At 40.8% G+C, this 144,179-nt stretch overlaps 1 long non-coding RNA gene across 1 annotated transcript; it reads left to right on the top strand.

Moving 5' to 3' along the window:
- The first annotated feature begins 30,752 nt into the window (after positions 1 to 30,752).
- On the top strand, positions 30,753 to 129,040 carry LOC134607914 (uncharacterized). Its single transcript, XR_010090701.1, has 3 exons — positions 30,753 to 30,964; positions 57,723 to 57,850; positions 128,505 to 129,040. It is a non-coding gene; the product is annotated as an uncharacterized LOC134607914 (long non-coding RNA).
- Positions 129,041 to 144,179: the final 15,139 nt, after the last annotated feature.

Genomic DNA, 144,179 nt, shown 5'->3' with positions numbered 1-144,179 from the left:
ACAAACACACACACATACATACAGACACACACATACAAACAGAGATACATACAGACAGATACACACACACACGTAGATACAGACACACACAAACATACAGAAACACACACAGACATACACATACAGACACACACACAGACATACACACACCCAGATATACTGATACAGACATTCTCTATCACACACACAAACTGTTAAAAAAATGTAGTGACTTACCTGGGGTCCAGTGGCTGCCTCATGCTGATGGGGGTCAGAGCTCCCACTCTGACTCCCTGCTCTCCTCCTGTGCGGCACTCTGTTGGCTGGGAGGAAGTGACGGCTTCCTCCCAGCTCTGACATCATCAGTGGGGCCCGGTCACACTCCTAAAGTGCCGCAACGTTGACCAGATTCCAGGAAATCCATTGCCATCAGGTGGCCTCAAGAGCATGGGCCATCCGATGGGCTCCTTCAATGCGGCCCGGCGTTTTTCTGTGCTGGGCAGGGCCGCACCAAAATGCTGGTGGGCATCCCGGTCGCAGCTGCGACCCCTGCGACCGCGGTAGTTCAGCCAGTGCTGCAGTCCTAGTCACACCTCCCTGCATGTGACTTACACAACCTTTCTAAACACGTCCTGTAAAGAGTCATCTAATGTTTAAAATTCCTTTATTGCAAATTATGTTTAGTTTAGAATTTCCTATCTCTCACTCTGTTAATCGCTTGCTAGACCCTGCAGAAGCCTCCTGTATGTAATTAAAGTTCAATTTAGTTAACAGGAGTTAAAAACTTTTCAAGTAAGTTACATCTGACTGAAAATTAAACCATTTTGTTTTCATGCAGGCTGTGTCAGTCACAGCCAGGGTATGTGTGACTAGATAAATAGAAACAAAAGTGATTTAACGCCTAAATGGCAGTGAGTTGAGCAGTAGACATGGGCATAATGGCTGAAAAAGGGAGAAAGGACATGATAACATGATGTTTAAGTAGGTAGGGAAAGGGGAGCTTATGGCCTCTCTCAGAGTCACATACCACTATAATAAATGCTTAAAACATGAGAAGAAAGCTCATGATGCTTAGAAATGGAGTTCCTCCCTATAGTCATCTTACATGTTTTACTCTCTTAATACCCTCTTTCTTCTGAAAACCTGGGTTTAAACTGTAATCAGCGATTGAACAACTGACAGACGTTCTATCCCTGCACAATTCCTATATTGGCTCAAAGTAAAAGTATTCAGAGTCTGTATGGAATACAGGGGACGATTCGCACATTGGAGAAACAGTATAAATTAATTATTTATGGTAGTACTTTTTTCCTAGCATCACTCATGGTATTGATCGTCTACTTACTGACAGCCAAAAATAAATTGACTAGTAATGTACACTATTTAAAGAAATCACACATGTACTGAAAACTGTTGGTGCTTCTACCTTATAATGTTTAGCAAAAAACACTTAACTATACTGGGATGATTGTACTCACTCAGATCATCTATATTCTTGGGCTGATGAATCAATGCATCTTCAGAGCGTGTAGATCTGAACGTAGGTGATGCACACAGAGCAGCACTGAAATATGAAGCACCTCTAGTGTCCATCTAAGTGACTGCCACTAGAGTTGTTATTAGGCAGCAATGTAAATACTGCATTTTGTCTCTATTATATTTTCTTTTATCTTTGTCACTAATTTTATATGCCTTTTTAGTAATTATTATTATTATTGTTCTTAATATTTGAGGCAAAATAAATAAGAGGTGTATCAATAATCTTTAACAAAAGATTACAACTGAAAGAGGAGCTCTTCATAAGAGATAGTGAAGGTCGTTATCCATTATGGACAGGTCTAATTAATTCCCAAAAGTTTACGATATTGAATATTAACGCTCCAAACAAGGGCCAAATTAAATGTATTAGTCACACTTTGAAACAAATGAAAACATTTTTACGGGCTCTTTAATTGTTTGTGGAGACTTTAATTTACAGGTAGACCCAAGCATGGACAGTAAATATTTAGCAGAATCTATCCCCGATCCTCATTTAGTGCAAAACTGTAAAATGTTTTATAAATTATTGGTAAAATATAGACTTTATGATACATGGAGAACCATGCCTCCTTTAGAGAGAGATTGCTCTTTTTTTCCCCATAGACACAAAACATATAGTAGGCTGGATTACATTTTTGTGGATATTGGATGTTTATACAGTATTAAGCAGGCAATAGGTCCTATCGTATGGTCCATTCATGACCTGGCCATAGTGACCTTGAGCACGGGTGGCCAGACCAGGACTAATAGATCATGGAGGATGGATAAAGAGCTGAAGGACCATGTGATTTTAGAGAGCTCAAGGAAGAATTGAGATTATTCTTTCATAGTAATGGATCAGTTAATTCTAAAGGAACATTTTTGTTAATTCATAAAGCATAATTAAGGGGATTATTGATAAAATTGCAGGCACACAAAAAGAAACAGTAAAACTCTAAGACAGCTTCACATTGAGCTCACCCAGTTGGACGGAGACAACAAAAATACTCCAAACACTGTAACTATGACAAAAATTCAGGATATGCAACTACAAATAAAAAGGAGACAGCAGAATTTAGTGGATAAGTCTATATGGGCCCTACAACAACGTCTCTACCATTGTGGAAATAGGGCAGGAAAAATGATGGCAAATAAGCTAAATCAAAAAATAATAAAGAAAGTGTTTCAATTCCAAAGGATGTAGCCAAGTGCTTTGAGAAATACTATTATGAATTATAAAATTTTAATTTAAATAAAATTGATCAAGCTACAAAAAAAAAGAATATTTTGAATTTTTTTGGACAAAATTCATTTTTCTAAAATTTCAGTTGGCAACCTTAAACAAAGAGATAACGGAACAAGAAGTAGCTTGGGTGATCTCAAAATTGAAACTTGGCTCAGCGCCGAGTCCAGGCGGTCTTATTAACCAATATTTTGTCAAAAAGAAATTTCTAAATATTTGTGTGAAACATTAAATGAAATTAAGAATAATGGATGGGCTCCATCTGAGATATTAGAAGCACAGATAATAACTCACCTAAAACGAACAAACAAATGCCAGAATGTAGTGATTTTAGACCAATTTCGTTACTTAATGCAGATATACGCAAAGATCTTAGCAGAAAGAATAAATCATAATATACATAAGCTGATTGCCCCGGATCAAACGTTCTTTATACAAGGAAGACTGGGACTTGATAATATAAGGAAACTTTTAAATCTAACTTCATACCTGAATCTAAAAAAAAAACAGAAGCCATGTTTGTGGCACTTGACGCAGAGAAAGCATTTAACAGGGTTGATTGGGATTTTATGAACCTCACCTTGTCTAAAAATGGTTTATGCGAATTCGCCTCTAAAGCAATTGGTGCACTATACGCTCATCCTTCTGCAAGGGTCACTGGCCAAGGATTTTGTTCTGATCGATTTATCTCAAACGGCACCAGACAAGGGTGTCCGTTATCTCCATTGGTGTTTGCATTACTTATTAAACCTTTAGCAATAGCTTTTAGGGAATCTGAGAAAGTACATGGTATTGAGATAGATCAGAAACAACATGTAATCTCTTTATATGCTGATGATGTGATAATAACTATGGAAAAGCCAGAAAAGTAATTGAAAGCCTTACAAGAAATTATTGCAGAATACAGTGCAATAGCCAATTACAAACTAAATATAAAGAAGTCTGAAGCCATGACTTTTAATATCATAAAAAAATAAAATTGAGTCAATGATAGTATTATTATTATTATTATTATTATTGCAATTTATAGTATCATATCCATTTAAATGGCAACAATCAATAACTCACTTAGGTATAACCATATTCTCACATATAAAATAAGTGATTCAAGTTAACTATCAAAAACTTTTTAGAAAGATAACAGAGACTATAGCTTACTGGAAAAATTTAAACATCTCACGGCTAGGGAGAATCACGGCTATTAAGATGACTATATTGCCTAAGATTACTTATATAATGCGATGTATTCCAATTCAATGCCCTATATATATTATAAATCAAATGCAGAGAGCTATAGATTAATTTATCCATCAGAATAAAAAGATGCGTATTAAAAGACCGGACATGTTTAAAAAAAATTGTAAAGGAGGAATAGCATACCCAGATATTCAGTATCTAGAAGCCACCTTATTAGTCCATATGATAAGATGTATGGAGGAGTCAGAACGTAACAACTTGTCCCAGATAGAAATCTATTTTCTTACCAAAAGTAGTACAAATTCAATACTCTTTCAGGAGTTAATATCTGGTAATGCATTTAAAACTAGAGATGTGGTAACCTGCTGGTCGAAATTGAACATTAAGTACACATTAATTCCTTTCCCGAGTTTGATCACTTCGCTTTCATGGTTAAAGAGACGGTTTCCCTCTCCTTTGCTTAATGTACTAATAGCAGAAGGCTGTAAATACCTAAGTGATCTATCAGTAGATAATACATTCATAGAATTTGATTACCTACAGAGAAGATATAATGCCTCAACTCGTTTTTGGTTGGACTTTGGACTTTAATAGTTTAAAGACCAAAATGTTATCCTCTAGGTTTCATTTGAAAGTAGTTAGGCAGATGACACCATGTGAAAAGCTAATCTGTTCAAATAAAAAAACTACATCTAATTTCAAAGTGTTTTAGTTTAATAAGAGATAGTGAACAGGAATCTAAACCCTTAAAAATAGGATTATGGGAAGAAGAACTAGACCAATCATGGCCTATAGAAACTTGACAGGGGGCATTTTCAGTATCAGATAAACTCATTAAATATGCTACGTATAGAGAGACCTATTTTAAAATATTGCACAGGTGGTATTTGGTACCAATCAAACTTTGGAAAATTAAAAAAGACAACATGCAGAAGTACTGCTGGAGAGGTTGCAAACAAATTGGGTCAGCTTTACATAGGTGGTGGTCTTGTCCTCTTATTCAAATATATTGGAACGATGTCCATACTTGGTTATCCCGAATATTGGGGAAAGAAATGAAGATGGGTCCAGAATTAGTTCTGTTTCCCATTTTTCCCGATAATATTTCAGTGGATGTGAAAAGTTTTTTAATTCAGGCTTTAATGGCAGGAAATGGCTTATAGCATTAAAGTAGAAGGTAGAAAAAATGCTCCAATGGTCGGAAATTGAAACTGCTATGCAGAGAAACAGAGCTTTAGAACTAAACTATAAGAATGAAGGGATATATAAAGTAAATATAAATGGTCGATATGGGATAAATATTAATTAAACCCTGGACCTACAGATTTATAGTAGTAGGGAAGATTGCGTCCCCCATGGCTGGCTCACTTCATCTCAACTCTTGGAATTCTGTGTAGAATGCGTGTGCTTGTTTTTTGTTCATTTTTTTTTGTATTTGTTTTTTCTTCGGTGTTGGCATTTTCTTCTAGATAGATGTGTTCCCACTATAAAGTACACAGGTACCAGAGACAAAACTGACTTTTTGTATACAAGTTAGAACAGAGGACACGGAGATATGCAAGGGTCTCTGGTGGAATTGGTAAAATATATGTAACAAGGAATTACTCCTCACATTCTTTTTTTTTTTTTTCCAGTGCATAGGATTAGTACAATCAGGCTCAGGGTACCCCAACGGCAATCCTCTAGCTTCATTTCCACCTCTACAATTGAGGTAATAGATTGGACATGCACATTTTTGTGGTATCAACGGTTAATAACAAATGATCATAAGTAGTTTGTCAGAATATCGTCAAAGGAGTGACACTGTGCATCTCAGGGCACAAAACTTGCTATGCTTAGAAGAAGTAACGCAGGATGCAATAGACTAGGCACAGGCTTAATTAAAGCTATTGATGCTTTGCCGATCATTTTCCTGACATGGTGCTATACAACTAGGTAATGCTTGATCTACATGTAAGTAAGTATGTCAGCTGATAGTCTCACATTCTTTTTTAACTGTTGGACATTGTCTGATGTTATTGTCTGGAGAGGGGCATTTAATGCTAACATAAGAAGATGAATATATGAAGCTAAATATTTGTTTTGAATATATTTATTAGTATCGCAAAAAAAGTATAGGCAGACATTTTCCGAATTGATAAAAATAACGTATGGTTGCCTGCGCAGAGGCGTATAAGTCAGAATAAACAAGCAAGGAAGTAAATTGGGTACATATAGACTTTGCGAGATTTGTTATATCAAGGGCATTCAACAGGCATAGTATCGCATTGTGCAGGCTTTATATTCATCTGAGCAATACCTAAACTTATGTGACTCATATTGCATAGGGGTTTTATCGGCCTGGGAGCCTGGGTCAACTCACTTAATCTTGCGTGGGTGCTTTATTAAGTCTCGACAGATATGGCAGCAGTTTTTGCTAGGATCCACAAAGGGTTCCATATTTTACTGCGTGGTTGAGTTATGTCTACTTTTTTGTAAATTGTATGCAAGTCATGTGGAGGAATACTAACAGGTAAATGCGTTTTAAAGGAAGTGATCTTTCTGATGTAGGCTGTTGCTAACGATGCAGTGCTTATAGGAAGATGTATAGATAAACGAATTATATAGGATGCATTGGTAGCGCCCAGTAGGTTATATCTCAGGCATACAATATTAATGAATGCATAAAGAATAACAATTAATAGACGTATGGCATACATGTAAAATAAAAAGTAAACCAACAACATGTATATAAAAAAAAAATGCAGTTGGCCAGTGAGAAAGATGGCAGCCATCTAGAGGAGCCCATGCGATATTGGGTACATTAATACAGTAAATGCTCCCAAACCATCCCTGCAAATCTATAATGAAAATGTATAAAGCAATTAACGTGAAACGCAAAAAAGGAAAGGAAAAGGGGGCGAGTAACTATCACCAAGATGACTGTAGTTTAGGATTCTGTAGTAATCAGATTAGGGCTGTCCATGACACAGCTACAGTGTGATCCCAGTGCACCGGGTCTCCATCTGTCCTCCCCATACCGGTCTCAGCCCACCGGCAGGGCTTTCCATGGCCCTGTGGGCACTCAGAGGCGAAGATTGTTCACGAGACCCCCATACCTAGAGTCCGAAAACCATCCTCCCCCTGCACCTCCCCAGCACCTCTCAAGCCTCTGCGGAGCGCGTGCCCCCCTGCCCCTCCTGGCGCCGGCTGCATACTTGGGGGTGGAGCGCGCCTCTCTCGGCCACCAGTCCGCCAGAAGGCCTGCATCCTCCTGGTCCACCGGGCTCGCAGCACCCGGGTCAGGTCCCACCTAGGACCCCAACAGACTTGGTAGGTCAGGGCTTCCACTCCTCCAGTGGGCAGGCAGTCGGGTAGTGCGTCTATGTGCCGGCGGCATCTTTGGCTACCTGCGTTGTTCAAGTCAGCCCCTCATCTCCACTCAAGATCAGGCAAGTGTGCGGTTGTGTAAAATTTGGATACAGTGGGGTGCAGCCGCACCTAAGTCCTCATCATTTGTAACTCCAGTGATTGCACATGTCACCTTAGTCCCTTTCAGGGTGCTTCCTCATGTCCCTTCAGCCCCGTTTTCTGGCGGGCTCCTTTTCAGCAGACTTTGCCAGTCCAGGAGGACAGCCTGGGCCCAGCACGGAAACTTGAGTCTCGGCGCGTGTCACCTCCATGAGGCTGGGATTACCCCCACCGGCCAGGGGGGAGCAGGGCCGTGCCCCGAGTCAGCAGCATCCGCCACCAGGGTAGGTTTTGGCTCTGTGTCGTCTGTTTCCTGGTGCATCAGCATGTGTACAGACCGACTCGTGGTCACCCGAGTCTGGTCTTGCAGCCGTGAGTAGGCCGTGAAAGTCGTTTGCGGTGCTCACAGCCTGTTTTTGGGTTCTGTTTGGTATCAGCGGGTAATCTGGTCTTTGTGCCTTCGGTTGTCATTTCAAAGCCATTTTAGATCGTTTAGGCCTGGAGCCACATTAGTCTGCTTCCAGGCAGCTCGGCGGCCCGGCCCCGCCCCCCTAGTTACATATTTTAGGAAATGTTTGGTGTAGTCCCTTACAGCAAACTGGAGTGTACTGGCGAATTTTAGTATATGTGCTGGAGCTTGAGTTGCACACTTGAGCAGAATGCAAAAAAACTGCTGAGAAAAAAACAAACTATTGCTGGGGAGACATTGTTGGTAGATGCGCAATGCATCAAATTTTCATATAGTTTTTTTTTTTTTCTGTCTCCCTCCCTATATATTTTCAGTTTGTAGACACCGTTTTTTTACTACGTGTTAATGGCTTGGGCTGCATTTATGTGAGTCTGTTTTACTGCCATGTATGGACAAAATGATCATTAAACAGAACATTTCATGGAAATTCCTGGTTATGGAATATCATTATTAAAAAGAGAAGGTCTAAGCACTAACTCTTAATAAAGTGGTTTTAGCATTGTTCAGCATTATCACACACCTCATCATGACATAGAACGCCGGTAATTCTTCTTTAATTTAGTGATTATCTAAGAGAAGAATCAGATTGGTGGAGACGTGCAATATATACACAGTTCTTCTCTGGCTTTTTTTTTACGTTTTATTTTATTTAAAACTGGGTTGGCCTGAATCTAAAACAGGAGTTTAACACACTTTTAACTTTAAAAACATGTTTATTTTTAATGTTTAACATTTTAGGGAACCTCTTAGAGAACCGACCATCTTTAAAACTTCCACCTGCTGTAGTGCTTATGATGCCAGGAGTGCCCTGGCATGATTCCCTGGTAATTGGGCAAACCATTTCTTAACTGTTTAGTAACCGTTACCCCTTACCTTGCTCTGGTGCTCCCTGGTAGTCCAGTGACACACTTCTGGCTTCTGCAGAGTTGCAGAAGCCGTAAGCCATGGTTGTTGACATTCTTTGTCTCAGAGCATCAGCTCTCAGCCTGTGACTGACATTCTGTGCAACTCTAGTTTCGGGCTAGTTGATGGCACCCCTATGATGCTGTCGGAGGTGGAGTTACAACTCCTTCAACCAAGGGGTTAAACTCTATATCTGCGCGTTTCAAAGTGCAACACTGCACATACAAATCCAGTCACCATGACCGCTTCAAATCACTGAAGTGATAATGGTGCTTGGAGTAACCCTTTAATTAAATATCTCTAGATACACACACAAAGTATTTTATTTGAAAAAATAAATTAAACTTTTGGTTTGATAAGACTGCTTTTGATCCCTACATTTACTTATATAGTATACATTTTGTATATTTCCTTATATAATAGTTATGTTAACCTTAAAAAACCTATCACACACATAGTTCGATAGTTTCAACATGAAAATCTGGTCTATATATTATTTTTGACATGCTGGGACATTTGTAGACAGTTGATTAATTTAATTCCTTATGTTTTTAAGGAAAATCAGTCTCAATCGTATTTCCTGGTAGAGACACAAAGAGAATTGTTTAGAGGTTTAGCTTTACCCTTATGTTGACGGCCAGATGAAAGTCTTTGCCTTGGGCCTGTATTAGATACTTTTCTATAATAGTGTCTTGTTGTACTACCGTAGGAGCCGTGGTGGTGTGCTAAGAATATTTTTGTAAGGATTACCTTTCCTTAATAGTGTTTTTTTTTGCATTTTAAGCTGATGGGTGTGCATTGAATACTTTTTAAAGGATCAAATAAATGTGTGCATACTATTTGAGAATTAAATAACATAGTCCTGGATAAGAATCTTAAACAAAATGGTGCTGTGATAATGGCTAAACACTTTCCTCTTGAGTGACGACCTGGAAAGATGATGCGAGTCTTCCTCTGGTCCTCGGGGCACCTAGTGACAAGAAAAGATATACAGGACCTTATAGCGCTTTCTTGAATAATTTTCACGCATGTTTGAAAATACTCCTGTCATTGCACAGATAATGCATTGCTTATTTCCCTAACACAGGCTTTAGAAAGCCACATTCCAAAATGAACACACAAATGTATTATTATTTGACTGGGCTACTGTGTCAGTGTATGCTGAAGATGCTTGATAACATTTTGTAACATGGTGATGAAATTCTGCACCATGCCCCCCCCCCCCCCCACCCCCTCTCCCCTACACCTCCCCTTCATCTTCCAATTCCTTTCTTTTTTTTTTTTTCAGTTCAGTGAAAATGCAATGCAGATGGGATTACTGGATGTCTGGTTGCCAAGTCACATTGACCCATTTTCATTTCTTAATCCCTGTGGTGATTCAGTATTTTTTTTTCCATACTTTTTACGAATATGTTTATGTAATAAAGAACATATTAAGTTGAATTATTGCAGTCATTCAAGGTGCTAGCATCTAAATATGTCTGCAACACCCTACGCTATCAAAGTGTGGCACGTTTAATGAATGCTCCTTTTTATGCAGGTGTTTACACTATACAGCGTTAGGCTTTACCACCGCTGTGAATCCTGCCTCCTCTATCTAATTACTTTCACGTTAGTCATATTATTCATTGCAGACCTAAAACTGGCTGCTTAAATAAAAACATGTTTTTTTTTTTTCTGATTGCTGTAAAGCTATTTTGGAATGAAATGTTTCATAGTTTAAATAGGCCTTAGACACATTTAAACTCTTAAGTGCTTGAGGGGCTTTATAATATATTGCATGCTGTGGTATGGTGTGACTTTACCTCTTTTATGTTTTGCCTGTACTGTATCAAAACCACAGCCATCTCGCTGTTGCTTGCCAGTAGATTAGTAATTATATCACATATGTGTGTTGATAAATTTGTTACATAAAAAAAGGCAATTTCTAGAAAATCCTTCTGCTAAATCTTTCCAAATGTCTGCAGTGTGCCATAAATAATTTTCCCAGCAATATATTTAAAAAAAAAGAGGGATTTAGTTCTGGGGAGGGGCGGGGCTGGGGGAATGGAAGAGGGTGGGAAGCCATTTGTTTTGAAAGTTCTTAGTAAGATTTGAAGCGTCATTTTTTTTTAGTATACATCGATTGGTCTGGTTGGCATGTTTGGTTGCTGGTGATTCTAATTGTGTATATTTTGCTTTAAATAATTGATTTAATGTACACGTAAACAAAAAATATCAACTTCTTATATATTTATATGAAGTGGTGAATCTAAGTATTCTGGGAAATACGGTGTATAATCTGTTTTCCCAGTAAGACCTACAGACTCTCAGCTAACTGTTATAAAGGCACATTATCCAAACACAATCACACAGTGATTGCCTCCAACCAGGTTATTACAATAAGCACCAAAGTGACACATTTAGAGTATGGAGAGGAACACGGCAGAGAGTTATTGCTTTTTCAAATGCTTAATGTTCATTTGATTTCTCAAAGGAAGTTGTGATGTACGTATTATGTTCCTGAATTTCTGATAGGAGTAGAAAACACAGTAAGTGTAGTGCAATCACATGGTGGAATTTATTTATTTATATAACATTTTATATATCCAGCGTGCCTTACAACGGCTGGTGATTTTGCAGAGTTACAGACAGTACAATATGTTTTTAGACATACTGAGAACCTAGCCTGTAAGTTTATAATCTAACAATCGGAGCATTTTTATGTGCTTAGAGAGATGATATACCACAGAATTCTTGTAAAAGAAACGTCAGTTCTGAAGAATTAAATTACCGACCATTTTGCCAATTGGATCAACACTTCACAGAATATGAAATATATCTTAGGTATTATTGTTGATCGCACTGCCATATATGCTGTCTTTTCCTGTGATCATACATTATAAGTATATAGTAACACTCTCTCCACGGACCTGAAGGGACAGTGCTTCTTAAAACATCTGAGAGCTGGGTCATATCTCCTGTGGAAAGTCTACCATTTAGCGTATCCAGTAACATGTCTGTGAAAGCAATTTAGCTGAACCCATGTTATGACCCAAAAAAAAAAACAACCACTCATAATTTAATGTCTTTATTAAACTCTGCACAGGCAGAGGTTTAGTAGGCCAATTATAACTGTGCAAAAAAATAAGTAGGCAGTTTTCTGACTGGCAGACAAGGATATTCTGTAGGCTTCAGTACTGCAGACTTCCTGACCCCGAAGAGATAATGGTCTGTTTAATATTCCAGAAACCTTCTTCGCTGTTTGTAGAAGACTAATCCCACTCATGTGATCTGGGCTGTGCTGGCTCCATATAGGGAGACATTTCATAGCCAATTTAGATTATCATACTTACGTGGAAGCTAACCTTTGAACGTTGATCAGATGGCCTACTAAAATGCTCGAGCCATTGGTGGATTTCATGCATTATGTCTGATCATACAATGTCATGGAACACAGTCCTTTCAGTACATCTTTCTTTCCTCTTAACACAAACACATATCCTAACCTGAGGCCTGGTTATAAACATCCAGGTTTGTCATGAATTGGTGAAATTTCCAATAAATGATTACGCACTTAGCTCATCTCCTCATGTCCTCATATATTTCATCCTCAATATAGGATACGAACATTATTATAGTATTATATTATTATATGGATCAATGCATACATTAGGTAGAGGTTGTAAAAACATTTTCACGGTTATTCGTTGAATTTGCAACTGATAAATGGTTTACATATTTTAAGCTTAACAGTCTAACTAAGACTATTTTTCAATGCTCTACAATTCCAGTTTAGTTAATTACCTCTTATTTTGCAGAAATATACAAATGCATATACAGTGGGACCTCGGTTTGCGAATTTAATGCATTCTCCGGTACGTTTCTTATTGCGAAACATTTGTAAACCAAAACACGGTTTCCCATAGGAATGCATTGAAAACCAATTAATCCGTTTTGGAGGTCAGAAAAAAAGTAAAAATGAGCTGGCATGGAAACCAACCCACAATGCAGAACACACAATAAAAGGCATGCAAACGACGAAGCTCAGCTCCCTACCTTTCCACAGCTTGAGAAATGCACCAAACATTCCCAAAACACCTGCAATATATTTACACAATGGCTCCAAACAGGGCCGGTGCTAGGATTTTTAGTTACACAGGCGAAGATGCATTTTGGTGCCCCCAACCCTCATTTAAAAAAAAAAAATGCATCTTCACCTGTGTGTCTTTCCTCCCAAGCCACAGGCACACAGGCATCATTTTTCAGTCACACAAAGTCAGTCATACAGGTACACTGTCATACAAAGACAGCAATAATCATACAGAGACATACAGGCTCATACAGTCAGAGACATACAGAGACATGCAGGCATATAAAGACATACATGCATACAGAGGCATACCGTCATACAGACACATACATACAAAGACATTCAGGCACATACATACAGACATAAAGAAACATACATACAGAGACATACAGGCATGCAGACACATACATAAAGACATACACACATACAGATACATGCATGCATACAGACATAACGTCATACAGACACATTCATATAGACAGGCATACAGACACATACATACATACATACATACAGAGGCATACCGTCATACAGACACATACATACATACAGAGGCATACCATCATACAGACACATACATACATACAGAAACATGCATACAAAGACATACAGAGACACACACATACGTACACACAGAGACAAAGGCATACAGTTACATACATGCATACAGAGACATATACAGACATTCAGAGACAAACATACATCCAGTTACATACATGCATACAGAGACATACAGAAACATACGTACAAGACATACAGGCATACGGACACATACATACATACAGAGGCATACCGTCATACAGATACATACATACAGACAGGCATACAGAAAAATACATACTCACACACACACAAACTCACAGACACATACTCGAACACACACACACTGACAGACACACATGCTCACATGTGCGCACACACACTGACATACTCACACACACCGACAGACACACTCACTCACACACAAACTCATAGACACACTTACACACACACTGACAGACACTCACACTCACATGCACACACACAGTAATTAATAAAGTAATTAAATAAATTACATTTAAATTTCCCACCCAGCCTCCCTACCTGGAGTGCTGGCGTGGGTCTCTCATTGGTGGTCCAGTGAGGCTGCTGGGAGGCGTGCGGCTGCAGTTGATAAGGAGGAGGCGGCGAGGGAGCTCTCTGATCTCTCTGACCGGCTCCCTCGCAGGCTGTTTTCTGATGCCGCGGGAGCCGGAATATGACGTCATATTCCGGCTCCCGCGGCATCAGCAAAAGGCGCGCGAGGGAGCCGGTCAGAGAGATCAGAGAGCTCCCTCGCCGCCTCCTCCTAATCAACTGCAGACGCACGCCTCCTAGCAGCTCCGGGGATCCAGGAGGTGACCAGGCAGGAGGGAGCACTTCCCTCCTGCCGGTCACTGGAATTTTGCGCCCCCAGAGCCGGTGCGCCCTAAGGCGGCCGCCTGTGCCGCCTTATGGACGCGCCGGCCCTGGCTCCAAAACTCGATGCAAAAGCCACTCCAGTGCCTCCACACTCGACGCCATGTGCTACCCACAGGCTCTAGCATGCAGGGGGCGGTGCTATAAACCACCCAGGTGCAATGCATTCTGGGGAAACTTTATTTGTATTGCGAAAAAAAATTGTAAACCGAGGCATTATTTTCAATGGATTTTTATGTTAACCGAGGCGTTTGTAAACCGAAGTTCCACTGTATTCATTTTGCAATAATTGTCTTATCATTTGGGCAACCAGATATATCTCTTCCTGTAATCTCTTTCCCCACTTATTTGATTGTGTTTTAATTGACAAATTATTCCACTGAATTTGGAATTTGATGCCCAGCAAAATAGAATACCTTTAAAGGGACACGGTAGTCACCAGAAACACTTCAGTGGTTCCCAAACCTTTTAGATTCAAGGCGCCCTTAATATTTTTCCTAGGAGCCCCAAGTCAAAAATGTTTTTAGGTTGTATATATGTACAGTGCAGCGGCATATACTGGGCCCCTGTTTGGCAGAAATGCTTGCCGTTCAAGCGCAGATCCAGAACCTAGTGGTTATGTAGTGGTTATGCTGCCAGTAGTGCCATAGTGCACTCCCAAAGTAAGTAGTAAAACTGTTAAAGAACAGTTCGACAACTTACCTGGGATCTGCCGGAATAGGGGTTGTAGAATCGGATAGGGGCAGTAGTGTGTGTGACGGGTGCAATATGTGTGTGTGTGTGTGTGTTTGAATGGTGGAGTGTGTGTGTGAGGGATGCAGTGTGCAGTGTGCATGTGTGTGAGGGGTGCAGTGTGCATGTGTGAGGGGTGCAGTGTGCATGTATGTGAGGGGTGCAGTGTCTGTGAATGTGGGGCAGATTGTGCATGAGGGGTACAGTGTGTGTGGGGGGCAGTGTGAGTGTGGGGGCAGGTTGTATGAGGGGTACAGTGTGTTTGTGAGGGGTACAGTGTGTGGGGGCAGGTTGTCTGAGGGGTACAATGTGTGTGTGGACAGTCAGTGAGGGGTACAGTGTGTGTGAGGGGTACAGTTTCTGCGTATGGAGGGGCAGTGTGTGTGTAGGGGAGCAGTGTGTGTGTGTGTATGGATGGGCAATTGTGTGTATGAACGTGTAATTGTGTGTATGGAGGGCAGTGTGTGTATGGGGGGTAATGTGTTTGTGTGTGGGGGCAGTGTGTATGTATGGGGGGGTTATTGTGAGGTGTGGGGTCTGTGGAAGTGGAAAATTCAGGAATATATATATATATTTTTAATTAAAAATAATACTTTTCATATCCCCCCTCCCTGCTTACCTTTGCCTGGGAGGAGGGACATTTCCTGCAATCCCTGGTGGTCTGGTGGGGAAGCTCTGGTGGCCCCAGTGGTGAGAGTGAACTCAGGAGCTGCTACAGTTCACTCTCGCGAGATTCGGAGCGTTGCCGTGGTAACCGTGGTAACCCTGCAGGTTAGAGCTCCCCCGGGTACTCCCTCCCCTGCCAGCATTACAGTGCTAGCGGGCCAGAGAGGGAGATCTCAGATCTCCCCTCTGGTCCTGCAGAGCAGGCAAGGGAGAGGGAGGCACAGTTCTCGATGCTATCATCATAGCACCTGAAAAATATCTTGCCGCTCCCCTGTGTGCCCGGCACATAGTTTGGTAACCGCTGGTCTATAGCCTGTCCCTACAGGCTTTTGATTGATGACCATGGAGGCAGAGTGAGTTTGAGCCAGCTGTGGTGAGGAGAAAAGGTGAGTAGAAACACCTTTTCTGCGCAATCGGAGCAGGCCCAAGAACCTAAACAACTTTACCAGGACTATAGTATCAGAAATACATGTTTGTATTCCAGGCACTATAGTGTTCCGTTAACCTCATAGACAAACACAACTTTTCCTACTAACACTAACTTGCATACTTACCTGATTGGAGCTTTTTTAAAATTTTCATGAACCTATCTTTTGCTCCCTACATACATTCAATGTCCACATTTTGCAGCTTTCACGTTAAAACCTAGCTTGTATTTGACGATTTTCAACACTATATACAGCTAACATGTTTGTGTACTGATTAATGATTACATTGATTGCTTGATTGTTGCAACTCATTTTTCATCTGTGGTTGCAGGGTCACATTGCCCCCTTTAGTCTATAATGATTGCCATAACTTTCCCCATCTCACCCTTTCTCACTCGTTACACAACCATCCCATTGGAGATTCAATTTGACATGCTAGTGTTAGCCTACAAAGCTCACTATAACTGTGACTCATTGATCAGCAAATATAATCTATCCAGCTGCTCTTCTCTGCTAGTGATCTGCTCCCTACATCAAGCCCTGGGCAACTTTAATTTGGCTGTGATTCTCACCTCTCACTGCAACTTTAAGGCCTCAATCAACAGACCCGGCTAACAGAAAATACAGAGTGATTTTAGCTACCGGGCAGGTCCCTCTTTACCGTTTGTACTGAACTGTGTATATTGTACTCCCTTTGTCCACAGATGTACAGCGCCATTCAATGTTGGAGATTTATAAATACTACTACTACTAACATCTGGTCCTGCTTGACTTTCTCCTAATGTACAGTTCTTTTAAAAAAAAAAAAAAACTAAACTAAAAAAAACAAAAAAAAAACACTATTTAGGGAAATGTAGTTACCATATTATTTCCTTCCTCCCCATAGCTCACATTCCCCCTTATCTGTATTATTCATATTCCATCACGTTTTCTTCAAAATTTTGTATCTCATTGCATTTTGCATTTTACCTTTTGTGTGATTATACCTAACATTTTATACATTGTAAATGTGTTTTAGCAGGGCCCTCATTACTTCTTGTTCCTAATTGCCACCCTTGTCATAATTGCTTAATTAATTGTACATGTATTATGTTAACATATAAATGATAATAACAGTAAGCTGTTTTACATCCACCTAAACTGAACCTTAAAGGGACACTATAGGCAACCACTAAATCTGCCTCAGCCACTAGATGCGCTTCCTGGATGTTACCAAACTTTTTTGCTCTGCATTTACGCATGCACATTATGCACAGTGCCTGCTCGTCCATGGACGCCAGAGGAGGCGGCGGCGCGACCCAGCGCTAAGGGTAAATACAGGGTTTTTAAGCCTTAATTCACTGCGACGGGTGTGGGGAGCGTGGGAAGAGGGAGGCATAGGGAGCTATAAGTGCCAGGAATACAGCTTCGTATTCCTGGCACTATAGTATCCCTTTAAGTACTCCCTGGTCTTTGATGATACATTATGGTCTGGCACGAAACCTATAAAAGCTAAGCTGTTTGGATTCTGCTCATGAGGCACTGCACCTATACAGTATGTACTCATATGATGTGAATTGTAACCTAGAGCTCAGTAAAGGTTTAGTATTATGGGCTGGATTCTCTTGGTTCAGAGTAAGGATTTACTTTGCTCACTGAATAGCAATTTCTGAACTTAAGTCTGTGGGAAGGTTACTGTTTTGTCAGGAACCATTACCAATCTGTTACCCTCATCAGATTTTAATTTACAACAATATGGATGAGGTGGATGCCATGAATCTTTTATTTTAAAATATTTGAGATGGCTAAGTGTGTCTGCTATACTGAGCGCTCAAATTGCATTCCAATTATTAATGTAGAAGAGGACCAGATAATAAACTGACTTAAAGTAAACAATACATAATATAGAAAACAAATAATACATCATAAAGCCTTTGCTCTTGAAATCTCCATATGATTTACGAGCAGCTCAATTCCAGTGGGAGGTGTAAACGGAAGAGCCATTTTAGTTCTCTTGAGGTCTGCCATGGTTTAAGACTGAAATCTATTATGAATTTAGCAACACCTCTGGTCAGAATGTTAAAAATATTTTGTTACCACACGGGATAGTAAAGCTTGTGGTCAGCCGCATGAGGTACATTTTGAAAATCATGCCACATGGTTGCTGGCCTAGCCAGAGCGATTTCAAAATCAATAAATTATAGCTAAGAAGCCAGTTTTCAGTCAGGGGAGCCCTTAATCCAGCCCCACCCATATGAAGGCTGCAGGCTTGCTGACAGCATAGAATAAATCTCAACAGCCTGCGTATTAGATGTACTTAGAAATATCCTTGATAAAAAAAAAAGTTAACCCTGCGTAATATTTATTAAATAAAACATTTGGTAAAACAATAGTATAATAAGCATTTTGTTAACAGCATATCATAGGATTCTATTTGCATCATTACAGAACATTTTGCTACCCTTCTCTATAAAATAAATACAATAAATTAACCAAAGTGGTAGTGAATTAATAAAATGCAATTTTTATTTATTATGGATGCTTTAAAATTATATATTTTTGCATTTCAACATTGATATGTTTTTTTTTTATCCATCCAGGGACATACTTTAAAGTACAGTAGGTTTTATAACTTTTATCTGAAGCTATTTTTCATACTTTAAAGTATAGCGACGCATGTGCTGCCTAAGTAGGCTAGCAAGCCACATTACTTATTTTAATTATCATCATCTTTATCGTTATCAGAATATTCCCGAGACATAACAACTAGAGTGAAATCACATGCTTTCCCTTTTTTTAATACCAGAAATCAGTAATGTATGATGTGATTTACGATGGATTTGGCATCAATGCTTTTTGATAAACAGTGCTATAATATGCACATGAATAAAATGGGTCCATTGTACTTTTCAAAGGACATCATAGACCCCATGCCTCGTGAATTTCTCTGACCACTTTGAGTCAGCTCTGGTCTCCTGTGGATCACAAAGAGATTACAGGGCCACTCTCACAATGGGGAAAAAATACTTCTTTATTTCCAATTGTGCTGATGAACATGAGCTTCTGGGTCATGTGATGACTGTAATAGTGATCACATAACTAAAGAAAGAAAATTACATCATGCCAGGTACCACTTAACTCTTCAGGGAAATGGTTACTCAGAGGCATCCGATAATTGCACAAGATATTACTTCTCCCAGTTTTAACCCAATCATCTCCGTGTACTTGAAAAAAAAAATCAATTTACTATTATGGTCTGTAAAGGATTAACACAATGATGAATCTAGAAGAAAAAAAAAAATCAGGTTTGCTTATGTACAGTCTTACAGCTGACCTCCAATCATTTAGTGTTGTTCTTAAAATAGTAGATTATAGAATTATTAAAAAGAGAGGAAATAACATTTTAGAAAACACATTTTTTTACACAGTATTCATTCATTAGTTTTTTTAGTATCAAAATAAATGCACAGTTTTAATTAATTTAACCCCGAACCCAATCAGACAAAAAACTGTGATCATCTAAAACACAGTAACAATGAATATCCAAATATTCTTACACATGTTAAGGATATTTCTTGATTTCTATCTGCTGCGGACATTTAGGGTGGTGAGGACTAACCTCCGGCACTGCAGCTATTTTTGACTGCATTACAAATAATCAGCCAGGGCTGTCTAAATGGAAGAGAAAACTGTGGGTCAAAGTAGTTGTCATGCTAAGGGTTGCCGATGCCGATTTCAGCATACAAGAATGTTGGACCCTTTTGTACCAATTGTAACTCCAGTTCTCAATGGAATGCGTGCCAGTTTGAGTGGAATGCATATTAGAATTGTCGTAGAGGAGATGGACACAGGGAACTAAATGCAAACGCATGTTGTGAACCCTAATGTGCCTTCTACCACCTGCTGTTATGGTGAATATGATGAAGGTAAAAAATGAGTGTGGCCATGTAACAAATTGTTATGTGTGTTATAGAGTTAAAAATGCACTTTAAGCAGCACAGCTATTAAAGCTTACTGTAGAATTTGTGGTGCAAATAGTTGAACTGTTTTTGAGCAGGTTGTCAAAAAAAAACATAGTACTCTTGTTTTACTCTAAGCTTGAAACACTTACAGATCAGATATATTTAATATTTTTTGACAGGGATATAACTCCATCTCTGGCTTCTATTAATCAACCAGACAGAAATGTGGTTTCTTGACTAGCTATATAAATATTACCATATTTATTGCTATATTGGATTTATGCACAATTTGAGCTAAGCTCTCTCTCGTCCCATGAGAGGGTGCCAACCAGTGGACAGCAGCTCAGCAAAGATCTGCACATAAACATACCCAGAGAGGAATGCGATTGGCATGGGTGGACGGCCCTGTAAGGACGGGGCACCCGTGATGCAACTTGCTACTTATATTGGGCAAGTCTACCCAGAAAAGAGACAGGTTAAGGTACTAAAGAAGCCAGTCTGGCAGACCATCAACCTGCAGAAGCTTTCAGAGAGCACTGCTGAAGTGCTCTTATCAGGGTCCTAGTGCCCTTGCTTCTAATGATGCACTCACACTGTGTGCTGCTTTTGATGTCCCCAAATAACAATGTCGCCTCGAGCCGCCTGGACTTCGACGACACCCCCCTCATTGCCCGCTGTCAACAGCCATTGGCCCCATACAGCCTGATACACCCTCCAAGAGGACTCTGCCAATAAATCCGTCACCAAACCCATCAGGCCTCCAAATCAAGCTTTCATAAGGACACTGGACAACTCTGACTGATCCGCTGTGCTTCTGGTGCTGACTCCCGAAAACGGTCCCACTGCAACCGAGACAAGGCATCAGCTACCACGTTCTCAACCCCCGGGACATGACATGCCTTAACCCACACATTCAATTGCAAACTGAGCCGAACCAGCAGTCACAGCAGCGCCAACTCCAGGGGGGAGGATGACGACGACCGGGTGATCACATGGACAACACTCATGATGTCCGTGTGAAAGACCACTGTGCGATTCCTGAGGTCCTCACCCCATAGTTCCAGGGAGACCACAATGGGGAATAGCTCCAAAAATTTCACGTTCCATATAAGCGGCGAGGACTGCCATTCGACGGCCCACTCTTCGGCACACCACTGACCCCGAAAGTACGCCCCAAGCCTGACGGATCCAGACGCATCCATGAAGAGGTCCAACTCTGAGTTGGGGGTAGCCTCCCACAGCCAACATGAATGCCCATTGTAGCAGCTGAAGAAGGATCTCCACACTAGCAAATCCGCCCACAAACGCCGCATGACCCGGATGTAATGATATGGCTCCTTCACGCCTACCGTCGACAATGACAACCAGCAACAGAACACCCTCCCCATCGGAAGTACCCGACACGCGAAAACCAGGTGAGCCAGCAGCCCCTACATCTGGCGCATCAGGACCTTTTAAGATCCCCTGACCAGATCCATGAAGCGCAACAAAACAACCAGTTTTCCGTCCGGGAAATGAAAAATCATCTGCACTGAGTTGATTTCGATACTTAAGAAAGACAAAACCAAAACCGGACCAACGGTCTTGTGTTCTGCAACCGGCACGCCAAAATCGGCCACCACGCGTCGGAAAGCCTGCAACAAGGAAACACAATCCTGCGAACCCTTTGGTCTGACGAACAGGAAATAGTCCAAGTAATGAGCATTGTCCCAACCAGCGCTCTTTGCTGTGTTGGCCCTGCCCATCTTGGTGCGCTCCTCCGCAGTGGGCACACTTGTGCCGAAACCTGCAGGAGCTGAACCACATGCAATAGCTCTCATTAAAAAGCCAACATATTCCCTTTCTATGACCTGCTGATGTACCGGTGGACACGCCGACAGTCCCTGGAAAGGGAGACAGGCGACATGGGGTCATGAGTAACAGCCAAAGAATTGCAGAATTGCTGGTCACATTTAAACAGGCATTGTCCACCATATACCTTGTATACCCCCCAAATCAAGTCGAGGTACCCAAACAATGAGGGTGCCCGCTCCGGAAACTGACGCACTACATTACTTGCAAATATGTTAAAGCCCTGCAACCAATTATCGAATGTCTGAGGGACGGCCCTACCTTGCTCATCTTCCAGCTGTTCTCCCCTCCGTGGTCTGTCCAGAGACTTATCCGGGGGAACCAGTGAAAGAAAATCCACAAACTCACCTTGTATGATTTTGTCCTGGATGTCCGGTGGCACATGCACTGGTCTGGGATCCCCTAGGACGGCTCCATCTTTAGAGTCCTCGTCCGACGCCGTCTGTAGCCTTCCGGCTTCCCTCTCTGCAGTAGCCGACATGGTCTCTCGACCGCCGGCATTCCGACCTGCAGCTCCTGTTGCTGCCACCCGTGACGTGGTCCCTGCGCGCTTTGGTGTTTCCATGCCTGGTGCTGGGATGGATGTCCAATGACTTTCTGTGCACGGCTGCACTTCCGGGTCCGTCGCATCCACTCCAGATGACCTCCCTTCTGGCGGGGTTCTACATCACGCCCGACGTCCTGGTGTCACTGCTGGCCACACCGGAAGAGAAAGGGGACTCCTGGATCTTCCCGCCGAAATGCCATCTTGGTCCTGGCTGCCAGATCTGCCTGCAGCTCTTCGCCTCAGCAGTGCAGCCCGGGGGGATGCCTCGAAACTTCCTGCCTCCGTCCCCGACCTCCTCCACCGTCCTGCTTCTCCGGCACTGTCCCCTCCACATATATTGGCACTGTCACGAACGTGGGCAATTGGCCCAGCCGAGACAGTGGGGAGAGTGTGGAAGTGAAAGGGTTAATGTCACCAGACCCCTGGTTACCTGTTGCTAGTCTCAGCAACCACTAAATAATCCCTGCAATCCCTTCTACACTAACACCCTAGTACACACTTTACTTCCACCACTAAGACTTTATATCCGGGCGTATAAGGTTACCCCACACACAGTAGAATTATTCTATCACAACCTTAATTTACTGATCAGACATATATGATTAACCCTTTTGGTAACGTGTTTACCTGAACTTACCTCAGAAGAGTGAGCTCATAGAGGACATAGACACAAGCTGAAGAAGTAAACATTTAGTCTGACAAAAAGATTCACAGTGCTGGGTACAAAAAGACAGAAAAAATGACATACAGAAACACAGATAACAAACTGCAAAACAGTCCATAAAATAGGAGAAAACACAAGAAATCCTTACATAGATTTACCCCTTATATATAATTATTTTGGGAGATTCAGATGTTACAGGTCTCCAAGTAGTTGTTGAAAAAAGAAATCTCTCCCCCAGGATAGTCCAACATCCTCAATATATACCTTAAAAATAGTTGTTTCTAAGTGGGCAGACCCCTGGGTGGATCAGAGGGGTTTGGCCTGGCAGTTTATTGCCCACTCCATATTTTCTTAAATTATGTTGTCCTTTGAAGAACCCAAAGTCAGAGCATATGCACCAATACCTTTTACAATGCCCTATGTCCAGCTCTGGTGATGGTTATCTAGTAGTTTTATGGCTTAGGCCTGGTGTAAGATCAAAGCCTACAATAAATGTTATCCCAACATGTACAAAAAAAACTCATAACATATATAAAATGCCAACTCATGCTTTGGCATGACAGGCACCCATGGTAAATCTGATGAAAGAAGGCTGTGGAAAATTGTCTTTATTGTTCAACCTTTTGATCTTTTTATTTTTTTAAATACACAAAAATACTCTGCTGTCATGGATATCAAACAATTGCAAACACAACACAGGTTTCTAAAAAAAATATTTGTTAAATATATAGGTGGCACAATTATTAGCATTCCTATGAATTCATACAAGAAAAATATATTTGATGAATATTCCTGTTTATAGATTACATTTCTGGGTGATTACGAACAGAGAATTGTTCAGCTACAAGTTCCTGTTTCCAGGGGTATACATATGAGGTAACACATAGGTTAAATTCCCTTAGTCATTCATCACAATGGGTAAGACCAAGGAATATAGTTGTGATCTGCGGCAAAAGGTTTTTGAGCTTTCACGAAATGGGAAGTGGCTATAAGAAAATAGGTAAAGTATTAAAAATGCCCATTTCTATCATCAGGGCAATAATTAAGAAATTCCAATCAACTAGAAATGTTAAGAAACAACCTGAAAAAGGATACATGTTTATATTGTCTCAATGCACCCTGAAGAGAATGGTTTGAGTGTCTAAAAATTCTCCAAGGATCACAGCTTGAGAATTGCATAAGTTAGTTGTGTCTTGGGTCAGAAAGTCTCCACCCACAATCTGTTGTCATCTACATCACTACATGTTGTTTCAAGAAAAACCTGTACTTTCATCAAAAAATAAACTCAAGTGTCTTCAGTTTCCCAGACACTACTCTACTGGAACTTCAAATGGGATTGGTTTAAATCAAGCCATAATAAAGCTTAGCAACAGTGGCGTACTAAGGGGGGGGCGGGGGGGGCGGTCCGCCCCGGGTGCCATCCAGTAGGGGGGTGCCACACTCTGTCCCTCCTGCTGGTCGTCCTCTCCCTCGCGGCTCATGCGCTCAGTGAGTGAGTCAGAGCACAGGGAGGGGATTCCCAGCCTGTGTTCTGAGTCATCACTGAGCACCAGGGATGCTGTTATGGAGTGTGCCAGCAGGGGGCGCAGAGCGTGCATTCTGACAGGTTTCTCCCCTGCGGCCACTCTGCCTGCACCTCCTGCACTGCCTGGGCTGGGATAGAGAGAGACAGCCCCTGAATCATGGTAAGAAACATTATTGTAAATTCACCCTCACCCCCTCCCTCAGTCACCCTCTCACCCCCTCCCTCAGTCACCCTGTCACCCCCTCAATCACCCTGTCACCCCCTCCCTCAGTCACCCTGTCACCCCCTCAATCACCCTGTCACCTCCTCCCTCAGTCACCCTCTCACCCCCTCCCTCAGTCACCCTCTCACCCCCTCCCTCAGTCACCCTCTCACCCCCCCCTCAGTCACCCTGTCACCAATCACCCCCTCAGTCACCCTGTCACCCCCCTCAGTCACCCTGTCACCCCCCCTCAGTCAACCTGTCATCAGTCACCCCCCCAGTCACCCAGTCACCCCCCCAGTCACCCTGTCACCCCCCTCAGTCACCCTGTCACCAATCACCCCCTCAGTCACCCTGTCACCCCCCTCACCCTGTCACCCCCTCACCCTCCTCAATCACCCTGTCACCCCCTCACCCTCCTCAATCACCCTGTCACCCCCTCCCTCAGTCACCCTGTCACCCCCCCCTCAGTCACCCTGTCACCCCCCTCAGTCACCCTGTCACCCCCTCCCTCAGTCACCCTGTCACCCCCTCCCTCAATCACCCTGTCACCCCCTCCCTCAGTCACCAGTCACCCCCTCCCTCAGTCACCAGTCACCCCCTCCCTCAGTCACCAGTCACCCCCCCACTCAGTCACCCTGTCACCCCCCCCTCACCCTGTCACCCCCCTCAGTCACCCTGTCACCAGTCACCCTGTCACCCCCCTCAGTCACCCTGTCACCAGTCACCCTGTCACCAGTCACCCTGTCACCAGTCACCCTGTCACCCCCTCCCTCAGTCACCCTGTCACCCCCTCCCTCAGTCACCAGTCACCCCCCCACTCAGTCACCCTGTCACCCCCCCCTCACCCTGTCACCCCCTCCCTCAGTCACTCTGTCACCCCCTCACCCTGTCACCCCCCTCAGTCACCCTGTCACCAGTCACCCTGTCACCCCCCTCAGTCACCCTGTCACCAGTCACCCTGTCACCAGTCACCCTGTCACCCCCCTCAGTCACTCTGTCACCAGTCACCCTGTCACCCCCTCCCTCAGTCACCCTGTCATCCCCCCATAGCCACTCAGTCACCCTGTCACACCCTCAGTCACCCTGTCACCCCCCTCAGTCACTCTGTCACCAGTCACCCCCTCCCCAGTCACCCTGTCACCAGTCACCCCGTCACTCTGTCACCAGTCAACCCCTCCCTCAGTCACCCTGTCACCCCCTCCCTCAGTCACCAGTCAACCCCTCCCTCAGTCACCAGTCAACCCCTCCCTCAGTCACCCTGTCACCCCCTCCCTCAGTCACCAGTCACCCCCTCCCTCAGTCACCAGTCAACCCCTCCTTCAGTCACCCTGTCACCCCCTTCCTCAGTCACTCTGTCACCCCCTCCCTCAGTCACCCTGTCACCCAGTCACCCCCTCCCTCAGTCACTCTGTTACCCCCTCACTCTGCCACCAGTCACCCCCTCCCTCAGTCACCAGTCACCCCCTCCCTCAGTCACCAGTCACCCCCCCTCAGTCACCCTGTCACCCCCTCCCTCAGTCTCCCTGTCACCCCCTCCCTCAGTCTCCCTGTCACCCCCTCTTTCAACACCCCTGCCCTCTCTGCCATATACACCACCGCCATATACACCCCTGCCTTGTCATAATATCCTCCCTGCTATAAACCCACTACCTGGTCATAATTCCCACCCTGGCATATACCCCTTTAACATGTCATATAATACCCACACTGCCATAATCCCCTCCCTGCTATATACCTCCACCGTATCATAATACACACCCTGCCATACACCCTGGCCCTGCCTTGACATAATATCCTCTCTTCCATATAACACCCAATCCCATTGTTCCCACCCGTGACATAAAACACCATATACTCACCACCTCACCTGCAGTCACCTCCTTCAATCCACTGTGTGCAATGGCACACACTGACATAGTATCCACCACACTGTCCCACCCTGCCATATACCTTTCTCCTGATCGTAATACTCACCCACTTACATATACACCACGTTGTCACATTCCCCCAGACAGATAGGACAGATATATACTGGAAGGCAGTGAGATTAAACATTTTTATGGACCATATAGGAGCTTGTGTACGCCCTGCAGTAAGCCGGCAGCCGGGGTATGACGTCATCCTGGCATCGGCATCACTACTGGTCGTGCAAGTGAGCTGTGAAGGAAGAGCACAGAGATCCCAGCAGCAACCGCTTGTCACTCCCAGAGTAAGGTAGGGAGGTTGGTTGGACCTCTTAATAACTAAATGCGTGTGTATATCTGTGGTTGTGTATATGTTTAGTAGATAGCTCCCTAATTTGGTGTCCTTAAATATGTCAATCCCACATAAGGATAACAAATAAGTGAGTTATCTACTAAACAACCTAAATATTAAAATTAAGAAAAAGGCTTTTAAAATGTAGATCTTTTAGCTATTTAGTAGAGAATTCCCTAAATTGGTGCCCTTATGTGAGATTCCATATGTAAAGATACCAAATTAGGGTGCTGTTTAGCAGATAGCTCCCTTATTTGGTGTCCTTAAATATGGCAATCCCACATCTCAGCATCTTGCCAACACTACACACAAACACATCCCTGCATTCCAGTGCAAACACTACATACAAACACACCTCTGTATTAAAACATCACCATTATATATAACCACACCACTGCATCTCGCCAACACTACACACAAAAGCATGCCTGCATTAAAATGCCAACACTACATACAAACACACCCATTCATTCACTCACACTTACTCCATACAAAAGCATGCTTACATTGAAACATGGAAGCACTGCTCAATGCTACATACATTAAAAAAAATTGTGGGTGTTTTGTACATTTTAAAGTGCGGGGGGGGGGGTGCCAAAACTAGGACCCGCCCCGGGTGCCATATGCTCTAGGTACGCCCCTGCTTAGCAATAAACATTATAGGTGGGTTTGGTGCACACAGGCAGGGAGCCGTACCTCATGCCTACCATTAAATATGGTGGTGGTTCTATAATGTTGTGGGGTGTTTTTCTGCCAGAAGACCAGGACATTCTGTTAGGATATATACCATCATGAACTCTAGCATATATGAACAGATAAATTAACACATGGCTTCCTCTTCCAGAAAGCTTAAAATGGTCCGCGGTTGGATCTTCCAGCAGGACAATGATTCATAACATACATCAAAATCAACACAGAAATTATTTACTGACCACAAAATCCCATGGCAATCCCAGTCCCCTGACTTGCAACACAATTGAAAACCTATGAGATGAACTGAAGAAGAGGGTCCACCAGTATCAACCTCAAACGTTAAAGGATTCTGTACGGAGGACTGGTCTCATATCCATTGCCATGTATATCCCAACCTCATCAGGCATTGTAGGAGGACTCAGAGCTGACTAATAGGGTGCAATAATTAGGCCACATATATATTTAATAAAGATTGTATTTTTCTTGTTTATTTTTTAACAAAAGATCAAAAGATTAAACAATACAGACACATTTCACTGCCTTATTTTCTCATATTTACTACCAGGAGACTTTCAACTTATTTTTTAAATACTTGATTCTAATATTTGATGCATTCCGCTTGGCATTATTTATTAAGTTTACATAATTTTAGAAAGTGTATAATGAGGGGTTGCTTTACAAAGATTAGGGATTACACAAGGGTCAACTATGAGGAATTTAAAAAAATCAAAATAATGATAAAAAAAAAATATTAAATAATTTAACTTTTAATTTCTTTGGCATATTTCTTTGCTTTAAATACCGTTTAAGTAGCTCCTTAGAATGTGAATAAATATTTAATGATATGTTATACAGACTTCTCATGTTTTTACAATGTTAAAACACAGTGGAAAAATATGGATTATAAACTTAGAACGTTTGGCATATAGGTCCCTCCTTGATGTCTACTGGCATGAACATTAAAAAATGTAAATATACTTAATTTTTTAGTAGACTCTTTTCGTCTCTAATATTGTATCAACTAACCTCAAAACTAAAATAATCAATGCAATGAAAGAAGTTGGCATGTTAACAATCGTACACTCTCAAATAGTCTTTAAAAATGAACTTCTTCACATACTGAAATGATTTTTTATTAATAAAATCTGTTTATTTCAAGTCCTACAGACTAGATACGTTGGAGTCAGTATTCTCCAAATTAATGTGTGTGGTTACTGCGATGTGTGCTGTAGTATATTTGTAGCAAATGTGCTTTGGGATATAGCCAGAGGGATTTTCTTCAGTATATTCATTCAATATGCTAAGCAATACTTTTTAAAGTCTCTGTTAATTTCTGTGTGTATGCCCCCCCACACACATTGCCCACACTTTCTGGGTAGGCAGGAATTAACAAAGCCATAGTCAGCAGGGCCCGGACTAGGGATACAAAGCAGCCCTGGAAAAAAAAAATGCCAGCCCCATAAGTCTTTGCACCATGTATTGTCACATGTTATATGTATTAATATAAAATACTGATCCTTTAAGCGTAAAACATTTAATTATACAGTAAGCATACTCACATGCAGACACAGACAACCTCATTGACACACACAAGCTCATTGATACACAGCCTGATAGACACACAATCTCACTGATATACATAAGCTCATTGACATAAAAACACAAGCTCACATATGCACACAAATAGGCTCACTGACAGACAATCCCACTGACACACACATACAAGCTTAATGGTATACACACAAACGTAGTACAGACAAACTCTGACATGCACAAGCTTACTACAGACAAGCTCACTGTCATACACACACACACGCTCACTGACACACATGCTCACTACAGACAGGCTCACACACACATGCTCACTACAGAAACGCTCACTGATACACACATGCTTCCTACAGACAAGCTCACTAACACACACATGTTCACTACAGAAAAGTCCACTGACACACACATGCTCTATATAGAAAGGTTCACTGACAAACACATGCTCCCTACAGAAAAGCTCGTTGACACACGCATGCTCCCTACAGAAAAGCTCATTGACACAAACATGCTCACTAAAGAAAAGCTCATTGACACACACATGCTCCCTACAGAAAAGCTCACTGACACACATGCTCATCAAAAACAAGTTTACTGACACACACACATGCTCCCTACAGAAACGCTCACTGACACACATATGCTTCCAACAGACATGCTCCCTGACACACACATACATGCTCACTACAGACAAGCTAATTGACACACATACACGCTCACTACAGACAAGCTCATTCACACACACACATGCTCACTACAGACAAGCTCACTGACACACATGTACAAGCTCATTCACTAACAGCCACACATACACACAAGCCCACTCACTAACAGGCACACACACACACACGCTCACTCACTAGCAGGCACACACAAACATGCTCACTCACTAGCAGGCACACACACATACAAGCTCAATCACTCGCAGGCACACACACACAAGCTCACTCACTAGAAGGTGCACACACACACACAAGGTCCCTCACTAGCAGGCGCACGCACACACACAAAAGCTCACTCACTAGCAGGCACAAACACACACACACACACACAATCACTGTCATGGCTGAAGCTTACTTGGCACTGGTGGGTGAAGTTGCCATTTTGTGGCCTCTTCCTTCCAGCAAGGTCAGCAACGTGTTTGGGGATGGGGCCTGTGTGCAGGAGGTGGGCTATGTTCAGAAGGTGGGACTTGTGTGCAGAGGCGAAACATGCAGCCAGAACTGCTGAGCATTGTGAAGGGATACTGACAGGTCTCCCTCTGGCCGCCAGCAGCCTAATTGTGGCCGCACCAGCTCCTCCCTCATTACTCCCCTTGGACTGGCACAGGCTGGCACAGTCCGAGGGGAACATCATTTAAATTGCTTTAGCATGATGATTAGGGCTGTCTACCCACCGGGAAATTTCCCAGCATCCCGGTGGGCCAGTCCGGCCCTGATAGTCAGTTCAACTAATTGCTTAATTACAACTGTTTACATGTATTGTTTTGTTTTACAGCTCATACCCAATGTGCAACATATATTATAGGACAACCCAAGCTGTATCGCTAACATGTGGATGAAATTGACACGTCGGGAGGGGGATGATGGGAAGGGTGAATGCACGCAACCTGTGATCAATATCATAAGGCCATCTAAATGGTATGTTTGTGTTTGTCTGTCCAGCTCTTTGATTAAAAGCAATGAAATCTATCAACACAGTAGATTCTAACGATATATTAAATGCTCCTAAGTGCTTGTTTTATGGTAAAACGAGTACCAACAATGGTGATAAATAAATATAATAATGACAGGGAAACATAGTGTAATTTTAATTATAGACGCTCGTGTTTTCAAAATGTATTCTGCTTTGTTCCGGTGAAAATCTTTATTTCCTACTTTAAACATCTTTTTTTTTTTTTTTTTTTTAATTGTAATTGTGACACTGAATGCATCTTTGAAAAAAAGGGTTCTTAATGTATTGGTGGAAAGGTTATAAGTGTAGGTGTTGTCTTAAAATGCATTTCTTAGTCAATGAACTATCAAGCAAAAGATTATTTTTATCTACTGTTGTGACAAACATCCCATTATCTTCACAATTCCCATGCATTTAATGCAGTTTTTAATAGGGTTTGCTAATGAACACAGCTCTTTTTTTTATAGACTTTCACGACATTCTGCCCTCAATTATGGCAGATTTGTTCACATTTCACACTTCTGAGACAATTTAATGTCATCGAAGAGATTTTATTATCTTTATGGAAAATGCTGCAAGAAGTTTCCTTTGATTCCGCAAAACATTCAATTTTAAACAAGACTTTAGCTACGTAAAGTAGAAAATACAGCATTTTATATTGCAAAACATTAATTTGAATGTATACAGAACAAAAAAGATGTTTTCTGTTTCATCTTAAAATAATTTTACATAAGCTACTCATCTTTAATAGGTTAAAAGAGAAACATTCTCGTGTGTAAAACGACTTTGACATTTACTACAAATTATGAAGAATGCAATAGGCCTGAATGGTAGGTTATGCATCTATATATTTCAGATGTTTGGAAAAACTTCCTGTTAACAGTAGTAAAATTGTAAGCATTTTTGTGGATGCTAAAGGTGGAGTGCACGTTAACATTGCAAGGGTGAATATTACATTCTGTATGCAGTGAACCCACTGGCGGATCCAGGGGGGGGCAGTGGGGCAATTGCCCCCCGATCGAGGCTCTTCCTGCCGGTTAATGCAGGGCTGGCACTGTCCAAGCGCCAGCCCTGCAATGTGCCTTCATGGACCGGAGGGGAAACATAGAAACATAGAATGTGACGGCAGATAAGAACCATTCGGCCCATCTAGTCTGACCAATTTTCTAAATACTTTCATTAGTCCCTGGCATTATCTTATAGTTAGGATAGCCTTATGCCTATCCCACGCATGCTTAAACTCCTTTACTGTGTTAACCTCTACCACTTCAGCTGGAAGGCTATTCCATGCATCCACTACCCTCTCAGTAAAGTAATACTTCCTGATATTATTTTTAAACCTTTGTCCCTCTAATTTAAGACTATGTCCTCTTGTTGTGGTAGTTTTTCTTCTTTTAAATATAGTCTCCTCCTTTACTGTGTTTATTCCCTTTATGTATTTAAATGTTTCTATCATATCCCCCCTGTCTCGTCTTTCCACCAAGCTATACATGTTAAGATCATTTAACCTTTCCTGGTAAGTTTTATCCTGCAATCCATGAACCAGTTTAGTAGCCCTTCTTTGAACTCTCTCTAAGGTATCAATATCCTTCTGAAGATATGGTCTCCAGTACTGTGTACAGTACTCCAAGTGAGGTCTCACCAGTGTTCTGTACAATGGCATGAGCACTTCCCTCTTTCTACTGCTAATACCTCTCCCTATACAACCAAGCATTCTGCTAGCATTTCCTGCTGCTCTATTACATTGTCTGCCTACCTTTAAGTCCTCAGAAATAATCACCCCTAAATCCCTTTCCTCAGATGTTGAGGTTAGGACTCTATCAAATATTCTGTACTCTGCCCTTGGGTTTTTACGTCCAAGATGCATTATCTTGCACTTATCCACATTAAACGTCAGTTGCCACAACTCTGACCATTTTTCTAGTTTACCTAAATCATTTGCCATTTGGCTTATACCTCCTGGAACATCAACCCTGTTACATATCTTAGTATCATCTGCAAAAAGACACACCTTACCATCAAGACCTTCTGCAATATCACTAATAAAAATATTAAAGAGAATGGATCCAAGTACAGATCCCTGAGGTACCCCACTGGTGACAAGCCCAAGCTTCGAATATACTCCATTGACTACAACCCTCTGTTGCCTGTCACTCAGCCACTGCCTTACCCATTCAACAATATTGGAATCCAAACTCAAAGATTGCAGTTTATTGATAAGCCTTCTATGTGCAACAGTGTCAAAAGCCTTACTGAAATCTAGGTAAGCAATGTCTACTGCACCACCCTGATCTATAATTTTAGTTACCCAATCAAAAAAATCAATAAGATTAGTTTGGCATGATCTCCCTGAAGTAAACCCATGTTGTCTCTGATCTTGAAATCCATGTGTTTTTAGATGTTCAACAATCCTATCCTTTAACATTGTTTCCTTCACTTTCCCCACTACTGAAATAAGGCTTACTGGCCGATAGTTGCCCGACTCCTCCCTATTACCTTTCTCGTGAATGGGCACAACATTCGCTAACTTCCAATCTTCTTGGACTACTCCTGTTAACAATGATTGGTTAAATAAATCTGTTAATGGTTTTGCTAGTACACCACTAAGCTATTTTAATAGCTTTGGGTGTATTCCATCAGGTCCCATTGACTTATTTGTCTTTACTTTTGACAGTTGAAATAGAACCTCTTCCTCTGTAAACTCACGTGTAATAAATAACTCATTTATCCTTTTTTTAAACAGAGGTCCCTTTCCTTCATTTTCAGCTGTAAATACCGAACAAAAATATTCATTGAGGCAGTCAGCTAGACCTTTATCCTCATCTACATACCTTCCTTCTTTTGTTTTTAATCTAACTAATCCTTGTTTTACTTTTCTTTTCTCATTTATGTATCTAAAAAAAGTTTTGTCCCCCTTTTTTACTGTGTCCCCCTTTTTTACTGTGTCCCCCTTTTTTATCAGTGATCTCCCTCTCCGGTCCGCAGGCACTATGCTGGCAGTTGGTAGTGGAGGGAGGGAGAGAGGAACCAGGAGCTCATCCTGCATCTCCTCAGGGTCCTTCTCTTGCGAGCACAGAGTATAGCCGCGGTTACCACAGCAACGCTCCGGATCTCACTAGAGTGAACTCTAGCCCTGGAGCTGCGGACTAGAGTTCACTCTCAGCACTGCGACCACCAGCGATTCCCCACGGACCACCATTGATCGAGAAATGTCCCCCCTCCTCCCTCAGTAAAGGTAAGAAGGCAGGGGGGACATAAATTAATTTATTTGTATTTTTAAAAAAATTATAAAAAGCCCCCCTACCTTCCTCACCACACATTCACACACTACCCCCCCACACACACAATGCCCCCCCATACATACACTGCCCCCACATACACATACATTGCCCCCCCACACACACATTGCCCCCCCACACACACATTGCCCCCACACACACATTCACTGTCCCACACACACACACACACACACATACACTACCCCCATACACACACACACATACACTACCCCCATACACACACACACTTCCCCCATACACACACTACCCCCCCACACACAATGCCCCCCACATACACTCACTTCCCCCACATACACAGACACTGCCCTCCCATACACACACTGCCCCACATACACTGCCCAACACACATGTACTGCCCCCCCACACACATACACTGCCCCTACATACACATACTTCCCCCACATACACACACACTGCCCCCACACACATATACACTGCCCCATATACATGCTGCCCCCACACACACACATACACTGCCCCCCTACTCACATACACTGCCCCCCATACACACACTGCCCCCACACACATATACACTGCCCACCCATACACACACTTCCCCCACACACACATACACTGCCCCCACATACACACACTTCCCCCACATACACACACACTGCCCCCACACACATATACACTGCCCCCATATACACGCTGCCCCCACACACACATACACTGCCCCCCACACACACATACACTGCCCCCATACACATACACTGCCCACCCATACACATACTGCCCCACAAACACACACACAGCCCCCAATACACACATTGTGCCACACACACACAGGGCCCCCCACACACATACACTGCCCCATACACACGCTGCCCCCACACACACCATACACATTCACATACTGCCCCCCATACACACATACAGTGCCCCCATACACACACTGCCCCCACACACACCATTCACATTCACACACTGCCCCCATACACACATTGCCCCACACACATACACTGCCCCACACACACACCATTCACATTCACACATTGCCCAACACACACATACACAGCCCCCATACACACATTGCCCTACACATTCACACACTACACACACCCCCACACACACTACACCCCTCACACATTGCACCATTCACACACACCACTGCTGCTATTCCCTACTACAGCCCCATATCCCAGCAGACCCCAGGTAAGTTGTCAAACTGTTCTTAAATGGTTTGACTACTTACTCTGGGAGGGGGTCCCAGAACTCCTGCCACCACAACCACTACACAGAGCTGTAGTTGTTATTGTGCATGGTTAATTTCTTTAAATAATCTACAAGTACCCCTCCCGAGATCAGGCTCTGGATCCCCCCCTGAGTGAACCAAGAGTATTGATATGAAGTGTCAGCAATTGTGACAACAGTAGAGTGTGTGGACATTGGATGCAGGAGAATCTCTGTTTATTTTCAGTCTTCTTGAAAATAGTTTGATGACACCAAAAAGATCCCTTTCACCATAACTACTACAAAACACTGTAGTAGCTATGGTGTTTAGAGTGCACCTTCAGTAAATCAGGTCATGTAATTTATTGGTTATAATTTACTTGGAGTGCTTAGATAATGATCAAAATGTTGGTGGGAAGATGTGTGAGTTGTGGAAAAAGCTTTAATATAGCTTGCACACCTCTCGAGTCCAGAGCCGAGGACTTAGTGCTATTCACGAAAGTGTGAATTAGTTGAAATTTCAAGAGAATTCCAAGTGAATTAAAATTTTATGCCAAAAATGCCAAACTGAAAACAAATGTAACTTTTTGATTTTTTTTTTCCAGTCTGACTGTTTTGACTTAAAATTCAAATTCAATTTGAATTACACTTTTAGTGAGTGGTAGCATTTGGCTGTGAGTATCATGGTCTGTGGAGAAAGGTGTGCTTACATTGATAACAAACTTTACTAAACAGCATGTTACGCAAGTTTACTTTTATTCCAAATAGTGAAAAGCAGAGCATGGCTTGTTATTTACCACATACCTCTATCCATAATCTTAACACATAGCATGTCCTTATTTAGAACAATATAATGTCTCCCTACACTGTTTAATAGGAGCCGCAATGTCTGTGTAGCAGAATTGTGTTATGAACACTAAAAAGCCTACATTTCATCTATCATTTACTGTGTTACTGCCTTTTTATTTTTTGTAGTGCACCTTAGATGGGTTGTAAAAATTGCAATGTTTCATTAAAATAATCCTTTATAAACTGTACGGAGTGACATCTGGTTTGCTATTGTGCTTTTTCTCCTGTGTACTGCTGCATGTGCTGGACAAACTATCAGGGATCAAACTTAAGTGCTGTGGTACTATGTCACCACTATGACATGTTCAAAAAGAGCATGGCGCACAATGGTATAAATGGTTAGGCGTCCCAACCATCCCGATTCCAGTCACACAGTCCATATTTTCGGGCCAACTTTATTCCTTTGTGTCACGCTTTTCGGGACACCAGTTAACTGTCCCCAACAAGGATAGTGCAAGCTAATTAGTAGATGCACTTATGCTATGCCTAGGGCATTAGGGCCCAGCAGAGAGCACTGAAACAGTTCTTCTTGCATGGTGGGCTGGCTTACTTGATTGGCAGGCAGCCTGTGCTTCCTAAAGAGAGTGTGGATGGAGCACTTTGTGTATGGTCCTAGTGCCCACCGTGTAGCACAATATGCTTGCTAATGATGTGGTCACACTGTGCTGCCTCTAGAAAGGTTTCCCCAGGAACTAAATTTGGAGAGCTTCCCTCTGAAAGTGAGGCAGAATTAGAATAGATCCTCCAGGGTTGCAGTGGTGAGTAACTCTAAATTTTAAGTTCTCGTGTTATAATGGTGTTGTAATAAAAAATGTTCTGTGAGTGCCAAGTGTGGGTGACAGTAACAAAGATACCACAAAAATACATGTAATGCATTATTTACAAAATGAAACATGTAGCCTTTTCAAAGATTGCTATATTTAACAGTATGATGTAACATGTATATATATTTTTAACATGGCATTGACTCCACTTTACTCCAGTGACCTGCGTGACACGAGATATGAAGCTAGTCATTCACTTTTGGTATAAACTATAAATGAAGGTACAGGTTATAAGCTGGTGGAACCCTAGCCATACCTCCCCTGACTGAGACTCACACAGTCAAAATAAAAAGGCAAATTAATTTTCAATCATATCTTACAGAACAGTGTGATTACTTTAGAAGTTAGAATCTCCTGCTCTGTTAATTGAACTTTATTCACACAAAGAAGGTAGTTGAAGGCTCTAGATGGCTATTAACAGACCATGATATAATAAATTCTAAATTCAACACACTGTGTAATAAGGGAAGATATAAAAAATTAGACTCTTTTTTGGGGGAGGGGAGGGGAGGGCGGTAGGTAGGCTGTGTGAGTCTCAGGCAAAAGAGTTGTGGCTATGGTTGCATAAAAAACTATTTACCTCAACTCCTAAATGACATAGAATTGAGCAGTGAGACTGCAGGGGAACAATCTATATACCAAAACCAATTCACCAAGACAACTTGTTTTGGTGATTATAGTATCCCTTTTATAAAGTGACCATAGTCACTTTATTAAAGTCACTTAGTGTGTTACAATTTATTGGTATGATAACACATAATATAATGCCAGACATCCCAATATGCAGAAACTCATTTTAGGGAGGTTGCTGCACCCCCTTCCCCATGAGCACCCTACATGCCTCCCACTCCCCGCTCACCCCCACATGCCACCTCCCCACCACGTGCCACCACACGTCCCCCCCATGCAGGTCCCTACACACAGTCACACACAACATATTACGACTATTTACACACACTATAAACACACAGACACATGCACACACCTTGACACACAGATACACAGTGACACACACACTGGCATATACATAACTTGACACACAGATGCACACACTGGCAAAAAAAGACAACTTGACATACAGATACATGCACTGACACATACACACCAGATACACACACTGGCACATACACACAGATGCCCAAACTGGCACATACACACACAGATACACACTGACACAGAGATACACACACTAGCATATACACAGAGATATACACTGGCACATACACACAGATGCCCACACTGGCACACACACTGACAAACACACTGGCACATACACACACACTGGCACATACACAGAAATACACAAAATCTGACACACATTGCAGCCACCTGTTAGCTTACCTTTGGGGTCTGGGCTGAGGCTGATGGGAGTGATAATATAGCTGCTCACTCCAGCCTCTCCATGTTTTCTGTGGTGGTGCTGCTGCCTCCTCCTCCCTCCCACAGCTGTCTTTTTAGCTGGGAGGAAGTGACCTTTCCCTTCCTCCCAGCAGGCAGAAACTGCAGGGGCTCGGTCAGGCTCTTAAAGTGTTGGGCACCCGACTGGGCCCCTGTTCAGAAATGACACCCACCAGATGAGTATTCAGTAAAGAGTAAGAGGGGGTGTCACACACAATCTGACACACGTATGTTAAATTGTGTGTGTGATTTCTGGGATAATACACTTGGTATGTGGGTGTCAGGGAGCCGTATTAAAAATACAGAGTCTCCCGGACCTACCGAGAGACATGGGATGTCTGTTATGCATTGATGGCTAACATAGGAACTGTAGATGCTTGTGGATTTCAAAAGCTGGCCGATCATCATGTTCACAAACATACACAATGCCTCATTTAGCCATCCCTAGTAGATGATCACCAGAACAATATACATATAGTGTTGTTTCTTTTCATTATATCTGGCTAGGAAGTAATTAAATGGGAAATGACATTGGTGAATGGGCATACCAAAGGTGAATTTTCACTGGCCTCCAAATGGCTTAAGGGAATAACAACTAGAAAGGTAACAAACAGGGTTCATTGTATGAGAGAAGGTTATTAGACAGAGACAGACAAGCTGTTGATTGACAGATTGTAAAAGGTTTTAGGATCATATTTTGAGATGGAGGTAAATTAAAGGTTATCTATCCTGGACTGTTTTATATGAGTCTGTAGGTAGGTATAATAGTATTGTGTGTCCCACTGTTATAGAAAAATGCCAGTTTTAGATTCATTACAGGATGTCTAGTACCATTTTTTTTTAAAACCAACTCAAAGAAAGTGCTGATTTATGGTGAACTGCCTAATTCACTCTTTGTGGCAGATAGTGAGTTATTTTACTAATGTGTATACATATCAGAAATTGAATATTCTAAAAACAAAATTGCAAACCTTCACTGTATATCAATTTATCATGATTGATGGTTTTATGAACCAATCAGGGGGGGGGGGAGGGGAGGTGATTATGAATCTAAATGATCTTATAAATTGCTCACAATATGGATGGAATTGATCACTATATTCTGACAGTGGTCAATAAGCATTGGATGTTTTAGATCACCACTTTTTTATATTTTAAATATTAAGTAGTCCCTGAAGTACACCTAATTAATGTTGATCATGATCATATCAGCATAGTTAGAGTCTTAATTGATCTTTTGTGATGATTCCAGATCATCATCGTTTATGATAACACCAGAATAGGTAAGCCTTTTGGCTATTGTATGAGGAAAATACTTGGATATGATCCAGAGATTTGGTTATTAAACTAGTTATTATTAAGGTTGCACTTTGATTGCTCTGCTCTGTACTAGCAATATAAGGATATAATATATGCCACTTCATCTACTTTCACCTCCAATTTGAAATTTGCTTTTAATTAACTTTAAATGCTCTTTGTTAGTGAATTCCCTGTACAAGTTAACATTCTTTTAATCTATTATTGTGACTGTGTTATTATATACTTTTAAGTATATAAAAAATAAAAAATAAATAACCAAATTATTACATAACCTTAAATGCATAAATAAAATTATACCTCGTCTTTTTTTCCCCAGGCAGTTGATTTTCTGTTTCATTTCATAGGTATGGCTGAATATTTGCCTATATAACTGCCTACTGGCTGTAGGACTGAGCATAGTAAAATTATTTAATTGCTATTATATGTGGGCAATTTTGAATTCATTAACTGCGATAATATGATAATTTTGGTACACTGTATATCAGTATCAGGATATAGCTGCTAGAGGCAACTTTGGGGTTAAATCATTTAAGAACGACTTTACCCCTTGAGGTAAGAGTGCTTCCAGGGGCTTCCTGGCACCATAACAACTTTATTTATATGAAATTATTTTGGTGCCTGGAGTGTCCCTTTAACACTAGCCCTGTGTAAAGAGGTAATGCTAAATTTTACCAGTCAGCCTGTACTTTCCTGTGTTCCTACTGGTCACACAGGGTGAAGGGCAGATGCCTATGTGTGTGTTTCTACACTTTACTAGCAAGCTACTAATTTGTGACCTTAACACATACACATTTAGAATTCACATGCTAACTGGAATTAGCATATCTTATGCTTGTAATAAAGACAGATGTATTACTGTATATATTTCATAAAGGGGGCAACAAGCATGTATGTGTGAAACAGAAAAAAATCCTCTTACCAACATAAGAATTATTACATTACTGCTAACTGGAAGCTTTCAGATTCCCACATCCAGATAATATGTTTCAAATAAGATGCCATTAAGATTTTATGTTTTCTTATTGAAAAGTTTTTCCTTTCATATGAGTCCCTAAATGATTTCATCAGCTCCTATACTCAGACTAAATCCTTAATTTTTTCAAAGCACATTATTGTTTTACATCAATTAATGTAAGTCTATAAAAATATTAAGAGAGATTAGAGATCACACATATAACCACAATATGTACTGTGTAAGTCTGTGTTAAAAGGTCAATGGAATTATTTAATATTTTTAATAACTCCCTTTAAGTTGAAATTATACAAAAAATTGAATTTGTTAACTATTGCACAGTTTCTTTTTCCACCAATCATCTGGTTGTGTAGTTACAGTTCTTAAAAGTAGATCTGTCATTAACAAATGTGTAGATGACAAGGTCCGTTTGAGTTAAGTTATAAAATGTAATCTATGACTGTGCTAGTTATTTTGCTTACTATTGATTAAAAGCAGAACATTTCTTTATTTGATTTATTAAACTATAAACTATTATCAGACCAGGAAACAAGTGGAAAATCCTTAGCAGGATAATCCAGGGCAGGATCAGGCAGGCAAGGGTTAAAACCAGGCAACAGGATTCAGGATCAGGTAACACGCTTGAAAGTCTTTGGAACGGGGGGCGGGGCCTGACAGTGATGGTGACTGGACGTGCTTTTTTAGAGCTCCCAACTAGTGATGTTGCGAACATAAAATTTTCTGTTCACGAACGGCGAACGCGAACTTCCGCAAATGTTCGCGAACCGGGCGAACCGCAATATACTTCAATAGGCAGGCGAATTTTAAAACCCACAGGGACTCTTTCTGGCCACAATAGTGATGGAAAAGTTGTTTCAAGGGGACTAACACCTGGACTGTGGCATGCCGGAGGGGGATCCATGGTAAAACTCCCATGGAAAATTACATAGTTGATGCAGAGTCTGGTTTTAATCCATAAAGGGCATAAATCACCTAACATTCCTAAATTGTTTGGAATAACGTGCTTTAAAACATTAGGTATGATGTTGTATCGATCAGGTAGTGTAAGGGTTACGCCCGCTTCACAGTGACAGACCAAACTCCCCGTTTAACGCACCACAAACAACCGCAAACAGTCCATTTGCACAACCGCAAACTCCCCATTTGCACAACCGCAAACTCCCCATTTGCACAAGGTTGGATACCAAGCTAGCCATGTCCCGTTCCTTGTCCTCACTGATGTCATTGAAGGTCTCTTCCTCCACCCAGCCACGTACAACACCAAGGGTCCCCGAAAGGTGACAACAAGCCCCCTGTATTTGTTTTTTAAATGTACACTACTGTTACACCAGATATGAGTCGCACTGTGCCCTGGCAGGCCCTGAAACGCACACGTGTGAAGGAAACTGACTGCTATTATTTCACAGTCAAATTTCTAGTTTGTTTTTTTTTTAATGTACACTACTGTTACACCAGTGATTGGCCCACGTCATGCCTACGCCCCCAAAACGTTCGTGTGTGGGGGTGCTGCAATGACGTGGGCCAATGGGAGCCTGAATCAACTTTTGGCTCCCACTGCCCCTTTAAGAGCGAGCTCGTGACTCGAGCCGTGCTCCTAGTGCCAGGCGGGCCACGTGACTGGCCCGCCTAAGTCAGAAGAGGAGATCAAGCCGCATGCGGCTCGTGTGGAGGCAGGAGTGATCGAGCCACGCACGGCTCAAGCTTAGGAGCCAGGTCGGTCCCAGGATAAGGTAAATACAGCCACAACCACTTTTCCCAATCACACACCTTTCCTAACGTCCTATCCCATTAAAAGCATATTACCGCGTGTTTAATAAAACAGATAGACCCCCTACTTCATCCAGGTTACTGATCGATGGTTCGATATTCTGAGCCCTCTCTGATTTACTGTACATGACTATTCGATATTCCCACAAATTTTATATAGCATTTTATGTTTGTTTGAGACCACCTTAAAAATATTGGATATCGCTAAAAATCATGATCACTATATACTTTCTCTACAAACCTCTAAAACAAACTAAACTACTCATCCATCCGCTATACCACTTTATCCCACCTAGAACTAGTGCCCAGTTAAAATACTTGACTCTTACTTACCCACACTCAGTCATGCCACACACATTTCACCACTACTGTCACTGAATCTCTCTGACTACGGCTAAATTAATCTTCTACATCAGAATACTACTCCTAAGATTGGGTTGTATCCATGTCTCGGGTCTTTCATTTAGAATAGGGGCAGCTTCGTTCTCCTTCAACACTGACACTCCAGTGCATATTATTAAAAGATTGGGCAGATGGAAATCCTCAGTCTACAACCGATATATTCCTCATCCCGAGAAAGAAATGAGGAAAGCTTTTAAAAGTTTGGCTTTGTAAATTTGATGCAATAAGTGTGTTTTTCTTTAATACCTTTTCACCCTCTTTGCATGAACCGATTGACATATATTACTAATATGTTTCTGAACATATATATTATATTATTCACTCACTCACTCTCTGGGCCGGCCTAAGACATCATGCTGCCTAGGTCCAACGATAAATGACTATGGGGGATAATGTATAATAAAAACAGGTTACTGGCTATGGGGAGGATAATGTATAATAAGCACAGGTTACTGGCTATGGGAGGATAATGTATAATAAACACAGGTTACTGGCTATGGGGAGGATAATGTATAATAAGCACAGGTTACTGGCTATGGGAGGGATAATGTATAATAAACACATGTTACTGGCTATGGGAGGGATAATGTATAATAAACACAGGTTACTGGCTATGAGATGATAATGTATAATAAACACAGGTTACTGGCTATGGGAGGATAATGTATAATAAACACAGGCTACTGGCTATGGGGAGGATAATGTATAATAAACACAGGTTACTGGCTATGGGGGGATAATGTATAATAAACACAGGTTACTGGTTGTGGGGGGATAATGTATAATAAACACAGGTTACTGGTTGTGGGGGGATAATGTATAATAAACACAGGTTACTGGTTGTGGGGGGATAATGTATAATAAACACAGGTTACTGGCTATGGAGGAGATAATGTATAATAAGCACAGGTTACTGACTATGGGGGGATAATGTATAATAAACACAGGTTACTGGCTATGGGGGATAATGTATAATAAACACAGGTTACTGGCTATGGGGGGATAATGTATAATAAACACAGGTTACTGGCTATGGGGGATAATGTATAATAAACACAAACACAAAAAAAAAAGAATACAAAAAAAAAAGAATGCAGCTTCAGAAATAATCTAAATTGTATGCTGTCTATGAGGTGGGAGTGTCTGGGAGGGAGGGTCTGCTGCTGATTGGCTGGAATGTGTCTGCTGACTGTGAGGTACAGGGTCAAAGTTTACTCAATGATGACGAATAGGGGGCGGACCGAATATCGCATATGTTCGCAATCCGTGGCAAACGCGAACGAACCGTTCGGGACATCACTACTCCCAACGCATGAAACAATTTAGTCCGGTTGCCCATGCATTAAACACTGTACTTCGAGTACCTTGAGACTCCTCAGTATCCTATATCGGTTGCCTGGCTGGGAGCTACTTCCAGTTGTCACCGGACACTGTCTGGACAGAGATCTTTGCCGACTGAGTGCAGGCTTGGTGGGCGCTGTGGTAGGGAGAGGCAGCCGATCTCCTGGCCTGATGTGTGCTGGCTCTAAGCACCATGGAGCTGATGCCCCGCTACCCCCATCCCTTTGGACCTCTACTGCCTTACAATTCCTACTATGTCCATTCATGCCTGATAATTCTCTAGTAAACCATTATTGAGCTTAGACATGTAGCATAGCATCATCACATAATATTATCAAATTGTGCAGCATTTTCATATGTCACGTAATTGTGTAACTATGTTATTTGCCATACTTGTTATTACTGTTTGCTTGTAATTTTCTCCCTGTGCACATAAAAAAAAAAAAAAAAAAGTATTTGGAAATTACACAACATCAAGACATATGAACCTAGGAGGGCTTGAGTTTGAATAGGGTAAAGAAAGGGGAAGCCCTCCTGTAAAGAAAGTTCTAGGGTCTTCTATAATTGGTAGAATAGGTGTCCATACCTACTTTGTGGACAAGAATGCAGTGCCGGTAAGGGTTAGAGGTAGAGTTAGGGGTAGGGCTAGGGTTAGAGCTTGGGTTAGGGTTAGGGTAGGGCAGGGTTAGTGGTAGGGTTAGTGCTTGGGTTAGGGGTAGGGTTAGGGTTAGTGGTTGGAGTAGTGCTTGGGTTAGGGTTAGGTTTAGGCTTAGGGGTAGGGTTAAGGGTTGGGGTAGGGTAATTGGTTGGGTTAGGGTTAAGGGGTAGGATTAGGGGTTGGGGTAGGGTTAGGGTTACCCATAACCCTCCCCCTAACCCTACCCTAACCCTACCCCTAACCATACCCTAACTCTACACCTACTCCTAATCCTACCCTAACTCTACCCCTACCCTAACTCTACCCTTAACACTACCCCTAACCCTACCTCTAACCCTAAACCTACCCCTAACCCTACCTCTAACCCTAAACCTACCCCTATCTCTACCTCTAACCCTAAACCTACCCCTAACTCTACCCTTAACCCTACCCCTAACCCTTCCCCTAACTCTGCCCCTAAACCAACCCTACCCTAACCCTACACTTACCTGAAATCCCGAAGTCCTGAAGTGCCGACGTTCTGAAGTGCCGAAGTGCTGAAGTCCCGAATTTCATAATGCCGTCTTGAACCGAATATTTTTCCAATGCACATCCCTATGCTTTAGCACTACAACAGGAGAGCATTGTCATTTAAAAATCATCTTATTGTATCATACCTTCCATCACTCTGAGGTATGTGATCAGGAGGGATGGGCAACCTCCTTAAGAGGCGTTGCAAGTGATGCAATCTATGCCACTGGTGACAGCCACATGGGTGGACCTACAATCTAGATGTGGGCATGCCTGCCCACTGAAGAGGCATGCCAGCCTGCATGCCAGGCTGACAGACAGCCTCCTCCTTGCAGGACCATGCAGAGATCGCCTCTGAATCACTCTCTGAGTCGTCCTAATGCCCGCTTTACAGCAGAAGCATGTCCCCACATGTGGGACACCAGGGAACTAAGTCATGATGTCAGGATCCTAAAATTAGTACTGTCCTGCCCAAAGCAGGGCTGTTGAGAGCCCTGCAGTATGCCTACGCTATAAATAATAAATAAAATTTAGTTTATTATTGAAAAACTTAGGAATAAATATATTCACATTTGCTAGTTTAACAAGAAAACAATAGGTTATAGTGTTGTATCATATGTATATCCCACTTGCCTAATACTCTCCTTTCTTTGAGGCTCTAATTATTTTTTATAATAGCTTTACATGTTGGGGGAGAATACCAGGTTGTTTCAGTAGATAGCTATGTACATATACCTAAAACGGGAATTCATACGGATATAAATTAATTACTGGACTTTGTCAATATTTATCGACTTTGCCTATGATTTTACTATTTTTTTTTTACCAATTTCTGGAAATTGCATAAATCTGATTTAAAAATAAATGATAAAGTTAAATATAAAAGTATATTTCTACTTTCATGATTACTATGGTGGGAATAAGAGACACGCTAATGACAGTACGCTTAAATAGCAAGTGTCGTTGAAAATGTTGCCAAGAAAAGCATACATTGAATATTCAGCTAATATAACATTATTAAATTACCTCATCACGTAGTGCTATTACTCATCCATGAAAAAATGTTCAAGGCATTTATGTTTAAAAATATTGATCACAAATGATATAAATCTTAAATATATTTAACCATAAAATTGAATTACTGCTCGGTTTATCCGTTTAAATATCAAACATTTTCCCCCCAGATATTACTATATTTACTCGGTAATCATAGAATTATTCATAGTATTTAATCACTGTAAAATGATAGATAACATTTTGGTATCAGCTTTTCAAAGCATTTTATGGATGTGGATATCACAGATTTGGGAGGTCATAGTGATTTTTCTAGTAACGAATTATAAAAACTGGTTGGAATCTTGCAGCTGCATATCTCAAGGAAGTCACACTCACTTATTAAACAAATATTTTTTCAGGATGGTTGACTAACCTTCATAACTAGGAACCTGTTCGGAATCTCACAGAATCTCTAGCTTTGACAGATGTTACAGGACTCCATCTGAAATTTACCTCTCTTACAAATGGATAATCTCGCTTATTCTGCAGGGTCATTTTATTTGCAAATTAAAAAAAATAAATATGGAGCAAAACGAATTAAAAGAAAATGTAAGCTATGCCCAGCAACATATTTAAAGAGGCATTCTAAGTACCATAACCACTACCAGACGTGACATTATTTGGCACCGGAATTGTAAAATTGTATGTGTGTCTTTACTCAAGCCCCACACATTTCTAAGTGACCTCCCCATGTGTATCTCTGAAACAGCCTCACACCATTTTGTGTCTCTTGCCCGTTTTTAGCCCTTCTCTTACACCCTTCACTTACCCTTGTGTCTCTTATTCCCCTCTACCCCTTGTATCTTTTACCTTTCACCCACTATTCCTCAATTAACTCCAGTCATCAAGAAAATTGCAGGACAAATGAAATTTTAGGAACCTTGGGAGAATGAATGGGAGTATATTCTCTCAGCAGCCCCTGAACTGGTTATGTCCAGGGCCGGATTAACATAGGGGCTGATGGAGCTGCATAATTAGTTATGCAAATTAGTAGAGGCCTGTATTTTTTCCAAGAAAGGTGACAACCCTAACTACTCTTCACATACTCTTTCTTAAGTATGGAAACTTAAGAGGGATATATGAAAGCAAAACATGTGTGGACTAGCTGACATGAAATCAGTTAAGGTAATGCTGACTTTGGTCTCTCTAAAACTTTGGCATATTCCCTTTCTTCTACACTCACTACATCCACCTTTTCTCTGTCTCAGACTGTATACCAGGAGCTTCTGCCTGCTAGTAAGGGGACACTGAGAGACTTGGGGACACTGAAACTATGTATCACAGTGTCCCAATGTATCACAGTGTCTCAGTGCTCCATGTCTCTGTGTCTCCATTTTTTCTGTGTCCCCTAGTGCCCCCCATGTCTACCAGTGTTACCATGACACTTGGGGACACTGAGACACTAGGGACACTGGGAGACATGGGCACACAGACACTAGGGACACTGGGAGACATGGGGACACCAGGGAACATTGTCTCCCTAGTGTCTCAGTGTCCCCATGTCTCCCAGTGTCCCCAAGTGTCTTAGTGTCCCCATGTGTGTTTGTTTCTCCATGTCTCAATGTCCCCTAGTGTCCCCATGTGTGTCTGTATCCCCATGTCTCCCAGCATCCCGTAGTGTTTCAGTGCTCTCAGGTCTCAGTGTCTCCTAGTGTCTGTGTCCCCATGTCTCAGTGTCCCCATTTCCCAGTGTCCCCATGTGTGTCTGTCCTCATGTGTGTCTGTCCCCATGTGTGTCTATGTCCCCGTGTCTCCAAGTGTCTGTGTCCCCAGAGGTCTCCCTGTGTCCCCATGTGTCTCAGTGTCCCCATGTCTCGGTGTCCCCATGTGTGTCTGTGTCTACAAGTGTCCCCAAGTGTCTCAGCGTCCCCAGAGGTCTCCCTGTGTCCCCTAGTGTCTCAGTGTCCCCATGTCTCAGTGTCCCCATGTGTTTGTGTCCCTGTGTCTCCAAGTGTCCCCAAGTCTCTCTGCATCCCCAGAGGTCTCCCTGTGTCTCCATGTCTCACAGTGTCTCAGTGTCCCAGTGTCTCCCTGCAGCCTTTACCCAATCCCTCACTTCCCTGAGCTGTAGGCTGTCTGTGCAGGCTGGGAGCTGCTGTCTGGACTCTCTGTAGCTGCTCCCCCATGGATCAGTGAGTAGAGAGATGCAGGTATATGCTGTAACTTCCTATCGCATGCATGATTGGTAGGCAGCCTGACATGCATTCATGCCAGGCAGCCTTCCAATTGTTTGGGCAGACATGCCTCCTTTTTGGGCATGTTCGTCCCTTTCTGGAGTTTGGGTTACATGTTCACTGGACACTGCTGTTAGGGGGTATGAATTTACTTGAAAGATGAACGCATGAATTAGAGAGAGATTAGTTTATTTTAAGAGAGTCTGAGTTTTCTTATAGCTGCATCCTGTTAGTTTCCCTCCAGCAACATCTCCACTAGATACATAACCCTTGAAAGGTATGACTGTTTTTGTGTTTTTGGTCGATAAGATTCTGTACTTAGGCCCCTCATGATTGCCAGCACCAGGCCCACTGGGCTCTTAATCTGGCCCTGGTTATGTCTGTTCATAATATCCACCTTGTCTAGTGCTCCTGAAGCCACCAACTGATTCAGTAAGGATGGAGCTAACATAACTTTATCCCTCCACAAAAAGTTCTTCTCATAAGTAATAGTGAACTTTTACAGTTATCAGTTAGTTGCTTTAGATAATTTCCCATATTCTTCCAGGATTGGCTAAAAAAAAGGGTGGAATAGGCTAACCATAGTGTGCAAATGTAAACAAAGTAACGTTATAAACACTCTTGTATATAAGGACACATACTCTAAGAAGATAACACAACATATTTTATAGCTCCATGTACTTGCTTTTGTGTGTCACTGCCCGGGCCTCGTACAGCCATACCGACTGTACCCACTGATGGAGACCTTGCATATCTGCATTATTATATTACTATTATTTTAGATGTTGATTAGGAATACAATTATAAAGACACTATTGTTGATATCTCCCTTTCTTGCTATTTCGACTTAAATTGTGTAAATCTGACTTTTACTTTACCACAATTATCTCTGAAAAAATCTCCTCAATAAATAAGCAATTGTATGTCTTAATCCCACATGAGAAAATCCATCAAAGTGAAGATAAATTTCACCAGTGAAATCTACTTTCTTATATTATTCGTAGTTTGAATTACCAAAAATATTTTGTTACTATATAGATTTCAGTTATAGCACCCATTGCACAAAGTGAGGGCAAAAAGTATTTGATCCCCTGCTGATTTTGAACGTTTGCTCACTGACAAAGAAATTATCAGTCTATAATTTTAATGGTAGGTGTATTTTAACAGTGAGAGAGACAGAGTAACCAAAAAATAAAAAAAAATCCAGAAAAACGCATGTCAAAAAAGTTATAAATTGATTTGCATGTCAATGAGTGAAATAAATATTTGACCCCTTCTACTTAGTACTTGGTGGCAACACCCTTGTTGGCAATCACAGAGGTCAGGCGTTTCTTGTAGGTGGCCACCAGGTTTGCTCCCATCTCAAGGGGAATTTTGTCCCACTCCTCTTTGCAGATGCTCTCCAAGTCAAGGTTTTGAGGCTGACGTTTGGCAACTTGAACCTTCAGCTCCCTCCACAGATTTTCTATAGTATTAAGATCTGGAGACTGGCTAGGACACTCCAGGACCTTAATGTGCTTCTTATTGAGCCACTCATTTGTTGCCTTGGCTGTGTGTTTTGCGTCATTGTCACGCTGGAATACCCATCCACAACCCATTTTCAATTCCCTGGCAGAGGGCAGGAGATTCTCACCCAAGATTTGACAGTACATGGTCCTGTCCATTGTCCCTTTGATGCAGTGCAGTTGTCCTGTCCCCTTAGCAGAAAAACACCCCCAAAGGATAATGTTTCCACTTCCATGTTTGACAGTGAGGATGGTGTTCTTGGGGTCATAGGCAGCATTCCTCCTCCTCCAAACACTGCAAGTTGAATTGATGTAAAAGAGCTTGATTTGGGTCTCATCTGAGCACAACACTTTCACCCAGTTCTCCTCTGAATCATTTGAATGTTCATTGGGAAACTTCAGACGGGCCTTTACATCTGCTTTCTTGAGCAGGGGACATTGCGGGCGCTGCAGGATTTCAGTCTTTTATGGCGTAGTGTGTTACCAATTATTTTCTTGGTAACTATGGACCCAGCTGCCTTGAGATCATTAACAAAATCCTCCTGTGTAGTTCTGGGTTGATTCCTCATCATGGTCATTGAAACTTCACTCCTGAGATCTTGCATGGAGCATCAGACTGAGGGAGACTGACAGTTGATTTGTGTTTCTTCCCTTTGCAAAGAATAGCACCAACTGTTGTCACCTGCTCACCAAGCTGCTTGGCGATAGTTTTGTAGCCCATTCCAGCCTTGTGTAGGTCTACAATCTTGTCCCTGACATCTTTGGACATCTCTTTGGTCTTGGTCATGGTGGAGAGTTTGGAATCTGATTGGTTTATTTTGTGGACAGGTGTCTTTTATACAGGTAACAAGCTGAGATTAGGAGAGTGCTCCAATCTCAGCTCATTACCTGTATAAGAGACACCTGGGAGCCAGAAATCTTGCTGATTGATAGGGGATCAAATACGTATTTCACTCATTGACATGCAAATCAATTTATAACTTTTTTATTTTTTTCTGGATTTTTTTGTTGTTGTTATTCTGTCTCTCACTGTTAAAATATACCTGCCATTGAAATTATAGCCTGATCATTTATATGTCAGTGGACAAATGTTCTCAGTCAGCAAGGGATCAAATACTTTTTTACCTCACTGTAGATACATCTAGCAACACAACTACACATCTATAATCCTATAGATATCTGACATCTAATTAAGGCCTCGATTTAATTCCAGACGATCAAATTTATTGGCAGTTTTTCGGCTCCAGATAAGCCATTTAACGGTTCAGACCAATTTAATTACAGTAGTTAACCCCTTAAGGACACATGACATGTGTGACATGTCATGATTCCCTTTTATTCCAGAAGTTTGGTCCTTAAGGGGTTAAAGGCTTATCGAGAACTGAAAAATATTGGTTGGAAAATTGAATTTTAGGCCTGTATATTACATTGAAAACATGCAGGTTTATTCACGCTATTTAACAATGTCTGAATTTTGCAATTTGAGACTGAATTTGATTTAAGTCGGACTAAACACCTCCGGATGGCAGAAATCTATACTAAATATTTCAAAATCTGGTTAAGGGTTAATTATCCTAATAATGCTAGCTAGCTGCCACATTAATTAAGTAAAAAAAAAAAAAGAAACCCTAGGTAGGTCAATACGATTTTGGGGAGTCAATAAGACTATAACAGTGGTGTAACTCTTCGCTATGTTACCACTAGAGGCATATTTACTAAACATTTCACACTAGTGACTGGGCATTTATTGAACCCCCAAGCCCCCAGACATTAGCATTGGGCGGAGGACATTAAAAAATTAATGAGGGATGGACAGTGTCCACCACCATGTCCCGACTCATGACCAGCAGATGGGGACTCTAATAATAACATTCAGAGGGGAGGACCTAATGTCTTTCACCTGGCCCTCACCCATGGGTGGTGGGTGGGGGCCCTAATTTTAATATTTAGGGTGAAGGACCTAGTGTGCCTCCCCCAACCATAACCCGTGGGTTGGGGCTGTAAATAATTAAATAATGGTGGTGCTGTAAGTGTCATTGTCTAACTACTTCAAAATTCTTCTTTTTTTTTCAGCCCCCCCAAAAACTAATTCAAATCCATAATAACCAATGCAACAAATTCTAATAAAAAAAAAAAAAAAAAAAAAAACAATACAATAAATGAATGCATATTTGCTGCACAAAGACTCAGGACTGACTGAGCTCTCATAGATGGAAAGCCCTTACATAGGATTTCCCATGCTTTGTCAGCTATTGCTTTCCCATGCTATGTAATATAAGTAAGTACACCAGCCAATCAGAGCACTCTGACAGCCAAGTCTCGAGATGAGTCTCTACCAGGTCCCGCTTTTTTTTTGTATTAGCAACTGGTCCAGTTGCTTGTCATTTATGATAGCAAGTAGCCATTAGCTGGCAGTTATTTAGTAGACATGCCCCATACCCAAGGCATGTCGGCTAAGGAGATAAGGGAGGTTTTAAACCTATGCTAATATGAAGTTCATATTGACCCCGTAGGCTTTTATTTAATTTGTTTTTAATGACTAACAGAGTTTGTCATTAAAAAGTCTGATAAATGTACTTTCAAATTAAATTAAGCCTTATGTTGGTAAGGATGGTGCTTATTCAATTTTAGATATACGTTTTCAGTGTAACTGACTTTCTGTGATCTAACTCTTCTTGAGTTTGCCATGAGGTTAATACAGCTCTTTGAATTTGACACATTTGACTGTTAGCAATTAGCACGAAAAGCTACTGAAGGCACCTAGTGAAATTTGGCATATTGACTTTTGGCAGCAGAATTGTGGGGTTCGTAAATAGTATAAAAATATGAGCATTATGAAATTTATCAGTGATTAAATGCCATGCACATATTATGCTTCTGTAAATTCATTTAGTATAGGGTTACAATCCTAGTTTGAATGCCTTGGGATCTTTATAAGAGCAACGGAAATACACATTAAAAGATAGTCAAAACTAGGGACTTTCCTTTGGCAGTTACAACAGTTGGATGATATGCAATATTAATTGACAATGCCAAATTTAATTATACAACTGTTCACAGGTTTGTAAAGTATGAAAATGGATAGGACATAATTAAGCACAATTATTGTTGGAACAATATATATATATATATATATATATATATATATATTCTATAGTATATGTAACATTATGATATCATTTAATCATGCGATTTAAAAAAAAACATCAAATTAACTTTTTTTTTATATGATTCTGTTAATTTCATGCTGTCATTACAATCTGGTTCCTAAAGACTGGACTGTAATTTACTGCTTACTTGGCTTTGGCAACTGTATGAAATATTGCGTTCAACATTCCGTTTCTATGTATCCTCAAGCCAATTAAACAACTGCTTAGAGCAGTGTTTCCCAACCCAGTCCTCAAGGCACACCTACCAGTCCAGGATTTAAGGATTACCCAGTTTTGTCTAAGATGTTTTTAGAAAAAAAAAGAAAAAACACCTTAGACAAAACTGGGTAATCCTTAAATCCTGGACTGGTAGGTGTGCCTTGAGGACTGGGTTGGGAAACACTGGCTTAGAGTACCCCAATTAAATGGCATTGTGCTTTAGAGTTCACTGCAGTGAATATCTTTGTGACGTGCCCCGAAAATGAATGCTGGCTTATAACTTAATCAACAGGGTTATGTCAGGATCGGGACAGGGATCCAACACGCAAAGTACAAACAGGACAGGGTACGTATACCGGACCTTAGAATGGCCGGACTAACGTATGGAGAGTAAAGAGAATGGTCAGAAACAAGCCGAGGTCGAGGGAACGAGAGGACAGGTGAGCGAGGAACAAGCCGGGTCAAGGATACCAGAGGGAAACAGAGAAAGTCAAACTAGCCGGGTCGGAACCAAAGGAATATCTGAAATCGCCAGAGCACTGTGTGACTAGACAGGCAAGAACCACGACAGGGCAATGAGTGAATGGGAGAAACAGGTTTAAATACCCTGGTTACAGTGAGTATACCCGCCTCCGACGAGTCCTGAGTGGCTTCCAGTCACTTGAGTAACAGATCGGTCCGGACTGACGTCATGACGTCGGGCAGCGTGCGTGACGTCATAAAATGAGACGGATCCCTCGCGGCCGGCGTGAGAGTGTCTAGGGGAGCCGCGAGGGATGGAGGAAGCCGACCTGCTGGAGGAGTAAACTACTAAGTCTCTACCTCTTTCGGAGGTAGAGGCTTCAGGTACCCTGACAGTACCCCCCCTCTCAGATAGGCCCACCGGGCGGAAGGAACCGGGACGAGACGGAAAGCGTGAGTGAAACGCCCTGCGAAGGCGAGGAGCATGAACATCCTCTTGTGGTACCCAACTTCTCTCCTCAGGACCATATCCCTTCCAGTCGACCAAATATTGTACTCTCCCCCGAGAGATACGAGAATCAACGATGGAGTTAACCTCATACTCCTCCTGACCCTCCACCTGAACAGAGCGAGGAGGGGCGATCGTGGAGGAGAATCTGTTACAGACTAGGGGTTTCAACAATGAAACGTGAAAGGAGTTAGGGATGCATAAGGCAGCTGGGAGAGCTAGACGATACGCCACTGGGTTAATTCGAGTCAAGATCCTGTAAGGGCCAATATATCGAGGAGCGAATTTCATGGAAGGAACTTTAAGCCGAATATTCCTAGTGCTTAACCATACTCTATCGCCTGGAACGAAAATCGGAGCCGCCCTTCTACGTTTATCGGCGTGTTTCTTAACCAGCATAGAATTGTGTAGAAGAATTTGTCGAGTCTGATCCCACAACTTCCTCAAATTGGCAACATGTACATCAACCGACGGTACACCTTGGGAAGGAGAAACCGAGGGAAGAATAGATGGATGAAAGCCATAGTTCATGAAGAAGGGGCTTGAATGAGTAGAGTCACAAACGAGATTGTTGTGCGCAAACTCCGCCCAAGGAATCAAACCGACCCAATCGTCCTGGTGTTCGGAAACAAAACAACGTAGATATTGCTCAATCTTTTGGTTGGTACGTTCAGCAGCTCCGTTAGACTGGGGATGATAGGCAGAAGAGAAATTTAATTTAATACCTAGTTGAGAACAAAAGGATCTCCTCAGGTGGGTTATTGGCATGAGATAATAGTGCCTGTAGTGCTAGTGCCATCTGGTCCATTCTGTGTTCCATGGCGTCAAACCTGGAATCAGAGGGACCAACCTGACTGTTTGTACCTGCAGGATCCATTGGCCCTGTCGTAATGTCAGGATCGGGACAGGGATCCAACACGCAAAGTACAAACAGGACAGGGTACGTATACCGGACCTTAGAATGGCCGGACTAACGTACGGAGAGTAAAGAGAATGGTCAGAAACAAGCCGAGGTCGAGGGAACGAGAGGACAGGTGAGCGAGGAACAAGCCGGGTCAAGGATACCAGAGGGAAACAGAGTAAGTCAAACTAGCCGGGTCGGAACCAAAGGAATAACTGAAATCGCCAGAGCACTGTGTGACTAGACAGGCAAGAACCACGACAGGGCAATGAGTGAATGGGAGAAACAGGTTTAAATACCCTGGTTACAGTGAGTATACCCGCCTCCGACGAGTCCTGAGTGGCTTCCAGTCACTTGAGTGACAGATCGGTCCGGACTGACGTCATGACGTCGGGCAGCGTGCGTGACGTCATAAAATGAGACGGATCCCTCGCGGCCGGCGTGAGAGTGTCTAGGGGAGCCGCGAGGGATGGAGGAAGCCGACCTGCTGGAGGAGTAAACTACTAAGTCTCTACCTCTTTCGGAGGTAGAGGCTTCAGGTACCCTGACAGGTTATGACCTGCTTCCACGTGCATTCTCTCATTTCTCGTGCAGTTTATGTAACACAAAAATTAACTTCATGTGACTGTCTTGTGCACTCACAAAACAAAATAAAGAAGATTATTACTGGAGTATGTTTTTGCTATTGCACCAGAGTGTACCACAAACAATGTAATAGTTCAGTCCCTCTAAAGATCACATGACAGGTGCATAGTCGCCATAAGGACAGGGGAGGGATTCATGAACCTGACCCAAACCCACCCAATAAGACACCAACACTCTTAAGTATTGGTCAAAAATGTCAAAAGCTTTAATGAAATAAAGATAAAATAATAACTTCTGATATACAATTATATACAGGTCATTACCTGCCACACCCCCAACATTATATCATCTCTCCCATATTTAAATCAAGACAATGACCCACAACATAACATAATTCACAACTGATAACAACCATATAAATATAACATGTAAAGTGCCAACATTTATCCATTTCAACTGGTACGGGTATACCCGGATACCCCTACACCACCGAGATTCGGAGCCACCAACGGACTCGAAACCTACAAAAACATGTACGTACAGTGTACCCTTTAAACCAATCAACTAACTGCCCTTACTCCTATATTAACTAAGGCCCATTTATCCCTTAATGTTCCTTACAACACCCCACCGCTGTGACCAAACAGGGGGAAAGGCTACAAAAAGGGAGGGAGGGACCAACTCTGCAAGGTAAGAAATTAGAATGAGGAATCCAAAATGGCCGACACTTTATATCGGCCAACCCACAAACACTAGCCCACTAACCCCCCACTATTGTTTCAGCCCCTACCCCAACTCCTAGCCCTGTCAGGGCCCTATTCCCTAAGCTGTGCTTTCTCCGTGGGCTTCAGAAGCAGCATTACACCAAGGCGCCTTATTAAATAGGAAAAGTAGTTAAATCCCCAGTTTCTGCACTCGACCATGCAGCAAATGCATAGAATGTCAAATCAGATATTCAAAGGCAGTAAAGGTACTCAATTCCATTTTAAATTTTAACTAGAAAACACAGATAACATACTTATCCACTATATGATAACACATTCTCAATTTAGCAAGTCTAGGCAGCGTGCTGGGTGATTATCTATAAAATTATTCTCTAAATTAAACAAGTATTTTGAGAATAAAATAAAATCATTTGTCCTAATGTAAGTGACTGTGTGGGAAAGATGTAAGGGATGACTACGGTAGGGCCTATGTGTGATTGAGACTAACCAGAAATACATTCCGGAGTTACCCACTGCCTCAGAAAATTACCAGATTATAAACTCTGCAGTATATTAAATAATATGAATGAGTAATTAAAGAAAAAAAAAATAGCTTAACATGTAGTGTTTTTAGTGCATTGGCTCCTTCTGGAAGCAACAAAATTAAATAAAGTTCCTTATTCCAGCATGGCTATTCTATTCTAAATAATAACGTCAATCTGCCTAGAATATAGTATATTAGGATATGGAAATGCATAGTTAAATCTTTTCAAACCAGGTGTTTCCTGTTTATAAATGTTGTGTATCTCAGTTGTACATTTTCAGCAAAATGTTCAGTGTTTCATGTTTTCTTTTCCTATAATTGTGAATATAATTATAATTGCTGTACATCGAGTGCATTCAGTTTTTTACATTTGTTTATTATAAAACTTTCATTCTTCTCCTAGGATGAACTTTACGTTGTGGAAGCCAAACTTGAGGCGATTCTTAAAAACACCAATGTTGGTCGACAATCAAACTCAAACAAAAGGAGATGCAAACGTATGATGTTGAGGTGCCTACTAGATATATTGTGGTCTAGTTGTTATAATTTAAATTGATGGTGCCCACTTTACTGACTTCAGAAGAATGAAGACCTTGGTTGACCCTGATGTAACTGTTAATCTGAGCTGGTATCTTCAGCAATCTCATATTGTCCCGTGTTACTCAATTCAAAATTGTCAACACCTATTCTATCCATATATTATTTATTTATTATTTATTTATGAAATATTTTACCATACATTGAGATTTCTCTCGTTTTCAAGTATGTCCTGGGTCCACAAAACATTATAACTTAAGCAGAACACCGATAGTGTGAAAAAACAGGAACACAAATCAATAAATTATTAAATAAATTGAGGCAGACTATTCCTAGCTCCAAAAGTATTTACAAGAGGAAAAAGTAGACAGGTAACCAAGAAATGAAGAGTTGTGCACTTCACATAAATTTTTGTGCTTCCCTTTTCCATTGGAGCAAACTTGCATATTCACTCACTCACTGCTTCCTATTCGTTAAGAAATATAAATAAATATCTGAACCAGTTGCATTTCTGAATGGAAGCTACCATCAGATTCAGCTTACTTGGATGAGTGCATCTTACGGTGGTTATTCACTAGAGTAATAATTAAAATTGAATTTCAAATTTAATGCCATATTAGCCAAACTGAACGCATAGGTGACTTAGAGAATTTTTTCAGTTCAACTATTTTGGCCTCAAATTTGAAATTCACTTTGGATTCTCACTTTAGTGATTACCCCTGTTAGTGATTTATTTTTATTTTTTATTAATATATCAAGAAGATACACTGACGTGGTGTGCATGAGCTTGCTGCTATAGCAATCTACTAAGACAATTCAAAGTTGACTTAAAAAATAATTTTTTAGTGGATAAAACTCTTAATGATTGTACTTTCTTTCTCTATCACACGCTCAGTTCTTTTTTTTTTTTCCTCTCTCTGTATAAACCTCATGCTCGATTTCAAATTCACTCACTCCTATTTAAAAAGACTGTAGTTAACCTGTTATAAAGATTATATCTTTTCAGCTTAGATAATTTATGCAAATTCTTGCTATCTTTAGATAGGTCCAGAAAGAGTAAATGATTCATTTACATTCCAGTATTGTGACAATTTGTTTTCTCACATAATAGCAGGCTCACAATATTGAGACTCAGACAAAACAACATTGAAATATGCCAATTTTTCTTTTGCTGAACTAAAATATACTTAATTTCTCTAAGCTATTTCCACCAGATTTTTGTTTGTGTATTTGCTTTCAGGTAACCTGTACATATATTGATCTTAATTATATGTTGTAAAGAGGATAATTGTTTGGAAAAAGCTGTTCCAATTAAATTCATTTTTTCTCACTGTCACTTCCCAATATTTTTTACATTATGTTTGAGTATCACCTGTATTTAACAAAAATGTATTTGTGAATTGATTAAAAGTAAAGTAAGTGTAGAAATTCACACTTCTTTATCCTGAAACTGGTAGCCTCCATCTTGTCGCCCTGTCAGTCATTCTTATAAGCTCTGCACTTAGCACTTGGCAGTAAGCATAGAGAAAGCATGCAGAGTAGAAGAGAAATGCAACAATGTTTCTATTCCTCTTCCTTATTTGCATTATTTGCCCTGGCTCTGCCTTGCCTGAACTAAATTAGCATCTCACAGAAAACAGTTTCAGCATTTTATTCAATGGTATACATTCTAGTGGACTGAAAGTTCCCCTTTAATCACTTTCTCGAGTATAATACAAAAATCGATTATAACATTTATTATAAGTACAAATTCTATCCCATTCAACAAAAAAAGAATTTCCGTTTCATTCTGTTTGTTTCAGGACAATGTTGTAGACTAATATAGAAATCTTAAATTATTAGACAATATATGGTATTCCTTGTCTTGCAATCCTTGTGAAAGGTTCAGAAAAATGTATGCAGTGGGACAAATATCTAGAAAAATTAAACATACAAAAATGTGTGCAATCTCCATATAGATGGGTATTTGTAAGAGGTCTAGCGGGATCCCGGCAGTAGCTGTTTCAGCACTGACATTTGCAGCAGCATCTAAATTCCACACTAATCCATAACATTTAATAGACACTTTATAGTATACTGCTATATTGAGAGAGATCCTAACCATAACCCTAGCCCTGTAACTCCTCATATTCACCCACCAAAAAAACTAAATTTGAATTCTACTCCTAACCCTTACCATAGATGTCTGATTGTGTTTAGGAGTTCTACATACATTGATATAGCATACCACATTGAACTACAGAGTTTCGTCACGGTAAGACAGCTAGATTAATTTACAGCAAGCTGATGAGACATCATCCTGATCTTGTACTGACAAATATTGTTCACTTGAATACATATTTGGATTAGAATCAGCTTCAGGAGCTGCTCAGTCTTTATAGGGAATGTTCGAGCCATTTTAAAATTAAAAATTAAAATTAAAAATATATGGTAATGTAGGTTGTGTGTATGCTAGCTACACTGTCACGGCAAGGCAGGCACACGGGCTTATGTTGTGAATGGGCAACTGTTTTGACACACATAACCAGAAACAAATTAATGAACAGCATGTGGAACATGTGTTGGATATGTTTTGGTTAATACTGCATTGTTCTACTAGTATCCCCGAAGGGGAGATGCTAGACAGGGGGAAAGGGATCATGAAATGGGTCATGCATATAAAAAGTGGCCTGCTTATAAGTCCATTTTCACAAAAAAGACCACATTTATTTGAGGATGGCTAAATGTAGACAGTCCACAGTTCTGCCCATACCGTACCCATTTAAAATAGCTACAATGTTTTAAGTCACAAATCAGATATTTCCTGATAGTGTCTTAATCTAATACATTTTCCTTTTCTTGCCATTCCTTTTTTTTTGCCTGTAAAAATCCCTTGTCTATATTCATTGTGGTACCCGGCAGAGCCACAAATATCTAAACCAGTGATAACAATCAAGAGCCAGCTGGGATGCAGTTAGGCATATAGTGCACATAACAAGCTCCATGTAGACAGAAAATGCACTTTATTTTGCTTGATACCCCTGGGATATATCCGGATGAAGACACATTTTCAATGAGAGTAGAAGTTTCCTGTGGTACAATGCGACACAGAGTCAAGTCACTTTAAAAAAAAAAAAATATTTAGCAATTGTGTTCAGTGCTCTCTGCAGAGTGCTAATGCCTTGAAGATACTGCGAGCTGGTCTAATGGTACTCTTGTCCTATACTTGTTGGGGACAGTTCCAAGTTGTCCCCAAAATAGGGACACCAGGGTACAAAGCCAGGAGCCAAAAATCAGGACTGTCCCACTGGAATCAGGGAAGTTGGGAGGCATGGAAGTGATAGTGGCTGATAAAAGGGGATAGATAGTGAAAAATAACTTAAAAATCTGGGGTGGAATGGCTAATGTCTTGACACCTGTATTCTCTGTGCAGGGTCCTGGTTTCAAATGCTTGTAGTGATGTTCTGTATCATTGTACCTCTCCTAACAGTAATTTCTATGGCTGCTGGTCTTCTAGTTCAGACTAGCATCATGCAGAGAGAAGCAATCAGTGTCACATTGTGTGCTCACATCCATTTTCTACTGTCTGACTAAGAATAGGGGTGCAACACTTTCAGTGCTGCCAGGCTCCAAAATATTTAAAGAACTGTTTGAAACTTCACTCTCTGCAGCTATGCCTTTGGTTATCTATTTGTGATCTATGCATTTATCGATTTACCTGTAAATCTATATATCTGTTGATCAAAATTATTGTAAGCATTATATGTTAATTAAAAATTTTGCTTCCTACCCCTTTTCCTAAGTTACTATGATTTTACTCACAGCTAGTGTTTGTTTATTTGCAAAACTGTCTTAATAAGCAGTCTAATTATAAAGACAATTGTGGAAGTTATTAAAAGCTAATTGTCGCCTTGTGACAAGGAAGCTCTGATGATGATTGTTTGCTTCATGCAGATTTTGTACTGTAATTTTAATTTTTTGGAATGAATTTAGGTTTGCTCTGTTAGTGCCACAATAACCCCCTCTGCATTGCTCTTGCCAAGTGTTTTAGCTAATAATAGCAGCAACTTGTCCTTCTTTTGTCAGGAAGCTGGATGGCAAAATCCCTGCCAGCATTTTACTATTGGATCATCCACGCTCATGAGACCTGTTTCGTGAAAACAAATTAATTGGGGAGTAACGGAAAAGCAAAACTCTTCTTTTTTAATTTCTTTAACAAAGATATCTCTGCAAAGCAAAGAGCTATTAAACATTTTCATTTTCTCCCATTTGGAGAGAAGAAAAACAAAACAATAAAAGATTACCAATTTTCTTATGTGAGGTAAAAACAACCACATAAAATAATACGTGTGTATATATTTGCGTTTGTGGCTACATCTGTTATGATTCAGGTAAGATTGGTGTTATTAAACCTAGATATGAAAAGTCGGTTGAGCTGTGCCAAAACCGACGTGTGGCATTGTAGGCCAGTAAATAAAGTGGGCCTACACTACAAGTGTATATTAAATAAAGGGAGTAGAGGTTGGGGCGGCAGATCGTCGGACCAATTACGGTAAGGTAGGGAAGGGGAGAGTCCCTTTTAAAGGTCCATAAGCCCCTCCTACAACTTCAGGCCCTGCCTTCAAATTTGTGTTCGGGGCTACATCGGTTAAGATTCAGGTAAAATTGGTGTTATTAAACCTAGATATGAAAAAATCGGTTGAGGTGTGCCGAAACCGACATATGCTGTAGGCCAGTAAATAAAGTAGGCAAAAAGGAACACAACTGATGCTTAAACACATTTATTGAGAAAGAAACATAACACAACGTAAGTACATTAAGAGGACATTTTTTTTACAAAGGCTTTATGCATCTCCTGTACCGGTTGAGGTTAATGATATGGACTGGAACGTTCTGGCTTGATGTCGTAGATGCAGCCCCTATCCTAAATGAGTGTCCTGAATAGTTGCTAGGGTTCATGCCGAGCCTTGTTAACAATAAGCGGACGTAAAATATGGATTTGGATGTAGTGAGGATAGCCTCGTGCAGTGAAAGAAGCGGAAGTGCGGAGTGATTTTTTACAGTGAGAAGGTAGGAATCTAAAACTTTTACAGGGCACCTGTAATTGTTCATGGGGTAATAAGGAATGTGGACAGGTTGACCTAGTTGGCTCGTTTTGGTCATGGGCAGAGTGAGTATGTAATGATCTAGATGTTTCCTTAAGTAGGAGGCACGGAGGCAGAGTTGCGCGTTATGTTGTCCACTTATGGTGAATTCCTGTGGCCTCAGGAAGCCGTAAAAGGCCAGGTACATGGTGGTTTTAATGAGTTAGTCTGAGGTTCAAATGGGGCTGAATCTAGTACATCTGACATGTCTTTGAACAACTGTTTGTTATATAGATAGATAGATAGATAGATAGATAGATAGATATCACTAACTCCACCCCTTCACTTTTAACCACACCCATTTTCAAACATTTGGATTTTAGGGACATCCCATTGCATTATATTGGCAGTGTTAACTAAAGAATACAGATTCATTCACACCAGACTTCCTTTAATTGATTGTACTCATAGAGTTACATCCTTGTGTGTTATATGATAAGCTTAGGTAATTTTATTGTAATTACTGTAAGCTATCAGCACAGCAGTTTATTTGATAGATAGCTAGAGTGCAGTATACATGTTTTTATTATTTTGGCTATGCACTCCTGCAAACTTGGTTTAAAATGAAATGATCACCAAATAATAATAAATATATTAAAATATATTACAATTAATTTTAAATAAATATTAAGTCTAGAAGGTCATCTTCAATTTTTTGTTATTAAACAGTTAACCATGACATCCCTTTTTTATATATATTGTCCCTCCGAATTACTGGATGATTTTATGTAATCGTAAAGTGGATCTGGTAATGCTTTTATGTAACTCTACAACATATATATATTTTTTTAATCTCATAATCTTATACTATAATTTACAGTGTATGCACAGCCAGAGCATACCTGTCATGGATCTCACCATGACATCCAGACGAGGTCACCCCAGAAATGCCCAACAAGGGATTTGAACCTGGGTACTTTGCGGCCCTGGACTTGCTGTTTCTCCTCTGCGACCCTGGACCTGCTGTTTCTCCCCAATTATGGTCCACCTGTAGCTTATGCCTCATTAGCCAGGTATAAGACACTGCCTCTCCCTGAGGGCAGTGTCAGTTCATTGACTCTGGTTCCTGTGTGGGTGTTTGTGTTCCAGTTATTTCCAGTTGGCTCCTGACCTTGGCTTTCTATTCGTGTATCCTGACTTCTGACATCCTCTGACCTTTGGCTTACCCTCGACAATTCTCCTGCTCGTGTCCGTACCTGTACTGCAACTTGGAGCATTTTCCTGCACAGCCCCCGTGCACAGACTCACAGGCCAGGTGAGTTCTTACCCGACTACCTTGGCCTGTATTTCATTGCAAGGGTGAGCACATATCTCTGCATACCGGACTCCCAAATAAGGTAAGCCGTGACAGAATGAACTGACCATCATGGAGTCCGCAGAGATGTGCACACTTTCCCGGCAAGTGTCAAGCCTGGCCCAGACTGTTTCGGAGCTGCAGCGAGAAGTTCTATTTCTTAAAGGCACAGTACACCCAGCATTTAGACTGGATTGCGAACTCCTGTTTGCCCTTAAGCCCAAGCCCTACAACAGCGACTTTGTCAAGGTCCGTTCTGCTATTAATTTACTTTCTGGACGGATTAAGGAGTGGGCATACCAGAAACTGCAGGAGAAAAGCACTATCTTGGATAGCTGGGAGTCGTTCATGACCGCAATGGACTCTCAGTGCATTGCCTCCAGGAAAGAAACTCCCAAGCCTGCTCCAGGTACTGGCAGTTCTCGGTTACCTAGAGAAAAATACTTTATACACACATACAAAGTCCCCATCCTATTGCAGCGTGAACCCACCTTCAGGAACCTGCCTTGTTACCCTGATTGTACTCAAGCAAGCCATGAAACTCCAGTGGACAGGGAGGAACCCATGGAGATTGGATTTACCAAAACTAGGTTGCCTCCTAAGGAAAGAGACCGTAGGAGAGTCCATGGCCTGTGTTTATACTGTGGAGAAAGAGTGCATTTCCTCTCTCTCTGCCCAACTTCTCCACCTAGGCTTAAAACACTTCTATTGGGTACCCTAAGGACTCATCCTGTCATCCCAGCAAGACAGCCTGGAAACTGCCAAGGTTGCTGCCAGTCCTGTCCCCCTTCTGTGACACAAAAGGGCACCCAGCCTATGGCAATCTATGAAACCAGTACCCCTGAGGAATCTCCACCTCCTGCTCCAGATACATCCGTACCTCTTCCTGGAGACATTCCTCTTAAAGCAAGCACCATCACCACTTCCTGCCTTCCCAAGAAAGTTCTGTCCCCTGACTGCACGTTTGCCTCTAATGGCACAGTTGTACCTAAACAGGATTTTGAAGTATTTGAAAAAGCATCGCAAGCTGCTAATGCCTCCCCTGCAAGAGCTACTAGAGCAAAGGCTACAGTAGGTGCTGTGTTTCCCATTAATCTGGAAGAAGGCCATATGTATGGCATGGATGCCTATGGGATAACGAACCTCCTGCCAGAGAATGCATTAGATCTCTCAGAGGAAGAGGGTAATTCTGATCTGGAAGGAAATGGGGAGAAACCTGTTCACGCCCCGAGGGCATTCTAAAAGGGGGAGGGGGTACTGTCACAGATCTCACTGCGACATCCAGACAAGGTCGCCCCAGAAATGCCCAACAAGGGACTTGAACCTGGGTACTTTGCGGTCCTGGACATGCTTTTTCTCCTCTGAGTCACTATACAACTCAAGTATCAGCCTGAAGCCGGATCTTGCCTTGGGGGAGAGGTATTTACCTGAGACTGCTCCTGTCAATTATGGTCCACCTGTAGCTTATGCCTCATTAGCCAGGTATAAGACACTGCCTCTCCCTGAGAGGCAAGTTCCTGTGTTGGTGTTTGTGTTCCAGTGTTCTCCAGTTGGCTCCTGACCCTTGCATCCTCTGACTTTGGCTTACCCTCGACGATTCTCCTGCTTCTGTTCGTACCTGTACTGCGACTTGGAGCATTATCCTGCATAGACTCACAAGCCAGGTGAATTCTTACCAGACCACCTTTGCCGGTGTTTAATTGGAAGGGTGAGCACATATCTCTGCATACCGACTCCCAAATAAGGTAAGTCATGACAATACCATCCATATGAAAATGTCACTATGGAGGAAAAGCACAAGTACTTGTACACTTGGTGGGCACTTCTCTAAAGATACCCGAGCACACATGATTCCTCCTAGAGCATCTTGGGACAATGATGTCACCCTGATCATGGATGTGCTGGTGTAATCACTGTGTGTGGCAGACCTAGCCACTTCCGAACTATAATATGGGAAGGTTGTCTGTAGGCTGTACTGTGTGCCGTGTATACTTGCTGTGTGTATGTTATGCTATAGTGATTCGCATGCTGGCAGCCGTAAGCCACCAGCATACAAGTACTTCGTTCGGCGAACAGCGGCTATCTAAGCCGTTCGCCGAACGAATACGGGCCCCCTGGTAGATCACACGCTTAGGGTCGTGTGGCACTTGTTAACCGATTGCAACAATGTTGCAATCGGTAATTATAGACTACCCTGGGTGGCCGTCGTTCGACTACCGACCATGCGGCGGTCGGCCATCTTGGATGCGTCTATTTCGCAGCGGTGTTTGGTCGTCGAGTGCCTGGAACTAAAAACGGCTACTCGATGATGCGAACACCGCTGCACTTCCAGGCCGTTCGGGAGCCCGGTTTTCGGTAGAATCGTTCCCCTAGATACATTCGACAGATTGAGGGGAACTTCTATGCAAAACTGTATTTGTGCGGCGTTCGGTCATTTCAGCTGGGATCTGAGCGGTATTCTCACAAAAGGTGCGCTCAGACCCCAGCTATCTACCGAATGTTCGGTCGTCTCAATGTACCGAATATTGTGTAAAATATACATTTTAAAGTAAATTGTTGGTTTCGCTGCACGAGGGGATAATCCACTTAATCGTCCATTTTAGTGGGAGTATCCCTCTCGTGCAGCAATGCCTGTTGGGAGAAAAACAATGCATGTTGGGAGAAATCCCCTGAATTATCTATACGGAAACCCCTTGCATGGGGAACTGCTTAAATATGCCAGCTTATATATAAATATGCCAGTGAATAAAGCGAGTTAGTTGACTCCCAAACTGTGTTTCATCCGGTTATTGGGAGGATTTGGGGACTTGCATTACTTTTCAGTGCCGACTGTGGATTTACCTGTGGAACCAGCGGAGATCGTGGTCTCTAATACTGCCCTCCGCTACAATTGGTGGCAAGCGATGGGATCCGACCTTACAGCCGAAAAAGCGCAATTCGTGCAAATTGCAACTGCCGAATGAGAAAAGGGAATGGCAAGCAGAATTCAACGAAAGAACCGGCTACCGAAGTGAATGGAGACGGATTACTCTAAACTAAAGAGACAGATGTTAAAGGAACTACTAGAAGCCAGGGGTAAAGTAGCCAGCAGCAAACCCAAGGCTGTACTAATTGCCGAGCTGATGGAGGGAGACCAAGCCCGCAGCGCTACACCCCCAGCAGTCATGGAAGAAACTCTCTACGAGAGAGAAATGAGGACCAGGCTGGCATTTCTACCACAGCCTATATCAGTGGACATGTTGAACCTAGTAATGGCGAATGTGCAGGAGTACGTGATGGCACACAGCCCACAGTATACAGCATCTCGAGCAGAGCCCACGACGGGGTCATCCTACAGCCAGGTAAATCCCAAAATTCCTTATCAAGCATTTAAAGTATTCTGCGAGGAGAAGGAGGAAATCGATGGGTTTTTACAAGATTTTGAGAGGCTGTGTGATTTACATGACTTAGCACGGGCAACGTGGGTCCCTCTGCTGGCAAGTAGACTGGCAGGGCGGGCAGCTGACGCATATCGCGCTGTACCCAGCGAGGACAGCAAGGACTATGAGAAAGTGAAACGAGCGATATTAGAAAGGTATGCCATCACCCCAGAGGCATACCGGCGGAAATTTAGAAACCTGAAAAAAACAGATAAAGACTCACATGCCGAGTGGGCACACAAGCTGGACCAAGCATCCCAAGGGTGGATACAAGCGAGCCAAGCCACTACCATGGAAGGATTGCGGCAGTTAATGCTGCTAGAGCAATTCTTCGACGGGTTGTCTCCAGTGACCCAAGAATGGGTGCGAGACAGGAAGCCTCTCACCCTAACCGAGGCGGCACAATTAGCCGACCAGCATTTTGATGCAAGAAGGCATCAGATAACCCTCTCCAAGAGTTACCCGCGACCCACAGGGTCACCCAGCGTTCCCATTTCCCCGGTTCCCACTGCAACCCCTTTTCGCACGACCCCAGGGAATATACCACCCGCCTCCCGGTACAATGGACGTGCCAATATCCAGTGCCACTCTTGCAAACAGTGGGGGCATATAGCCCGGGAATGCACCCAAAATCGGGGCAGACCCACCTGGAACCAAGCCCGACCGAATCCCGCACCAAGGGCTGCAGCCCATTATTATCAGCGGGAACCAGCGGCCCAAGAGATGTGGCGTGTTCAACCCGAGGAACCATTAGGGGTATTACACGAGGTGATGTCGGTCAGAGCCACTGACAACAGGCAGCATCATCGCCAGCTGGTGACGCTGGAGGGGAAAGAAGTACAAGGGCTCCGAGATTCCGGAGCCACGCTCACCTTGATCGCACCCCACCTAGTCTCCGGGTCCGCTCACACTGGTGGATCAGTGGCCGTGAGGGTGGCAGGGGGAGCAGTGTACCGTTTGCCCACTGCTAAAGTACATTTGGATTGGGGTGTGGGGGAGGGGGTTGTGGACGTAGGTCTCATGCAAAACCTACCCGCGGATGTGGTACTGGGGAATGACTTGGGCCAGATGACATCTGCTTTTGTCCCACAGGCTCCCTACCAAGAAGCCCATCCAGTCACCACCCGGCAACAGGCCCGCACCACGGCTTCACCTACACACTCTGAGGCTCAGGTAAGAGACCAAGACCCCCACCCGACACGTATGTCCTGGGATACCCCAGCTAAGTTTGAAGCCGAGGTAAAGGCAGATCCCACATTGCAGGTGTACAGAGACAGGGTACGCACTAACCAAGCGGGGACAGAGGGGGAGCGGTATACTTGGGAGAAGGGGCTACTATACCGCATTGCAGAACGGGGAGTGGGAGGGTCCGTCACAGTGACCACCAAACAGTTAGTGGTTCCCCAGAAGTACCGTCCCGAGCTACTTAGGATTGCTCACGATATCCCCTTATCCGGACATCTAGGAATGACTCGTACCCGATATAGGTTAACCCATGCATTTTTCTGGCCAGGGATTTCTAAAGATGTAAGACAATACTGCACCTCCTGTGATATATGTCAGCGAGTAGGCAAGCGAGGTGACCGTCACAAAGCTAAATTATGTCCCCTCCCGATTTATTTCAGAACCTTTCAGTAGGGTGGCCGTTGACATAGTGGGGCCATTACCCAAACCCAGTCCCTCCGGAAAACGGTTCATCTTGACAGTAGTGGACTATGCCACCCGATACCCCGAAGCCGTAGCTCTCTCGAATATCCATGCCGAGACGGTGGCCGAGGCATTAATGAAAATATTCTCCCGGGTGGGGTTTCCCCAAGAAATAATATCCGATAGGGGCACCCAATTCACCGCCGAGGTCACCCAGCAACTATGGAAAATATGTGGCATTAAGCCGATAGTAAATTCTGCATACCACCCCCAGTCCAATGGCTTATGTGAGAGATTTAACGGTACGCTGAAACAGATGCTCCGTACGTTCGGAGAGGCCCACAGAGACTGGGAACGTTTTCTGCCCCATTTACTCTTCGCCTATAGAGAGGTACCCCAAGAGTCCACAGGATTTTCCCCTTTTGAATTGCTGTTTGGGAGAAGGGTACGGGGACCGTTAGACCTCATTAGAGAGCATTGGGAGGGAGAGAGTAGCCCAGATGGAACCCCTATTGTATCGTACGTACTGGAATTCCGGGACCGTCTGGAGGCGCTGACTCAGGAAGTGCGCACCAACCTCCAGGCGGCCCAACAATGCCAGCGCCGTTGGTACGATAGGGGAGCCAGAGACCGCAGCTTTCAGGTAGGGCAGAAGGTTTTGATTTTAAAACCTGTCCGCACAGACAAGCTGCAGGCCATCTGGCAAGGCCCATACCAGGTGGTGGAACAGAGGTGTGACACCACCTACATGATTGGCCCCTGCTCAGGGGTAGGGAAGAGACGCATGCTCCATGTGAACATGCTCAAACCCTACCATGAGAGGATAGAGGACGTGGCGGCGATATGCGCCTCAGCCTCGGAGGATCAGGAGAATTTACCCCTACCTGACCTGTTGGAACAGGAAGAACAGACCGAGCCCTCCAAGGGGGTTCAGCTGGGGGAGCGGCTAAGCCCGCAGGAGCGTGCCCAGGTACAAGAGCTGATCGTAGCTAAAGGGGCTACCTTCTCCAATTTGCCTGGGTACACTCCGCTAGCCACCCACCGAGTTGAAACCCCGGGACAGCTACCCATGCGGCAGACTCCGTACCGCGTCCCTGAAGCAGTCAGGACCCACATGGAAAAGGAAATAGCTGAGATGTTGCAGCTAGGGGTTATCGAGCATTCTGATAGCCCCTGGGCATCGCCGGTAGTGCTGGTACCCAAAAAGGACGGCACGACACGTTTCTGTGTCGACTACCGGAGGCTAAATGACAAAACGGTGTCTGATGCCTATCCGATGCCCCGGATAGACGAGCTGCTGGATAAGATGGCACGGGGCCAGTATCTCACTACCATAGATTTATGTAAGGGATACTGGCAGATTCCACTAGCCGAGGATGCCATCCCTAAGTCGGCGTTTGTCACCCCGTTTGGCTTGTATCAATTTCGAGTCATGCCATTCGGGATGAAAAACGCTCCGGCGACGTTTCAGCGGATGGTAGATCGGTTACTGGACGGATTCCAGGAATACGCCTGTGCCTACTTAGACGATATAGCTATATTCATTCAGACCTGGGCAGAGCACCTACAACACATAGGGGCCATACTAGATCGCATTGGAGAGGCAGGGTTGACGCTGAAACCCAGTAAGTGCCATATAGGGATGGCAGAGGTGCAGTACTTGGGCCACCGGGTGGGAAGCGGGCAACAGAAACCCGAACCAGCTAAAGTGGAAGCGGTAGCTAAATGGCCGACCCCTAGGACGAAAACCCAGGTGTTAGCATTTCTGGGTACCGCCGGGTACTATAGAAAGTTTGTACCCAATTATAGCGCCCTGGCCAAACCCCTGACTGACTTGACCCGTAAGAATCTTCCTCGACAGGTTGTCTGGGCCCCAGAGTGTGAACAGGCATTCCAACAACTAAAAACTGCACTAACTAATGCTCCTGTACTTGCTGCTCCTGATCCAACTAAACGATTTCTTGTCCACACAGACGCTTCAATGTTTGGATTGGGGGCAGTGCTGAGCCAAGTTGGAACTGATGGCGGCGAACATCCCGTAGCTTACTTGAGCCGAAAGTTATTGCCACGAGAAGTAAGCTACGCCGCCATTGAGAAGGAGTGCCTGGCCGTGGTGTGGGCCCTTAAGAAATTACAGCCGTACTTATATGGACAACCTTTCTCCCTACTCACAGATCACAACCCGTTGGTGTGGCTTAACCGTGTAGCTGGGGACAACGCCCGGCTGCTGCGCTGGAGTTTGGCGCTGCAGCCCTTCGACTTTACAATACACTATCGCCCAGGGAAACAAAACGGTAACGCAGACGGGTTATCCAGACAGACTGAACTTGAAAAGTGATCTGTGAGTACTTTCCCGGACCTCCCCAAGCCGATCAGTTGGGATCAGACTGTGTATGCCGGCTTGGTTCTGGGGGAGCATTGTGGCAAACCTAGCCACTTCCGAACTATAATATGGGAAGGTTGTCTGTAGGCTGTACTGTGTGCCGTGTATACTTGCTGTGTGTATGTTATGCTATAGTGATTCGCATGCTGGCAGCTGTAAGCCACCAGCATACAAGTACTTCGTTCGGCGAACAGCGGCTATCTAAGCCGTTCGCCGAACGAATACGGGCCCCCCTGGTAGATCACACGCTTAGGGTCGTGTGGCACTTGTTAACCGATTGCAACAATGTTGCAATTGGTAATTATAGACTATCCTGGGTGGCCGTCGTTCGACTACCGACCATGCGGCGGTTGGCCATCTTGGATGCATCTATTTCGCAGCGGTGTTTGGTCGTCGAGTGCCTGGAACTAAAAACGGCTACTCGATGATGCGAACACCGCTGCACTTCCAGGCCGTTCGGGAGCCCGGTTTTCGGTAGAATCGTTCCCCTAGATACATTCGACAGATTGAGGGGAACTTCTATGCAAAACTGTATTTGTGCGGCGTTCGGTCATTTCAGCTGAGATCTGAGCGGTATTCTCACAAAAGGTGCGCTCAGACCCCAGCTATCTACCGAATGTTCGGTCGTCTCAATGTACCGAATATTGTGTAAAATATACATTTTAAAGTAAATTGTTGGTTTCGCTGCACGAGGGGATAATCCACTTAATCGTCCATTTTAGTGGGAGTATCCCTCTCGTGCAGCAATGCCTGTTGGGAAAAAAACAATGCATGTTGGGAGAAATCCCCTGAATTATCTATACGGAAACCCCTTGCATGGGGAACTGCTTAAATATGCCAGCTTTTGAATAAAGCGAGTTAGTTGACTCCCAAACTGTGTTTCGTCCGGTTATTGGGAGGATTTGGGGACTTGCATTACTTTTCAGCGCTGACTGTGGATTTACCTGTGGAACCAGTGGAGATCGTGGTCTCTAATACTGCCCTCCGCTACACTGTGTTTTATACTTAACTTTGCATCACCACTCACCCAGTAATAACTTCAATTATTTTTACTTTTATGATGGAATGTGAAGGCATCACTTTCACTTGTGATGCTCTATCAAGGCCTACACTGCATTATTTCGGGGCATTTTTAACTTTGGCCTCCTTCAGTCTGTTAGCATGCAACATCATTGTTATATTTGAGCTCATTGACTTACTTCAAGGCAGATACAATGTGTTAGTACTTTTCAGAATTCAGCCTACAGTTACCATCAACAATCACATCATCACCAATCACATCAAGACACGTGAGCCAGTGACAATGTCAGCCTTGCACTCTAAAGCCCTACCTACCTTCACCATGTTCACAGTTTGGCTTGGAATGCTCTGGATACTGTGTGGCTCCTTTTCTTTCTTCATCACTCAGCTACAAGTTCATTTTCATCCCAGAACTGTGCAGTTGTTTTTAACATTTTTGGAAATGGCAGCCTGGCTTGTCCTTTCGTCAGGTTTGTCAGCAGTTTCCTTCTTAATTTAAAAGCTTTGATGTTATACTAGTGTAGTTTTCTTTTTATGTTATTCTTTGACATTTATATGCTGGTATCCTGGAGAATTGTCTTGCTTTGTTTACAATTGGAAGAAAATGTCTTCACAATTTTAAGCATTGTTTCAATCATCTTTGGTCTACCAAGATGTTTGTTATTTTGGAATTCATAGGGACATTGTTGCTTCTTAACAATGTACCACACAATTAAATTGGCACAGCTTACATTTTAGTTTTTATCCACGTGTCAATATTTTTTGAGTTGGCCTTTGATGTTTTTTCTCTATTTTATGAGACAACAGCAATATGTTCTAAATGCAGATGTGCAACTTAAAATCCAATCTAGATAGTTTGATAGGTCTCATGTGTGTGGAACAATTATATGTCAATTAAATGTATCTCACAAAGGAAAGTCAGAACAGACAGTTACAGAGGTGTACATTGATTACATGGCACCCAGTGCACAAATGTATTTTGGCACCCCTTAACCTCCAAACTGCACAGACACACACATTGATATACATGCACACAGACTCATCCACAAGCACACTGACACATAAACACAAATACAGGCACACACACTTATACACACAATTATATACACACAGACTCATACATACACAAATTCATATACACCTGCATCCATAGACACACACTGACACCTACACACTTTTTTTATTTATTTTTTACTTTTTTTTAACACTGGGGTCCACCCAGCCTTTTTCTTAACAGACATGGCTGGAGTGGAACCTTAACCCTGTGGTGGGATGCTGCTGGTAATAGTCTCTGTACTTATTGCCCAGCTCCCTGCAGCTCTTTACTGATGGGGTGATGTCATATCCTGGCTCCCAGCACCAATACAGGGCACACAAGGAGACACTGATCCTAGCAGACTCCTCGGCACCCTGTCTGTCTTAACAGAGTGGGGCATCTGCCAGAAGAAACATGTTAGGTAAATGCCAGCTCTGCTCTGTGCAACCCCCACCTCCCACCCCTGTCACCTGTCAGCCTGGGTGGACCTTCCCCAGTGGCCCACTTTTTGTATGCCTCTGGATAGACAGATTTCAAATTATTTTTAACTCCATACAGCCAAAATAGCAAAACTTGTATTACTGTCCAAGAACTTATGGACTGCATTGTACAATTTTTGAGAGCGTGCACTGCTTATTTGTTATTTTATACATACAGTTAGAATATTGGATGCTGCTGATAAACACAGTCCTTATAAATAGTTGCTCTGATTTTCCAAAGTGTTTTCAACACGCTTTGCATATTTCAACAGCTGTGCTTTCACAATAAACAAAAACCCAAAAAAAACCATGACCATTGAATTTACTCTGATAACTTCATCTGATAACATGGTCTCAAATTGCAACTCCTGGGACTATCTACATTTGCCTTTGGATACTCTGGTATTTTCACAGTGGTTACATCATTTTCTAGGATACAGTATTTTAATCTGGGTCCCAGCTGTACACATTGTTACAATGTCTGCTACTTGACACTGTGTCATGACTAATGGCACAACAAATGTATTGAAATATAAATCACTTAAAATTGGATCTAAACAATAGCTCCTGGTATATACACCCGATAATACTACTTGGTCTGTAGGACACGTGGTCACACATCGATGTTTATCAAGCACTATTCTTCTCAAATTATGCACGATAGAGCACATTATTTTGTACAGTGAGCAACACACATGGCACTAACATGAAGATAAATGCAAAATTAATTCAGTACACAAACAGAAATATAAACTACCAAGAAGTAATATTGTGTTCCAATGCAAGTCCTGTTGCTTGACTGAAATGTTTATATCACTTTAGATTATGCAAGTCTTGTTTGAATCTGCTTAAAAGCATCTTTGTTAAAGAGGGAATGTCCCTCTCCTGGAATTTACATAGAATAAAACACTGAAAATCACCTATATCTTGTGTTAATTATTTTCTGTGAGATGCTTTTTCTTTTTCTTCTCTTTTACATTTAAGACATTATTACATAATCCAGTACAAACAACTTAAAGCCAGGCCAAAAAAGTGCAAATGAGAAGGGAACATTTGTGCATCTCTCCATTTTTGTATTTTTGTTTCTCAATGCTGACTGCAGATCTAAAGGACAGAGAGCTAAGATGCAGGTACTCATTTGCAGGATAAAGAGGAGTGGATTTCTACACCACCAGGCAACCTTATTCCATTGCTCCATAGTCTAGTTTTGACATGTCCCCATTGGAGGCACTCTGTCTGTGGCTATATAACTCCATGTGCACTGTGTGACTTCCTCGATTGTCAGGCAGTTCTGATATCTTTCTATCATGTCCAGCATTACAATTTTCAGCAATTTGAGCTGCAGTAGCTGTTCTGTGAGATGGGACAAGACAGGCTTGCCTACGTTTCTCATGTGCATCAATGAGCCTTTGGCAACGGTTTGACCTCTTTGCACCACTTTTGATAGATACTGACTACTGCATTCCAAGAGCAACCCACAAGATTGCCATTTTGGAGATGCTCTGACCCAGTCGTCTAGCCATCAATATTTGCCCTTTGTCAAAGTCACTCAGATCTTTTTGCTTGTTAATTTTCCTGATTGAAATTCAAGAACTGATCACTTGCTGCCTAATATATCCCTCCCTTGATAGATGCCATTGTAACAATATAATTGCCAAAAGCAGTTCAGATTTAATTTTTGCAAAAATAATTGAAAGTAAGTCTACAAAAAAGATACTTAACGCCGTTCAATATACTATGCCATCTGGCAAAACGGGAAGACTGCCTGACAACCGAGGCAGTAAACATGCAGCAATCCCGCCCACCCATGTCATGTGATTGCATCATGTGATTACACTACTAACAGCAGGGGGACTGCCTGGGTTGTCAGACAGATCCCCCAACATATTATCAATAAAAACTACAAAATTATGGCATATAAATATACATTGGAAATAGAAACACAGGATATAATAGAAACTACAGGCTCCGCCTTTCCACATATATATATATATATATATGGAAAGGTGGAGCCTGTAGTTGTGGGAGGGGATATTGCTATAAATACACAGGTCACACCTCCCTCTGGGCTGAGACTGTCTGGTCTTGTTGCACTTACTTTACCTACCTTACTGGTAAACTGTTGCATTTTCGTTGGTGTCGTAGTTCTGAATTATGAACACTAAGTTCTTGGGTCTCTCTCTGGTTGGATTTTGGTTTTGGATCTCGGTAAACCTTTTTCTTTTGCTCTCCACTTTCCATTCACCTATTCTTACCATCAATTTCTAGCATAGCTTTCATTTATCTTCCAGGAGTATATCTTATCATGCCACATTTATTCTTTTGCATTTCCGTTTTTTAAGTCACCACGTAAGTGACTAGCTTTACAATACTACCTCCATTCTTACAATAACCACTCGCTCTACAAAACTTATCTTTAGCTTGGACTGGCTGTTGGGGTGTTAAGTAGTTTTCGGCTTCTTGTGCCACTATATAGCTGTCCTGCAAGGCCAACTCCCATCCTCAACTACGGAGGTATTCGTCCCTCGGGCCAAATCATAGTTACTGCCTCACATCTCCGCCCTCTTGGCAGAGCAGTAAGGGCCTCATTTTGAATCTCTTTAATCTTCACAGAGAGGCCTACACCCCGCCACAATGCTTGGTGGCAAACATACCCAACGGGCCAAATCATAGTTAGAGCCTCTCATCGCCACTTGGCAACTAGTTCGGTTCCCAAGTAACCAATTTAGCTTAATTGTTTCACCACTTGGAATAACATAGGTCAGCCAGTATCTATGTGTTATAGCGTATCTCCCACTAACCAATTTTCTCTTTCAGGTCTGGTTATAAATGCTGATAAAATGTATTGATGGTGTAATGTAGACACGTATTAAAGTGCTAAGCTAATAACTTTTTGCCCTCTTTTTACAGGCCTACCCGAATGTTGGTTTCGGCACACCACAACCAACTTGTGCACCACTAACATAACTCGGCTTATTGACTATATATATATATATATATATATATTGGACTAACAGAATTTTGTAACGACAAGCTTTCGGGAGAACCTCCCTTTTTCAAGTCTAAAGCATTTCTGAGCAAAGACAACATATAGAATTCCAAGTTGAGTTGTGATACAGGGGTTAAAGTGACATGAGTGCAGATAAGACAATAATACAGCTACAACCTCTACTATATACAATGTTACTATTTGTACTACTATATAATTTTGTAGTTGCAGTTACATGTAATTACTAATAATCTGGCTGATAGTATTTTGGTTGGCAAATATTGTAGTTGTATTGGACAAATGGCAGTTCTGCTCAACCATTCCCCACCCATTTGCCACTCCTAGCCATAAATTCCTTTAAATAACTGTTTCTCTACTCTTTAGGGACAGTTTTACATCCGCCCCTGCAAGAAGCCCATTTAATTTTACTCTGCTCAAACCACCCACCCGCCCCTCCTTTCTCCCACCCTGGTTCCTTCTAACTATATAGCATGCTCTTCCAGCTGTTTGGAACCAGAGCCAATCACCTCCTTATTACCTTCACATGCTATCAGCTGGTGCAGTTATACTATTAACTCTCTTTGCCATCTCATACAAATTCCTCTGCTACCTTTTTTCTCATCTCCACAGTTTAACCTTTAGATTGTAAGCTCGCGGGCAGGGCCCTCTACCTGTTGTATTAGTCTGTTCTTATTGTGTATGTCTTTTTCACAATTGTACAGCACTGCAGAATATGTTTGGCGCTTTATAAATACCAGTAATAAATAAATAATATATATATATTTTGGTTCTACGCATATAGTTTTGTATTTGCACATAATTATGTGATTTTTATTAATTACATATTGAGGGACCTGCCTGACAATACAGGTATAAGGTCCAGATAATTTAATTTGCGAGCCCTATATTTGACCCCTTCACTTTCCAAAACCTTGTAAAACATGTACATGAGGGGTGCTGTTGAACTCATAACATTGCTGAACAATGCTGATGTAGGAGAAAAGTGAAATCTGAAAATACTCAATTCTGAAGGTCACTGGATAAGTTCTTTGTATGGTTTGATCCCTGGAATGCTGATATCACAGATATGCAATATGATTTATATTCTATTCCCTGGGAGGGATGTTATGTTCTGTCCTTTGCAGCAGATGGGATTCACTTTATTCATGTGACCTCATATGCAATGTAACAAATTTAAAAAGGTGCCTAATGACTTGAAACATCAGTGGTTCCAAAGGTAATATTTCAGAAACAGTTTCTAAATACAGAAAGTTTTCACCATAGCAGGAGCCAGAATAAAGAGACCTGTATTGTACTGCACAAACTCAAACTCAAGTATTGGTATACTGCTAAATGTTGGCTGACATTGAACTGTAAATACTCTCTGATTCCATTACCAAGCCCTATTACTCCTATTGTTTGGTTGTGGGAACACATTCAGTCTCCCTTGCTTGAGAGGCTGTGGAAGTTGGGTTGTAGGCACTTAAAGGATTTGTACGTTAATAATCAATTTTCTTCATTTGAGTGTCTACAATCTAACTTTAAGCTCCCTTCTAGTTTATGGATGGAATATAACCAGTTGAAGTCTAAGATTTCATCCTTAAGTTATCATTTAAAGCAGTTTAGACAATTGACAGCCTGTGGAAAAAATAATAAGTTCAACTAATAAGAAGCATTTGCTGTCAAAATGTTTTAATATTTTGAGAGATAGGGAGCTGGACACTAAATCTCTAAGTATAAGAATTTGGGAAGAAGAATTAAGTCAATCCTGGCCTATAGAGGTATGGGTGGGAGCCTTCACCTTAACCGATAAATTAATTAAACACGATTCATATAGGGAAACATACTTTAAAATCTTAAATAGATGGTATGTAACTCCGTTAAAACTTTGGAAAATAAAGAAAGATGATACATATAAATTATGCTGGCGGGGCTGTAATCAAGTAGGCTCAGCATTGCATATGTGGTGGTCCTGCCCCTACATTCAAATATACTGGCAGGAGGTAAATATTGGGATATCTCGAATTGGAGGTGAAAATATTAACTTAACGCCAGAACTGGCTTTGTTCCATCGTTTACCTAGCCATTGTATGAAAGAACTATAATCCCTTATCCTTCGAGTCTATCAATCTCGAAATGGTTAATTGCTGTAAATTGGAAGGGAGAAGAGCTCCCGAAGTGGTCAGAAGTAGAGAGGGTGATGCAGAGAAATAGAACATTAGAAAGAGAAGATGGGCACTTAGGGGCATCTATAAACCCGAAATATAGATGGGCACTATGGGATGATTATTGTTTGACCCCTGGATAAAACTTACTATAGTTATTCCTCTTTGTCAGCCTTCCTTCCCTTTAGATCCTTGGAACAATGAATGCGGTATGTGTGGTGTAGTTCAAGTATAGGCAACCGAAGATACCTCTTGGGATTTGTCTTATTCCTAGGCTTAAAGATATATATATATATATATATATATATATATATATATATATAAAATAGAAAAAATCCCATGCACTCACGCTTTAATGTTCCTTATGTGCCATGTGCCAAAGCCTGGACTCCAAAGATACATAGAACGCCAAATAATAGCTGCTCACCGGTCTTGTTAAAATCCAAAAGTTTTATTCAATCATATTTAAAATCTGTGACCAACGTTTCAGTCCCCGCTCGGGACTTTCCTCAGGGTCAGACAATAAATGATAGGACAACACATAATACTTGCAATGTATGTCAATATATAGCCATAACAATAATTGAAAGTGACTCACCCAGGTGCATGGTGTCTTCGGCGTTTCCGCCGTGTGTACTTCCGGTTGTACGCATTAGGTGTCAGCCCAGCACTGCCCCTTTCTTCTACGTATCAAAAGGCCTGTAGCTCAATAGGGAGGGGGCGCGGCATATCAACCGTGCGTATGGCCTCGGCTATGCTTCCGGGTGTGCGCGAGCACTCAACCCGTGGTTCCACCCTCGATGGGACACGTGACTCGTATCGTCACGTGACGTGTGCCGTGTAGGAAACGGCAAGTGGGGCGTTGCTAAGCAACGTAATGCGGACTTTACACCGGTAGTGTATTAAACAAACTCCATGTGTGAGTTATAAGGGCGAATACATGTGGATGTGATAAATATAATATTTGATGTGACATAGGCAACTAAAGGACCAATACATGTTTATCATATAAAGACATGTAGTGTAATTTTGTCAAACCATATGACATAATTTAATAGTGTCACTAGGGATACATACCAATACAGTGACTGGTGTATATATTATTAAAGTGCTGTAGAAGATACTACACCGAGTAATTTATTTGGCGTTCTATCTATCTATATATATATATATATATATATATATATATATATATATTTAGGGTAAATTGTGTAAGAGCCGGGATGAGGACAATATGTTGAGGTAATTGACAGTTATAGGGTAATACCTGTACTGTGTTATAATAGTATAATAATAGATTGTTAACTGACAGGTCGATTGTTTTGTATGTTTTATGTAACATTGTGTCAAAGTGAAATTATTGTGAAGAAAATTGCACTTATTTGAGTTTTATGTATTTTGTGACAAAACCAATAAAGATTTAATAAAAAAAAAACTCAAGTATTGGTTAGTGTCCGCTAACCTGGTTTCGATCATATGTATCAGATTGCTCGCAATATGTGTCCATTTCTGACCGCGACTCCCTCCCTCTCCCAGTCACGTGTGGTGTTCCCCAAGGTTCCATTCCTGGCCCCCTACTATTTACACTATTTATAAATTATCTGCCTAATGTCTGCAAATCCTCAAATGTACACATGTATGCAGACGACACAGTAATCTATGCAAGCAAATCCGATCTACCGCAGCTTGAGGCTGTGCTCCAAGACCAGTTTACAGATGTAGAAAAGTGGATCGCAAAAAAACAAACTCTTCCTAAACACTGACAAAACTTTCACAATGATCTTTGGAACAGTACCTAAATTACACAAATTACACAATTCCCTCCTATCCATTAAAACAAATTCAAATAGCACACTGACCGCAGTCCACTCTTTCAAATACTTGGGTATGTTGTTAGACCCCAATCTATCTTTTGGCCTCCACATAGAAAAACTTGCATCTAAACTTTACCCAAAACTAGGTGCCCTGTACAGAAACAAATCCTGCCTAAACCCTACAGTAAGGAAAAGATTGTATAGCAAATGCTGATGCCAATCATTGATTATGGGGATGTAGTATATGCACCTGCAATGCAATCCCACCTTAATAAACCTAATACATTGTATAACTCGTTCTGCTGATTTGTGCTACAATGTAATTACAGGACCCACCATTGTGACATGCTAAAAGAACTAAACTGACTGTTGCTGGAATCCAGACGCACCATTCATCTTACCAGCCTTATGTTTAACCACTTAAGGACCACATTTCTGGAATAAAAGGGAATAATGAGGTGTCACACATGTCATGTGTCCTTAAGGGGTTAAGAGCTTTTCTGGGAAGCTCCCGCAAATTATATTTACCTAAATAATTGATGTAAATAACAGTCAGTATAATTCTCATGTTATCAACTATAAAGAGTACAATTACAATTTTATTGAACAAACCTCCTAATTATAACAGTATTTGTTTTAAACATAAAAAACTTACAATGCACTGTTTCAAATTATTACCCACAGTAAGTTTCAAAACATTTTATAGGTTGTAAAGAACCGAAAATTGTCATCAAAAGCTATTTCAGTCAAACTTATAACAACATTCTAACTTTTTAAACATTTTAACAGGTCATGTTACATTTTAACATAGGACCCCTTATTTGATAGCAGCTTCGCAAGTCTTGCACCCATTGAACTTGTGAATTTTGGGACAGTTTCTGCTTGAATTTGTTTGCAAGATGTCAGAATAGCCTCCCAGAGCTGCTGTTTGGATGTAAACTGCCTCCCACCCTCATAGATATTTTGCTTGAGGATGCTCCAAAGTTTCTCAATAGGATTGATGTAAGGGGAGGATGGAGGCCACACCATGCCTTTCTCTCCTTTTATCCCCATAGCAGCTATTGATGCAGAGGTATTCTTTGCAGCATGAGATGGTGCATTGTCATGCATGAAGATGATTTTATTACGGAAAGCATAGTTCTTCCTTCTGTACCAGGGAAGAAAGTGGTCAGTCAGAAACTCCACATACTTTGCAGAGGTCATCTTTACACCTTCGGGGACCCTAAAGGGGCCGACCAGCTCTCTTCCCATGATTCCGGCCCAAAACATGACTCCACCACCGCCTTGCTGACGTTACAACCTTGTTGGAACAGGGTGGCCGTCCACCAAACATCCACTACTCCATCCATCTGGACCATCCAGGGTTGCACAGCACTCATCAGTGAAAAGGACTGTTTGAAAATTAGTCTTCATGTATTTTACTGCCCAATGCAGCCGTTTCTGCGTGTGAGCATTGGTTAGTGGTGGCCGAATAAAAGGTTTATGCACAGTTGCAAGACTCTTTACCTGCACGAACCCGTCTGTACTCTGAAATAGCCACAAATCTCCTAATAGTGCGATGATCACGCTTAAGTTTTCGTGAAATATCTAATGTTTTCATACCTCGTCCAAGGCATTGAACTATTTCACTCTTTTCGGCAGCAGAGAGATCCTTTTTCTTCCACATATTGCATGAAAATGATGCTCTGCTTAAAGGGAAACTCCAGTGCCAGAAAAACGATCCGTTTTTCTGGCACTGGAGGGTCCCTCTCCCTCACACCCACCAATCCCCGGTTACTGAAGGGGTGAAAACCCCTTCAGTGACTTACCTGGGACAGCGGCGATGTCCCTCGCCACTGTCTCCGCCTCCGCGACGCTCCTCCTAATGATTACGTCGGCCGGTGGGCGAGACTAATCTCGCTCACCGGCCGAGGAGACCTAATGCGCATGCGCGGAAATTCCGCGCATGCGCATTACGTCTCCCCATAGGAAAGCATTGAAAAATCATTTCAATGCTTTCCTATGGGGAATAGAGCGACGCTGGAGGTCCTCACACAGCGTGAGGACGTCCAGCGACGCTCTAGCACAGGAAACCTGTGCTAGAACCCAGGAAGTGACCTCTAGTGGCTGTCTAATAGACAGCCACTAGAGGTGGAGTTAACCCTGCAATGTAAATATTGCAGTTTATGAAAAACTGCAATAATTACACTTGCAGGGTTAAGGGTAGTGGGAGTTGGCACCCAGACCACTCCAATGAGCAGAAGTGGTCTGGGTGCCTGGAGTGTCCCTTTAATAATGTGGAACACCCTCCTTTTAGTAGTTTTTCCTTAAATTGGGCTCAGTATAACAGATGTCTGAGATTGTTTTCAGTGATCAAAAGAGCCCCGAGACACAATGCGATCCATGAGTTAAACTGAAAAACAAAATATTTAATCTTTGTGACACTTAAATAGAATCTGCATAATAATTTGGAACAGGGTGTAAATTAATAATTGTAAATGTGTTGCTAGTTGCTTTATTAGATTGACAAAATTATCCTAGAAAGTATACTGTATATGTTTACATTAGTCTATCACAAGGGTAGGCAACCTTCAGCACTCCAGATACTGTGAACTACGTCTCCCATAATGCACTTACAGCTATGATGCTGTAACACAAATCCTAGGCTGGCAAAGCACGATCAGAGTTGTATTTCTACACTAGAACTGCAATAACTCATTTGTAGAGTGCAAAAGGAACTGATAGCTTTGCCTATTGTTGTCAAGAACATTTTCCCCCTGCTATTCTTGTAATTGAGAACAATTTCCACTGTATCCATGCCAATGAAATTTATAATTATTAATTCTTCCATGAGAGAAAGCATTTTTGCTGTTGCTACTCTGTTGCTACCTCCTGGTAGAGATATAAGATTGGGAGAAATGTTTTTTCACCTTAAAGGGACACTATAGTCACCTGAACAACTACAGCTTAATGTATTTGTTCAGGTGAGATCTATAGCTCCCTGCAGGCAATCTAATGTAAACACTGTATTTTCAGAGAAAATTGATTGATAGGAATACCTCCAGTGGCCGTCACTCAGATTGCCACCAGAGGGACTTCCTATCATGCAGGGCCCTAAAAAGGCCCTGTACACGTCAGACGTATTAAAATACGTCTGACGTGTGCAGGAGAGAGAAGGCACTGTGTGCGCGCCTTCTCTCTCCAGCCTGTCAGCAGAGGAGGTTGGCGGGCAAAGACCGCGAGCTGAGCTGTCAGTCAGCGGTAGTGCGCTCAGGACTTCGGAGGGCGGCATGAATGCCGCCCTCTGAAGTATGTGAGCATGTGTGGCGAAGCCCCGCATGCGCACAAGGGAGCAATGACGCTTCCAAATGGAAGCGTCTGATTGCTCCCTGCTCGCGTCCGCCTATTTCGTCATTTTGACGAAATAGGGGGTGCGGCTTCACGAGGCTCCCGGCGCTGGAACCAGGTGAGTGGAGAGTCCCTTTAAAAAAGATGCTTGTTTCTACCAAGGTAGCATCTCTTATTGATGAAAAATTCAACCAGCACATTTGTCTTTTTGCATCATGGCTACTTTATATGACGTTTGCCTTTTGCCATGTACTTCACATTAGAGTGTGTGTAATAAAGCCATATTTTAAATATTTAAGAATATACTGATGGTTTGCACAAGCCCGAGTGTGGGATACCTCACACAAGTTGTTTTATTATACCCACTAAATTCTTCCCAGGAAAGATTTCATTTATTTATTTATGTTACAGAATTGGATATCAGTGTAAGGCACACTTGTGTTAGACATATAATTCCAACAGTCGTATTATGTCAACACAGTTGCAAATGACTAAACAATTGCTACTTTAATGTCTTCAAGCTGTTCTCTACCAATATACCCAATTATTGTGTATTTAAAATGCACCAACATATTATGCATAATATGCAACACTGTGCAGTGTGGATACAAAGCATGTAAAAAGGGGGTGTCAAATCAAATGTAAATACATGGTAATTGAGGGGAAAAAGGACACTGCATACTTGAGTTTTACGATCTAGAGATATTCTTAAAAGAAATTAAATAGCACATTATTTTGTGGCAGGTAAAACCAGATACTTAGATCATATACCTTATCAACATCCACATTCAATTTAAATGAAGGGGCATTTACAGGCAGATTGGCTTTTTTGAACAACCTTGGAATGCTTGAGGAATGGGGAAAAACACCGAACAGGTAAAAACTCAGTGTGTTTTCCCCTTGTGTTTAGCACCTTGCACTTTTTTTAGGTTTACAAATTTGCTAGTGAATGCACTTATGAATGGACTATAAGAATGAATGAATATAAAATATTAGAGGTTTGATGATAGCTGGCATGAGAGCTCAGTTGGTTAATGCACCAGCTGAAGTGCACCACATATCTGTACAACTGTCTGGGTTAAAGCAGACACAACTCAGGCTTTTATCATTCAGTACAGTAAATACCACTCATTTGGGAAGTAATTAACTTGTTTGAAAAATAATTAACACTGCAGGATCAACACATCTATTAACAGCAAACAGGGCAAGCATGTTGTATTTTCTTCGTTGTTATTTCATCCAGATGACTATGGAATATGTTACTACTTAAATAACTAATAATGATAATGTATACTCTGGGACAAGTATTAAACCCTTGACAAATCATAATGTACTTATATTTTGATATTCCTATGTTTATAGTGAAGGAAATTTCATATGTTGATCCTTTTCATTAGATATGTGCAATTGTCAGCATTTTGTAGTATGTAATCTTCCTTTAAAAATACACAGAAATTAGTACTGCGCTCAGACTTCCACTTCTCCTGGGCATCAGCAATGACCATAGTACACATCAGCCTCAATATATACAATAAAAACCTAAGAAAAGAGTTACTTGCACACTATCCCAAATCCCTGTGCATATTTATATAACTGGAGGTTTTTAGTACCACTCCAATGGCCATTAGATGTAAGCTCCCCTGCCACGTCAAGGCAAACCTCTTAGGGGAGTCCTACACTAACAATTCACCTTGCTTCAGGACTCCCCTAAGTGTTTTGCCTTGACGTGGCAGGGGAGCTTACATCTAATGGCCATTGGAGTGGTAATAACAACCCCCAGTTAGGTACATAAATATGCATAGGGATTTGGGATAGTGCACAAGTAACTCTTTTCTTTCGTTTTTATTCTTACTTTAAACCTGACAGGATATAATTGAACCTGGCAGTCAAAAGATCCTGTTGAGTTAACGTGCTAAGAGTTCAGCATTTCCACTTACGTGATTAGGTGAATTGGGAATAATACTAAACTTACAGCCTCCTTTGATAATTATCTGAATAGCACAATAAATTAACTTCTCAAGTGCATACCTCCCTAGCGTTCCAATTTAAGAGGGAAAGTCCCTATTATGGATCCAAATCCCCCTGTCTTTTTTAGGAGCAGCATATTGTTGGTGTGTCTGAGTGTATAACAGAGCTCCACAGAAATAATTCTCACAGTAATGTGTCTTTAAACTACAATAAATGTGTTTAGAAATCAGTCTGTGTAAATAGGATACATTAATATTATTCTAAATTACATTTTAGTTGTGTGAATTGTTATTAATAGGTCAACTCATATGTCTCAAAACATTCCACTCCCTGGCCACATGACCAACCATACCCCTACAATTAAATTGGCCCTCTTTGTCCTTTGGAAATGTTGAGCGGTATGCAAGTGCTTCTCTATGGGAGCCAAATCACCTGGTTATTTTTTGCCCCCCATTTAAGCTAACTTTGATAATGATTGGTTTTCATTTACATGTACCCCCTCTTAGTTGGCTACTTTTGATATGTGGCTTTTACAGTGAGGGAAAAAAAGTATTTGATTCCCTACTGATTTTGTACATTTGCCCTCTGAGAAAGAAATGACAAAGAAAATCCAGAAAAACGCATGTCAAAAAAGTTATAAATTGATTTGCATGTCAATAAGTGAAATAAGTATTATACTCCTTCGACTTTGTGTCAAAATCATTGTTGGAAATCACAGAGGTTAGACGTTTCTTGTAGTTGGCCACCAGGTTTGCACACATCTCAGGAGGGATTTTGTCCCACTCCTCTTTGCAGATTCTCTCCAAGTCATTAAGGTTTCGAGGCTGACGTTTGGCAACTCGAACCTTTAGCTCCGTCCACAGAATTTCTTTAGGATTAAGGTCTGGAGACTGGCAAGACCACTCCAGGACCTTAATGTGCTTCTTCTTGAGCCACTCCTTTGTTGCCTTGGCTGTGTGTTTTGGGTCATTTGCATGCTGGAATACCCATCCATGAGATTTGATGGTACGTGGCCCCGTCCATCGTCCCTTTGATGCAGTGCAGTTGTCCTGTCCCCTTAGCAGAAAAACACCCCCATAGCATAATGTTTCCACCTCCATGTTTGACGGTGGGGATGGTGTTCCTGGGGTCATAGGCAGCATTCCCTTACCTCCAAACACCGCGAATAGAATTGATGTAAAAGAGCTTGATTTTGGTCTCATCTGAGCACAACACTTTCACCCACTTCTCCTCTGAATCATTCAGATGTTCATTGGCAAACTCCAGATGAGACTGTACATGTACTTTCTTGAGCAGGGGGATCTTTCCTGCCGTTGCAGGATTTCAGTCCTTCACGGCATAGTGTGTTACCAATTGTTTTCTTAGTTACTATGGTCCCAGCTGCCTTGAGATCATTAACAATATCCTCCTGTGTAGTTCTGGGCTGATTCCTCACTGTTCTCATGATCATTGAAACTCCATGAGGTAAGATCTTGCATGGAGCACCAGACCTAGGGAGACTGACAGTTATTTTGTGTTTCTTCCATTTGCAATAATCGCACCAACTGTTGTCACCGTCTCACCAAGCTGCTTGGTGATGGTAGCCCATTCCAGCCTTGTGTAGGTCTACAATCTTGTCCCTGACTCTCTCTTTGGTCTTGGCCATGGTGGAGAGTTTGGAATCTAAATGATTGTTTCTGTGGACAGGTGTCTTTTATACAAGTAACAAGCTGAGATTAGGAACACTCTCTTTAAAAGAGTGCTCCTAATCTCAACTAATTACCTGTATAAAAGACACCTGGGAGCCAGAAATCTTGCCGATTGATAGGGGATCAAATACTTATTTCACTCATTGACATGCAAATCAATGTATAACTTTTTTGACATGCGTTTTTCTGGATTTTTTTTTTATTCTGTCTCTCACCGTTAAAATACACCTATCATTAAAATTATAGACTGATCATTTCTTTGTAAGTGGGCAAACATTCAAAATCAGCAGGGGATCAAATACATTTTTCCCTCACTGTATATGTAAGTTAGATTGAAGCCCCTGCCTTGAGCCCTGGACATAATGTCTCAACCTTCCACTCCCACCTGTTGTCTTTCCCCCTGAAATGCAATGTATGTGCTGGTTGTATGTGATATGAATGTTTGTATGTGCATACACAGGCTGTATACGTGCATATTGTGTACTGGCTGACTGTAATAAGTGTATGTTTGTTGCATGCTGTCTGTAATACGTGTGCATGTGTTCTGCTGTATTTCTGTAGTATGCTTCTATTTATTGTGTACTGTGTACTGACTGTATGTCGTAAGTGTACATGCGTGTGCTTGCCATATATACTGTGGGTGTTTTGTGTGCTGGCTGTGTGTAATATGGACTGCAAGGGAGCAATTACTGCAAACAGTCCCCATCTGAGCCCATGCCCTAGGCAGCTGCCTTTTTCACCTAATGTGTAACCCGGCTATGAGTGTGTGGAACATAGAACACAGGCAACAGTTTATAATACATAGACTGGATATGGTCCATGGGTCATATATTTAACACCCTGCTATATAAATTACATAATAGCAATGCAATATTTGATATTCTTTTATTTGGAGGTTGATTAACACAACTAAAGTGACAGGGAAAACCGATACACCCTAAGCAACATAACCATTACAGTTCTCATTTTATATCATATTCTGCATAGTTAAGTAACAGAATATTTTTTCTTTGGTAGGTCATAGTATGTCTGTGGATCACAGGAGTTCAAATTCTGCTTAATTTAGCCAACAGTTTCCCACCCATGGTACAATTACCCCCAGGGTACAATCCATTTCCCCCTGGGGTGTGACTAAATTCATAGAAACGAAAGAAAGATTCACACATGCTAGTGGAAAAGCAAATGTGGGGGTAAAATAGGAACTAAAATATACCTGCTTCCACAGATATTGTAGACAACAAGACTCCTCTAAATCTTCATTATATAAAGTATCACAAAATACACTATATGTAGAATAAATGGACTAATACACTTACAAAAGTGAAATAGTAATAGGCAGAACACAACATCAAGTTGTAATAAGTCTCCCTTCTTCTGAATCTCCGTTCCCCAGTCGTATGTATAGCACTTCTTACTAGCTGTTTCTGTTTGGGTTGGGGATATCTCCAAGAAGACTCTCCAGCAACATTTCCTACTTATGTTTGCTGGGCTTTTATCCACTGGAATCTTATGAGTGCAATGTTTATTAAAGCAGTTCTATTTACAACACAGTTTAGCACTATGTATATGTTCCCTCTTTTTCTATACATGTTACTGGGGAACTGAGGTTCAGAAAAAGGAAGACTTCTTACTTGATGTGTTTAGCTTACTATTTCACTTTTGTCCTGTATATTTTGTGATACTTTTATTGAAGATTATTGGTTTCAAGTATAACACAATTCAGTAATGACAGTTCAGGTTGGCAACTGCAGGCTGAGCGGTTCAATTGGGTGGTCGATGGACATATGTTTTCAGGGGCCCAGTCATGCTATTTAAGTGCCACATGACTGGGCCTCTGAAAACACATGTCCATCGGGTGAATCTGAGTGCATGGGCCACCAGAAACCTTAGCCACCTCTTCTCATCTCCAGGGAGAGCTGGGAGGAGGTAAGAGCCAATCACTACCTCCAACTCGCTCAGACTCACACAGCCACACGAGAGGGGGAGCAGGAAGCTGCTGGGGGCAGAGGATGGGAGTCCAAGAGAGGAGCAAGCTGCTCCAACAGCCCCAGCCAGCAGAAGCCTGGTGGCTAAAATTGTGATCTCTATGTGTGTGTATGTAGTTTTTGTATCTGTGTGTGTCATTGTTTGTATCTTGTGTCTGTTTCTGCATGTGTATTATTGTTTATGTCTGTGTGTGTCATGGTTTGTGTGTCAGTGTTTGTATCTGCGTTTCTTTATCTATATGTTTGTCAGTGTTTGTGTCTTTGTATCTGCATGTATGCTGTGTATCAGTGTCTCTGCGCAACTTCATGTATAGCAGTATTTGTTTCTGTGCCAGTGTCTGTATCTGTGTGTCTTTGTGTGATTTTGTGTGTCTGTATCTGTAAGTGTGTAGTGTTTGTATTTGTGTTTCTGTATCTGTATTTGTCAGTGTATCTATGTGCCTATATATGCATTTGTGTAAGTGAGTGTATCTGTATGTCTGTATCTGACATCATTGTTTGTATCTGTATGTCTGTTTATCTGCAAGCGTGGCAGTGTTTGTATCTGTGTGTCTGTACATCTGTATGTGTGGCAGTGTTTGTTTCTGTGTCAGTGATGGTATCTGTATAATTTTGTGTGTATCTGTATGTATGGCAGTGTTTGTATCTGTGTGTTTGTACATCCACATGTGTGCCAGTGTTTGTATCTATCTGTGTTTCTGTAATTGATTGTACCTGTGTGTCTGTGCATCTGCATGTGTGGCAGTGTTTGTATCTGTGTGTCTGTATCTGTATGTGTGTCACTGTTTGTATCTGTGTGTCTGTACCTGTGTCAACACATGTGTCAGTTGGTGTATCACTGTGTCTGTGTAACTGCATTTGTGGCAGTGTTTGTATCTGTGTGTCTTTGCATCCATGTGTGTGTCAGTGTATTTATCTGTGTGTTCATACATCTGCACGTGTGTCAGTGTTTATATCTGTGTCTGTATTTGTATGTGTATTAGTGTTTGTATTTGTGTTTCTGTATTTGTATGTTTGTCAAAGTATATTTGTGCCTATATCTTTGTGTGTATCTGTGTGTATTTGTATGTGTGTATATGTGTATCTGAATGTGTGTCTGTGTTTGTATCTATGTATCTGCATGTGTGTCGGTGTGTGTATCAGTGTCTGTGTGACTGCATGCTTGTCACTGCTTGTATACGTGTCTGTGTATCTGTAGGTGTGTCACTGTTTTTATCTGTATGTTTGTGTAAATGCATGTGTTAGTGTGTGTATCTGTATGTATCAGTGTGTATATCTTTGTGTCTGTATGTGTATCAATGTTTGTATTTGTGTATCTACATGTGTGTGTTTCTACATTTGTGGCAGTGTTTGCATCTGTGTGTCTGTGTGATGTGTGATTTTGTGTGTCTGTATCTATATGTATGTCAATGTTTCTATCTGTGTGTCTGTGCATCCGTATTTGTATCAGTGCTTGCATCTTTATATCTACATTTGTGTCAGTGTGTGTGTCTGTGTATTTGCATGTGTGTCAGTGTGTGCATCCGTGCATCTGCATGGGTGTCAGTGTGTGCATCTGAAATATATATTTACATGCATACACTTAGGCAAAGGAGAATCAGGGGAGCCTGGTGGAGAAGGAGCAGGGGAGTCTGGGCAGAGGAGAAGCAGGGGAGCCTTGGGCAGAGAAAAAATGAAGAAGGAGCAGAGAGAAAATATATAAATTTGAAATAACAGCAGCTATATTCATTACAAACATTTTACTAATATCAGGGGTACAATTGATGGAAATGGGCAGCCAAGGGGTACACACGTGAAAACATGTTGGAACCACTGATTTAGACAGCAGTAGCTGTCTTCACCTAAACTACCCTCGTTAGAAGATTTAAACTACCCTGTTGTTGAACTGAGCTAGAATGCTTACATGACTTGCAAAATACAAGTGTACTAAAGTATGTATTCTAACAAATAGCCTTAAGCTGTTTAATTTAGTATGCCTAAAGCATTGCTACCAATGCAGACATAATATTTTTAACAGCTAGGTACATAACTTTGCAACAGATGGTAAATTTAGCTTGCAGTATCAGAAGATATAGCTCAGGTGCTTTATAAATTTACCAATTTTCACATGCACTGCTTTCAATAAAGATTGATTTTTTCCCCCCTGAAATACGATAGCCACTTTTTTGTTTTCTGTTCATGAATTTATAGGGTCTGTCTACATTTGCTTCTCATTCCTGTCTTTTTTTTGTGAAGCTATTTTTTTTCGTAATATGGAGTTATTTGTCCCTTTAGATGTTTCCCCAAACATTCATTGCATTGTTTATCATGTTTAAAATGTGGTATATTCTATACTTTAATAATTCAGGAGGTTTGACTCAACATGGATGTATTCGATGCCAAAGGAAGCAAATATATAGCCCCTCCTGTGGGGAAGGAGAGTGTTGAAAGACTATAGTATATCACAAAAAAAAGAGAAACAAAAATTGGGCACATCTGTGTGTATCAATCAAAACAAACGTATGATTATTTTAAAACAATATACTAGATGGAGAATATATCACTAACTATTACTGCGCTGTATTTTTTATGAATTGCTGTATAGCAGCCTTTTTGAAATGCTACAGATTTTTCATTCAATGTTTGATCTTGGCTATGCGAGGTAAGGCTGTTTTCAGTGTACTAATAGTGCAATTTCACAATAAGTAAGAACAGTGGCAATTTAAAATTAAATTTAGGCACCAAAATCACTTCATCATTTTGCAATACCCACTCCTACTAGACAGCCACTAGGGGTTTTTGAGACAAGTAGATTAAAATATTTTAATCTATTTTGTGTCCAGCATGCAAACAATGGGAGGCTTGGTCCAGTACTTCTCCATAAAAAGTGCCAGATTCAGTGTTTCTCATAGAGAAGCATTGGATTGATGTTCTCTATGCAAAGCATCTAATTGGACAAAAATCCTCGTTATGTCTTCATCATAGTAAAAAAACAACAATATTCCCGGGTCTGGATTACTGGTAAGTGTTAAAATATTTTAAATGTTTTTTTAATGGGGAACACAATAATCTAAACAACATAATGAGCACATCTAAAAGAAAAAAAACTATCTATCTATATATCTATCTATATATGTATCTATCTATCCTTAAGAATATAATGGTTGGCTTTGATGCTAAAAGTGTCTCTTTACCTGCATGATAGCTCTGTTATCACTTGCTCTTCTTTGGACAAATTTTGATTGCAAAAACTTTAATGCATAAGGTATAGTATCCATATTCACTGATCTAATATTAGTAAAAATGCTGTAAAAAAGTATAAAAGATTGTGATTGTGGTCATTTCAGTATGATCAATTAATATTGGATATGAAATTGTAATTTCCCAAAATGCTAGGACAAAATGTTGTGTACTGATTGCTTCTCAAAGATACAGAAAAGTGTACATTTACAAAATAATTTTTCATGTATATATCCATCCTTTGCAGAAATATTGTGGAAAATGTAGCGTGCTTTTCTACACTTCACAATGGTGCTTGTAACAATTCTCAAGATACCTGAATAAACACATGAAGTGCCTATATTTCAGCTTGCAGTTTTCACACAAGATAATTCATTTTCACTATTGGATATATAAGGAGAGGGAAAACCATTGAAGACACAAGTACTGTTTCTATTTCTTGTCAGTTAATGTTATGTTTATAGATTTATTGATATCCTTTTATGTAATTGGAATTGGTTTTTAAAATATTTTCTGTAGCCGGGTCTTAGAAGATTACTCTGACCTCCATACTAACCATGGATTCATGATAATCTGAGGAAGCACACATTCCTGAGAAAAAAAATCTTAGCTTGATCAGAACCTCCTAGTGAATCCAGAATTGCACAAAATCATGAAAGTAATTGTAATGCATTGGAGGGTCTTCTGGAGCTTGAACATTAGATTTTCCACACACTAAATTTTGTTCAATATCATATATTACTCAATCAAACTTATAAATGATGCTCAAACATGCACCAAATGGTATTTAAGTAATTTTCTGAAGTTTCTATTGCCACCATGGAATCATCAGATATCCATCTGCCTATCAGTGAGAAAGAGATATTGACTGAATTTGCAGGGCTATCACGCTCTTCATAGATTTCTGTAGGCTCAACTTCCAAAATGGATAAGCATCTTAGACCATTACCACTATAAAAGTTATGTTGGCTGAATATGCCTGGACATTTAAGATACTTGTATTACTGGTGATTCAGGGACTGATCCTCAACAGAATGTGTTTGCATTTTGTTATGGACCTGATTCCGAGGATTGAATATTTCAAGAATATAACAAGGATAAGATATCATGTCTCATTATTGAATGCTCCTACACTTTCCAGGAAGTTATTGGAGAAATGATTGTCCCAGAATCAAAATGGTGAGCCTTTGCCTTGTAAATTACCTACTGTCTGTTTGAAAAGGGCAGAGACCACATCCATCTTCTTAAACCATTGGTTTTCAATTACTAATGAAGCCTAAGGAAAACAACCATCATGGTGCATATGTTGTGTCTACAAGTACATTAACCTTTGAGTTCCATGCTGTGAGAATAATATTGAAAACCTTACCAAGTTGTTTGTGGGCTCTTTTCCCAAACATGTGTTCAAGCGGCATATATTTTTACCTTTATCTGTTAAGTCTATTTAACAACCTGGAACTGCATTATGATGAATGTTTAGAAAAGAAAATGTGGAAGAAGCTCAATATATCCAGAAGTATAAGAGCTGCCACATACCATCTGGAATAAATTAAAGTTTGATTCCTTTTCTGTAGAAGGGTTGAAGAGCAGGCTCTCAAATCTTAAATAATTTTCCTTATGATCCAGAGACATGTAGGCAGAGAACGCAGATGTCAGAGAAGAGGTGCTATCTATATTATGCCAAGCTATATGGCAAATGGGAATTATGGTTTGGAGTCAAGTGCAGTAGAACAATGACGTGGAGATGACCACCATATTACTTACCATGTGTGATGATATCTTTCCGAGATCTGTATACAAGCATGTGCAGAGACTTGCACTCTGTAGGCATCATCTGATCTGCTTTATCTTTTGCTTTGAGAATGTAACAAGCTTCTTAAATTAAACAAATACAAAAAAAACAAACATTTTGGCACTATAATTATTAACCTTTTTTAGTTCGAACTTACAAAGTTACATATATTAACTATGCAAACACTCTCCAAAAAAAGAAGATAAACACTAATTATAGTGCCAATATGCTTTTGTTTTTTTTTTCTCTTTCTGTGAAAAAAAACCTGATAAAACATAGCAACAACATTGGAAATGATCTGGATCTTGTATGTTTTATTAATGATTTTTGCAATAATTAAAAATGGTTTCTGATAGTGCTAAGCTTTCTTGAAAACTGGGTACTGTAGCCCAAAGGATAGCCTACTTCACAAACAAGAAAAGCTAAAGTAATAGGGGATAAAATCTCAATCATTATTCTGCACATTGATAAGTCTCACTGCAGTATTTGTGTCTGCTCTGACCTATTGCTTTATGATTGTTGTGGGAATTTATCTCACTTGAGAGTTTATGGGACTTGTTAATTGAACATTATTACATAGATATCAGGAGTTGTTTTTCCCGATTGAAAAACTGAAGCTTTTATTCCCTTGTTTAACAAAACATATGTTTTGAAGCTATTTTAACAAATAGATTTCCTTTTTATAAAGTAACTTAACCTTTCTTGGTTTTCTGCATAGGGATATTGATTTTCTTACTAACGCAGACTACTAATTGAGTTCTCAATACTCTGCAAAAGAAGAAAAATGTCAATGGGAATTTACTACAGTTTATAAAACTGTAGAGCTGAAGCTGGTCGGTCACATTATTTTGTTTCCAAGTTTTTCAAGCATTTTCGAAAATTATACTTACCGTATTTATCGGCGTATAACACGCACCGGCGTATAACACGCACCTCATTTTTAGAAAGAAATTCCAGGAAATTTCCCCCCTCCCATAGTATTCCCCCCCCCATATCCCATAGTATTCCCCCCTCATCCCATAGTGTCCCCCCCTTTCCATAGTATTCCCCCCCTCCCATAGTATTCTCCCCCCTCCCCTCCCATAGTATTCTCCCCCTCCCCTCCCATAGTATTCTCCCCCCCTCCCCTCCCATAGTATTCTCCCCCCCTCCCCATCCATAGTATTCTCCCCCCTCCCCTCCCATAGTATTCTCCCCCCTCCCCTCCCATAGTATTCTCCCCCCTCCCCTCCCATAGTATTCTCCCCCCTCCCCTCCCATAGTATTCTCCCCTTCCCCTCCCATAGTATTCTCCCCCTCCCATAGTATTCTCCCCCCCCATAGTATTCTCCCCCCCATAGTATTCTCCCCCCCTCCCCTCCCATAGTATTCTCCCCCTCCCCTCCCATAGTGTACTTCCCCCCCTCCCCTCCCCTCCCATAGTGTACTTCCCCCCCTCCCCTCCCCTCCCATAGTGTACTTCCCCCCCTCCCCTCCCCTCCCATAGTGTACTTCCCCTCCCATAATTACTTACCTGTCCTGAAGCGTGGGCCGGCTTCACAGCTTGCACCGCGGTAAAGGAACTTTAATTTCATGTTCCGGTTTCCGGCGGGACTGAAAGGAAGTGTGCACACTATTGTGCACACTTCCTTTCAGTCCCGCCGGAAACCGGAACATGAAATTAAAGTTCCTGTACCACGGTGCAAGCTGTGAAGCCGGCCCACGCTTCAGGACAGGTAAGTAATTATGGGATATCGGCGTATAACACGCACCCACGATTTTTCCCCTATTTTCAGGGGAAAAAAGTGCGTGTTATACGCCGATAAATACGGTATTTTGTTTCTGTCCAAACATTGTAGATTTCATTTTACTTCTATCGACTAAATTACAAAGTTATAAATAATATACAGTTCATACATACAAGCCTTTAAAACCCTGTGATATATTGATTATTTCATCTACATGTGTACTTTAGACAAAGGGAAAACCATGTTTTCTGGGAATCTCATCCAAAAACTTTGCCTTTCTAAGTTGTGTTTGTAAACTTGACTGATGAAATTCATCTTCTGCAAAAATGGATCATATTTGGGGAGAGATAAGCAATGTGGAAACTAATGCAGTCACTGAAAGGCTGACATTTTGGGCGCTATCTTATGGTTTTGCAATCCATAAGACAAGTGCAAGAAATATGAGTCCAGGGTTGACCATAACAGCAATCTGGTCCAGGGTTGACCATAACAGCAATCTGTACTAGAAGTGGACTCATGATTCAACAAGATAGAACTAGATACTTGGAAAGTACTCAGAACCAAGATGTGAGAAAAGCCCACCAGAAATTGACTTGACTGGGGTGTTTAAAAACAATAACAGGCAAGTGTTTTACAGTTTTTCTGGTTTTTTTTTTTTTATGACACTGGGCTAGAGGTTTGGCAAAACAAACTAGCCTTAAGCATGCCAAAGACACAGTCATAAAAATACAGTGCTAAGCAGGACAATGAGAATGGCTTTAAACATGCCAAGGTCAAACACAGTAATATACTGTGGGGAACACTTAACAACCAAAATAGTCAAATTGAAAGAATCTCCCAGTCAAATACTTTGGCTTGTTTTTCGAAATATAGTTTATATTCTCGATAATTTGAGTGTTTGAGCTAACTGCAAGTAATTAAAATGCAAACGTTAAACCTCTTCAAAAATCAAAATACAGACCAGTCATTAAGTGTTCATTGATGTATAGTTTATGTCTCCAGGTAATTTAAATGGTTAACTTAATGCAAACATGCACATATTTCTGAAAATAAATTATTACACTGCAAATGAACCAACAATATAATGAAAAAATGTACAATTCAGAAATGGTTAATTCAATGCAATTTAAATGGTTACCTTAATAAAAACATACATATCTGTCTAATAATACATTTCTACAATGCAAATAAGCCAACAATAGAATTAAATAAGGTAAAATTAAAAAACCTTACTTTATATATAGTCAGTGAAAAATTGCAATCTATACATAATCCTAAATTGTGGAAACATTTTTAACCTAAGAAATAAAAAATTTGGGGGGACATAGCGGTTAATTGGTGCTCTAGCTCTTGTATCAATTTACCTAGCTAACATTTGTTAGCATAATTGTAAAATATAAATTTTTAGTATTATGGTCAAAATAAGCATATATTTACAACAATGAACCTTTGAGGTTATAAATTTAACCCAAAATGTGTATTGTAAAATTAAATCTATTGGGTTAAAACGCGACCATCAATTACAAAAGACAAGCATTCAAATACCCAAAACATTTTGACATAGCCAAACTAATGTTTACAGAGTATTGTCGAGATTTCAGACGGTTAAATTTCATAGCCTTTTTACCATCAACACTTTCATGACATAAAAAAAGAAAAAAATGTGATTCTACTAAAAACAATTAAGACCAACAACTAAAACCAAAAAGGAAAAAGCAGTAAAGCATAAAAAAGCCACCTATCCTGAGTCCTTGTTCATAGACCAATCTATTTAGCCATGCAAGGTTGTATTCTCTTCCCAGAACTCCCACACCTGAGGGAAGATTTTGATAGAAATGTGAACCAGAGTAGTGAGTTTAACTATTAAATAATTATCAGCATTTTTACACTGGACTTTAGCTAAGTAGGACATAGCCAACCAGCTGTTTGTGCCCTTCTGGAGTCTAGTGTCATTTTTAAAGTTTTGATTGATCGTTGGCGACAGTAGGACATAGCCAACCAGCTGCTTGTGCCTTTCTGAATGCTAGAATAATTTTGTTAATCGATTTCTGGGAGCGTGAAGGTAAATTGTCAATAGGTTTAGAGAGAAGGAATACCCATGGATCTCGATCAAAAGTTCTGTTTAATATTTGAGACAGTAAGTCCCTGACCCTTTCCCAATATAGCATGATTTAATGGCAGTCCCACCACATATGTTTATACATGCTCCTTAACCCCTTAAGGACCAAACTTCCGGAATAAAAGGGAATCATGACATGTCACACACGTCATGTGTCCTTAATTAAACCATAATCTCTTCAACAGAAGCAATACAGGATTTTCCCCATCCTGTGCAATTTAACAGGGATGATGTAATACCCATTTGTGTTTTTAAACATCTTTTCTTGGAGCAGCTTTAGTTAAGCTAAACGTTTTAGGCTGCTTCTCACATATCCTCTTAGTCTCCTCCCTCCACCTCCTCTCCCAAGCCACTTTCCCATTATTTACTGTATGCTATTTCTCCCCATTCCATAGAATGAATTTGAGCAGATTGTGGTATATGTTTAGAAAATAAGTCCCTTCTGACACTGTCTACGATCACGCAAGACTTTGAAAAAGTAGGCCCTCTGACTGCCACCTATTTAATATGTTCTTGTCTAGTATAGGCCTGTAATCTAAGTATAACAAAAGCAGTCTTTTGAAAGGATTTTGTGGGACCTAGATATTTCTTAAAATGAAATTAGTGTAGAACCCTGGTAAAGGTGGTGCAGGCACTGGAGTAACACCAGTCCCAAAGTAGCAAAGTCCCTGGCCACCATCCTACTGCATCACATCCTGTGCAGACATATGAAAGGGCATAACACAGAACTTATCAAAATTGATTTTGTATCCAGAGCCGGCTCCAAATTGCAAGATCACTTCTAGCCAAGAACTAACTGGATACAGCCAAATATGGTACACTAAGGACAGGGGGGTAACCCCTAGTAAAGGAGTGCAAAGGATCCACAATTGTAAATAACATATCATTAGCATATGCTGACACTTTGTAACTGGTTCCTGCTACAGTGACCCCCTTAATATCCAGGTTACTCTTAGAAAATGCAAGAGTGGCTTCAACAATCATGCAAAAAGGATTGGGGACAAGGGACACCCCTCTCTGGTTCCATTAAACAAAGGTAATGGAGACCGTTGGTGCTTGGTAAAAAAAATCTGAACCTTGGGTAAAGTAAATAGGGCCCTTATTGGTTGGCTAAACTTCCTAGGAAATCCTCATACATTGCACATTTTTAATAAATCATCTACTAGATACTTAATTTAGAAATTAAATGAACGATTCTCATATAGCCCTCTGCCTATAATATACCATAAGTCTGCTCTAAAGTATTTTAAGCTATAGCCAAGAAACAAAACATTTATTTTAAGGAATTAGTTGTAGTGATTCCTTAAAATAATATTTCCTTAAAATAATATTTTTATTAATGTTTTAAAATAATATAATATATCATACAACATTGGCATATGTATAATGACTTATGAACCATTGTCAAAACTAAACAAGAAATTTGTTTAGTTATATTATAAATATTTGTATATGAAATAAGTAAACTCTATACAGAAATAAAATAAAGTGTTTTTTGATACTAAAAAAACTCAGGAAGCAGAATATGTATTCAGTCAGGTGGGAACATGGTTAAAGTCCGAATTTATCTTTCACATCATCTTCCCACATTGACTATTCATGCTGAAATATAGATGTGAAAGTAGATGGATCATGAAAAGCAAATTCACACCTGTTATTTTCAAAAACAAGAGATAAGACATCACCTACAGTGGCTGACTTCCAATGACGAGAGATGGTGGATTTAGCTGATATGAGAAGATGGCCTAGTATAATTTTTTTGTAGCTTAACGAGACAAAGACAATTGGATAATATTACATTGAATTCTAATATGTGTTTAATTAATTTGAGAATTTTCAGCCAATAAGTTTTAATTTTGGGACACGAATAGACGTGGAGTAATGTACCAATTTGACCGCAGTCTTTCCAACATTTATTATTTTCGCTAAGGTGCATGTTAAAAAGTTTGGAAGGGGTTAGGTACCATCTATAAATTAATTTGTAATGGGATTCCAAATGGTTTGCACATTGAGTGATACCTTTTAACGATAATAAACATTCATTCCACTCCTCTACTGTGTATATCCCACCCAGCCCACTCTCCCACCTCAACATGTGATTTGTTTTATCACACATGTCAGCTGCAAAAATATTGTAACACAAGATGTTGCTTTGTTTCTGACCAGGATCTAATAAATAGATTTTTTTCTAATTTTGTCATATCCAATTTCAACATGTTCGGATCCTGATCGGAAAGAGCAAAATGTTCTATAATTGTTGTCACAAGTCTCTCACTATAATTCCTCCTTTAAAGCTGCCCTCCGTGTGCAGCAACTTTAAATCAACTTCTATCCATGACCTATTTATCTCACACTCCCTAAACCTACTTGCACTAACAGAAACATGTCTCTCTCCCTCTGATACTGCTACCCCTGCCTCACTATCCTTTGTTGGTCTTCACTTTACCCACAATCCAAGACAAGTGGAGAGTAAAGGTGGCGGTGTAGGTTCTCTCCTTTCACCCCACTGCTCCTTTAAAATGCTTCCCACCCCCCATCCCTTCTCATTCCCATCATTTGTAATTCATTCAATTTGCCTTTTCAAACCCTTCTCTGCTAACATTGACGTTATCTATCGTCCCCCTGGTTCCCCTCTCCTCTTCCTTGACCACTTTGCTGCCTGGCTAACCTACTTCCTCTCTTCTAATATTCCATCCCTAATTCTTGGAGACTTCAATATTCCCATTAACCCACCTTTGACCTCAGCAGCCTCTAAACGGCTTTCAATTACTTCCTCCCTCAGGCTATTGCACCCATGTAGCTGGCAATACCCTCGACCTTATTTTCTCTTATGCATGTACAGTATCTAATATCTGCAACACTCCATTTCCTCTTTCTGATCACCACCTCTTATCACTTGCTCTCGAGTACCCCCTCACGCAACAACCTCAGCCTAACCCCCTCAACTCAGGAGGAACATTAATTCTATTGACCTCCAGCAGCTGTCAGCTGAAATTGATTCACAACTGCTATCCATCCCTTCCCTCTCCTGTCCCTCACTGGCCATCTCCACATATAACACTACCCTGACCTCTACCTTGAACGCTGCAGCCTCGCTCCAAACATGCACCATGAGTAGGACACACCCCCAACTTTGGCATACTAAATCAACACGCTATCTGCAGAGTTGCTCCCATTGTGCTAAATGCTCCTGGAGGAAGTCCTGCATCCAGGAAGACTATCTTCTATATAGATTCATATTGTGTTCATACAGCGCAGCCCTTGATCTCACCAAACAGTCAACCTTTTCCTCTCTCATTAGTTCATGCTCCCGCAATCCCAGGCATCTCTCTGACACCTTTAACTCTCTTCTTCGCCCTGCTGTGGCCACCCCCCTAAACTAACCTTACAGCCGATAGCTTTGCATGCTACTTTACCGACAAGATTGAACAGCTAAGGAAAGAATTCTCCACACCCTGCCATTCTCGTTCTCAACCACACGTAGACCATGCCTTTCCTACCCTACAGACTTTCTCCCCGGCTACTGAACAAGAGGTGGCTACACTTCTCCTTTCCTCTTGTCCCACCACTTGCTCACTCGATCCTGTCCCGTCTCACCTCATAAGATCTCTCTCCCCTTGTCTTGTGCCTTCCTTAACACACATCTTTAACTGCTCTCTCTCTCTTCTGGCATCGTCCCTGCTGACCTTAAACATGCCACTGTAGTACCTATCCTGAAAAAACATCTCTTGACCCATCCTCCCCTTCTAACTATCGTCCCATATCCCTGCTTCCTTTTTCCTCAAAGCTTCTGGAAAGACTTGTCTTTACCCATATGGCTTGCTTCTTCAATTCCAACTCTCTCCTTGACTCTCTTCAGTCTGGCTTCTGCCCTCTCCACTTTACTGAGACTGCTCTTATCAAAGTTACTAATGACCTAATCGCAGCTAAATCCAAAGGCCACTTCTCCATATTAATTCTTCTTGACCTCTCTGCTGCCTTTGACACCGTTGATCATGCTCTCCTCCTTCAAACGCTTAAATCGCTCGGTCTCTGTGACTCTGTCCTCTCATGGTTTTCTTCTTATCTCTCCCAATGCTCATTCAGTGTCTCCTTTTTTAAGGATACCTCCTCCTCTGTACCTGTCTCGGTTGGGGTTCCCCAAGGCTCTGTCCTTGGTCCCCTTCTATTTTCTCCTTATACTGCCTCTCTTGGCAAACCTAATGCCTCTTTTGTATTCCACTACCACCTGTATGCTGATGACACCCAAATATATCTCTCCTCCCCAGACCTCTCCCCTGCCATCCTGCCACATGCCACTGCTTGCCTTTCTTCCATCTCTGACTTGATGTCCTCCCGTTTTCTGAAACTTAGTCTCTCTAAAACTGAACTCTTGTCTTTCCTCCTCCTAATACTAATCCTCATCTCTTGCTCTCTCTTCAAGTCAGTGGTATCCACATAAGTCCATCCTTGCAAGCACGCTGTCTTGGTGTCATACTTGACTCTGGCCTCACCTTTGAGCCTCACATCCAGTTTGTTGACAAATCCTGTAGATTCCAACTTAAAAACATAGCCTGCATCCACCCTTTTCTTACAAAAGATGCTACCAAGGAGCTTGTCCATGCTCTAGTAACTCTTAACAGATCCATAGGTATGCCCCTCCTCGTTCCCTCCACTCTGCCCGTGACCACCTCCTGACCGCTGCTCGCACCCGTACGGCCAACTCGCGCTTGCAGGACTTCTCGTGGGCGGCTCACTTCCTATGGAATAGCCTGCCTACCCCCATCAGACTCTTCCCTAGTCTTCAGTCCTTTAATCCTTCAATCCATCTCTTTAGGAAAGCTTGTGGCCTCCCAGAGTAACCTCTACCTTACACACCTGTCTCTTGGTCTCTCCTATAGGGCAGCACTTCTTTTTCTCCTCCAGCTCTGCTTCACTCCCACCTTATTTGATTGATATTTCCTGTCCTAATGTGTCTTATACCCCACCTCCTATAGACTGTAAGCTCATTTGAGCAGGGTCCTCTTCAATCTATTGTTCCTGTAAGTTTTCTTGTAATTATCCTATTTATAGTTAAATCCCCCCTCTCATAATATTGTAAAGGGCTACTGAATCTGTTGGCGCTATATAAATGGCAATAATAATAATGTGTTGGGGCATCAAGTAAACTTAAATAAAAAAATGTATCTTTCAATTGTTTGAAAGGCAGGAGGCCATTGGGAGAAAATATGTCATTAATATGGACAATCGAATGGGAGGCCCAGTAACCAACATCCAATTTAGGTAAAGCATAACATACTGCTGATAATGGTGTAGCTCTGGATCATGTAGCAGAAGGTTGTTTTTTTTGGGGGGGGGGGGGTTTAATACTAGGTTCCACATTTAAAGGGTTAATTTAGTAGAGGGAAACATGTCTGCTGCCTTTGGGCGTTGAGATGAAGGCAACCATTTTAAATCTTTAATAGAACAAAGTAAAATCTTATTTGCCTCCATCTCAAGCCACTGGGGCCTGGCGTTATCTAAATTAATTTAAGTGCCATTGTTGCAATAGTAGCATAGTAGTAATGAATACAGTGTGTGTGAGTGAGTGTATGTATGTATGTATGTATGTGTGTCTGTCTGTCTGTCAATGAGTGAGTGTATGGATGTCAGTGAGTGTTTATGTCTGTGAGTGAGTGTATGTATGTATGTATGTATGTATGTGTGTCTGTCTGTCTGTCAATGAGTGAGTGTATGGATGTCAGTGAGTGTTTATGTCTGTCAGTGAGTGTGTGTGTGTGTGTCTGTCAGTGAGTGAGTGTATGGATGTCTGTCATTGAGTGTCTTTGTGTCTGTCTGTCTGTCAGTGAGTGTCTGTCTGTCTGTCAGTGAGTGTCTGTGTGTGTGTGTCTGAGTGAGTGTATTTATGTCAGCGAGTGTCTGTGTGTGTGTGTGTGTGTGTGTCTATGAGTGAGTGTATGTATGTCAGTGAGTATGTGAGTGTATGTATGTCAGGGAGTGAGTGTCTGTCAGTGAGTGTGTGTTTGTGTGTCTGTCAGTGAGTAAGTGACTACTCTAGGGAATTTACCTCCTGTAAAACATTCAACTGTGGATAAAAAGGAAGAGGTAGAAGAGATTAAGTCTCTTTACCGTGCCCAGGATGTAGATCATCAGCTGTATCTCCTTAGTCCCAGCCATGGGCTAGGGACATTTGTAAGTTATATGTTGTAGTTTGTATTATACAAACTAATCTTATAGGATTATTAAAGCTGTAGACAAAAATCAGTGGACATGTATATATGCAGTTCATCTTTAATTATGTTGAATCTGTGCAAATATTCTGAATATACAACTAAATATAGGACCAAAAAATGATAACTAGTATATAGGGTAGTTTCTGGGAGTGAACAGACATTTTGAAGTCAAGGCTTCAATTAAATTAATGTAAACCTTGAAATAAAGGGCAGGCACAGCAAAAAGGAGTAAATAACACTAACAGACTGAGTTACAAATATACCATAACAACTGAGCACTCCCTATTTCCACAAGGTACCATGTAGGGGTCTTGTGCAGTCATGTCTTGGAAGACTGCCGGAGTGCCTGGTGTGCATGTATTTTCACACACAGCATTTTCAATTGTGACACAAAAAGTGTCCATCACTGACATGCCACCCTTCTTTTGCTACATCCATCTCCCATCCTGTTTTCACATTGCAACACCAATCACTATTATCCTTCAGTTAAATTTTATTTGGTTGCTTGTGCTAACCATCCCTTCTTGAGTCTCTATTAGTCAGTCTCTAGAGCTAAAATTTTCACTGGGTTCATAAAGTCAACAGAATTCATATGAGGCAAAATCTGTGAAAAGTCATATGGACAGGCACAATTATGGCAGCATATTTTAAGACCAAATGTTTGTCATTGAGTTGTTTTGGAAACACTATAGACTACCAAAGGGCTGGTGTTTTGGGGTGTCTTAGAGATGGCATCATTTACCCCAGATACACACTTCATATTTATGGGTCTTTTATTGTATAAACATTAACATGCATATGCTGACAAACACACAGATATATACACAAATAAGCACGTGCACAGAATCACAAACATATACACAGATACAAAGGCACAATCATAAACATAAATTTGCTGGAAGAGAGATAGTTTTGCCTCTCCTCACATATGCCCTCTGTGTAAAAATAATAATGTCAGTCATCTTTTGTAGCTACTGAACAGAATTGTGACTCACATCAATTTCAGGCAGCTCGGGGCATGTATGTTCAGGTTCTGCACTAATGTTGACAAACACTGAGTTTCGCAGTGTCAGCATAGCATTGCATTGTGACTCACAGTGTCATTGCCATACTGTGCATTACCTTTTTTGTTACTACATAAAACAGCACACTTTGCGGTACAGGATTGAAAAACATTACCTAACTTTGAAAGATAAATAATAATGAAAAATGAATAGCTACTTTCGTGTTTGTGCAACATTGTGTCATTTGCAGGCTCAATTACGACAACTGCAATCTCAGAAGTTCCATTTCCTTTTCAAATAGTGCCTGTAACAATAGTAAACAAGTAACTCATACTGTGACAGTAATAAGTGGAGATCTATTTTACAAGTAGAATTCTTTTTTTCTACGTAAATCCTGTCTGAAAATGTTATTTCTTTAATTTGTAGAGTGTAAAAGTGGAGATCTGAAAGCCACTTCACCAAACTAAATTTAATGTTGATAATAAAAATGTTTATGGGACAAATTACCCTTAAACTTCCCAACATACTTCTCAGATGCAGAATACATGGAACAAAACTGGGAAAGAGGGACAGTAGCACTAACAAGTCACAAAAATGACCCTCGTCACTGTGTTTGGATTAATTGAAACACTGTTATGAGAATGATATAATATTATACACTAACAGAGAAATTAGTTCTGAGTCTCAGGGTGTTTAGTCCAAATTAGGCTGACTTTTCTACTCATATTCCACAGCCCTAAATATAGACTATTTTTATTTCTTAAAAATGTACAGAAATATTAAATTATAGTGGAATCAATTGAGGTAGGCCATATCTCACAACATTAAATATTATTAGCATAAAAAAATATATATATAACCATATTCCATGGACATATATGATGCATGGCGAGTAGTGATGTCGCGAACATAAAATTTTCCGTTCGCAAACGGCGAACGCGAACTTCCACAAATGTTCGCGAACGGGCGAACCGGGCGAACCGCCATAGACTTCAATAGGCAGGCGAATTTTAAAACCCACAGGGACTCTTTCTGGCCACAATAGTGATGGAAAGGTTGTTTCAAGGGGACTAACACCTGGACTGTGGCATGCCGGAAGGGGATCCATGGCAAAACTCCCATGGAAAATTACATAGTTGATGCAGAGTCTGGTTGTCACCAACTCCTCTGCAGAGCCACGCATTCCATGCTTGGCAGCCGTAAGCAGGTTTACCCAATGCGCAGTGTAGATGATATACCTGCCCTGACCATGCTTTTCAGACCAGGTATCAGTGGTCAGATGGACCCTTGCCTCAACACTGTGTGCCAGACATGCCATTACTTCCTTTTGCACAATCGAGTACAGGTTGGGGATTGCCTTTTGTACAAAGAAATTTCGTCCGGGTACCTTCCACTGCGGTGTCACAATAGCTACAAATTTTTGGAACGCCTCAGACTCCACCAGCTTGTATGGTAAAAGCTGGCGGCCTAAGAGTTCAGACAAGCCAGCTGTCAGACGCTGGGCAAGGGGGTGACTTTGTGACATTGGCTTCTTTGCTCAAACATGTCCTTGACAGACACCTGACTGTGGGCAGATGAGCAGGAACTGCTCAAGGCGAGAGACAGAGTGGCAGATGGTTGAGAGGGGGCAAGGAGGACAGCAGTGGTTGACGTGGCTGAAGATGCTGGACCAGGAGGAGGATGGCGGCTTTGAGTTTGTGTGCTGCTTGTACTCATGTGTTGATCCCATAGGCGTTTGTGATATGCGATCATGTGCCTTCGCAAAGCAGTTGTACCTAGGTGGGTGTTGGACTTCCCACGACTCAGTTTCTTTTGGCACAGGTTGCAAATGGCATCGCTGTTGTCAGAGGCAGACACACAAAAAAAATGCCACACTGCTGAGCTCTGCAATGACGGCATTCTGGTGGTGGCAACAGCATGCGTTGATTGGCGTGCTGTCCGGCTGACCCCGGGTACCGATGCATGCTGTCTGACTGTGCCACTAGCTCCTTGCGACGACCTCCCCGTGCTTCCAACTAGTCTCCTCCTCCTCTCTGTCTCCCCATCTGAACTTTCCCCCTGTTCTTCTCTTCTAGCGGGCACCCACGTGACATCCACGGACGCATCATCATCATCAACCGCTTCACTTGTATCTGACAACTCAGCAAAGGAAGCAGCAGCGGGTACAACATCATCATCATCACACCGTACGTCCATGTGTGTAATGCTGCCTGACTGAGACATATCCCTGTTATCTACATCCTCTGGCAATAATGCTTGCGCATCACTCATTTCTACCAACTGATGTGTAAATAACTCCTCTGACATATCAAGTGAAGCGGCTGTGGTGCTAGTGTTGGTGGTGGCGGCAGGCGGGCGAGTGCTAACTTGAGAGGTGCCCGAAGCTAAGCTGGAGGAGGATGGTGCGTCAAGGTTCCGAGCGGAAGCTGTAGAAGATTGGGTTTCCTGTGTTAGCCAGTCAGCTATGTCCTCAGAACTTTTCGAGTTCAGGGTACGTGGCCTCTGAACACTGGGCATTATTCTAGGGCCAAAGGGAATTACAGCACCACGACCACGACGGCCCCTGCGGGGTGGCCTGCCTCTGCCTGTCATTTTTTTTTCGATTAGTGGTACTATGCGTGCAAGCTACTGTGACAACAGATATGAGTGGCACTGTGCACTGGCAGAAGTTGGCAGAGTAGACGCTGTAGGCCTGACATACACGCTTGCAGAAAACTAACTGCTATTCAATCTATTACAGTCAAAATGTAATTTTCTTTTAAATGTACACTACTGTTACACCACATATGAGTTGCACTGGTGTGACACTGTGCCCTGGCAGGCCCTGAAACGCACACGCGTGAAGGAAACTGACTGCTATTATTTCACAGTCAAATTTCTAGTTTTTTTTTAAATGTACACTACTGTTACACCAGATATGAGTTGCACCCCAACTCATTACCCCAAAGGGAATAAAGCCTCAGCGATGCTTGCCTCCAAATTGAGACATAAGATGGCTCAATCTTGGACTGAACATCTTGTAATTGATAGCAGTGAAAAAATAGTACATCCAACCAAAATTTGCAATTTATTCGCAGAGTACTATAGGTCCCTTACAATCTTAATTTGGATCCAAACATCAGTCAACCTAATTTGGGCAAAATTAGATGTTTTTTAAATAAAATTCAGCTACCAAAAATTTCCAAAGATAAATTGGAGACTCTAAATTTAGCTATAACCCAGGATAAGATGTTGGAGGCAATTAAAAATACTCCTGCTGGTAAGGAACCGGGACCGGATGGTTTTACCATGCATTACTATAGGACTATTTAAACTATTTTGTCCCCACACTTGACTGGGCTATTTCATTCATATTGGAATAAAGGTGGGATGCCCAGTGAAGCACTGTGCGCCCAGATTGTGACTCTTCCCAAACCGGTCCAAATAAATGTGCTAATTGTCGTCCTACTTCGTTGTTCAATAACAATACCAAATTATATGTCAAAGTTTTAGCTACTAGTTTGGACAAAATTATCCCTTAACTTGTTAAAAACGATCAGCTTAGATTTGTGTTGGACAGACAAGCTATGGATGGCACTAGAAGGTTTATCAAATTATTCATCAAATTAGAACAGATCGTGCGCCTTCTCTGCTTCTTTCATTGGACGTAGAGAAGGTGTTCGATAGAATACACTGGGGATACTTGAAAGAGCTTTTGTTTAAATTTGGTTTTACGACTCCACTAGTAAATGCAATATTTGCTCCTTATCATCATCCAAATGCATGAGTGTCGGCCATAGGTTTCATCTCAGAAAGTTTTCCACTTACTAATGGTACGAGACAGGGTTGTCCCTATCCCCTTTACTATTTATTCTGGCGATGGAACCCCTGGCCGAACTAATTAGGAATGACCCTGAGATAGAGGGTGTTGCAATTTGTGGTGTCACTCAAAAGATTGGGCTCTTTGCAGATGATATAATTTTGTCTTTAAGGAACCCGGTTGTGTCTCTTGATTTCTTGATGCCCATATTAATACAAGGAATCAATTTCGGGATGTTTCCTACTATAAACTCAACAAAACTAAGACGCAGGCTTTGCCCTTTTATGTTCAGCGGCCTGTCATGGATGGTCTGAGGGATGCCTTCAATTTTGTGTGGAGGGAATCACATGTAGCTTACTTGGGCATTAGCTTAACCAAAAACCTGTCGAACATGCATGCTTGTAACTTGGCAAAAATCTGGCCAGAACTACAGAAGGAGATTGACAGATGGAAGGAGCTGGAGATATCATGGCTAGGTGAAATACATTCATTAAAGATGAATATTCTCCCAAAAATACTATACTTTTTAAAGACCATCCCACTGTCCATCCCACTTTCCTTTTTTAAGAAACTTAATTCGGCTATAATAAAATATATTTTGTCAGGCAAACCTAGTAGGATCAAATTGTCTACACTGCAACATCTCATCGTGAATGGTGGTTTGTGTGGCTTTTATTTTATCCAGTTTTTTAATCTGGTTTGTTCAAGTGGTTTTAAGCGGTACCTTATCTGTACTGCATTGCAGTAAACAGTTCCATATACTGTTGTACTACTATTCACCTTTTTTCGTATATCTTTATTACCAAAGTATATTATTCAGTGTTTGTATCACAAATCCTGTATCCTTACAGAGATTAAGATACCCACACCATATATAACTGTTGCACTTTATATTTACCTACATATATATATATATATATATATATATATATATATATAAAATACAGAATCCAGCGCACTCGCTTATTAACTAAACAGAGATTTCAAATCTTAGAGATTGTAATAGTTTTATTTAAAAACACCTCACCTAGGCAAAAAATGGTGGGGGTTTAGTTACATTATATGATCATACATTGTATAAGCCTTCCAACTACGTCAAAGTACCCCATATTCGGCAGGTCCTATCCTAATCCGAATATGGGGTACTTTGACGTAGTTGGCAGGCTTATGCAATGTATGATCATATATTGTAACTAAACCACCATCATTTTTTGCCTACGTGAGGTGTTTTTAAATAAAACTATTACAATCTCTAAGATTTGAAATCTCTGTTTAGTGTATAAGCGAGTGCGCTGGATTCTGTATTTTGTATATTTTGGCCCCAGCAGCACCCTATAATGTATGCATGTTTAGGTGAGTGCAGCCCTCTTGGTTTCTTTTATATATATATATATATATATATATATATATATATATATATATATATATATATATATATATATGTATATATATATGTATATATATATGTATATATATATATATATATATATATATATGTTGGTGATATATATATGGCTTAAGGTCTTTTTAGCTGACATTTTTTAACACTTTTAAGATCTTGAAAGTCCTTTTAAACTAACACTTGCATTTAAAGATACAGCAACCATTTGTTATTTATTTCATATATTCTCTATTTTCACTAATTCTACCTCAGAGTTGTAACTACTTACATCTATATACATTGTAATACATCTCTATTAGTTTATTTATTCTATCAATTAAAACTTTTCACACAAGCTAGCTCCTGGATCATATGCGCTTCACTGTGTAAGACATTATCCTTGTTTTCTCAAGATAGGTTTCGGTGAATCCCTATCCTTATCCAGTACGAGCAGCACACCAATAGTCCCTCAATCCTGTGTTTTGCACTAAGCATACCAGTACCTTATTTAGGTGTAAAAGCACTTTATATGTACAAAGAGTTGCGTATACAAACAGAACAAGAGTAAAAGGCCAATGTTAATATCTCTTCAATAGCAGGAATTACGTCAGACCTCCAATAACGTGGTATCACCATAGTGTTTTGCACTAAGCATACCAGTACCCTATTTTTTAGATAAAGGGAACACACTACATAGTGTCAAATAAGGTAAAAAAGCACTTTATATGTACATGTACAGGCACATATTCCCATAAGTGGTGGCATTGTCCATGTTTACAATTATTTTGGAAGAATGTACATACAACAATCAGGGATATTACTCCTTCTGTTGTGACTTTGACTCCAGAACTATGTTTATTCAAGTCATTTCCTGAAAACCAAAGTGGATAAGATAATGGTAGGCCACGTCTTGATAGCAACCACTATGGTGATACCACGTTATTGGAGGTCTGACGTAATTCCTGCTATTAAAGAGATATTAACATTGGCCTTAGAGAATAAGTACTATGAGATGCACCTCAGCTTGCCATCAAACACAACAAAATCATTAACTTACCACTGGAACATGTGGGCCGAAAATGTCAAACGATAATACTCTTTATGATGACATTTTTGCGGATTGTAGTTTATGTGCCTCTCCTTTTACTCTTGTTCTGTTTGTATACGCAACTCTTTGTACACTATTTATCACCAGTACATATAAAGTGCTTTTACACTAACCAAAACCCAGTAATTGGCAACACCCAAACGGTACTACCATAGCCCACTGAACCACCAAGTACCGGACCAACATAATGGGGCGGAAATCAAAGAAATCCAAGCAAGAGAACCCGAGACTGGGCCCTAACATAGCCGAGCTGCTCCGCCAAACACAGGGGGCGTCCAGGCCCAAAATGGCAGCTTATCCCGAAAGATACCCTGAATTCTCCGATGACTTTTCCTCGGGAGAAGACGAAGCAGACCTCCCAGCGGAGCCTGCACCAAAACCAGTTACTCAGAAGGCGGATGCCTCGCCGGTAACGATGGCGGTGTTGAAATCACTGCTCGCTGACCTCCAACGCACCCTCCAATCGGATGTGGCGTCCCTGCGTGCCGACATTCATGGCCTAACGGGGAGAATGGGAGCCCTGGAAACGGAGTCAAATAGCCAAGCCACGCAACTAGCAGCGCTGCAAAAGGAGGTACAGGGCCTCAAAAGCCAGAATGATAGACATGAGCGCCGGTTCGCAGCACTCGAAGATGCAAAGCGGGCTAATAACTTAAAAATCCGGGGCATCCCGGAGGATACCCCAACAGACGAATTACTGCACATGCTAAGCCGCTTGCTGACAGCCCTACTCTTACTGCGACAGGTCAAAACAACGCAATTGGACGGCTTCTTCCGAGCCCCAAAACCAGCCAAGGCACCTACCGAAACACCCAGAGACCTAATCATAAAATTTCAGCGCCACAAGGATAAAATGGCGGTCGTGGCGGCAACCAGGGGAAGCTCACCTTATCAGTTTGAGGCGATGGATCTAACATTCTACGCGGACTTAAATGGCAGCACACTCGCCTGGAGAAGGTCCCTCAGACCATTCACCATGCTGCTGAGGCAGAAAAACATACCCTATAAGTGGCTGATGACCCGAGCCCTATGGATCCAGAAAGGTGACACCAAGCACACAGTAAGCACCCTCACAGAAGCAACGGCGCTGCTACCTGTCCTGGGGCTGCCGATGGACTCACTACGCCCCGCTGCAACCCAAAATGCTACCACCTCGACACACGCATGGAACCCTGATCGGGTGACTCCCTTCATCCCACGAGGTCCGACCCGGGAACAACATGATCGGTCAACAACCTGAACTCACAGACGAGAGCCATCACCCTAAGGACTTTCCACTAAAGCATGATTTTTTCTCTTTTCTCTTTTTTTTCTCTCTATAATTTCTCTGTTTTCAATGTTAACCTCTGAATGTTTACATGTTGCCGAGGCGACTGACCACACTCTTGACACACCTGACTAGACGGCCAGTGGACCACTACCCGCCCCCTCGCCTGACAGAACTTACGCAGGGAACTCGCAACCCAACCCAACAGAGGCAGGCGACACACCAAGCAAGGCACTGAGCGACATGACATCCCGCTACAGGGAATATGTCATTTAAATGCACCACTCACTATTAAACTTCCTGGGTTATACCATGCACACCAAACAGGTCAGACACAAGCCTATTTGCCTACATGCAGCACACACTGCTTATTTCACTCAAACCGCACTTAGCCAAGGGACCGACGGAGACAACAAGCTCACACAGGACACCGGGAATGTAACCCCAAGCTATAGAGACCGCTCTACATAATGCGACCAAAATTAAAATGTGCACGATATGTCAAGCCATGCAATGCTACCAACTGTTTATTGTTTATTATTCCAAGTCGCAAAGCTGTTGTGGCAATGTGACTATATATGGTACTCTTTATTACATATATTTCATTTTTTTTTTACAATGATTATCATTGTTAAAAATGAAAACCTTTCAAAAAAAAAATATTTGACAAATAAATATGACACAAATATATCTAAAAAAGTTAAAAACCATCCATATGTGTAGGTTTTAAGGAAACTGCTTGCACTGTACAGCATGCAGCTTCTTTTAAAAAGTTAATACAATGTGTAATTAGGCATAATGCCCACATGCATGGAGTACAGATAGTACAGATATATAAGTATCTGTACTATGAGGATGCAGGTTGTAATTGCAGCCTGCAAAAAAAGCTCAATACTGATCCTCTATATCTTCTCCCATCTTCCTACCTTCTAGAATGTAGATATGAAGTTTGACTTGCAGAATGGAAATGTATGGGCAAAATTTTATTTTGTATTACATTTCATGTGTACAACGTGTTAGGGTGAAAAAGATTAAGAAAATATAAGTCCAGACAAGTTCTGGTCAGGTATTAGAACAGTTTTTACTATTGATGATGAGCTGCTACATAAATCTCAGCTAATGAATTCTGTCCAAAACCGCTAGGAGTTGGTATGATACTGCAAACTATATATGTATAAATGTATTTTCTCACCCCTCCTGGGTGGTATATTTATTTAATTAATTCATTCTCGGACGCCTGGGAGTCTCAAGATTCTGCACAGTATCTTAGCTGCTTCTGGAACTGCACTCTTCAGGACAGCAATCTCAGATGTTCCATCTGGAATATATATATATATATATATGTATTTGAGCATATAGGATGATTCCCTCAATATTGGGGGGTTATTGCCTTTCTAGTGTTTTTAATCAAAACATGGGACACCATCCAGGTCTCAGTGGAAAAAATAGGGTTTAATTTTATAAATAACATATACAGAAATGTGGTTCTAAGTGTTTCTTCCCTTTGGGGAATTCCTCAGGGTCCATATATTTAAAGGAAGTTTGAAAAAGTAAAAACACAAAATGCCATAACCCACCTCTGAGTCCCATTAAACCCCCATCTCTCAAGTACTATTGGTTCATCTGTGGAAGTGTAAGACCAACATCTTCATCCGGCTTGATTGTAACTATTGCAGCTCATTTGAATCTGTCGCTCTCGAGGTTGTTTGCGTTAAGTTACACTTCCCGGAAGTGATGTACACGTTCTATACGTTCACATGATGGGTCCACCTGAATGGCGGTTATGTACATTTGCCAAAGATCCTATTCTTCAAAATAATTTTTAACAGAGTCACCAAAAGCGCAACAAAAAAGGCACCTTTAAACTTTAACTCTGCAAGTGCAATAATTGTGGTGCACAACCATTAGTGTGACTTTTATAACACTATGTTTTGTCTATTTGTAATATAGGAACAACATATTCCCTGTATATATTTTTTATGTTATACCAGTGTATGTTAGGAAAGAATGCTGGTAGGTTCCTTGTTGGGTAAAACTGAATTCAACATACACATACCGGTTAAGTGTTTTGTGTGGTTGTGGGAAAATACATATTTGTGTTTTGTACTATGATAATGCAGATGTATAAAGTTCTACTTTATCAGATCAACTCAGACCTTGATCAGCATAGGTGTCTAAAAAAGACAGATAAATATCAAACTGTTCATAAATGATCCGACAGATTATCTCAGAACATCACCTGGGGATTCCTGGCACCGTAACTACCACAGTGTGCCAGTGGTGCTTAAAGTATCTCTAACATTTTGTACAATATTAGGGTGGCCTAAGACTCGTAATGTGTTTTAATTTGTATTTTGATTTAATTTTTTTTTAATGTTCGTCTTTTAAAAATCTGCCAACACTTTCCCAATAATGTGTGCATTGTCTATGATCTCTTTTCACTATAAGCTTAATTTAGTTTCACATTGTGCTCAGCAGGTCATATTTTACAATAGTCAGACAGGCATTGAAATCAAATCCAATGTTTTTTTTAACAGTGCCGTACGCTGTTATATTGTTTTGGCTTCGAGTAAAAGCAAAATTGTGTAAATGATGTAATTCCATAGCTTTTCTAACTTGTCCTAGTTAAAGACTTTTTGAGCTTTTCATTTCAGTTACAGAAATGTGCTTTAAAATTTATTATGTAATTTGAAAGGAGGGCTGAGGGTGGGGGGTGGGGAAAGATAAAAAATGACAAACTGGAAGTGACTTGCTCTCTCTTTGCACTATAGAACTAGTAAATAGTTACATAGTAATGTAGGTTTAAAAAAAGGCTCCACCTTACAATGATAAATTAAGTTTGTCCGTTAACTGTACTGATAAATATAGGGTGATATCTCTCCAGGGATTTGTTACAATAATAGAGAGGCTAGAGACGTGACCATTGCCCTTGTTGCTTGCTTTAAGCTCCACCCTTTGTCAAAATTGTCAAGTGTAACAAAAATAAGCAGTCCCTACATGTCCTTATGGTTTAACCCCTTAGTGACCAGTTTTTCAATTTTTATACCTGTTAAGGACCAGGGCTGTTTTTAAATTTCTGCTGTGTTTGTGTTTAGCTGTAATTTTCCTTTTACTCATTTATTGTACCCACACATATTATATACCTGTCAGGATTACTGATTGATCCAGCACGTAGAATTGTATCACACCTAGGACTAAAAGGTAACATGTTCCCGGGCCTTAGAATGGCCGGACTACATGTACCAAAGAATAGTCAGGATACTTGCCGAGGTCAGGGACAAAGAATGGGACGCAACAATAAGGGAAAGCCAAAAAGTCAGAGATACCAGAATACAGGGAAGTCAAACAAATCCAAAGTCAATAACCAGAAATAAACGCTCAGGAACACACTCTCGGACAACCACTAAGGGAAACCACGACAGGGTAATGAGGAAAAGTAAAATTGTGTTTTAATAAGTCCTTTACAATTTGGATTGGCCGAAATCGGCCTTTGACCCTAGAATGAGCGCGTGCATCTCCCGCGTGAAGTCACACGCACGCCGACATTGTCATCAACATGGGCGGACGTAAGGGTTATAATTTGCCGCAGCGGCCGGCGTCCATCAACATGTTGCAGGAGTCAGTTATACAGACGCACGGCCGCTGAGCGCAAATAGTGCAAGGTGAGGAGGAATATGTTACAATACTGTTTTTCTCGCCATTAAATGGTCTTTCTAAAGATACCATTATTTTCATCATATTATATAATTTACTATAACATTTTTTTTTAAAATATGATGAAAAAATAAAAAAAAACACCTTTTCTAACTTTGACTGCCAAAATCTGTTACGCATCTACGACCGTCAAAAACACCCATGCTAAATAGTTTCTAAATTTTGTCCTGAGTTTTTTTTTTTTAAGTTACAGGGCAATAAGTACAAGTAGCACTTTGCTATTTACAAACCATTTCCCCCCCCCCCCAATTAACGAAAGTTACATTGTAACACTGATATATGTCAAGAATCCCTGAATAACCCTTCACACGTATATATTTTGTAAAAGAAGACAACCTAAGGTATTAAACTTGGGGCATTTAAACTCTTTTCATGCAACCATTTTAGCATCAATCTGTGCCAAATTAAAAAAAAAAAATTATTGGTGATTTCTTTGACACACATAGCAATTTAAGAATACATGTACTGAGAACTTTAGGGTTACTTGCAAAGAAGTCCCAAATATGTGTTCAGCAACATCTCCCGAGTACAGTGATACCACCCATGTATAGGTGTGTCAGGTTCTCTGGGGGCTAAAATACTTTATTTGGAGGGTGCGAACTCCAGTTTTCCAACTTGGAATTTTCACAGCTGGTCATCATGCACCCATGTCCTATTTGGGACATTTTTGAAGCCGGCCAATGTAATTTACCCCAATCAAACCATATATTTTTGAAAGGTAGACACCCTAGGGTATTTCAAATGGTGGTATTTTAACACTTTCCATGCACTAATTCTACGACCAGTCTTTTACGTAGTAAATTTTTTGTGTTATTTTCCTCTCTCATGGTACTTTAGGCATGGATTCTCAGTTCCTGTTATGTGTTACTAACAAAGAACACCACCATGTGTGTTCAGCAACATCTCCTGAGTACAACAGTGCCCCAATGTCCAGGTTTTATGTTTTTTTGCAAACATGCAGGGATCAAATGTAGGGCTTTCCATGTTTGCACATCGAAATTTGCCAGATTGGTTTGCTTGGCCGATGTTGCCTTTAAGACCGTATGGCAGCACAGGAATGAAAATGAACCCCATCATGGCATACCCAGTGTTTTGTAGTAGCCACTTAGTAGCCAATAGTCACAAACCCTGGCCAAAATATGCGTTTATATTTGTTTCTTTGCATTTTTTTTTACACAAAAACTGCATTTTTACTGGTGATTTTATTGTCATGATACATTTTACTGTTTTAAACACTCATATTTGTGTTCAGTGAAGTCTCCCGAGTATAACAATACCCCCCATGTACAGGTGTTATGGTGTTTAGGAAAGTTACAGGGTCAATATAGGGCTTGCCCAATTGAGTTTGCCAGATTGATATAGGTGTGAGTGAGTGGGTATATATATATATATATGTGTGTGTGTTAAGGCCTGGAGTTGTGGGAGGGGCTTACTTAACCTATTTATACCTATTTATACCCAGACTTACCTCTACTCAGGGCCGACACCGATCCAGATTCCTTTGCAAACACTTCCAGTTCCCGTCTGCCTCAGCATTGCTCTCACCAGGAAAGAAGTACCACACAGACCTAATCCTGGGAGACTACCGCTCTTCACCCGCAGCCAAGGACAGCTTCCAGACTCACAGAGGGCACACTACCCGACAACCAACCGCAATCAAACTGCTGCATTCGTGCCACAAGTTCCAACGGTAACGTGAGTACCCTCGGATCAGCGCGGCTCTTTTGGGCCACTTTTCGAATAGCGGCATCTGGCTCAGCTGAGCCCCCGGCCTCCTAACTCCCTTACAGACACATGGCAAATTTACTCTCTACCGCTCCTAGTCACAGCCTGTACTCTGGTCACGCCGATCTCCGACCCTCCCGCAGCTTCCGGGTCTTTGTATCTTGATTCATGCGTCCGGTCGTTCGACCCGCAAATCGTGAGTTTGGCCATGCTGGGCATTATACACATAATGCATTCGGCTGTCGAACGGCAATCACACTTGGGTTGACCTTGCGACCAGCCAGGCATGACAGTCTTGACAATTATATAAACATTATAAATTGCATGATTATGTCCCTTAGTTTAAAGGGACACTATAGTCACCAGAACAACTACAGCTTATTGGATTTGTTCTGGTGAGTAGAATAATTACCTGTAGGCTTTATGCTGTAAACACGGTCTTTTCAGAGAAAATGCAGTGTTTACATTATAGCCTAGTGATAACTTCACTGGCCACTCCTCAGTTGTTAGAGATCCTTCCTGGGTCATGGCTGCCTAAAATACATCCAAACATTCAGTGTCTCCTCCATCTGCATGCAGACACTGAACTTTCCCTTATAGAGATTCATTGATTCAATTCAGCTCTATGAGGAGATGCTGATTGGCCAGAGCTGTGTTTGTGCTGGCTCTGCTCCTGATCTGCCTCCTTGTCAGTCTCAGCCAATCCTATGGGAAAACATTGTGATTGGATCAGGCTAACACTTCTGATGATGTCAGCAGACAGCTTGTTTTTCTTATTCAAACAGCATGCAGAATTACAGCTTCAATCTTGAATACAAGTAAGATTTTACTATTTTTAGGGAGGCATAAGGGGGACAGGGTGGCTTCATGGTGGTTTTTACCCTATAGGGCCAGGAATACATGTTTGTGTTTGTGTTCCTGCCCCTATAGTGCTCCTTTAACCCCTTAAGGACACATGACATGTGTGACACGTCATGATTCCCTTTTATTCCAGAAGTTTGTTCCTTTGCTATTTATAAGGTTCTATCAACCTTATGGTGACGTTTATCTATACAGCAAGTTTCCGTAATTAACTACGTTAACTCATTAGCATATTCTGTGGTTTCATATCTGTTTATGTCAATCTACATCCCAATTTGGCGTGCTCCTTTCCTAGACAGTGGTATTTCTCCTCCTATACATACGTCTTGCTTGTTATTATACAACATTTTAATACTAATGCTTTAGTATCACATGGCCCGGAAGGGCCAGATCGGGCAGTGGGGGTCTGCCTGAGTTCCTAGGTAGACCTCAGGATCGCGATCGCCGGTGAGGGATCGTCAGCGATCAGGTAAGTGGCGATTTACTAAATAACGTACCAGGTACGTCCGCGGTCCTTACCAACCGTTTTTTGGCAGGCGTACCTGCTACGTCATTGGTCAGGAAGTGGTTAAAGAGAAATAGATCAGAAATAAAGAAAAGAAGAACAGACTGTTAAAAAGGAAGTTAAAAGGAAACAATAGGCATTAGACAAGTTTGCAGTGACAGAGGCACTTTAAGAAACTTTAGGGAATGGATCCTAAGGGACACTCCAATGCCAAAATAAATTTAAAGAATAAAAATCACTGTTTATCAGATATACCCCCAATGGAAACATGCATACATTTCATTCTGCATTTTTTCACTTGGGATATATTTAAAAATGCCTGAGCTCTTGTATGTAGTCTTTGCAAAACCTCATCTTCTCCCACAACCGAGACTTTCTTTGGCCGTACACTCACAAACTTCCCAATGCAGCTCATTGAGAAGTCTTTGCAAGGTGCTCTGGGCAATTGCAGCCTCTTGGGTTTAGCTCCGCTGAGCTAAACAAACCAGGAAGTAACAGGACCGGTTGTCTGATTGACAGCCAGTGAGGTGTAACCTGGTTAGTTTACAAAAGTGCTGATTTCTATTGAAAAAAAAATAAAAAAAAAATAAAAAAGACACTCTTTTGCACAGAAATCACTACAACAAGCTGAAGTGCTTTTGGGATCTGTAGTGTCCCTTTAAGAGTAGACACCCTCATGACCTACTGAATCATAAAAGCCCTACTGCTCTGCAGCAATTATAAGCCCAAACTATATATTTAAAGGGGTTTTCTTTTTTCATTATAAACAAAAACAACAAAAAAAAGAAAGTTAAACATAGATTTTTAAATTGCTTTTTAAAACTTTTTGAGAAATTCCACCAAGAACAATAGAGAGATTAGAGGATATAAAGGATATAGAGAAAATGATCAGTAATTCTATTGTTTATTCCACTTGACTTCTTTGTGCTCTATACAAAAAAACAATGTAATGTCCGCTGCACCAGAAATGCAATGTCTAGAAAACAGAGTAACAATCGTGGTCAATTATGTGACTTTTGAAAGAGGGATTACGTTTTTTTTTTTTTTTTTTTGTAGAATTCTACCTGCTGTTTTTGTAAAGGTCAATATGAGACTGTATACCATCAAATGAAGCCAATAAATGGGCCACATGTGTATTGGAAATATCAGTGATTACTTTCTGTGTGATTATATAGCCGAAGGGAGGTCTATCCTCCTCCTTGAAGACTTAAAGATAAAGATGAAATTGACTAAATAAATCCTAATTATAGTATGCTACATAGCTTTTAATGTTCTTCTGTTTTCATGCTCAGTATAACTCAACAATGAGGTATGAGTAGGGGAATCAATATATATATATATACCTCCCACATCTGTAAGGAAGCTACAGAACCCCCATGCCTGCAGGATGCAAGTGCAGTTATCTTTTCCGTCACTTAGTGGAATTTCATGTTACAAAGAAACACTTTTTTTGTGATTCTCTTTGACCATGAACTTATTCTTTCACATCTATACTTTACCACATTGTTTGTTAATAAAAAAATGCATGAAAATAAATCTTACGTTTACTGAGAAAAAATATAAATATGAAAAAAAAAAATCAAACGCTAAGTATCCATTGTCGTGTGTCCCATGTAGATTTGTGCCAATTGACTGTTTTATTTTTCAAAACGCAGACCTTATTATTGCCTGTATGGCATCCATTGCATAGAGTAGCATCTGTTGTGTTGAATCTTTTCTCTTTTTCTATTCCTTGAAATTACATTATGTAAATAGAAAATAAAAGGAAAAGTTACTGTAGCGTAATACTGTCTATTTGAAGAATATTCTTAAGATGGTGATGACATAATTAAGAAAGAAAATTTCAATTTATGTCAGCTAATACAGTTCCTATTAATTTTGTCTGTCTAATTCTTCTGAGAATGTAAAAAATATATAAAGGTATTTTGCAAGAAATTAAGATGTTTTAATTTTTTTCAGGGGTGTACATGTTAACAAAAAGAAGGCCCAGTTGACCCCTTTGGCAATACAACCTGTGACCTTGAGTTAGTACAGTTAGTACATTTACTAGCTAATCAATCTTTCTCTGTCTCTGTCTGTCTCTCTCTCATACAGTCTCTATCTTTACAGAATTGTCCCATCACATAGGAAGCAGCATGTACTACTGTGGCGGACCGCCTGGCACGCCGACTGGGTACCTTCGCCGATCGCTACTTCTTAGTATCACCAAGTACCATAAGCACCACACCGGACACCATAAGTACCGTAGACCCCTTAGCCGCCGCAGCTTGGCTGGGGTCTCGTCGTCCCTTCCCACCCTGGTCCAACACCAGGATCCAGCTCCCAGTGGGAAGACCTCTCCTCCAAGAGAGAATAGCCGTATAGCCCTTAAAAGTGCTAGTGATATAGAAATCCAAAGAGCAGGGATATAGCTAGTACAGCTTTATCCCACACACATGATATGAGGCTCTATGCTGGGGATGACCTGATTAATTGGGAACCACACACTGCCTTTTATGCAACTCCCGATGCAAGGGGTTTCCTTAATCACATTCCAGGGACATTCTCCACTAGACCTGAGAGAAATCTGTTGCAAAGTACACATCTAAATTAAATTATCTCCCAGTACAGAAAACATGCAATATAACAATACCTCAAAAGTACCCCCAAAACACAGGAAAACCCCACAAAAGTTACATCCCCTGATATCCCCGATCTGGGTGACCAACATATCTAAAAATCACTCATATCGGTTCAGGGGTTCGGGATTTTCATGGAAGTTAATTATTTGACTGACCGTGCACATGGTCCTATGCCCAAAACAGTTCCATGAAATCATGGCCAGTGGTCATTCTAGTTGGGTAGTTTAAAAATGAACAGACTATCGAACATAGTCAATAGTCTTACCCTGGAGCTTGTTCACCTTGTTCGTGGGAATGTTTCCACCGAACAGTGCCCTTCTAAGTGGTGTAGAACCGAACGCAGGCGATGCTGGTCCAGTCCAGCGGTGTTCGGGAGTTCCTGTGTCGAATTTCAGTTCCATGAACTCGACGACCAAACACTGCTGCCTGCGTTTATGTGAACAAGATGGCCGCCACCTTGTGGTCGTTCATGCGAACAGAGTTAGACTTAACAAGCTTCCGGGTGGTCCATGGTTAGTGCGCCTGTTTGGTTCCCGACAGAATAGAAAAAGGGCACGAACAAAGTCTTTTATGAGCCTTTTCGTATGGCCCATAGTCTTAAGGCAGCAGGCTGGCAAGCAGGCTCCTCCAGGAGCCCATGGTGAGGTTCTGTTCACCACAAGTACTTATAGGTTTGTATGTTGAATCTGTTGAACACATACTTCTTATAATTAAAATTATGTTCAGTTTTATCACAGTCGTAGATTAGTTGCAAGAGTGAAGTCATCTATGATAACAATTATGTTATAAAACATTATTTTGTCAATTACCATAAAATGGACTTGAGAACCTTTTTTGCTTTGATCGGGCTTTGTCAAGCATTTCTCCAATAAAACACACAATCACGTCTAGTCCACAAACTGCTACACACACGTAAATGATTTACTGCTAGACTAGACATATAAAATAGAGTATAAAATCTGGAGTGGATCAAATTGTTCATTAACTGCTTTATGCTTGTTCTAGCATATTATTTATTTATTTATAAAATATTTTACCAGGAAAGATACATTGAGATTTCTCTCGTTTTCAGGTATGTCCTGGGTCCTCAAATCATTGCATTGTTACAGTTAGTGTACAATAAAATACAAAAACAATATTAATACACAATATATACAAAATGTAACATAGAACAGGTAGGAAATATATAATCAACCATGACAGGTGCATTCTGTTTTGAGGTATCTAGAGAGGGACCTCTTAAAGGACTTTAAGCTTAGGGAAGATTTTAAATTGTGCGGGAGGTCGTTCCACAATTGCGGTGCTCTGTAGGAGAAGGAGGATTGAGCTGCTTTCTTTTTGTATTGAGGTAGACTAAGTAAAGTGTTGGTACTGGATCGGAGGTTATAGGAAGTGGGAACAGCCGGGGAAAGCATTGTGTTCAGGTAGGGTGGGAGTTTCCCAGAAAAGCTCTTAAACACAAGGCTGGAAAGATGAAGGTTGCGTCTGGATTCCAGCGACAGACAGTTTAGTTCTTTTAGCATGTCACAATGGTGGGTCCTGTAATTACATTGTAGCACAAATCGGCAGAACGAGTTATACAATGTGTTGAGTTTATTAATGTGGGATTGCGATGCAGATGCATATACTACATCCCCATAATCAATGATTGGCATCAGCATTTGCTGTACAATCTTTTCCTTTACAGTAGGGCTTAGGCAGGATTTGTTTCTGTACAGGGCACCTAGTTTTGGATAAAGTTTAGATGCAAGCTTTTCTATGTGCAGGCCAAAAGATACATTTGGGTCTAACATCATACCCAAGTATTTGAAAGAGTGGACTGCGGTCAGTGTGCCATTTGAAATTGTTTTGATGGATAGGTGGGAATTGTGTGATTTGTGTAATTTAGGTACTGTTCCAAAGATCATTGTGACAGTTTTGTCAGTGTTCAGGAAGAGTTTGTTTTTTGCGATTCACTTTTCTTTTCTTTTTTTTACATTCTTTAGTTAGTTTTCTCACAGTTATAAGATATCGTGACATTGGCTATGCAAGTTATACACATAGAGGTTTAAGTGCGCCCTTTTTTCAAAGGGTTGTGCGGCAGTAGTTGCGATACAATCATGTAGTAACAATACAACATTAACAACTTATTAATACTCGTTGATTACAAGTTAACTTGGGAACATAGAACGATATGCATAGCAGTGTCTTGGGGCATGTGCTCGTGCTGTCCGAGTGTGCCATCCAAAACAGCAGAGTCAGTGGAGTATGTGGGCTGCTTGTTGGCTAGAGAAAAAACACTGTATTGCAAATAGGGTGGTTGTCGGGGCCTAACGCCCTTGATATCGATGTCGGACGCAGTCTTGTTGCCTCAATAGCTTTTGACTCTGGGCAGGGGGTTCTATGCGTCACTGTGTGATATTATGGCGTTTCGTCAGGGCGTGCTACCGGTCTGCAAGTGGTTGGGTTTGCTAGCGCATGGAACTATGCTGAGTTGGCGTGGGTGTCTTAAGGGACCCGTTGCGTGCCTATCGCGGCTTATGTTAGGCTTGACACTACAGGTTTCTATAATCGTTTTCTTAGTCGTCTTTTGTAGTAGTTGATCGTATGCCCAGGTGGGCATGTTGAGCAGGGGCTGTCACATAATGTCCCCGAGTCACTCGCCTGAGCGTGCTGTGCCCTGGGTTTGTGAGACGGTCGAGATCGTCTGCTCAGGCATGGGTTTTGCCGCTTCTCGGTTATGTGGCTATGCTTGTGTTTGCGATCCACTTTTCTACCTCTGTAAACTGGTTTTGGAGCACAGCCTCAAGCTGCGGTAGATCGGAATTGCTCGCATAGATTACCGTGTCATCTGCGTACATGTGTACATTTGAGGATTTGCAGATATTAGGCAGATCATTTATAAATAATGTAAATAGTAGGGGGCCGAGAATGGAACCTTGGGGAACACCACACGTGACTGGGAGAGAGAGGGAGTCGCTGACAGAAATGGACACATATTGTGAGCGATCCGATACATACGATCGAAACCAGGTATATCAATGATATGAATATAACAGGATATCTGTCACTGTACCTACTCAACAAATTCCTCTTTATGATTCTCTTCCTCATAACCAACATGGTTTCAGCCAAACTGATGCTAGTTCTTTGCCCATAGTATTGGCATGACCCAGCTGTACATCATCAGCTATGTGTCATTGTATGTAAGCTTGCCTACTTGTTTGTTTTTCTGTTTTCCCTGACCTTTGGTTTATTTCTATGTGTTTCTCCTTTTTCTTTTTATAGTATTAAAGAAACACTTTAACAACTTCATCTTATTGAAGTTTTGATGAGAACAGGAGTATCCGGGTGCCATCTGTTATCTGGGTAGAATGTTCAAGTTGGTTCTCTGGGGAAGAACATGATTGCAGAGCACCTTTCTTCTTCAAACTGGGGCCCCAGAGAGGATAGAGCTAGGTGGTAGCTGTGTTGGACACTTAAAGAATTAAGTAATGGGTCAAGCCTCCGGGTCGTGGAGCTCAAGACACTCCTGCCCTAAAACAACTTAAATAAGCTTAAGTTATTATGGTGGTGGGAGTGTTCCTTTAGTCCTCCCCACTCTAAGGATCAGTAGTGTAACTAATATTGTTTTCGATTATAACCCTGCTTTACAAATCAATCATTGTTCCTCAATCAGTCTCAGACAATGTATTAAAAGCTACCATGCTTTCCTCAAGTATATTTCTTCGTATAATTAGAGAAGTTAAGTTGTTGTACTGGGAGACTATAAAACATTGCATTAATCAACCAGATTATAGAGTCAAAGAGAATAATTAATACCAGCAACAGCAACTTAAAACCTTAAAGGTTAGGGAACCTAAGGTTCTAGTATATTCAGATCTACTCAGTTGTTTTGCTATTTAGATATGTTTTAAGCTTAACTTTAACATTATAAATATTTTAATAATACACTGTATAGTGGATGTGTCAAAATATAATAAAATTACTGATCAATTTAGTTGGTTGAACACCTATGATTAATGAATGAAAATTATAATAATAGCAAGGGAAATCTTTTAGCAATTCCCGTCTGTAGCTCTACGTTAGGGGTGAAAATTAGCTCTTACCCCCTCCTTATAGGTTAATGCTTTGCATGATCTGCAATAAAAAATACATGCAATTAACAAATTATACTTCAAAAAAGAACTCTGACATATAGGTGCCTTTTCTTTTGCGAGGACACATGCATGATGCTATAGGGCAGGGGTGACCAAAAGGTAGATCCGAAGATGTTTTAAAACTACAGCTTCCATGATGCTTTGTCATTCTAAAGGCATGCAAAGCATCATGGGAGTTGTAGTTCTACAACATCTGGGGATCTACCTTGGGCACCCCTGCTATAGGCGAACATGCTTAGCTGTTTCTGTGCCTTCTCAATGTCAGCTCATAGGAGAATAAAAAAAATGTGTGCAGGCCAGTCAAGCAGTTGTTGCAGTTACAGTTGGGAGAACCCCACAGAATACAATTTTATGGGCGTTAAGCCTTAAAGAGACACGCTAAGCATCTAATAACTTTATTGGAGTCTCATTGCTCAGTTATCTGCCATTTTAAGAACTTTGTTTATGCAGCCATAACCAGGGAACCCTTCCCTGGCAGTGACTATAAGATAACGTTGTTTTGGCTCTTAGAGTGTCCCTTTAACTATGTATTGGTATGATATGTGATAAAGTCTTCAAAGACTAAACCTTTCTATTGCCTCCAAACATATACTTGTCCTGTTTGGCCACATTTGTATTAGTTTCTAAGGGAATGTGTAGTTCCCAATTTGCGTCACACCAACAATCTGGAATTGGCTTTCTTTTATGCAGTGTGATATTTGTGTGTGATTCCTCAGAGCGTGTTTTCCATTTTACAATATGTGCAGATTTCAATTAAAATTTATATTTTCATAACTTAACTTTGTTACACCCCTATGACTGTCAGTCAGACAACAGGTTCTGCTATTTCCTGGTTTGCAAGTTTGGTTAGCTAAGTGGAGTTAAACTCAAGAGGCAGGCAATTGCATGCTTGTTTTCATTGGGGGTATATTTATATATAAAAAAATATATATATAGGGCGGCCCAAAAGTAGGTATACCTTATAGTTTATTTGCATATGTCTTCCATCATCAATGTTAAAACACTGGAAATTTGCTGTTAGTGTATTCTGAGTTTTGTATGCATTTTTACTTTGGCTTTTTGTGGGAGGGGATTTTGAATTTATCTAATTTTGATATTTGTGTTTGTTCCTTTTTTAGCTGTGGATTTCAGTGAGTATGCTTGAGGTGGCTGCATGGACCTGGGGGACATTAACAGAAAATAGTAAAGAAGACTTTTGAAGCTGTCATCTAAAATCTTGGAACCCAGTTGCTCATATTTATTTTTTTTATTTTGTACTATATATATACACACACACCGATAAACAAATCACACGCCTTGCCTCCATTAGGTTAGTCATAGATGTAACAGGATGTTTTGGGATCTCAGTCCCTAGATACTCAATACAACGATTTAATGTGAACAAGCAAGAAAACAGGTACACTCTACTAGGGTTGGTTTATGTAAACATAGAATATTTTGGAAAAGCTTTTTTTTTGTTCATAGTTTAGTTTATTAGTTACACAAGTAATACATACAGTCTGTTTAACATTGCATATTAACTACCAGGAATTATGGTAACATTTACAAATATGGCTGCCAGGCTTCCCAATCCTGGCAGGTATTATCCCCTCTACCTATTCCACTGCAGCTCTTCTTCCAGGCGGATATCCAGAACACTGCTTATAATGTGATTACAGCTCTCAGGCCTTGCTCTTTTGATTTATCCCAGTGCCAGAGAAATCTTGCAGTCAGCCAACAGGTCCGAAAACTCTGTCACTGGGGTCCCGAAAAATCCACAGAGGATACCCAGTTCCAAATGGAACTAACATGCAAAGCTTTATTTTACGTGGGACTAGCCCATATACTTATTACATCAAGCTTGCTGTGACAAACGCAATAAAATACAAATAACCAAAACAGAAAACATCTTATGCTTATGTCAGAAAACATACAGGTAATTATAATAACATTTATAAAAGTGGTGGGGAAGACAATATTTAACACAAAATATATCTCCTGCCTGCAGAATTAACAATATGCAAATCTACTTGAATATGCAAATTAACAAGCCTTGCTATTCAGGTAGTGCATATTGGTGTTGCTACGAACAGAGGGCACTATACAGGCTCCATTGCCAAATCCACTTAGTTGGTAACAAGCATCAGCAGCACAGGAGAGCACACAAAACAATTAACATATACAAACACATCATAAACACCCTGCACCTATGATGGGCACAGGGTGACTTAGACATAGCAGCCATTTAGGAACCATTATAAAGTGTCCTTCTGCTCCCAGTGATGGTGACTACCGTCACATAGGGGTATATCTACTAAACGTTAATCTTTATTTACTTTGTATTTGGGCAGTGGAGTGTCCCTTTAAGGGTATAATAAATCCTCTTCACTAATCCCACAATATTTTTCACCAGCTAGTGACTTCTGAAAAAGGCCAAAAGATTGAAGATTAAGTAAGATGTACAGCACTTTGAAATATGTACAGCACTACGTAATATGTTTCACCACTATAAATAAAAGATTAGTAATAATTAACGGTATCGTAGAAAATCTTTTTGAGGAGATGTGCCACAAAATGAAACCATAGTAAAATGTATGATAGTAATATTGATGATATCGGTATAGGTTTTGTGTTAACAGCAAACTGTTATATATCTTATTTACCCTCTAATTATGGTATGCAAATCAAGAGCATCGGAAATGAACACATCAAATGCCAGAGGTGCACACTGATGCAAAGCATTCTAGGATTTTAAAACACACACAGGAGATAAATAGATAAACACAATGGACTGTGATCTATTGCATGCAGTCGTCCCGTGACATTTACATCTTGTATTGTATTTGTATAACAAGTTTGAAGCTGCACAGAACCGCTGAACATTGTGGTACTTTATAAATAAAGGTTATTCATAACAACTCGGCCTAATAATGTTCATAGGATTTGATTGCCCAATATAAACGTGATGAAGTGACTTGCCTAGGGTGTTAACCATAGGTTTCTTTGTGTTATATTCCCTCAGTTATTCTTCCTGACATTTTAATTCTTACAGGATAGAAAGAGGGAAGCATAATTTTTTATAGAATAGACACAAACCCTTCATAATTTTCCAGCGAGTGCAAGTTGAGCTGGAGGCTACATTTATTTTGTTGCATAGCATTTCCTGCAACTATGGTAAAGTTAATAGATTTTCTCACATACTTTGTGTCTAATCTAGTCATGAGACACTAAACATGGCTGGCAAAAAATAAAATACATGTTTATTTCATAAACATTCAAGGCTCTTATATTAGATGTCTGCTCATTTGCTATTAGGAAAGGAAGAAATATAAAAATCAGCCGTGGTTACGGTAGGATGTACATAGATATATGATTTTAATTAAAATACTATGCCATAACATTTTGTCACAGTGTTGAAAATAGATAGCTTGTACATACTATATTCTGGTAGAATATATGGAAAGGGAACTACTGTACGAGCTTTCACGTAATATATTTATGACAGACACACAGTGCAATTATTACCACAAACTACTGAGCCAAGCGGCAATGTGTGTATGTAACATGTTGGTAAACACAAGGTTTGACATATGCTACATTGACATTCAAAGTGCATCATGAAATATTGATAAACTATTAAAGGCAGATCAAACAGTAAAGCAGAAATCAGCAGTTTGCCATTGAAAGTATTCATGACCAAAGTACTTAAACATAATATGTGCTGAATACAAAATGTTCAACAAAACACAAAGTCATAACATGCAAACTCAAGGTGGGGTTGTCATCAGAAACTCTCTCTTAACAATTGTAAAACATTGTAAAACCCACATATACTTGTGCTGATCATTTTTACATTTATTGGGTTTTTTTTCTAAATAAAATGTTTCTCTCTAAACTTGTTTTCTGTGATTTTTCATTCATACTCCAAAACCCTGATTATTTCCTATCCTATGCACAGTGGTATGTTGGAAGTTAAGTTCCATGTGATCTTTTAAGGGGCACTATAGTCACGAAAACAACTTTAGCTTAATGAAGCAGTTTTGGTGTCTAGATCATGTCCCTGCAGTCTCACTGCTCAATTCTCTTTCATTTAGGAGTTAAATTACTTTATTTATGAACCCTAGTCCCACATCCCTGCATGTGACTTGCACAGCCTTCCTAAACACTTCCTGTAAAGCGTCATCTAAAGTTTATCCTTCCTTTATTTCAAGTTCTGTTTAATTTAGATTTTCTTATCCCCTGTTATGTTTATAGCTTGCTAGACCCTGCAAGAGCCTCCTGTATGTGATTAAAGCTCAATTTACAGAGAAAGAGATACAATTGTTTAAAGTAAACTACATCTGATTGGAAGTGAAACCAGTTTTTTTTTCCATGCAGGTTGTGTCAATCAGAGTCAGGGGAGGTGTGACAAGGGCTGCATAAACAGAAACAAAGTGATTTAACTCCTAAATGGCAGCGAATTGAGCAGTGAAATCTGAGAAGCATGATCTATACACTAAAACTGCTTCATTAAGCTAAATTTGTTTAGGTGACTATAGTGTTCCTTTAAGTAAAATGTAAAGTTTAGGGATATTCAGGGAAGTTAGAATTCTGAAATCTGAAATGGAAACATTTTCTCTCAGCTTTGCTGCCAGTTCAGCTACACTTCATGGTCAAAATTATTGGTACACCTGACCATAACACCAGCAGGGACTTTTATGACAACTTATTTTAAATACATTGATATTAATATGTGATTGGACGTCCCTAGCAGCTATAACGGTTTCCACTCCTCTGAGAATGCTTTCCACAAGTGTTTTTTTTTGGATTCTTGTCCATTCCTTCAGTAGAGCATTTGTGAGGTCAGGCACTGATGTTGGATGATGGGGTTGAGGTCAGGGCTATGTATGGGCCTCTCATCCAACCATGTCTTTATGTATCTTGATTTGTGCACTGTGGCACACTCATGCTGAAATAGAAAAGGGCCTTCCCTCAAGGTTGAAAGCATAGCATTATCTAAAATGTCTTAATATGCTGAAGCATTAAGATTTCTAAACTTTACAGCTGGCACAATGAATTTAGACAGATAATATTCTCCCGGCATCCCCCAAACCTAGACATGCCCATTAAACTGCAAAACATAGAAACATGATTCGTTGCTCCACAGAACACATTTTCACTGCTTCAGAGTCCTCTACACCACTCGATGCTCGGCATTGTACTTGGTGATGTGAGGCCAAGGGAACCCATTCCATGTAGCTCCCACTGCACAGTTTTTGTGTTGATATTAATGCCAGTGGAAGTTTGTAACTCTCCAGCTATGAATTCAGCAGAGCGTTAGCGACATTTACGCACCATGTACCTCAATACTCGGTGACCCCCTCTGTGACTTTACATGGTCTTCCACTTTATGGCTGAGTTGCTGCTGTTCCTAAACGCTTTCACTTTCCAATAATACCACTTACAGTTGACCATGGAATATCTAGCAGGCATCAAGTTTCATGAACTGACTTATTGCAAAGGTGGCATTGTATCACAGTACCACACTTGAATTCACCGAGCTCTTTAGAACGCCCCATTTTTTAGCACAAATGTTTGTAAATGCAGACTGCATGGCTAGGTGCGTAATTATATACACCTGTGGCAATGGGTCTGATTGAAACACCTGAATTCAATAACTAAAAGGCGTGTCCCAATACTTTTGTCCATATAGTGTAATTTGGCCTACAAGTTGAAATTCACTTTGAATTCCTAGTTTAGTGAACAACCCTGTGGCTGTCTTTTACAGTTATCTGCCACTCATTGTCTGCATCCAGACACAACCACATCCCAAACACACAGAGATTACCTACACTGAAGCCAATGAATTAATGGCACCGGCAAACAAGGTCCACAAAAAAGTATCTAAATGCATCCTCATAATGGGTGTGGAAAGTGCTAGCCTAAATGGACAAAAATATATATATTTTTTGTCTAAATATATGTAGAAAGTACTTAAAGTAGTAAGGAAGGGGGATCAGTATATGATCTATTAGTCCTTGTAAAAAAAATCCTATTCATCTTGCACTCAAAGATGTAGATCTGTATAATAAATAATCTGCACACTTATACTATAATGCTCTGTTTCATAGTCATCCTTCTTGCTATTGGATTCAGCACCATCAGTACTTTAATGCAGAATTAAAGCCGTCTCCCTCTCGCCCATTGTGGACTTGTTAGACATTTTTAAAATGAGCAGTTCTTACACATTGAGCAGTCAATAATTCTGGTACCAGCATTACAGTTAACGATCAAACATTGGGGTCTGCTATCCTTTATAAAAAAAATACTAGTTTCCAATAGAGTTACATAGAAACATAGAAACATAGAATGTGACGGCAGATAAGAAACATTCGGCCCATCTAGTCTGCCCAGTTTTCTAAATACTTTCATTAGTCCCTGGCCTTATCTTATAGTTAGGATAGCCTTATGCCTATCCCACGCATGCTTAAACTCCTTTACTGTGTTGACCTCTACCACTTTCTCTTGAAACCTAACCTAGAAAGAGTCAGAAAGTAGGAGAAGCCTATTTTATAGACACCGCCAATAAGCATAACACTTTATTTTCTGTAGCACAAGCATTTTTGTCCCTGACATTTTTAGAACTTTCAGCTGCCAGGTCGCTGTGGTCTGTTGTGAAGATAACATTACTGAATTGTTTTTAACCTTTTAAACAAAATCATTAAGACATTACTTTTTTTTATCAGGATTGGAGTAGATGTTAGTATATTAATGTAAATGTGAAAGGAAGTTTGCATAATGGAGTCTTGAAAGGACTTTTTTTAGGAACTTCCTAATTTCCCTTATGGTAAACATTAGTCACTGTGCTGACGTGACACTTTTATTCCTATAATATTACAGTACTGTCCCTTTGTCATTTGTAAAGGTCAGTTTGGAGATGTTACCAGAATTCTCTTGTATAGAGTATAAATATGTCTCTTGATAACAATGATAATCCCTGATAGGCATCTCTTGTCAGGACCAAGCTAAGTCAATTTGGAAAGACTGTCCTCTCAACTAAAATCTTAAATCATGTGAATTACTTTTGCAGTTTTCTTTTCTTGAATTAAGGTTAATCAAAGAAGTAACATAACCATGTCATAATTATCTTTAATGTGCATATTTAGAATTGTGAACATTTTGAAAGTGTGTAATAATTTAAGATAAGTCTGTAAACAGAATCAATCCCTGAATTTAGTTTTTGCCTCCTAACACACATACTGACTCTGGTGACCTCCGAGGCAAGTACTACCATGAAAGGAAGCGGGAGCCAATATCACCTCCATATCAAAAGTATAGTATCGTACCAAAAGAAGACTGAAATGATCTGGGGTTGCTGTATCTCTCATGCAGAGGGAACTTGCTGGTATTTCAGTTCTGGACTGCCCGTATATGTGGGACCAGTCTGATATGCTTAAGATATGTTCTCTCTGTAATGGCACAAGTGAGCAAAAATTATTTTGAGACCTGAGTGGGGATTTAACGAAGGGTAAGCTATTGAGTCTCTCTAAGCTTTTGTCCGTTCTTAGAGTTCTCATACGCTTTCTTTTTGCTTTAATGCCTAAAGCATAATATATATAAAATTCAAGCATAACATTTAAAGCATGATTATATATATATATATATCATGCATTAGACATTAAAGCAAAACATGTGTGTGTATTGGTAGCAAAGAAATGGTATTTTACTAGATCTGACAGAGTATGAGTTGAGTGCCTTGGAACACAACATGGACTGAGCACCAGGAATCCATAAATAAAAAAAATATTCTGATATGTAAAAATCAGAGTGCAGACCTCCCAACATTTTCCAGTTAATCATAATGGAAGATGAGGTCATCAGGTGGGTGTGGGGGAGACAATAGGCATCCCCCATTTTTTTTTAATAATATATCCCATGGTTGGGGGCAAATGGGTGGATAGTGATTTGTCTATCCTTGATTATTTAATTTAGTTAAACCCCCATGTTATGTTTATAGATCATGTATTTTATTCAGGATACGCATTTGTCTTCCTATCGCTATAGTGTTCACTTAACCAAAACTTTATCTTAATGAAAAAATGCCCTATGGGGCATTAGTAATTAGCCCCATCCGACTTTGCATGGTCCAATCAAATGCTTCTCATAAAAGTATTTGATTGGACCATTTCCCCCCAGCTTAGAGCTCATGTGTGAGCTCTTATATGGGGAGGGACTCAGTTAGGCTATGGACAGAAGGAGGGAGGGGAAACAAACATCAAAGAAAACTCAAGGAATAAAGGAAATATGGGAAGGGCTGAAAGTAAGGAAGTAGGGAGGGGAGATACAAGCTTTTCCTGGCAGGTGCTGGGAAAGCAGTTGTGTTTTTTGCACAGATTTAACATTAGGCAATTCAGAACTGAATTCAAAGCTGCCTAAGTCACATGTGCCAGGGGTGTAACTAACCCCTGGTGGCACAAAAGTACAAATATCTATGTTTGTGCAGTATTTAAAGCAGAAACGCTGCACATACAAATTCCACCACTCCATGGTGGTTTGAGTAACCCTTTAAATTCACCAACAGGCAATGGGGATAGTGTAATGGTAACTTTATTATTATAATTAACTATAAAATTCCCAAAAGCCTTGTACATTGGATAACTGAGTTTGTTTTGGTATAGATGGCTTAATTTGGAATAATGGAAGGCAGAAACAGATATAGAAATAGCAGGTTCAAATACAATACAATACAATATCATTGAATTATGACATGGGAACAAAACATTTTAAATACAAGTTGTTGGTAAAAAAAGAAAAGCACATTAATGCAGCATTCTCCATATGGACAGTGACAACGTTTAACGCATACTTACAAAAATATATAAAAAAAACCATACAATCGGAGCCACACAAAAAAACCTCCTAACACATTTCAGACAGGATGTCCTCACTGATAGAAATAACATTAAAAAAAAAAAAAAGAAGTTTCATTTCCTTTCTTTGTGGGAGGAACTATGTAAAGGGGATAATACACCCTAGAATTAACCCTTAGTGTAATTGAATAAAGTGAATCTCTATATATGTGCTATTTAGAACCATATAATACACCACAATCTAAATAGAAATACATTGAATACCTCTAAGCAAACAGCTTAAAGAAATAGAACATTCATGCATATTATACAAAAATATTTAAACATTAAATCCTCCACACAAGCAGGGACTAGATGAAGCCTAATTGAAGTGGTCTGGGTGCAGCGTCTCTGTCCGCTGTGAACCAACACTGGACATTCTCACGTTTTTCATGAGGACATCCAGTGTCTTCTTAAATTCCATAGGATAACATTGAAGTAATGCTCTCCTATCAGGTAGGTCTAAAGTGCATGTGATGTGCATTCGGACACCCCATTGGCTGATGTCGGCGGAGGAGGTGCGCAAGCTAGAACAGATTTTTTTGGGCCCTTTGGGTCTGGTGCTGACAATTATGATGGCCCTAATTACAGAATCGTATTGACAGAAAAAACTAAAACATACCGTCATACCTCCCAAGTGTTATGTATGTGGATGTTTGTGGTGGAGGTGTTGCCGGAGGGAAACTCACAGAATGCATTTATAAGAATACACATACTCTATGCTAATCTCTCAACCAAATCTGTAGCCCCTTAACAGTGGCATTCTGTGAAGTAGGATATCAATAGGTGGGGTAAAAGTAGGTAAACCAATGATGCAAGTCATGTCACTGACACTGCCCACAGGGACAGCACGCCCGGAAAGGGGACAGGTCTGCTCAAAGAATTGGAAGGTCAGCCTGGTGTGAATACATGACAGACTGCAGACTGCAGACCAGCCAACTAAGAGCGAACTAGGCAGACAATGCTGTTCCAGCACCCTGAGCTTGGCACAAACATGTCTAATGATGCGCTCGCTCTACACCTTCTAAGTTCCCATACTTAATTCCCTCTGCACAAAGCAAGAGCATGTGAAAAGTAGCAAATCTTTAAATCAATGAGCCAATTCCATGGGCATGGGCCAGGAGCTTTAGCTCCATTAGCCCCTATGTAAGTCCTGCCCTAGATAAAAGGCATGATTCAAATAGTCATAGTATTGAAAATATAATGTTACTAGCAAGGTGAAAAACTATTTGGTACTAATGGCAATATTGTACCTTGGACTAGCTTTAGAGAAGAAACTTTGCTAATATTTAAATAGGAACGTATCTTCTGAGAGCCCAGCACTAATTAAATGGACAGACTTCTAGTAGTTCTCTAAAAGAATAGAAGAATATATCTGTCGGAGTTATTCACTAATGTGAGAATTAAAAGTAAATTAAAAGTGTATTTTACATTTAAGGTGAAAATAGCTGAACTGGAAATATTCTACAAGTCATCTATGCTCTCATTTCGGCATATATATTTGAAATTAACTTTGACTTCTCACTTTAGTAAATAACCCTTTAGTAAATAAGCTTGCTGAACATGTCAATCATAAAAATCCATTAATGATAGATACTTTTACTTAAATCCTATTTGTAGTTAATTGATGTCTTGTATTTCAAAGAAAAATTTACTAAATAAAAGTAGAAAGTTGAAGAATAAAATTTTAGGAAAATTAGATAAGTTATAAAAAGATAACAAATCAACAATTTTTTCCAGGTATCATAGCATGAAAGTTGAAATTCTATTGACATATTCTATTTTAATATATAAATCCAAGTGATCACTAAAGTAAGAAAACGTTAATTTATATCCAAAAAATATATAATTTTTCACCTGGAATTGTTCTCAAGATCGGGGGTTAACACAAATTCCATTGCATGTCATAAATTATAGTATAGCACATACATCCATCTACTTTGTTTTCATGAACTCAGTTCTTGCACTTAGACATTTGCCACGACCTGTCTTCAATAATTATACAAATAAAGACACACATAGTGTGAACACTTATACATCTTCCAGGCATAAAGAATGAAATTGCTATCAAATGATTTTTCTAGTTCCTTGCTCTCTTCAACCTACTGTAATAACTTCCAAGTCCACTCTGTTGTTTCTGTGCTCCTGTGGGGTTTGGCAATCAGGATGATAGAGGTCTGATCTTACAGACAGTTGGTCCTGGTTACCTAACTTGCATAATAGGCAAACCTCTCCTATCTCTGCTGTTCCAGAATATTGTTGTTCACATGGTGGTTTGTGCCTTAGTTGTATCATATTATCTTATTATCCAGAGGCAGGCTTCAGGGCAGGGGTGCTCAACCCTATGGAAGGTGAGGGCCACCTTCCACATTTGGTACATTTTACGGGACATATAATAGACAACTGTTACATGCAATACAGTAGCATTGAAACGAATGACACATTCAGGTAATGAGAACACTTACTCTGCTTTGGATTTTGTTTTGTTTTTTTACTAATAAATCATAGTTAGGTACTATTTCTGTGGTAGACAGTCAGAGGCAGTGCTCCAGATGACAATCAGTAAATTTAATCTTTTTTTGACTTGGAGTGCTTCATTCAGGAAAACATCTGTTCGTATAAGTATGTGCTTCAGAAGAGGGAGAAGATTCTTGCAGCATTAATTCTTAAATTGACACATTTTCCCTTTTCTACATACTTTGGTAAAATTGTAGGAGAGACACAAGTAAATTTGAATGTCCAGAGCTGAATCTTTCCATTTATAGACCTACTGGACTCTCCATTAAAATCATAGAGAGGGGTTTAGTTACCATGTTCGGGTTACTTTCTTTTTTTTTTTGCATAAAGTCATGGTACAGATATCACTGTTTTGTATACATAGAATATTGAGAAGTAACAATTATCTGTATGTGTCAAATGCATAGAAAACAAGAATTTGTTGATAACAGTTGTCTGTATGGTTTGTGAATCAAGGTGTGTTTAAGTAAATACAAAAACAAAGAACAAAGATAACCCTGGTAGAATGGCATGGAGTGTATGTTGGAAGTTTTCCCCTTCGGGTAGCTTGCCCATGCTATTGCGTCTTGCCCAAGGGTGCGTGTGGGATTCCCCCCTCATGGGGAATGCTGAAGGTACGTACACCACCAGGACAAGATAGAAGTGTAAGAGTGGTATCTGTCTGAGAGGGAGTAGCAAATTTCCTCCATATTCCTAGTGGTTTCCACTCGTTGGATCCAATCTCTTATGGGCGGCAGGTTTTTTTTTTCCAGTATATAGGGATCAATTGGTTTGCCACTGTTATCAAATGTAGGAGTAGTTGTGTTTTTCCTTTGGGAAAGTTTGGTGGTGGGAGAAGGAAGATGAAAGAATCTGGGGTTGGGGTCAGTTTTTCCCCCAGTATCGGGGTCCTCTCTTAAGCACAAAAAAGCTTTTATGTGATTAGACAGGACATGCATTAGCTGATCTTTTGACTGAAGCTTTGTGTGCCACATTGAAGGAACCAACAGGCCACACATTGTCCTATAAACATGGGTTGAACCCCCCCCTGCTTTAGAGGCTATAGACCCAGATGTGAACAACTCAGTCTCAGATCTCTTCAGGTTGTGTGTAGGCCTGAAATGATTGACAGTCAGGGTCTGACTTGGAACCCATGGCTTTAGGACTGCCCACAACAACATAGTTTCAGGAGGGTGGTAAAGAGATACTCACTCACCCCCTTGCAAACACTGTCCAAGCTCGGATTGTCTGGTCTGTACAGAGTTGTGAGATAAGCTTCTTTCTTTTACATTGAAAATATGTAGTTCTAAAATAATATGTGCCCCCTGCACTCCTTAAATATTCATTAGTTTCTGTGAAAAAATTTACAATTTACAGAAATCTTGTCTGAGTATCCTAAACCTTTTTGTAAGTGTGCTGCTTTTAAGCATTGGAAACCCCTATAATGTAATGGTGCTGGGAAAATGGCTTAAATTGATGAGACTTAACCCCTTCTGGAATAAAAGGGAATCATGACATGTCACACATGTCATGTGTTCTTAAGGGGTTAAAGACCCACCATCCGAGCCAATGAGCACAGGGAAATCAAATCTTTCCTTAAGAAAGTCTTGATTTCCTTTCTGATGAACTGGAGTTTCTGATATGGTAGACTGAGGGATGATGGTCTGGAATCCACTACAAAACCTAGTTATTCTATGGTCTGAGTAGGATTAAGAATAGATTTGGTATGACTGATGATAAAACCTGAAAAGAGGGTAAGTGTCCAATCCATGTGGATACATAATTGGTGTACGTATTGGATCATGATAAGTATATCATCTAGATATTCTTTGTCTAGGTATAATCAATCTCACTCTGCTCCAAGGAGTGAAATCACTGGTTTTAATAGTTTGGTGAAACATCAAGGGGCTGCGGAAAAAATGAACAGGAGGCAAACAAACTGCCATTTTCAACCTTGCCATAGGAATTGTAGATAATGATGGTCAGAGACATGTAATGGTACTGTTAAATAAGCATCCTTTAAATAGATCTTTATAATCCAATCAAGCTAATGAAGAAGATTGTAAAGAAAATGTATCTCTTCCAGTTTGAAATATTGATATTTTACACAATCATTTCTTTTTTTACCAGGAAAAGATTTCTGAGAAAACCTGATGCATTTAAACAAACTTATATTATGACTACTTTTAGAGATAAATATGGGAATTCCTATTGTACCACAGATTGATCTTCTGATAAAAATATCAGAGGTTGAGAATTATCGATTGGAATGGAGTCTGATAGAATTGTATCTGATAACTTAAAATAGTGTTTAGTTCCCGCCTGTCTGATGATATATTGGACCAATTGTGAAAAGAAAAGGGCGAGTCTGAAGCCAAATCTTAGTGGGGAACAAAGGATAGGTGTCATGTACGTCTTCAAAGAGAAAAGAAAGGAGTCGTTGGTTGAAATTCTGACTCCAGTCTTCATCTGTTGTAATTATAGTGGGGTCTGAATCCTTGTCTAGCCTGGTAGACACGGCTGCAAAAGTGACCTTTACCTTCCCCAGCCTTGTCAAAAACATTAGGGTGAAAAACTTTGCGTAATGAAGGGAAGCAAAGACATTGAAGGATTTATTGATTTATTTTATAAAGTCATCTCTAAATAACAGTCCATCAGAGTTCTGTAACCGATAATTTAGCCAACTTTGCATCCATTTTCATTAAAATAGATTTCCTTCTTTCACTACAGATAACACATTGGCATTGAATCCAACCTTTCATGTAGTCATTAATGGAAAGACTCATTTTGACTATGTTGGCATTTCACTTAAATTCCAACCCAGTCAAGAGATAAACAGACACAATTTAGGGACTGCTTTTATTCTCTGTATTTCTTCTCCACCTGACTCAGGGCTAGGAATAGGGAATTGTCTGTGTGCATTGAGGATCCCGCAGTCTCCATGGATCCCCAACTGGCCTTTACTGTACTGCTGTACTGCTTTAGCCCTCAAGTGACAGCTTCAGGTAAGTAATCTCACCTGCCCCCTGGCACTTTACCTGCCCCTGCGGCTACCGGACCTCCGGCAACGGTGCCCCTATAGGAGGACTTTGGGAATTCGACAAAGTTCCCAGATGGTGACAGTGCTACTTTAACTGGTTGGGACTTATTTAGCTAACTAGACCTAGCAGTTCTGTTTATTTTTCTTCTTCTTTTGTGTCCCCTTTCTGTTTTCCAGAAATCCGCCATTCATTTACTTGTTTTGTTTTATCTTGCACTCTGTTTCTTTAAAATCTGTGTTCCTTGGTGGTTCCTGTTAAAGGGACTTAGAGTTTAAAATGAAAAGGGAAAATGCACTTCTCTTAAAGCAGTTTATCAGTACTTCCAGATTAATTTAACTTCTCTTTGCACGTGTTTAATCTTATTGCAACCTGATAGTTGTGTTGGTTATAAGTCAATGTGTAAAAAAAGAAAAACAAACATTTCTCAAGTGGCTAAAAAACCCTTCTAGTGATTCATATTTCCTATTTGCTCCCTTGCCGTTGCTCTATTTCTGTGGCTGTTTATATTAGTCAGATGATTTTCTCAGGCTTGCCTTTTATACAGACAGTTACAAGTGAGCCAAGTTCACCAGTAGTGACAGTGAGGTCTATTTTCAGACTCACCCATCATTGTTCATTCATGCATTTTTAGTTTCCACTCCTTAACTTGCTTATTTGCACTTTAATCTTCATGCTCTTTGATCTACCACAGTTTCTTCTAATGTGTGAAACCTTTAGCATGTGAACTTAATTTTTACTTTGATTTCCCCTTAAGGCTTGGGAATGTCATAAAAAATGGTGTCTTTTTTATTGCCTGGCCCAACATCTTGACTAATGTATATTAGTTTTAGTGATCCACCACAACATAAAAAATGAAATACAGTTTAGCATAAGGCTCGTTTGTTGGCAGGTAGTCATTTCTGTTATGCCTTAACTGCCATTTATGGATGTGTATTGTTGAAGGAATATTACTTCACAATATCTATTGTTTGTTCACACCGTTCCCTGTTGTTTTTTTTTTTTTTTCACAAAAACTTAGGCAGATAGAAAACCTGTTCAGGTCCTCTAGGCTTATCCAGTGGTGATGGTGAGTTAAATAGAGACCTGTGAAAAAGAACAATTGGAGAGATGCTTTTGTGCAGTCATGTGTTACTTATTGGTTATAAAGTCAGACAATTTAAGGTTAGGGTTAAATGTAAATAAGTATTTAGCATTAAAGCAAGTATTTGATTAAGGTTATGCAAACACTAATCTTAAAAAATAAAAGTTTTTTGTCATTACCGCACTTACTATAGCCAAAGAATTAGGAACAAGGATAAATCAATAATTACTCCAAATATACATTTGGCAACCACGGTGTGCGCAACCATATGGCACAGCAGTCACAAGGCCCGTGCAAGAATTTTTGCCACCCAATTCACTTTTTTTTACATTTTATTTATCTTTTTAAACATTGAATCACTGTAGTGACATAAATACTATAGTGTTCGGAATACAGGTTTATATTCCAAACACTATAGTGTTTCTTTAAAAGTATGGATTTTTTAATTTTGTTTTTATTGAAACTGTGTTTAGTGCACAAATGCATTCACACATACATACAGACTCACAATTGGTGACCCATGCACACACAAATTCACTGATCCATGCAAACTGACACCCACATTGACCCATACAGACACAAACATACTAAACCATGCAGACACATCCATGCAAGCAACGCACATCGATCCATGCAAACTGACACACACACTGATCCATGCAGACACACCTACACTGATCCATGCAGTCACTGATCCTTGTAGATACACACACTGATCCTTGCAGACACACACACACACACACACTGATCCATGCAGCCACACACTCAAACACACACACACTGATCCTTGCAGCCACACACACGCTGATCCTTGCAGCCACGCACACATGCTGATTCTTGCAGTCACACACACATTCACACACACTGATTCTTGCAGCCATGCACACACACACATTCTCTGAAACACACTTACTTACCTTCCATTTCCTATATCAGTTGACTCTTTATGTATTTCAGGGATCTTGACAGCGACTGGCTGCCTAGCATCCCATCACTCAGAGAGAAGTGCACTCTCTGCCGCTTTGCCCCACTTCCTTCCTTAATCCTTCACACGTCCCAACACACAGATGCTGCGTCCGCGTGCTACCCAATGGGATCAGGATCCAGGGCAGCCAGGCGGCGGCCAGGAGGTCATTCATCACTTTGAAAGTAACGGCTGCGCCGCGGCCACTGGCACCTCGCTGCCATCCTAATCCCCATACATAATTTTACTGTAACTGGCCATTTGGCAGGTTTTACCATTTGTTACTGGGTATGACTGTAGAACAGACCCAGACAGAATTAGCCACAGGCTTGTCAGATGCGCCC

Source organism: Pelobates fuscus, chromosome 4 (genome assembly GCF_036172605.1).
Source record: "Pelobates fuscus isolate aPelFus1 chromosome 4, aPelFus1.pri, whole genome shotgun sequence".
NCBI lineage: Eukaryota > Metazoa > Chordata > Amphibia > Anura > Pelobatidae > Pelobates > Pelobates fuscus.
Note: the sequence above shows the minus strand (reverse complement) of the source record. Positions and strands in the feature narration are given on the sequence as shown.